Here is a 144,179-nt window from a genome sequence, read left to right as displayed (position 1 = left end):
AAAATGTGGGACAGGCTAACCAAAGATTGCATTATATTGGCAAGACACTTAGAAAATGTAACAGATCTACTAAGGACACTGCCTACACTACACTTGTTTGTCCTCTTTTAAAACAATGCTGCATGTTGTGGAAACCTTATCAGATAGGACTGACAGTACATTGAAAAACTTCAAAGAAAGGCAGCAAATTTTGTATTATCGCAAAATATGGGAGAGAGTGTCACTGAAATGATACAGGATTTGGCCTGGACATCATTAAAAGAAAGGCATTTCTCATTCTGATGGAATATTCTCACGAAATTCCAATCACCCATGTTCTCCTCCGAATACAAAAATATTTTGCTGACACTGACCTACATAGGGAGAAACAATCACCATGATAAAATAAGGGACATCAGAGCTCGTACAGATAGATATAGATGTTCATTCGTTCCACAAACTATACGAGATTGGAATAATAGAGAACTGTGAAGGCGGTTCGATGAACCCACTGCCAGGCACTTAAATGTGATTTGCAGAGCATCCATGTAGATGTAAATAGATGCAGAATATATGACATCAGATCAGAGCATGCACATTTGAAAACAGACTGCTGTATTGCTTTGTGGGGCGACGGGTGGAATAATTGTTAAATGTTCCTATTATTTATTTATTGCTGTTGTTTGCCGTTCTCAACACTGACTCTCTAACTACAATATTGGCAACCAGAAAGTGATTAGCAAAACTTGAAGCCTGTAATTAGAATTCCTAGTGCCCACTTCGTCTGAGAAATACATTTATAGCTACAGCTTATAGCTCTGAGGAATTAGGAGATTGCCTGGGATTCATAACCAAAAACCATTTTCTCTAAAATGTTCACTATATTCTGAAAGTCACAGACCAAAAAGAATCCATACAGTCCAACTACCAGAGCAGTTCAGAGTCTAATGTGCTGATGGAACTATAACTGTTCAAATTAAATGTTTAAGTGAATGCTCGCCATAATTTGATGATAATGTTTAAGTGAATGCTCACCATAATTTGATGATAATGTTCATCAAATGCCACGCTAATAATGGTAGAATGTCTGTCCTGTGGCGGCCTTGTGAAAATACGACATACGCAAACTAAAGATAGATCGTTAATGTCATCCCAAAATTAACACTTCACTCGAAAACAATTTCATGGTTACGCGTATCCCGAGTAACTTATTACTGCATCCGAGGCTGTTTATATCAACAATACCAACGCGACGTGACTCCCGGCACAGGTGGTGCGCTAATCAGCGTCTGGAGAGAACTGGGGCCTTCCTCCCTTTTTCACGCAGCTTTCTTACATATAAAGCCGCGGTGCGGACGGCTAAGGGAACACCTGATCAAATCTGCTCTCCCGACTAGCCGCTGGGCTAGTAATGCACCACTTTAAGTTATCGAATAAATCATTGCTTCCTTTGCTGATGGCCAATGAAGCTCTCAATTTAAATGTGCAATCAGCACACAGTTAAGTAATCCAATAAAAGTCTGACGTGGCTAAGTCAAATATTTTGGGCGAGATAATTAATTTAATTACACTACACGCAGTAGACGAGCTCTGAACTTGCCCTTTGGAGATACACTATCACTATAGTTTTATAGTTATTCAGTTGAAACTTCTCACATCTTTATGATTATAGCGGATCTCCCTTCTACTTAAATTTAAACATCGTAGCTTTATTTATGCGCCTTAATTTTTAAGATAAAAAGCAGATAATCATGAATTTCAACTAAAATTTTAATTTGTGAGATCCAGAATACTGTTTCTACTAAATTATTATGCAAAAGGAATCTAAATATAAATTTTTAAGTTTCTAGCTCTTTTCTGTTGCGCCAATGATTTTTACAGAAAAACGTCCAAATTTCGAAAATGGTTAAAGTTATTGAACTGATATTCAACACATATTGATTTAGTATTACTCCTGACATGCTAGAAATGTTTCAGGTTATTTACTTGATTTTTAAAGTATTGCGCAACATTTATGACGTCAGAGCTAGTTACAGCGGACTGGCTGGCACACAATGGAAAGACTGATGTGAATTTTATACGGCGTGAGTAGGCTGCTTTGCTACATCACCTTCCACTTAATTTTTTTGAATGTAAATGAAAAAAATTAATTACAAAAATGGAAGCAAGAGTACAGCTTAACTCCCTATTAAAAATTAAAATTGAAATGTAAACATATAGAAATATTAAAAGAAAACTTATTACCTACTTCAATTATTTAAATTGCTGGGATGTTCACTGCCTCTTAAGCAACATTATCACTCAACATTTAAGCAAAAATCAATGAAACACTGGCATACATATTGCCTTAGACACATAAAAATATGTAAAATTATGAAAATCTTAAATTCATTAAATTGTCTGTAAATTTTTTTTTACATACATAAATTCAAAGAAAATAACACGGTTATTCAAGATATATAAACAGATAATTATATCTTAGCTGTCTTTTCTAAACCTAAAAGGAAATTTCACAAATCATGACAATTTCATTTTTCCACACGTGGTTGTAGCCGCTTTGGCTGGTGTTCTACACTTCTATTCACAAGGGTAGAGAGAGGGTGAGGGGGGGGGGGGGGGGGGAGTTGCTATGGTGTGCGTCCTTCATGTCCACTCTAACTTACATGGGGAAAGGGGAGGGGTCACTATGAGTGGTGTCCAAGTCACTCCACGCTTTCACGCAACTACCAGGATGCCATTATCTGGTTTGTCCTGTAGAACAAACAAAAAGAGTGCCTCAGACTCTGTTCATTAAAATCTAAGGGTGGGTCACAATGAAATGGGGATATATATACATTTTATCTTTCAATATGTTGCTGGAATATAGTCAACAGAACTTTTTCAATTTTACTCTCGCGGTTACTTAACTATCATAAAATCGGTAAACAAATGGCTCAAAACACCATTAGTCATGTACTAGAGAAAATTTATGCTCGAGGCATACAATCATGAATCCTATTTAATCTCAATTTATTATTTATGGGCCAGAACACTGAACCAATGCTCGGTTCATTCCTGACAAATCTGTATTTCATTTACTTAACTGAATCATCTTCGATTACCTTATTCTTAGAGATAGTATGAGTACATTTGATTAGCAGTTGTCTTCTCAGCCTCTTTGTACATGTGAGTAACTTGTGGTAATAGTACAGTTCTGAGTGTTCAAAACACACTACGTTTAGTTGACTACTAAATCCACTTATTGGTCCTCTGCTGTTGTGTCAGTTCCACATCTGCAATTATGCACTTACTTCATCTAAGTGTAGTTATACTGAGCTATAAATAATGTTTCGCATCTGCCATTATGTTACTCAATTATGTTGCTAGTGTATGTACTTATTTAACACTCACTCTATTAACATTTAACGCATAGGATAGCACATTTATTTCATATCTATAGTGTATTGCAGTTGATCAGTTTGCTCACGTTGCAATCCATTTCCACTTGATTGGATGCTGAAACCACAGGTAGGCTCTCTTGACCTACCACTAAAGTGCATTAAGTAATAATGGCCGAGCGTAATGCTAAATTCCTTAAACCTATAGGACACCATGAGCCGCTCTGTCTCATCTAACATAAGGGTACCTATGGTCGCATTCACGCCTCCAACTCCAAACCTCAATACATGTAGGTGTGTCACCGCACACCCAACACCAAATAACGGCCAGCTCCAACCTTATAAATATTTCAAGGACGTGTCCTTCACGTCTCAACCACAAACACTGTTCAATTCTATTACACTGCCATTCCTTGCTATACACGGTGAGTTCATTCTTACAATTTATCTGCATATTTTTCATAATACTAAGCAATCTCTTTTACTATTAATTAGTTAGCTCTACAGCATACAATAGGTTTCACTGCCACTTCAGATCCTGCTTGTACACGAATTTGTATATCTTTTTAAATCAGTGTTCGTGGACCATTTCCAATAAAACAACAACCTTGTACTTATAATATTACCAGGGTTCTATACATACTTGTTACTCAAATACCTTTGTATCTTAGTTACATCATACTTCTCTGTTGTTTATGTCACTGTTAGGTTTGTCACATTAGGTATTTTCTTCACTAATCGGTGGATAGAATGGTTACAGAACTTATGGCTTGATAGCCATGATGGAAAATTTTTGTATTGCAAAGAAGGAGTCGAAACTTTGGTGGACAGGAAAGATGAAGATAGAGTGAGACCTGAAATGAGAAAGAAGATCTCACCCAGCTGGGACTGCGCAGCTGCCACACTGTGCAGAGGTTACAGAACAACCTCCTCCCTAAAGAATTCATTAGCTTAATGCTGGCTTGATAATCATACCGGAAGATTTTAGTATTTGAGAGTAAGAGCCGAAATTTTGGTGGATAGGAATGATGAAGAATGAGTGAGACCTGAAAAGGAAAGAAGATCTCACACAGCTGGGACTGCACAGCTGCCACACTGTGTAGAGGTTACAGAACAACCTCCTCCCAAGAGAATTCATTGGTTTCAGAAAATTTTTGTATTGGAAAGAAGGGGTCAAAATTTTTGTAGATAGGAAAGATGAAGAATGAGTGTGACCTGAAATGGAAAGAATATCTCACACAGCTGGGACTGCACAGCTGCCACACTGTGTAGAGGTTACAGAACAACCTCCTCCCTACAGAAAGCATTCACTACCTATGAACTTCTTTAGGTCAATCCCGTTCCTGAGACCTAATAGCTTTTTACTCTTAGGGTACTCTAGCCTATATGCATTGGCATGTGGTTTTCCTATGATCCTGAAAGGTCCTTGGTATATGAACATGAATTTTTTTGTTTCTTCATTTATTTTCTTTGATTTTTCCTTGGTTTTGACAAGGACTAACTGACCTATTTCAAAACTGGTGGGTACAGCTTTTGCGTCATGACACTTCATTCTTTCTAATGTTCTTTTCCTTATATTTGACCTAGCCTTTAACTTCTTCTCGTCTGTGGATATTAGCGTTAGAATAGGGAATTCTACCATATCTGCAATCACATTGTGCGGTTCTTGGCCAAACATCAATTCGCAAGGTGCAAAACCAGTTGCATCATGCCTTAAGTTGTTAATTACATTCTCAAAATACTTCATGTGCTCTGCCCAACTTGAGTGTTTCCGAGCACAATAAGTCCTGCAAAGCCTATTCAATTCTATCATAATACGTTCACTCATATTTCCTTGGGGGAAATACGCAGATATTTTCAGATGTTTCACTCCGGCTTTATCCAGACATTCTTTAAATCTATCAGAAGTAAATTGCGGCCCATTTTCTGACAGAAAATTCTTCGAAATGCCAACATTAATGAAGAAATCTTTTTCCAACTTTTCTACCAACGTTTTTGCATTTGCTCTTAATTGGGTATAGCTTAACATATTTACTAAATCCATCCACAACAACAAAAACTTGGGTGCACCCACCTCTTGAAGCAGGAAGAGGGCCAAACAAATCACAAGCCAGTAATTCTAGGGTTTCAGTTGGCTCTACTGAATGCATATCCCCTTGTATTCTGGTGTTACCAGCACGGACTTTCTGGCACACTACACAAGATGCTAGACGCTTGGCAACACGGCGGTACATGTTGTCAAACACAACTTTCTCTTTTAATTTTGCAATGCACTTCTTTGCACCATAGTGCTCATACCTCAGGTGTACATAGTCAATTAGTAAGTCTACATGTTGTGAGGGAAAGCACAGCTTCCACTCAGAAACACCTACCTTTTTCCTCCTAAACAGAATACCTTTATGCAGACAGTAGTATTGCGAAACCTTATGATAGTTTGCATCTCCCAAATAGCTCTTTACCTAATTTCAGCTGGTCATCTGCATTCTGCTCACGTCTCAAGTTCTTAATCACCCTCTTTAATGCACTTTATTCCTTTACTTCGTGCAACGCAAACATTCATACTTCACTTAGGTCTGTTGCAGTAATTCCCACGTCATCACAGAGCTCCGCTCTTCTAGATAACCCATCAGCTAGCAAATTATCTTTCCCTTGAATATATCTAACCTCAAGGTCTAACTGCTGGAGATACAATGACCATCTTACCAAATGAGTATTCCTCAACTTACAGGTCTTTAAAAAGGTCAACGCCTTATGGTCACTAAACAATTATCTTGTGACCTAATAGATACTGCTCAAATTTCTGTACCCCAAATACAATTGCCAATGCTTCCAGTTCTGAGATGCCATAATTTCTCTCTGCTGCCTGTAAAGGTCGACTTGCGAAAGCTATAGTCTTGTGCACTTCTTGTTCATTCTCTATTTCTACTTGGAATATCTCCACAGCTATAACATAGCCACTAGCATCAACAGACATAGAGAATTGTTTTTCAAAATCAGGATGAAGTAAAATAGGACTATTAATTAAAGATTGTTTAAGCACCTCGAACGCCTGTTGGCATTCTGCTGTCCAAACCCAAGGGGTATTCTTTTTCAGCAGGAGGTGAAGACAGGGCGCATTAAAAGCCTAATCACTAACAAAACGCCTATAGAAGCTGAAAAGACCGAACATCGATCTCAACTGCTTCTTGTTTCTGGGAGCCTCAAATTTTTCAATGACTGCTAGCTTGCCTGGGTCAGGCAGAATACCTTTTCCACTTATCATATATCCCAAGAAACCTATTTCCTCTTTAACGCACTCTGTCTTTTCAATCTTTAGTTTCATACCACCTCTCTCAATAGCCTCTAACACTTCCTCTAATAAAACTATGTGTTCTTCCCAGGTAGGAGTTGCTGTTAACAGATCATCTATGTAGACTGTGATTTTATTAATTAAGGCTGGTCCTAAAACATGGCACATCACACATACGAAGGCACAAACAGAGATATTAAGTCCGAAAGGTACCACACGCTATTGGTAACAAACTCCTTCGTACAAGAAAGCTGTGTACTTCCTTGAACTTTCCGCCAGTGGCAAATTCCAATATCCACACGTGAAGTCCATAGAAGTTAAGAATTTTACTCCCTGGAACTTTTGCAATAACTCGTCCATGTTCTGCAGTCTATCACTTTCCCTAACCACTATTTCATACAACCAATGAGCGTCAAAGACCAATCTGACACTGCTGTCTCTTTTTGGTACAACAACAAGAGGATTATTGTACTCACTGACCGCTTTATCAATCACACCCCACTCTAGCACTCTCTGTATCTCCTTTTGAACCGCCTCCTTCCCAGCTACATGTATTTGGTATGGCTTCCTGAAAAACACTTGGCCAAGTTTCACCTTTAATTGACATTCATAACCTTTGACCACGCCCGGTCGATTTGAAAATACCTTATGATGCCTTTTTAAAACCTGTCTCAGTTCTTCCTTCTGATTAGCTGAAATTTTATTGATTTCCTGCAATTTAGCTTCTATCTTGTCCAAAATAATTGCTTCTTCTTCTGTGTTTAGCTTACTTTTACTAAGATTAACACCTTCGTCCCAATATCTCCTATTTTTCAGAACTCATATAGGCAGCTCCCAAGTTTCATCATTAGTTACTACAAGTTTATCAATAAAAGGTACCGTAATCACTCCGGTTATTGGCAAGACCATTTTTAACTGGCTTCTTTCAAAGTCAACAACACTCTGATATTTCGACAAGAAATCTATGCCAATTAAAACCTCAATACTGAGATTGTTTACAATTAAGCATGGATGATAAATTAAATTACCATTAATGTTAAAGGGCAGCAAAGCTTCTTGTTTTAACGTTTTTGACACCTTGCCAGTAGCACCAATTATTCTTAGTCCTGATACCCTCATTACGGTAAGCTTGTCCTTACTATGTAATGCATCAAAGAATGACTGAGATATCGCACTCACCTCACTTCCACTGTCTAAGAGACAACGTACATTGATACCCAACATATTCACTATTATTATAGGGTGGCTTATTCTAGGTTGTACAGGTGGTTCCCCAAACTCATCCAATAGTTCCTTTTGGATTTGTCTCCAACTAAAGTGATCGACATCTGTCTTCATTACATTTAGGTCAAAGTGTGTAGGGGTTTCCTGAATTACATTTTCAGCTGCCTTTTCCAGTCGGTCTGTTAATTTTAAATTGAAACACCGCACAACTTCATTACATTTAGTTTGCTGAACATGACCCAAATTACTGTAGTCTGAGCGATTCTGCGCCTCCAGACTGGGCATAACACTAGTTACAGCTAAACCATTTTCACTATTATCGTTGGGTTCCTTCTCAAGTGACAACTGGTCACAGCTACTGGGTTCATCGACCCACAACAGGCTATCCTCTACATTCTCACTTACCTCCTGTCCTAAATCTATTAGTACAGTATCAACATCCTGCACAAGCACTTTAGATAAGAGCACATCATCCTCATCGTAAATATAAGCATGAATTTCTTCTGCTTCTTCACCTAACAATTCTGTATTTTGTAGCTCTTCCCTACCATTACACTGCTGCGCCTTCTCTTTCTCTTCCCACTTAGAAAGCGTCTCTAACATGGTATCTATTAAATACTGTGAGTGATCTAATATTTCCGCTGTATCTTTAGATGCTACTGACCCCCCATCCACATGTTCAGTCTGACTATTCTGATCTGTCTTACCTATTACTGTAATTACTGGTTTAGGAAAAGTAACCGCCTGGTGAGCGCCAGTGTCCTCATAGACGGGAACTAGTCTTCCTGCCTCGGCCTACTACTGTTTCCTTTATTTACATTATAGTTAACTGGCACAGCATTGCTTTCCGCACTGTTGTTTACCTGCATAATTTTGTTCAGAACAAAATTACTATCATTTGGATGCCATTGTTGGTCCTGATAATTATTTCTCCAATTCCTACCTCTCTTAGGATGGTGAACACCTACTGTTCTGATGTTTACATTGCCATTCTGCTCGTTCTTAAAATTACTACTAGTGTTATTACCATTTCTGTTATTACGTGCTTGCTCCTCATTGGCAGCAACACTCTCGACATGTTCCAAATACTCAATGAAACGATCAATATCGTCTCTAGGGGCAGATATAATTCTAGTTTTCCAATACCATGGCAGTTTGGCTTCAAGACCTAGTATTATCATTTCAGGTTTCAGCTTTTCCGCCAAATGTGACAAACGTGAAATCCATGACCTAGCAAACTCTTTAATAGGTTCCTTGCCTGCATTGAAGCGTTTTCCACTCCAAAATTCTCTCAACACTTCATTTTGCTTATTGGTAGACCAATACTCATTAATGAAAGCTGTTTTAAATTCCGCTAATGTTTTACACTTCAACATAACATCAGCTGACCAACCCATGGCGTCACCCACTAAATGGCTTCTAATAAATGAGATTTTCTCTCGTGCAGACCAAGTTGGTGGAATCACATCTTCAAAATTGTTCCAGAAATCTAGCGGGTGGATATTTTTATCTGGATTGAACGGCAAGAACTGCCGACATCCGATAAACACAGCGTTTGCAGCTACAACTTGTTGTATAGTACCATTACCAGAAGTTACTGAAGCTACTTTACTCTCAATGTTAGCAATGTTAGTACTAATATTTTCTACTCTCATTTCAACATTATCTACTCTTTGCACAATATGAGTAGTATCAGTTTTGATTGCATCTACTTCTGCTTGACATATGTTTACTTTTATATTAACATCTTTAAACCTATCTGAGCACAGTTCAGATTCCGCCTCGATATTTTCTGTTAACTTGTGCTCCAGCTTCGCATCTACCATTTGGAAGTCTTTGCAAACCTCAGCAACTTCGGATTTTACTGTTTTATACATTTCAGAAAATTGTTGAGCAACCTTTTTCTTAATATCCTCATGATTGTAATCAATTTTATAATTCAAACTGTCTAGATCCTCTTTCAACTTATTGTAACCAGCCTTGAAGGTATTGTCCATTACCTCCAATCGTTTATTAAAATTAGTTTGGCTGATCACAATCTCATACTTTAATTCAGCATTACTGCTTTTGACCTCAGTTATTTCAGACTTTAATTCAGCTGTCATTTTAGCATTACTGGTAGCTATTGCTTGTAATATAACATTTAAATCGATAGCCCAGTATCTTTGGGTTGCTGACTAGCTGGTTTTTTATCACACTCAGGTGACGAAAAACTAGCTCCAATACCAGAATCATCAAAACGAAATGAAACATCTGATTGATCAGTCATATCTAACTTATCCTTTTTAAACTCTACCACCTCTGATGACTGTTTCGTTTTTAACTCATCAGATAAACTATCATCCAATAAATTAACAATTTCTGATTTCTGCTTTACTACAGGGGTCTCTATTATTGAATCATTGCCCCTTTTCACACTACTGTCAGGAGACAATACTTCATATTTCACTTTAACATTACTATTTTAATGCATATTTACACTTGAACCGTTGTCGGGATTTACAGTTCCCTCAACAGACATAGGTTCTGATTTAAGTTTAACCTCAGTTTCTTCTGGCAGGTCCATTGCCGACAGTCTTTTGGTGCAGGTTAGTAAAAATTTTAACAGCTTTTCACTTAACTTAGTTCCTTCTGCACAATGTATGGTGTTGCCGGCGCGGCGTACCAGGATTACTGGTGCGACACGGCGCGTTGAACTGCAGATGGCACTTCAACGGCTGCTGTGTGTTTGCGTGGCCTGCAACTGCAGGCGCGGCTCCGGTTGCTCCGGCGGACGACTGCGGTGAGATGAAACTGGCTTCTCGCGATGCCAGCAGCGCCGCTAGACTCAGTGCCAGCTCCATTAATCCAGATGCGTTGTTAATCCAATTGCGTCATCCACATGCACACGTAACACTACCACTGTTCTATTACTCAGTTGCGTGTCGCATTTCACTCCTGAATCTGAATATTTAAAAATCACTTTCATGTGGGGTGGCGGGTGGAATAATTGTTAAATGTTCCTATTATTTATTTAATGCTGTTGTTTGCTGTTCTCAACACGGCTCCCTAACTACAATATTGGCAACCAGAAAGTGATTAGCAAAACGTGAAGCCTGTAATTAGAATTCCTAGTGCCCACTTCATCTGAGAAATACATTTATAGCTACAGCTTATAGCTCTGAGGAAATAGGAGATTGTCTAGGATTCATAATCAAAAACCATTCTCTCTAAAATGTTCACTATATTCTGAAAGTCACAGACCAAAAAGAATCCATACAGTCCAACTACCAGAGCAGTTCAGAGTCTAATGTGCTGATGCAACTATAACTGTTCAAATTCAATGTTTTAGTGAATGCTCGCCATAATTTGATGATAATGTTCATCAAACGCCATGCTAATAATGTCTGTCCTGGGGCGGCACGTGAAAATACAACATATGCAAACTAAAGATAGATCATTAACGTCATCCCAAAATTAACACTTCACTCGAAAAAGATTTCATGGTTACGCGTATCCCAAGTAACTTATTACTGTTTTTTTTTTTTCTTTATTGTTATTTTGATCCCCTTATACAAAGGTGGGCTGGCAGCAGCATATTATGCTGCTCTTCAGCCGCAAGTGGTACAATAAGTATTACATATAGGTGGCACAGATAATACAATAAAAACGACGGGCAAAAACTGTAGACACGAAAAACAATAAACATGGAGCCGTTCACACTGGACGAGAAAAAACACTAACACTAGTTGACACGGCGCACATAACACGGATGACTGCGATGGCACACGTGAACAGTGGTGGCGTGACGGTGAAAGAACACTAAACACATAACGAAGGCACACACACGAGACACTGATGGCGAAGATCTCTGGCGCGTGAATGTTCACTGAGCGTGTGCGAGTCCGGGGACCTGCCAAGAGAGGAGAAGGGGGGGGGGGGGAGGAGAGGGGAGAGCAGAGATGCCACGGGCAGGGGAGAGAGGGGGAAGGGAGGAAGGGGGAGGGGAAGCCCAGGGGAAGAGGGTTAGAGGAAGGGGGGATGGGGGAAAAGGAGAGAGAATGGAGGGAGGGTGCCCAAAGGAAAAGAGACAGGAATTGGGAGGGGAGGATCAAAGTTGGTAGGAGGGGTAGATGGAGGGGAGGAGGACATCATCAGGGAGGGGGAGCTGGCAGAAGCCACCTTGGGTGAGGGTAAGGAGGGTGGAGAGATGGAGATCGGATGGGACGTGGGAATACAGCGGGCGGGGGTGGGAGAGGATGGGTGAGACAAGCGGGTGAGGAGGATCGAGTTTACAGGAGGTGTACAGGATCTGTATCCTTTCAAGGAAAAGGAGGAGGTGGGGGAACGGAATGAGGTTGTACAGGATACACGTGGGGGAGGGGAGACGGGTGCGATAGGCGAGGCGGAGCGCATGGCGTTCAAGGATCTGAAGGGATTTGTAAAAGGTAGGGGGGGCAGAGATCCAGGCCAGATGGGCATAACAAAGGATAGGGCGGATGAGGGATTTATAGGTGTGAAGTATGGTGGAGGGGTCCAGACCCCATGTACGGCCGGATAGGAGCTTGAGGAGACGGAGTCGGGAGCGTGCCTTGGCTTGGATTGTCTGGAGATGGGAGGTCCAGGAGAGGCGACGGTCGAGGGTGACACCAAAGTACTTAAGGGTGGGGGTGAGGCCGATAGGACAGCCATAGATGGTTAGATAGAAATCGAGGAGGCGGAAGGAAGGCGTGGTTTTGCCTACAATGATTGCCTGGGTTTTGGAGGGATTGACCTTGAGCAACCACTGGTTGCACCAAGCGGTGAACCGGTCAAGATGGGATTGGAGAAGGTGTTGGGAGTGCTGCAGAGTGGGGGCAAGGGCAAGGAAGGCGGTGTCATCGGCAAACTGGAGAAGGTGGATGGGGGGGTGACGGCAGTGGCATGTCCGCCATATACAAAAGGTACAGAAGGGGTGAGAGGACGGAGCCTTGGGGCACACCGGCAGAGGGAAAAAAGGTGTAGGAATCCGTGGTATGGATGGTGACGTAGGAAGGATGGTGGGAGAGAAAGGAGCCAATCAGAGGAAGTAGTTAATGGGAAGAGCGAAGGTTTGGAGCTTAAAGAGGAGACCGGAATTCGATACGCGGTCATAAGCACGTTCGAGGTCCAGGGAGAGGAAGATTGCGGAGCGACGGGAATTAAACTGTTAGGAAAGGAGATGAGTGAAGTGAAGGAGAAGGTCATTGGAAGAGAAGGATGGCCGAAAGCCACACTGGGTACCGGGAAGGAGGCGGTGCTGGCAGAGATGCTGGTGGATGCGTCGGGTGAGGACAGATTTCAGGACCTTGCTGAAGACCGAGGTAAGGCTGATGGGATGGTAGGAGGAGACGGTGGACGGAGGTTTACCAGGTTTAAGGAACATCAGGATATGGGAGGTTTTCCACAGGTCGGGGTAGTAACCAGTGGACAGGACTACATTGTAGAGCCTGGCCAGCCAGGGTGGAGAGGAAAGAGACAGGAGCTTCACAAAGGTGACGGTAGGTGACACGATCGTGACCAGGAGCGGTGTTGCGTTTTGTGCGGAGTGTGGCAATGAGATCCTGTGTAGTGATAGGGGCATTGAGTTCCGTATGTGCAATGTTGTCCAAGTACTGGAAACCAGGTGCGAGGGGAGGGACAGAGGTGTCAGTTCGATTGCGGACGTCCGGGAAGAGGGAGTAATCGAACTGGGGATCATCGGGGATGGAAAAGACATCGGAGAGGTAGGAGACAAACTGATTGGCCTTACTAAGGGTGTCAGGGAAGGGGTGATCATCATGGAGAAGAGGATAGTAGGGGGAGGGTTTAGTTCCGGTAAGGCGACGGAAGGCTGACCAGAACTTGGACGAGTTTATAGGTAGGGTAGCATTTAAATGGGTGCATGTCTGTCGCCAGTCCTGGCATTTCTTAGCTGCGAGCAAATTTTGAATGTGTCGCTGGAGTTTCTGGTGGCAACGTAGTGTGTCCGGGTCACGCGTGTGGAGGAAGGCACGGTAGAGATGACGGGATTCACGGAGGAGGAGGACGGCCTGTAGGGGTAAGGTAGGACGCTGGGGATGGATGGCGACAGTAGGGACATGGGCCTCCACGGCCTCAGACAAGGCCTGCTGGAGAAAGGAGGCGGCATGGGTAACATCGTCAGGGTGGTGGTAGGTGAAGGGGTGGCTATCGACCTGGGTGGAGAGGGTATCCCAGCAGGCATTCCAGTTGGCACGGGAATTGCCATGAACGTACTATGGGGGAGGGCCATTACGAGGGTCAGGGCGGGGGCGACGACCGTCTTATTACTGCATCCGAGACTGTTTATATCAACAATACCAACGTGACGCGACTCCCGGCACAGGTGGTGTGCTAATCAGCATCTGGAGAGAACTGGGGCCTTCCTCCCTTTTTCACACAGCTTTCTTACATATAAAGTCGCGGTGCAGACGGCTAAGGGAATGCCTGATCAAATCTGCTCTCCCGACTAGCCGCTGGGCTAGTAATGCACCACTTTAAGTTATCGAATAAATCATTGCTTCCTTCGCTGATGGCCGAGGAAGCTCTCAATTTAAATGTGCAATCAGCACACAGGTAAGTAATCATAATAAAAGTCTGACGTGGCTAAGACAAATATCTTGGGCGAGATAATTAATTTAATTACACTACACGCAGTAGACGAGGTCTGAACTTCCCCTTTGGAGATACGCTATCACTATAGTTTTATAGTTATACAGTTGAAACTTCTCACATCTTTATGATTATAGCAGATCTCCCTTCTACTTATATTTAAACATCGTAGCTTTATTTATTTGCCTACTTAATATATCTTGCTTCCTTAATTTTTAAGATAGAAACCAGATAATCATGAATTTCAACTAAAATTTTAATTTGTGAGATCCAGAATACTGTTTCTACTAAATTATTATGCAAAAGGAATCTAAATATAAATTTTTAAGTTTCTAGCTCTTTTCTGTTGCGCCAATGATTTTTACAGAAAAACGTCCAAATTTCGAAAATGGTTAAAGTTATTGAACTGATATTCAACACATATTGATTTAGTATTACTCCTGACATGCTAGAAATGTTTCAGGTTATTTACTTGATTTTTAAAGTATTGCGCAACATTTATGACGTCAGAGCTAGTTACAGCGGACTGGCTGGCACACAATGGAAAGACTGATGTGAACTTTATACGGCGTGAGTAGGCTGCTTCCCTACAGCTTGACTGAGTCAGTTATAGCACAGCTGACCATAATTGCAGTACTTGACGTTGGTTTCTAGTTATAGCAGAAATAATGATACAAAACATGTTTCTGTCCATTTTATTTGCATACCAGCATGCATTCAAAGAGAAATGACATAATTTTAGTGTGATGTTTACAGTGTGCTATAGCTCATTAGCACATGAAAACCAGCAATCACTATGTGGTTAACTGTACGCAGCATGTTGTGTGTACTCGCTATATTTCCTCCAGGTTGTTGGCAGGATGTGTATGACCACTGTTTTTGGATTTGGCTTTCAGATTATAAATGAGAATCAGACTATTTGTGACATGACTTCAGCACAATTCAACAACCTGAAGATGTTCTCTGACAAAATAATTTAATTGAATAGATAAAAAATCTACTCACCAAGTGACATAAAAGAAGGTTGTAATTAGGCAAGCTTTTGGGGCCAATGGTTCCTTCTTCAGGCAGAAGGGTAGAAGAGGAAGGAATAGGGGTGAAGGAAAAGGCCTGGTGCGGTCTAGGAAAAAGGGGAGATTTGGTGACAGTCACCAAGAACCACAGGTCAGGGAAGACTTACCACATGGGATGAGAATAAAAGACTGATTCTTGGGGACTGCATCAGACAAGATTTGAAAACTTGGGAGCTTATAGGTGGAAGACAGGGTAATATGCAAAATAGAGATTCCTACTTAAACATCATGCATGAGTTATTAAGAGTGAAGAGCTAAGTGCATTGTATGCAGCAGAGGTGGGAGGGGGCAGTGAAAGAGAAATGGGTAAGAGAATAAAAGACGTAGAAAACTAAAACAGAGTGAAAAAAAAGAGTTGTTACTGTGAAGAAATGCTGAGTCAGGAGAAATTAACGTAAATTAAGGCCAGGTGGGTGGCAAGAATCAAAGACATGTTGTAGTGCTAGTTTCCACCTGTTGAGTTTTGAGAAACCTGGGTCTGGGGGAAGAATCCAGATGGCACATGTGGTGAAACAGGTGCCAAGGTCATGATTGTGATGTTGTAGAACCTTCTTTTATGTGTGTGTTTTGCTGCCATTTGATGAGTAGATTTTTTTTATGTGTCCAATTACATCATTTTCTCAAAAATTGAAGACTTCTATGACTCAAACAATTCATACCTCAATAAATGTGTAATAATACAGTTGCAGCAGTTTTCATTAACGAATATGGATTATAGAAGTAGATGTACACATGTTCCAAGTATGTATCTCCCCATAAATCATTCCAACCAAACTTGATACACATATCACCTACTATGGGGAAAGAACCACTATGAGGGAAAGAACAACCTACCTCTCAAAGGGGTGAAGATAGAAGCGAAAAAGAAGTGTAGCTCATGATGTGCAAGAAGCCAGGTATATGAGAATTAGAGCAGTTACTGACTTACAACAAATTTTAAACATAATTTCACATCTTTACAAGACTTTTTCTTACTGACGTCTCTCCACAAAATGATGAAAGGAAAAAAGTTAATCACTTACTACATTTCTGCCATTCATGAAGTAAAACTGCTGCATAAGGTGTGACCTTTTAATTTATTACTTCTTTACTACTGAATCTATTTGCAATACATTTTTCAGATGATTTTCACATATACTGTCATAAACATACATGAAAATTTATATCATTACACAACATTATTAACCACCTGGATGTGTGAAAAACTGCTGCATCATGCATGACATTTTCATTTATTACTTCTTTACTATGAACTCTATTTGCAACACATTTTGCAGACAGAATTCACACATACCATTGGTATACCTGTAAAACTATATCATTGTTCAACACATGGTTCAGGAGTCACGAATACTGAGCTGCATGAAAATGAAACTGCAAGGTAAAGGTCATTAGAGATAAAGGAGAAATATGTGCACAAATGTATGTGAAATATGCTAAATATATGTGATATGTGCACATATGGGCAAAGCCGTGGGTAAAAAGCTGCTCCTAAACCCTTGCATCAATTTAAACTGAACTTGGTCCACATATTACATACTATGTGTGGGGGTAGGAAACAGCAACCTCATATTAGGATGGAGGGGTGATAACATGGAGAGAGAAGAGGGAGGAGGACATGGACAGACAGAGAGGGAGCAGGAGGAGATGGACAAAGATGAGAGAGAGGAGGAGATGGACAAAATGGAGGGGGGGAGGGGAGGAATGGAAAGCAAGGGAAGAGGAGTAGATGGATAGAGAGAGATGAGAGGATGGGATGGACAGATAAGGGGAAGAGGAGGAGGGGGACAGGTAGAGTGGGTAGGAGGAGATGGACTTAGAGAGGATGAGGAGAAGATGGACAAAGGAGAAAGGAACAGATTGAAAGGGGGGAGGGGGGGGGGAGAGCAGATGGCCAGACAAAGGAAAGAGGAGGAGATGGGTAGAAGAGGAAGAGATGGACAGAGAGAGGAGGGAGAAGGAGAGGGACAGAAAGAGAGGAGTAGGAGGAGATGGACAGAGAGCAAAGAGGTGGAGGATACAGAGGGGAAGGAGGTGATGGACAGAGAGAGAGGTGGAAGTAGGAAGTGTATGGGGGAGGGAAGTAGCAGATGGACAGAGTGGGGAGGAGCAGATGCACTGAAAGAAGGGGGAAAGAGTAGGTGGAAAGATAGGAGAAGGAGGAGATGAAGAGAGAGAGGGGTAAAGAGGAGATGGACTAATAGAAGAGTGGAATAAATACATTTCCTGGTGACACCAAGTACTCTGCTACTTGTAAAGTAATAATATGCTTATCTAATGTAACTGTAGAATTTTTCCAAGGGGTGGAAGAGGCCCAGTCAAGCCCTATGACTTTATGCTAATAAAATAAATATGTGATCCATCTCTCTCTCTCTCTCTATCTCTCTCTCTCTCTCTCTCTCTCTCCCCCCCCTCTTTCTCCCCCTCTATGTGTGTGTTTTACAGGCATACCTAGGGTTCATCTAGTCCCTTGTGTGAGCTCCCAGGACTTGGACAAGAATACAGGAACACCAAAAACACAACTCATTAAGATGCCGAAATTGGTGTAGGAAACACCTTGGCATTCAAAACAGCTCCTAGACATGGGATAGCAATATGCACATATACAGATGGTGGCAGTATTATGTACACAAGGTATAAAAGGGGAGCACATTGGCAAAGCTGTCATTTGTACTCAGGTGATTCATGTGAAAAGGTTTCTGACGTGATTATTGCCACGCAAGGGGAATTAACAGACTTTGAATCCAGAATGGCAGTTGGAGCTAGATGCATGGCACAATCAAATATAGAAATAATTATGGAATTCAATATTCTGAGGTCCACAGTATCAAGAGTGTACTTAGAATACCAAATTTCAGGGAATTACCTCTCACCACAGACAACACAGTGGCTGATGGCCTTCACTTAATGACCAGGAACAGTGGTACTTGTGTAGAGTTGTCAGTCTAACAGACAAGCAACACTGCATGAAATAACTACAGAAATCAATATGGGATGTACAAGAAAACTATCCGTTAGGACAGTGTTGTGAAATGTGCCATTAATTGGCTATGGCAGCAGATGGCTGACATAACTGCCTTTGCTAACACTGTGACATTGACTGCAAGACATCTACTATGTTTATAACATGTCACTTGGACCGTAGATGACTGGAAAACCATGGACTGGTCAGATATGCCTCGATTTTGGTTGGTAAGAGCTGATGGTAGGGTCTCAGTGTGGTGCAGACCCCACAAAGCCATGGACAAAACTTGTCAACAAGGCAATATGCAAGCTGGCTTCGGCTAAATAATGGCATGGGCTCTGTTTATGTAGAATGGACTGGATCCTCTGGGCCAACTGAGCTGATTATTGACTAGAAATGGTTATGTCCAGCTACTTGGAGACCGTGTGCAGCCATTCATGTTCTCAAAAAATGATGGAATTTTTATGGGTGACAATTCACCATGTCAGAACATTCTGGACAATTCGGGTGAATGATTTGGCCGCCCAGATCACCCCACATGAATCCAATCAAACATTTATGGGGCATTACCGAGAGGTTAGTTCATGCACAAAATCCTGCACCATCAGCACTTTCACAATTATGGGCGACTATACAGGGAGCATGGGTCAATATTTCTGCTGGGGAGTTCCAGCAACTTGCTGAGGCCATGCCACATCAAGCTGCTGCACTACACCAGATGAAAGGTAATCCAATATAATATTAAGAGGTATGTCACAACTTTTGTCGCCTCAGTGCATAGGTCTTGTATGGTTTTCAAGGGAATCTTACACAGGTTCTTCCTGCAAAATAGTGGCAAATTCAGATAATGATCATGTAGGTAGATAACAATCATAGCCGGCCGAAGTGGCCGTGTGGTTAAAGGCGCTGCAGTCTGGAACCGCAAGACCGCTACGGTCGCAGGTTCGAATCCTGCCTCGGGCATGGATGTTTGTGATGTCCTTAGGTTAGTTAGGTTTAACTAGTTCTAAGTTCTAGGGGACTAATGACCTCAGCAGTTGAGTCCCATAGTGCTCAGAGCCATTTGAACCATAACAATCATACATCCTTGTCTCCAAAGTATATCACAAAGGCTGAATAATATTGAGATTTGGTGACTGTGGTGTCCAGGGGAGATGTGATAGTTCACGCTTGTGCTCCCAAGACCAGTCCTGGATGATGCAAGCTGTGTGAATGGGTGCCCTGTCATAGTGGAATGCAGCATCACCACTGGGTAACAAACATTATACTACAGGATGGACCTGATCAGCCAAAATGGTCACATAATACTTCAAAGTAATGCAATCTTACAGAGTAACTGTGGGACCATGAAATTGCACAATATGGCTGCCCAAATCACCACCTAACATCCACCTTGTTTCACTCTGACACAAACTCGGTAAGGAGTTGGAAACAGTGTAAACAAAACTCATTCCATTGCTACACAGTCCAGGTTTTATGGCTTTGCCACCATATTTTCCAGTTCTGGGCAATTGTATCACTGATGAGTGGTTTTGGATTTCCAGTGTGCTTGACAGTTTCCTGCTTCAGGAGCTCCCTTGGTGTTGTTTTTGTGCTGACAGGGTTCACAAGTGCAACATTCAGTTTTGCAGTGACTTTTGCAGATGTCATCCTCTTATTTTTTTCCATGACCCTCTTCAATAACTGTCTGTCATGATCACTCAACTCACATTTTCATCCATGTTTTGAATTAACAGATGATGTTTATTCACTTCCCCTGCAAGCAGTATAAATCTTCATCTTGGTGCTTCTTGAAATACCAAACACTTTGGTTTCATTTACAGTCATTTCAGAAACACCCACCAAAAGAGCACCAAAAATTTTCCCACATTTGAATTCACTTAACTCTGACATAATGGACTCACAGCTATACAGAACACTCCTCTGACCATGATTGGTACTGTAGCGTCACAAGTTGTTCAGAACAAACGTTTGTTTTAGGATAGCTTGCTGTATGTATCTTCGGGAGCTGACATCTAGCGGCCTACCCAGGAGGCACACGTGCATCTGTCACTGCCTGCTGTGGGAAAGCTATTCAATGTGTCTTACTGAATGCACACATTCACCACCTATAAGAATCTAAATAAAGGATAGTAGTTTTTGTGTAATCACTTTCAAAATTTGTATACTGCACTTTGTTATTAATTGAAAGGTGGTGTGAAAAGCTCAGCTTTCTAGCGGTCATATATTCGGAGATAGAAAAATTTACTTTAAAGTTAGAGAAACTTCACTTAAGAAAGGAAATTCATCTGAGAACATTTATGACTTGTTTTTGGTTGTCAATTGAAATACTCACCTGAAGTATTAGGGTATAGAATTATTTAATTGAAATTTAATTAAAAAATTTCAAATACCTTACAATTTTCATAGTAATAACTTCAGAAAGAACTATTAAAATCAATATTTATTTTATTATGTGTTATGTGAGCCTGTAAGTAAATGAGAGTGTGTATGTGGGACATTCATCAAATTTCAATATTGCATTATATACCGTCTTAAGTAATGTGCAAGAGTTACACAAGCCTGTCGTGGGAAAATGAACCTAGGGGATTTACCCACTTTGCTGATGATGTATGTCTAGGTGTGATTGCTATTGTAACAAAGCAGCCAGAAAGTCAGCTGGAGTAAAATGTGTATCTAAAGAATATTTCCAGAATTATTGTCCTTTCGTTTTTGTTTATTAAACATTACTATAATATTTGTATGTCAGATTGACACAAATGCGTCTGTGTATAAGGATTGGTGCAGACCAGTTGTGGCATGATTATAATCACAAGCTAGTATTCTTATTGCCAGTCAGTATGGTCAGACAATCAGAATTGAGATGGTTCCCATTCGTTACCTGATAGTTATCCTGGGAGTGAGGCTGGAAGAAGGAAGTCACTAGCTAGCTTTGAATGTAGACGGTCATGTTTGTAGTGCTAGTAAAAATAATGTGTAACATGAAGAATTACTTAGTGTTTGAGTTATTGATTTCCAAAGTCGATAGTAGTTGTTGTTTAGGACTGCTTGGTGAAATTTCAGAGGTTTTGACTAAATCTGTTGGACAGATATTCCGTGAAATATTGGCCTTCATAGAATCCGCATGGCATGTTTCAGTATTCAACTACTGAGAATTTTTGGTGAGTAGTTTCTTTTTTATAAATCCACAAGAAGGACAGAATGTAATAACTCATATTAGTGGTGAAATTAATGACTGTGAAACCTTTGTTTAATACGGTTCGGGTTTGGACAGATTTCTGGCTGCTATGTGTGTGAAACGTGTGTATGTATCATGAACTGGAAGGAAATAGCCAATAGCTTAAGTGTGGAATGAATAATACCTTTTCTTTGGTTATCAAGAATGAAATAAACATTATTATGTGGAAATTTTGGACATTATTTTCCAGAAGCCAATCCATTTTCTTACTGCCGCATAAAATTGGATGACAGTATTTCTACAGAATTTTCTTTCATAACTAGAGTTGCACAACCACAGTAATTGTAGATATTAGGTGGTGTTTTTTTATCAATGCTGCTTTTACATTATTTTATAAGTATCTACATTGCCGAGTGAAGGGATATTGGGCAGACACCATTCTGAGGTAGGTGAATTTTAATTTGCAGCTTGTTCAGTGACAATGACGTATAGACATGAGAAATTAAATCCCGACCAGGTGCAATTGATGCTTTATCAGCCTGGAAAACAATAGTAAAGTTTGGGTGTGTAGGAACTTTATAAAAAGCAGCAGTGTGTAAATGGTTTCGTAAAGGGTTCACAAAAAAAAAAAAAAAATAAAAAAATAAAACTATTGTAGGACAATAGACACATGTACTAATGAATTGCAGTTGGAGCACAGTAGCAAAGAACTTTAGTGCAAAGTTACTAGTGAAGTGTACCGAACAGCGTGAACAACAGACGGTGCGCTGTAGCAGATGACGTGTGGACAACTGACGATCAACAGGCGCTGCCTTACTGCAGTAAACAAACCAGATGAGTGGGAGCAGCCATGGCAGAAGCGGTGACCCATATTCTGCACTGATGTGGGCAGAGCCTAGAGTACAGACACATCGTACCATTTTGCTGTGTCAACCATACGAAGAAAAAGATAAGTAGTGTTCTATTTAGAGTTTTATGTGTGTGTGTGTGTGTGTATGTGTGTGTGTGTGTGTGTGTGTGTGTGTGTGTGTGTGTGTGCCAAGAAACTTTGCAAAATGGCTGAAAATAATGAGGTGATAGTAAAGGAGAGACTGGGGGTAGATTTGGGGAATGTAAAAGATGAAAATGATTTCATGATTGGTAATTTCAGTTTTAATGTGTCACAAGCAAATGTTAGTAATAGTTGCCAGACTCACAGTATGTTAATTGTGGGACTGATAGTGAACAAAACATGATGGGAGACAAAGTTGAAAATAAAGTAGGAACCAATGTCAGTGGCTTGTGAACCAAAAGATAGTGTTTCAGATAAGTTTGCAAATATTCTCAAACATATGAAGGAGATGGGTTCAGATATACAATCGTCATTAAGTTCTGATATTGACAACAAAATGAATAAAATGGGATCTAATATTAACATTAAAATGAGTAAAATGGGTAGTGACATAAAAGCTTCCTTAAGTTCTGAGTTACATACTGAAGCTGATCAGGGGTTCACTAACTTGTCAATAGAAATGGAAGCTGGGATGGAAGATAAAATTTCGACTTTGAGGGATACCTGGAAAAATGATATTACCTTTCTCAGTAATAATGTTAAATGTGAATTTAATCAGATAAAACGAGAATGTAACCAGGCTGTTTTAGCAGTAAAAGATGAATTGACAGTTCAGATTAAGCAAGTTGCTGAAGATAGCAAACAGTTGGAAGAGAAGGTAAATTCAGAACTAAATAAAGTTCATGTCCAGGTTCAGAATGTAGAAAAGCACTGTAAGGAGAGCCATGTTGCATTAGAAAGTCAAGTTAAACATGGAAATGATGTGCGTGCTAAGTTGGGTATGCAAGTGGCTAGTAAAATTACTAACATAGAAACTAATATCCAGCAATTCAGTACCAGTGTGAATGAGCAATTGTGTGAGCAAGAGGGTAGACTAACCTGAGTAGAGCAAAATGTTAACAGACACACTGGCTGTGTAGTAACCAATGGTGTAGTAGAATCATATGAAATTGCCTATGTAACACATCACCAATTTTTGAGGTTTGATCCTAGTAAAAATGTTCATCCAAAGGAATTTTGGAGTGATTTTAATGATGTTTTGCCTAAATCTTTGAATGATAAACAAAAGATAGGATTCATTACTTCAAATTTTATGGGAGAGGCAAGAATTTGGGGAAACTTGACCTCAGATGAATATGACCAAGTAGTGGAGTTCAAACAGGCTTTTTTCAATGAGTATTGGGGAAAAAGGAAACAAATGGAGGTTTTAAATAAATTTTGGTCAGGGTAAAAGTATGATCCAAAGAGAGAGGGCATTGAAAGATTTGTACAGAAATGGGTAACTTCTTTGTCATATTTAAATGCAAAAATAGAAACTGAGCAAATAATTATGGGGATAGAAAATAAGCTGCCATTGTACTGGAGAAACAAAATAATTTCAGCTCCTAGAGATAATCTTGATAGATTTATTCACTATCTGGAAAGGGTAGAAACTATTTTAAAGGAAGAAGAAAATGCCAGGAGAGAATACAGGCCTCCTGTTAGACAGGGATGATAATAGAGCTGATGTTAATGTAAACAGAATCAGCATCCAAAGAGGTAATGGATACAGAGGTAGATTTAGAGGACAAGGAGGTACTAGTGGGAATAGTTTCAATGAACAGGTTCAGTATTATGACTGCCATCAGCTGTCGGCTGATGACGTAACAGAGAGGCGGTGCCTACCTAAAGACAGGCATCTTAGACATAGTAACAACACCCAGCAGGAAAACTGTTAGCAGTCTACAATGAAGCTAGCACTCACAGATGAAAACATTACTGGTTAAACCCTCTAGCGACACCCTTTGTATGGAAGGTGCCTACAAAACAACATATTGGTAATAATAATTTAGCCACTAAGATAGCAGAGGAGAGTGACACAGAAAAACTAAAGGTATATCCAGTAAATCATGTAGCATTATATGATAGAGACAGTGCAAATAAAGATCAGAAGCACCATAATGTTAAGGAAAAGTAAATCTAAGTGAAGATTCAGATCAGGAAATGGGGGTGAAACAGCACTGTGAAACAGATGAGAGGCTACCAATGAATTGTGGAATTCGAGGAAGTTTTGAGTAAATTCATTGAAGTAATTTATGAAAGTGAGAATGGAGAATCAGAAAAAGGGGAAGAAGAAAGTGGTGTATAAATTTCTGACAATACCTTGGAAGGGGCTGCAGAATCAGAGGAAAATTATGGTGAGAAGTTGGAGGAGTATTTTAAGTTGTCAATAGTGGATAGACTTCTGGAAGCTGCAACTATTAATAATAAGCAAAAGGAGGACCCAGTAAATGTAAGTATGATCTCCACAAGGGAGGTAGGATTTGACAGATGAGAAGTGGTGCAGTAGGGAGCCTGAGACTGTAATCAAAAGAGAGTATGTAGGACAACTGATTATTGAAGTAATGATGTTTGAAGAAAAAGTTCCTTGTCTAATTGATACTGGTTCAGTAGTGTGTGCTGTATCACAGAATTTTGTAAATGCCCTCCCAAAAAATAATCAAATAGTTGTAATGCCAGTGAGTGGTCTAAATATTATGGTAGCTACTGGAAAAACTAAGAAAGTGGATAAACAAGAAGTCCTATTACCCATAACTGTAAGTGAGGTAGCCATAAAACAGAATTTTCTAGTTACAAATGGACTCAGTGTGGAAATGTTGGTAGGTGCCGACTTCTTGCATAAATATGAAGGATGGGTAAATTTTGGGTCCAATGAAGTAATTATAAGAATAAGTGGAAAACCTGTAGTTATTCCATTCACTGTGAAAAAGACAGAGTATAAACAAACAACAAAGTGACATTCCAATACGATACTGCAGGGTGGCTACATTGATCGAAGGCTATAATGAATATGGTGAAAGGGAGGAAGTGTATCCTTCTGAACTAGAAAATGTCAGAACCAGGATAGATAAAAAACTAGAGGAACTTACTGAATTAAGTGATATATAAAAGGATGATTTAAGACAAATTTTGAATAAATATTGTGAGGTATTTTCAGATCAGCCTGGATTAGTTCGAAATTATGAATACTATTTAACCGTGAAAGAAGATGCACATTTTTTCAAAAAACCATTTGCCATTCCAGATGTGCATAAGGAAGCTGTTCGAGACTTAATGCAGAAAATACTCGATTGGGATATAATTGAAAAGGCTGTTGCCGCATGCAATAACCCACTGATTGTAGTGTCTAAGAAGGATGGCTCAATTAGGCTGGTTTTAGATGCTAGGGCATTGAATAAGATTGTTTTTACCAGAGAGTGACAGGCCAGAAAACATTGAAGAACTATTACAGAAGTTTAAAGGGACTACATTTTTTACTTCTATGGATGTTATGTGTGGATACTGGAATCTACCTCTGGCTAAGGAATCCAGAAAGTATACAGCGTTCCTGTTTGAAGGACAATGTTACCAGGATAAGGAGCATGTGAAGTCACACAAACTATTTGGATTAAGAAGCATTAGTGATTTAAAGAGATGTATTCAGAAAGAAGTCTAAAACTGTAGTAAGTACACTGGATTACTACCCCATTCTCTGTCCTGTCTTATTCCTCCAGGATGGTGTGTCTTGCACGTTGCAGTTAGCACCCGCAGAGTGCCCAGCTGATCGGTTTATTCCTTCAATTTTCGTTTTTGTAAACCAGTTGCCTGCCTGTCTCTCTCTAATCTACGCATCCTTGCTTCCCCCCTCCCTCCCCCCCTTTGGTAGCTTTGAAGGAACACTTTTCTATCTACCCATTGCAATTCCTTGAATTGCCACTCAGCACTATCAACAGGTTACAGACCTGTCGAGTGATGTGAACACTGTGGCAACAATGCTTCCCTCTTCTTTTTTTTCCTGGCATGAGGAAGAAGCAGGACCACTTTCCAGCACTTTTTCTTGGTTAAACCATTGACAGCATCCTTAGATGGTCTTATCATTCTTGTGCAAGCTCTTGTATGGACTCATAATAATACCATCTTGTTAAAGACTTGTTGAGTGATGAGACGACTCAGGGAACAATGCTCCTCACTCCTATCCTTGGTGTAGGTGATCAGCAGACCAGTTTTTCAACCAAACAGCACAAACTTACATTGACACATTTTGTTCTAATAGTGAACTAAGATACTGACCAAACATAACATAAATATAAATGAGATGACTTGAAAGCCACAGAGAAGTGGACTTAAGTGTATTTAATATTGTCAGTAATGTATGTTTTCTTGAATTTAGTGTACCATATGGGTCTGAGAGCCACACAAGTTGGCATGAGTCATGCTTAATGTTTATCTATAATGACATTTTTTCTATGTACTGTACATATACCACAGTAACTGACTGGTGTTTTGAGAGCCACAGAAGTTGGCTGGGGATAGTTTCAGAAATGAGTAATGAAGAGCAACTTCCTTAATGATGAAAACAGATTTTGGAAAAAGAATTCAGTGGTGGTGCCAATTTTCGATACTTTTTTTTTTTTTTTTGAGGGTAACAGTTGAAATTTAACTACTGTATATAAGATGATGGATTTTACAGAAATATGAATTTGTCTGAGAAAAAAGCTTTTAGTAAATGAGAGAAGTAAATTTAAAAACAACAATAAAGTTTTGGGAAAATTTTTCATGGAGTTCTTTGCTTTTGAATTGAGAGCAGCAATTGATGACTAAAGTATATATGTTGTTAGGTTAGGATGTTGATATTAAGCATGGACTCTTAGACATATTGTATTTTGCAGGTACAAAAAAACTGTACATAACCCGATACAAGACTGAGAGAGAACCCCAGTCTGTGACTGAGAGCTGGCTTATGTACCCCAGTGATGAGAACATAATGCTACCCGTATGTAAGTGTTGAACTGAAGTTACCTGAACCCCAAAGTTTTGTGAAAAAAGTGTTAGAGTTTATAAACGCCATTCATAGTGAGTACTATATATTTGAACACCCTCCACAGTGTTGAACCCATAGTGTAGTGAAATTTCATAGACACTCCCCACCGTGCATAAATTGTAATTTCCCAAAAAAAAAAAAAAAAAAAAAAAAAAAAAAAAAAAAAAAAAAAAAAAAAAAAAAATTATAACTAATTTGTTAAATCATTAAATATTGTATTTCAGTTTTGAAAGAAAAAGTTCAATGTAAATATTTTGCTAATTCAGTTTTGACAAATATATTCAAGAGTATAATTTTGTGAGAAAAAGATGATTTTGGAAAAAGATGGAAATTTTTTGTAAATTAATCTTGTATAACAATTCTGTATGCTATTCAGCCCCAGCTTTTGATATTCAATGCATTTTTATGTAATACTGTCATGTAGTTTAGATATCCCCCCATGAACCATAGACCTGTCCGTTGGTGGGGACACTTGCATGCCTCAGCCATACACATAGCTGTACCGTAGGTGCAACCACAACGGAGGGGTATCTGTTGAGATGCCAGACAAACGTGTGGTTCCTGAAGAGAAGCAGCAGCCTTTTCAGTAGTTTCAGGGGCAACAGTCTGGATGACTGACTGATCTGGCCTTGTAACACTAACCAAAACAGCCTTTCTGTGCTGGTACTGCGAACGGCTGAAAGCAAGGGGAAACTACAGGGAAAGAAGGTTGTATGAATGGAAGAAGCCTGGAGATACTGACAGGTTTCAGATAGATTATATAATGGTAAGACAGAGATTTAGGAACCAGGTTTTAAATTGTAAGACATTTTTTGGGGTAGATGTGGACTCTGACCACAATCTATTGGTTATGAACTGTAGATTCAAACTGAAGAAACTGCAAAAAGGTGGGAATTTAAGAAGATGGGATCTGGATAAACTGGCAGAACCAGAGGTTGTAGAGAGTTTCTGGGAGAGCATTAGAGAACGATTGAGAGGAATGGGGGAAGGAAATACAGTAGAAGAAGAATGGGTGGCTTTGAGGGATGAAATAGTGAAGGCAGCAAAGGAAGAAGTAGGTAAAAAGATGAGGGCTAGTAGAAATCCTTGGGTAACAGAATATACTGTACACTAATGGCCATTAAAATTGCTACACCAAGAAGAAATACAGATGATAAATGGGTATTCATTGGACAAATAAATTATACCAGAACTGACATGTGATTACATTTTCATGCAGATTGGGTACATAGATCCTGGGAAATCAGTACTCAGAACAACGACCTCTGGCCGTAATAATGACCTTGATATGCCTGGGCATTGAGTCAAGCAGAGCTTGGATGGCATGTACAGGTATAGCTGCCCATGCAGCTTCAACACGATACCACAGTTCATCAAGAGTAGTGACTGGCGTATTGTGACGAGCCAGTTGCTCGGCCGCCATTGACCAGACGTTTTCAATTGGTGAGAGATCTGGAGCATGTGCTGGCCAGGGCAGCAGTCGAACATTTTCTGTATCCAGAAAGACCCGTACAGGACCTGCAACATGCGGTCATGCATTATCCTGCTGAAATGTAGGGTTTCACAGGGATTATTATTATTATTATTATTATTATTATTACCGAATGAAGGGTAGAGCCATGGGTCATAACACATCAGAAATGTAATGTCCACTGTTCAAAGTTCCGTCAATGCAAACAAGGTGACCGAGACATGTAACCAATGGCACCCTATACCATCACACCTGGTGATATGCCAGTATGGCGATGACGAATACATGCTTCCAATGTGCGTTCACCCCAATGTCGCCAAACATGGATGCAACCATCATGATGCTGTAAACAGAACCTGGATTCATCCGAAAAAATAATGTTTTGCCATTCGTGCACCCAGGTTTGTCGTTGAGTACACCATCGCAGGCGCTCCTGTTTGTGAGGTAGCATCAACGGTAACCGCAGCCATGGTCTCCGAGATGATAGTCCATGCTGCTGCAAACGTCATTTAACTGTTCGTGCAGATGGTTGTTGTCTTGCAAACGTCCCCATCTATTGACTCAGGGATCAAGATGTGGCTGCACGATGCGTTACAGCCATGTGGATAAGATGCCTGTCATCTCGACTGATAGTGATACGAGGCCGTTGGGATCCAGCACGGCGTTCCACATTACCCTCCTGAACCCATCGATTCCATATTCTGCTAACAGTCATTGAATCTCGACCAATGTCACGATACAATAATTCACAATTGTGATAGGCTACAATCCGATCCTTATCAAAGTGGTAAACATAATGGTATGCATTTCTCCTCCTTACACGAGGCATCACAACAACGTTTCACCAGGAAACGCCTGTCAACTGCTGTTTGTGTATGAGAAATCTGTTGGAAACTTTCCTCCTGTGAGCACGTTGTATGTGTCGCCACCGGGGCCAACCTTGTGTGAATGCTCTGAAAAGCTAGTCGTTTGCATATCACAGCATCTTCTTCCTGTTGGTTAAATTTCGCGTCTGTAGCACGTCATCTTCGTGGTGTAGCAATTTTAATGGCCAGTAGTGTATACCGAATTTAACTGATGAAAGGAGAAAATATAAAAATGCAGTAAATGAAGCAGGCAAAAAGGAATACAAATGTCTCAAAAATGAGATCAACAGGAAGTGCAAAATTGGTAAGCATGGATGGCTAGAGGACAAATGTAAGGATGTAGAGGCACATATCACTAAGGGTAAGATAGATACTGTCTACAGGAAAATTAAAGGGACTGTTGGAGAAAAGAGAACCACTTGTATGAATATCAAGAGCTCATATGGAAACTCAAATCTAAGCAAAGAAGAGAAAGCAGAAAGGTGGAAGGAGTATATAGAGGGTCTGTAAAAGGGTGACGTACTTGAGGACAATATTATGGAAATTGAAGAGGATGTAGATGAAGTTGAAATGGGAGGTATGATACTGCGTGAAAAGTTTGACAGACCACTGAAAGACCTAAGCCGAAACAAGGCCCCAGGAATAGACAACATTCCATTAGAACTACTGATAGCCTTGGGAGAGTCAGCCCTGACAAAACTCTACCATCTGGTGAGCAAGATGTATGATACAGGGGAAAGACCCTCAGACTTCAAGAAGAATATAATAATTCCAGTACCAAAGATGCAGGTGTTGACAGATGTGAAAATTACCGAACTATCAGTTTAATAAGCCATGGCTGCAAAATAGTAACATGAGTTCTTTACAGAGGAATGGAAAAACTGGTAGAAGCCGACCTCGGGGAAGATCAGTGTGGGTTCCGTAGAAATGTTGGAACATGCGAGGCAATACTGATCCTGTGACTTATCTTAGAAAATAGATTAAGGAAAGGCAAACCTACGTTTCTGGAATTTGTCGACTTAGAGAAAGCTTTTGACAATGTTAGCTGGAATACTCTCTTTCAAATTCTGAAGGTGGCAGGGGTAAAATACAGGGAGCGAAAGGCTATTTACACTTTGTACAGAAACCAGATGGCAGTTATAAGAGTTGAGGGGCATGAAAGGGAAGCAGTGAGTGAAAAGGGAGTAAGACATGGTTGTAGCCTATCCCTAATGTTATTCAATCTGTATATTGAGTAAGCAGTAAAGGAAACAAAAGCAAAATTCGGAGTAGGAATTAAAATCCATGGAGAAGAAATAAAAACTTTGAGGTTCGCTGATGACATTGTAATTCTGACAGAGCCAGCAAAGGACCTGGTAGAGCAGTTGAACGGAATGGACAGTGTCTTGAAAGGAGGATATAAGATGAACATCAGCAAAAGCAAAACGAGGATAATGGAATGTAGTGGAATTAAATCGGGTGATGCTGAGGGTATTAGATTCGGAGATGAGACACTTAAAGTAGTAAATGTGTTTTGCTATTTGCGGAGCAAAATAACTGATGGTGGTCGAAGTAGAGAGGATATAAAACGTAGACTGGCAATGGCAAGGAAAGCGTTTCTGAAGAAGAGAAATTTGTTAAGATCGAGTATAGATTTAAGTGTCAGGAAGTCGTTTCTGAAAGTATTTGCATGGAGTGTGGCAATGTGTGGAATTGAAACGTGGACGATAAAGAGTTTCGTCAAGAAGAGAATAGAAGCTTTCGAAATGTGGTGCTACAGAAGAATGCTGAAGATTAGATGGGTAGATCACATAACTAATGAGGAGGTATTGAATAGAATTAGGAAGAAGAGATATTTGTGGCACAACTTGACTAGAAGAAGAGATCGGTTACTAGGACATGTTCTGAGGCATCAAGAGATCACCAATTTAGTATTGGAGGGCAGCGTGGAGGGTAAAAATCATAGAGGGAGACCAAGAGATGAATACACTAAGCAGATTCAGAAAGATGTAGGTTGCAGTATGTTTTGGGAGACGAAGAAGCTTGTACAGGATAGAGTAGCATGGAGAGGTGCATCATTAAAGATTCAATTCTTGGACGCAGTAAGAACCATCAAATGTAATTAAAAGAAATTTTAGGTTTCTAGGGGGAGTGTAACGTCGCAAGTTGTCCCGATTGAAAGCTTGTTTTAGGATAGCTTGCTGTATGGAACTTCGGGGGCTGACATCTAGCGGCCTACCCGGGAGACACACGTGCATCTGTCACTGCCTGCCATGGGAAAGCTACTCTATGTGTCTGACGCATACATTCACCACCTATAAGAATATAAATAAAGGATAGTAGTTTTTGTGTAATCGCTTTCAATATTTGTATACTGCACTTTGTTATTAATTGAAAGGAGGTGTGGAAAGCTCAGCTTACTAGCGGTCATATTTTCGGAGATAGAAAAATTTACTTTAAAGTTAGAAAAACTTCACTTAAGAAAGGAAATTCACCTGGGAACATTTACGACATGTTTTTGGTTGTCAATAGAAATACTCACCCGAAGTATTAGGGTATAGAATTATTTAATTGAAATTTAATTAAAAAATTTCAAATACCTTACAATTTTCATAGTAATAACTTCAGAAAGAACTATTAAAATCAATATTTATTTTATTATGTGTTATGTGAGCCTGTAAGTAAATAAGAGTGTGTATGTGGGATATTCATCGAATTTCAAAATTGCATTATATACCGTCTTAAGAAACGTGCAAGAGTTACACAAGCCTGTCGTGGGAAAATGATCCTAGGGGATTTACCCACTTTGCTGATGACGTATGTCTAGGTGTGATTGCTATTGCAACAGAGCAGCCAGAAAGTCAGCTGGGGTAAAATGTGTGTCTAAAGAATATTTCCAGAATTATTGTCTTTTCGTTTTTGTTTATTAAACATTACTATAATATTTGTATGTCAGATTGACACAAATACGTCTGTGTATAAGGATTGGTACAGACCAGTTGTGGCATGAGTACGATCACAAGCTAGTATTATTATTGCCAGTCAGTATGGTCAGACAATCAGAATTGAGATGCTTCCCGTTCGTTACGTGATAGTTATACTGGGAGTGAGGCTGGAAGAAGGAAGTAACTAGCTAGCTTTGAACGTGGACGGTCATGTTTGTAGTGCCAGTAAAAATAATGTGTAAGATGAAGAATTACTAATTGTTTGAGTTATTGGTGAGCAAAGTCGATAGTAGTTGTTGTTTAGGACTGCTTGGCGAAATTTCAGAGGTTCTGACTAAATCTGTTGGACAGACATTCGCGTGTGAAATATTGGCCTTCACAGATCCGCATGGCATGTTTCAGTATTCAACTACTGAGCATTTTTGGAGAGCAGTTTCTTTTTTATAAATCCACAAGAAGGACGGAATCTAATAACTCATATTAGTGAAATTAATGATTGTGAGAACGTTGTTTAATTTGGTTCGGGTTTGGACAGATTTCTGGCTGCTGTGCGTGTGAAATGTGTCTATGAATCATGAACTGGAAGGAAATAGCGCCAATAGTTTAAGTGTCGAACGAATTGTACCTTTTCTTTGGTTGTCAAGGGTGAAATACACGTTATTGTGTGGGAATTTTGGACATTATTTTCCAGAAGCCATTGCATTTTCTTACTGCCTGATGAAATTGGATGACAGTATTGCTACAGCCTTTTCTTTCATAACTAGTGTTGTGCGGCCTCAGTAACTGTAGATATTAGGTGGTGTTTTTTATCAACGCTGCTTTTACATCATCTTGCAAGTATCTACGTTGCCAAGTGAAGGGACATTGGGCAGACGCTGTTCTGACGTAGGTGAATTTTAATTTGCAGCTTGCTCAGTGACAATGACGAACAGACGCAAGAAATTAAACCCCAACCCGCTGCAGTACTTGCAACGTGTTGAGGACACTGCACAGCTGCCACTCATAGTAAATACAACAGCAAAACCTGCATGCATGGTTAGCATCTGCATTTATGTTCAAGCATGTATTTCTTGGAGTGTTTCTATGTTTTTTTTTTTCCAATTCCTGTAAGAGTGTTGCATAATTATGGATCCATATATTGCGTATGAAATGTTATCGTTTTTCTAGGAGACTTGTATAATATTATCGGGGTGTATCATAGGCTAGATGCTGCGGTTACTAAGATTTCCCTACCTTTGATACAAAATCTCTGAGATTTACCCATCATAGTCCATGATTCCTTTTTATAGTATGAATTTACTGGGATGAACTCCTATTATTGACAAATGGGTATGCATGTAGTAACTGATATTCCTTCTTTTTCATATGAGATCTTTTTTTGTTTCTTTCTAGGTGCTGTTGATGATATGGCTATGGGGAACTGGGGTTGTTGTTACAGCTACTGAGATCCAATGGAGAGACTCAGTCTTCATCTCCTCCCAAGGCATGATGCATTTCCCCCGTGAGAGTTCGTGGCGTGGGGTATGACACCAGCTGTTGAGGGGTAAATACACTCCTGGAAATTGAAATAAGAACACCGTGAATTCATTGTCCCAGGAAGGGGAAACTTTATTGACACATTCCTGGAGTCAGATACATCACATGATCACACTGACAGAACCACACGCACATAGACACAGGCAACAGAGCATGCACAATGTCGGCACTAGTACAGTGTATATCCACCTTTCGCAGCAATGCAGGCTGCTATTCTCCCATGGAGACGATCGTAGAGATGCTGGATGTAGTCCTGTGGAACGGCTTGCCATGCCATTTCCACCTGGCGCCTCAGTTGGACCAGCGTTCGTGCTGGACGTGCAGACCACGTGAGACGACGCTTCATCCAGTCCCAAACATGCTCAATGGGGGACAGATCCGGAGATCTTGCTGGCCAGGGTAGTTGACTTACACCTTCTAGAGCATGTTGGGTGGCACGGGATACATGCGGACGTGCATTGTCCTGTTGGAACAGCAAGTTCCCTTGCCGGTCTAGGAATGGTAGAACGATGGGTTCGATGACGGTTTGGATGTACCGTGCACTATTCAGTGTCCCCTTGACGATCACCAGTGGTGTACGGCCAGTGTAGGAGATCGCTCCCCACACCATGATGCCGGGTGTTGGCCCTGTGTGCCTCGGTCGTATGCAGTCCTGATTGTGGCGCTCACCTGCACGGCGCCAAACACGCATACAACCATCATTGGCACCAAGGCAGAAGCGACTCTCATCGCTGAAGACGACACGTCTCCATTCGTCCCTCCATTCACGCCTGTCGCGACACCACTGGAGGCGGGCTGCACGATGTTGGGGCGTGAGCGGAAGACGGCCTAACGGTGTGCGGGACCGTAGCCCAGCTTCATGGAGACGGTTGCGAATGGTCCTCGCCGATACCCCAGGAGCAACAGTGTCCCTAATTTGCTGGGAAGTGGCGGTGCGGTCCCCTACGGCACTGCGTAGGATCCTACGGTCTTGGCGTGCATCCGTGCATCGCTGCGGTCCGGTCCCAGGTCGACGGGCACGTGCACCTTCCGCCGACCACTGGCGACAACATCGATGTACTGTGGAGACCTCACGCCCCATGTGTTGAGCAATTCGGCGGTACGTCCACCCGGCCTCCCGCATGCCCACTATACGCCCTCACTCAAAGTCCGTCAACTGCACATACGGTTCACGTCCACGCTGTCGCGGCATGCTACCAGTGTTAAAGACTGCAATGGATCTCCGTATGCCACGGCAAACTGGCTGACAGTGACGGCGGCGGTGCACAAATGCTGTGCAGCTAGCGCTCTCCTGCACGGCGCCAAACACGCATACGACCATCATTGGCACCAAGGCAGAAGCGACTCTCATCGCTGAAGACGACACGTCTCCATTTGTCCCTCCATTCACGCCTGTCGCGACACCACTGGAGGCGGGCTGCATGATGTTGGGGCGTGAGCGGAAGACGGCATAACGGTGTGCGGGACTGTAGCCCAGCTTCATGGAGACGGTTGCGAAAGGTCCTCGCCGATACCCCAGGAGCAACAGTGTCCCTAATTTGCTGGGAAGTGGTGGTGCGGTCCCCTACGGCACTGCGTAGGATCCTACGGTCTTGGCGTGCATCCGTGCGTCACTGCGGTCCGGTCCCAGGTCGGCGGGCACGTGCACCTTCCGCCGACCACTGGCGACAACATCGATGTACTGTGGAGACCTCACGCCCCATGTGTTGAGCAATTCGGCGGTACGTCCAACCGGCCTCCCGCATGCCCACTATACGCCCTCGCTCAAAGTCCGTCAACTGCACATATGGTTCACGTCCACGCTGTCGCGGCATGCTACCAGTGTTAAAGACTGCAATGGATCTCCGTATGCCACGGCAAACTGGCTGACACTGACGGCGGCGGTGCACAAATGCTGCGCAGCTAGCGCTCACCTGCACAGCGCCAAACACGCATATGACCATCATTGGCACCAAGGCAGAAGCGACTCTCATCGCTAAAGACGACACGTCTCCATTCGTCCCTCCATTCACGCCTGTCGCGACACCACTGGAGGCGGGCTGCACGATGTTGGGGCGTGAGCGGAAGACGGCCTAACGGTGTGCGGGACTGTAGCCCAGCTTCATGGAGACGGTTGCGAATGGTCCTCGCCGATACCCCAGGAGCAACAGTGTCCCTAATTTGCTGGGAAGTGGTGGTGCGGTCCCCTACGGCACTGCGTAGGATCCTACGGTCTTGGCGTGCATCCGTGCGTCGCTGCGGTCCGGTCCCAGGTCGGCGGGCACGTGCACCTTCCGCCGACCACTGGCGACAACATCGATGTACTGTGGAGACCTCACGCCCCACGTGTTGAGCAATTCGGCGGTACGTCCACCCGGCCTCCCACATGCCCACTATACGCCCTCACTCAAAGTCCGTCAACTGCACATACGGTTCATGTCCACGCTGTCGCGGCATGCTACCAGTGTTAAAGACTGCGATGGAGCTCCGTATGCCACGGCAAACTGGCTGACACTGACGGCGGCGGTGCACAAATGCTGCGCAGCTAGCGCCATTCGACGGCCAACACCGCGGTTCCTGGTGTGTCCGCTGTGCCGTGCGTGTGATCATTGCTTGTACAGCCCTCTCGCAGTGTCCGGAGCAAGTATGGTGGGTCTGACACACCGGTGTCAATGTGTTCTTTTTTCCATTTCCAGGAGTGTATTTAACAGGTGGTACTAATTCACTTTTTCTCATCTACAATAATAATAGTTTTACACTTGCGTGCATTGCTTATGGTATTTTTTTTATATATATTTACATGATAATGATATTGCGATGGGCAGTAGACCAATAGATGAGATACCAGTGATTTTCTATGATAAGTACTAGATATAATTATGGGCACCCGCAGATGTCTGGTGTGCTTTTTTTGGAATCATTACACATGAAACTTATCAATGTCATTTCATTTTTTTCCTGTGCAGGACAACTGGAATCACCTGGAGGTGGACTTTCAACAATACCACGACTAAGACCCAATGATGCATTTGCCACATTTCCCTCAGCTGGGCCCATTGATGATGAGTTCACTGCTATCACACGAGTCCAATCTGTCTTTTGATGATTCTTTCACCACACCCTGGACCTTCTCAGTGTCGGACATTACCTCATCTTGGACCCTCTTGTTTGCTTCAATATTGGCTGTCGCCTCATCCTATACCCGGCTGCAGCCACACCCACGACCTTTCCACTTTCCTTAACATGTGTTTATCCATTCTGGAATGGGATTTTCCCAGAACTTTTAACAACCTGCAATATCCCACCATCAAATGCAGTGCAGTTCTATGTTGTGAGCTCACACACACCCCAAAAGAAGGTTCTGATGATGAAGAAGAAAAGACTATATCTATGTTTGGGAGGAAAATGGAGTGATGCATGGGAGAACCAACCGCAGATTAGTTCATAATTTTTGCCATGTGTGTCATACTGGACCATTTTTCTAAAATGTAGGAAAGAGGGTCTGATGCAGCACTTGGCTGTGTATTCCCCCTTGAAGTATATTCACATGTTATTGATCTAGTAACTGGTGGAGGTTACAGATTTTTCCTACTTCAAAGGATATTGCTGCTAAACAGGTATGTCCAGAATCTTGAAGAAGGTGATAAATTCTACTTTACATTGTCGCTTCTGTTTTGTGATGAAAATTACCCAAAACACGGAGGGATAATGACTACATACCAAATAGAGATGGGCAAACTGAAACACTTAACTGTTTCGAAACAAATGAAACAGTACACTGTAATGTTTCGATACGCTGTTTCGAAACAGTGAAACACTTTGTGTTTTGTAATCTAATAAACCTACACATTACATCATCTTGAATGTCTACTGTATAAGTATGTCCATATAAACACAAATGAGGTGCGAGAGCACTAATCATTTCGCAGAAAGTATGAAACTATCACTTGGGCGTCTTGGCAGTTTCGTATTTCCTGCAGCAAATGCGCTGCTTTCGTGTTGTGTGTCTTACACACTTTTCAATTGGCTGAGGACAGCCATAGCTGAAGACAGAAGAACCACCGCGAACGGAACTGAAGGTAGGAGCAAACTGCAGAAACAACGGATATGCTACTGGGATTCCCACATTCCGTTAGTATGGGTAATATACCCATCCTGCTAATTTCCATGGACACAAAGGGAATCATTGTGGATAATAGGCACAATGACTATAGACTCACAAATAACGCCAAATAATTTGAATAAATAACTAAATATAACAGAAAAAAATTTTGTCTTTCAAGGTGTTTCGAACCGTTACTATAAAGTCACCACGTTTCCCAGCCCTTCCCGTTCACCACTACACTATCAGTGATATGTCAAACAGATTGCTTGCAATTATACCTAGATCAAATTTATGTATATGTCTAATAACTGTCACTCTACGCCTTCTTTTATTCAAAATGTTGTAGGCTTACTTGCGTTTCTTAATACGATTACTGTACATGAAAAGGGAAGCGTATGTTTTGAAAAAGAAAGTGTAATTTAATCTAATGATTTTCACATTTATTATTTTGAATGTGAATAGTATGCGTTGTTTTATTGTTTGGTTAGTGTTTATAAAGCAGATGTTACGCCATTTCGTAATAGGACAGTCAGCTAGAAACGAAGCTTTATTTTCGGATATCTTAAGCTTCATTCTATTGCTTGTCAAAAATATTTCGCCACTCTTGAAAGTGTTTCATTAAGTGTTATGTTGTGTTTCAGTATCTGTGCCGAGCCCGAATCTCGTACGACACAGAGCGGAATGAAACATTACTGTCTCGATACAGTTAGTTCGTCCCAAGCGCAAGTGGACTGAAACAGCCTTATTTTGAAACAACGATACAGTTTCTGTGTCTGGCTCGAGATCGAATCTGGTGCGGTTATCCGAGACAGGAGCGGAATGAAACACCACTGTTTCGAAACAGTGAACCACAGCCGTTTCGAAACTCTGAAACAGTTCTATGTATCGATACACTGTATCGAAACATAGAAACAGTGGCCAAGTCTAATACCAAATATCTAATGTTTGTGAGCATCATAACTTCAGTAAGATATAATTTCCCATTAAACTCCATGACCTGCCAAAATTTGAAAGGCAGAATTGGGATTATTCAGTTCATGTTTATGAACTGAAGGCAGGTGAAAGTAAGCCAGAAGAAGACTAAAAAGATGTAAAGCATGAAGTCGTAGGACCCTTCTACTTTTCAAAAGTAGCTGGTCAGCACACAGAGTACATAGATTTGATGCTATTTTCCAAGGATGATGAACAGTACTGTGTCTGGATCAAACATGTCCCACTTACTATTCCGCCAACTGAGTAAACAGAAGCAAAAATAACATTTTTGTCACAGATGCCTCAGCTTGTTTACTCTGAGTGATAACCTAGAAAAGCACCTGACTAATTGTTGTAGCCAGGATCCAGTACACGTGGAAGTGCTTCCTGAGGCAAACAGATTCTCAATGTGACTTCTGAAATTTTCCCTGCATATTTCTTCTTCCAGTAATTTTGGAGTTTGCAGCCAGATCCCATCAACATTCTGCCACGATATTTCGACCCAGAACGTCCAGCCATCCTCGAGTGAGTAGACGAAGTACTGAAGAGACCTGATGCAGTCATGGTATTTATAGCGAAATCCACGCATGCAAATCGTACTGGCGGTTTACGCCACATGTATTAGGTAATAATTTGATTCCAATTTTTATCCAGCTGAAAGCCGTTATCACGATTCTGAATCAGTGTCTGCGGCAACCTTTAAAATCAGCAGTAGAAGAACATTGCATTACCATGGGACATTCAATGGAATGCAATAATACCAAAATCTTAGCACCAGTTTCTAGCTACTGGGACTCTGTAATTAAAGAATTTGTAGAAACACGTCTTGCTGATAATTTAATGAATCGATGGGAATTAACAGACTCTGAATGCAGAACAGCAGTTGAAGCTAGATGCATGGCACCATCGAATATAGAAATCATTAGGGAATTTAATGTTCTGAGGTCCACAATGCCAAGAGTGTGCCGAGAATACCAAATTTCAGGCATCACCTCTCACCATGGACAACACAGTGGCTGACGGCCTTCACTTAACGACCAGGAACAGTGCCATTTGTGTAGAGTTGTCAGTGGTCACAGACAAGCGACACTGCATGAAATAACTGCAGAAATCAAAGTGGGACATACAACAAAACTATCTGTTAGGACAGTGTTATGAAATGTGCCGTTAATTAGCTTTGGCAGCAGACGGCCAACACAAGAGCTCTTGCCAACACCGTGACATTGCCTGCAGCGCATCTCCTGGACTTGTGATATGTCAGTTGGACCCTAGACGACTGGAAAACTGTGGCATGGTTAGATGATTCCTGATTTTAGTTGGTAATAGCTGATGGCAGGGTTCGAGTATGGTACAGACACCATGATGCCATGTCAAGAAGGCACTGTGGAAGCTGGTGGTGTCTCCACAATGTTGTGGGCTATATTTACCTGGAATGGACTGGGTACTCTGCTCCATGTGAACTGATCATTTGCAGGAAATGGTTATGTTCAGCTACTTGGGTGACCATTTGCAGCTATTCATGAACTTCATGTTTCCGAACAACAGTCATGTTATTGGAACACAGTTGTTCACTTCTTGTTTGAAGAACATTCTGAATAGTTTCAGCGAACACTTTTGCCACTCAGACCACATGACATAAATCCCATTAACCATTTAAGGGACTTAATTGAGAGGTTAGTTCATGCACAATATCCTGCACCAGCAACACTTTCAAAAGTATGGACAGCTATAGAGGCTGCATGCCACATCAAGCTGCTGCACTATATTGGGCAAAAGAAGGTCCAACACAGTGTCAGGAGGTATCCCATGACATTTGCCACCTCATTGTATATGGACATGCAGCTGATAATCCTTATTGTATAATGCCTCAAAACAGGAAGTTTGTTGGCCTGATGAGAATAGGCTAATTGGTTACAGATTGTGGAGTTTTTGGGTCTCAGATCTAAAATGTACACATGCCATACAGACACAGGTGCCACCCAAAGATGGGCTAAGGGCACAGCATGCATCAAAGTTTTTAGCAAAGACGTGCCTTTGTAAGTGCATGCCAAACACGTCCAAAGAACTCTATGATGTACTTAGGGGCACTATTCAATACACTTTTACACCAAACTCTCGATGGCTGAACTAACACACAGCAAGTTTCTGAATGTAGATTCCTGAAAATGAATGCACTGTGTGATATTACCATTGTTGTATGTTTCCACTGTTCTTGAATATTCCGCAACCCACATTGTACGACAATTTAGTAACGCTTCAGATGTTTGAGCTTTGCGCTGAATTCTGACATATATGATACCATTCATAGTCTGAATGCACTAATTTCATGCCATACCATTCATAGTCTGCATGCACTACTTTCATGCCACTAAATCGTGGATTTTCGAAGTTTAATAAGCCTGATGGGTGGTGCAGATGTTGGTGATAGCGAAAACTCAAAGTCTGGAAACAGTTTCGCATGCTGAACTGATTTCTGCTCTGATGTATCAGGTGCGCCATGCAATGATGGTGGATTGATGATCGGTTTGTTGGATATATTGCGAACTCAAAGTCTGTAAACAATTCTGTGCCCTACTCTGATGTATCAAGCACTGCATCAGGTATGTCAGGGAGCTGTTGTGCTGAAGGTGGGATAAAATAAAACTGTGAAAAAACACACATAATAAACAGTTTAGTACTTAAAATCGACTGTATGAATTGCTTTTTTCTGGCCAGAAGTCGTATATTCCTACTGAAAATCGTGATCAGCATTTCATTATGATCTACAGAGCACAAGTGGCAGGATCGCTTGATGGTTAGTAAGCCTACATGCTAAGGATGAGTGGTGCAAGTAAACCACTGTAGTACCACCAAAAATGAAAGAAGTATTTTGGGCTGATAACATTGCAGATATCATCCATATGCCCACGTCTGTCATCTTGGATCGCCATCTTGGATTCTGATTTCATTGATAACATCATAGATCACCATCTTGGATTACCATCTTGAATCTAAACTTAGAACCATGAAGACAGTGTCAGTTCCATCTGTATCACTACCTTGGATTTCTGACCATGCAGACTGAATTAATGTTAGCCATTTTATTTACAGTTTTGGAGGGCGTTTTCTTAGAATTTTTGCTGAAATATATAGACATATGGGGTGAAACGTTCTGTAGTGTCCACTGTGAAACATACAAATTGTCAGGTTTCCCACCATAGTCTCACTTTATACAGAAGACTTAACGTCCAAACGTTGTCCAAAGTATTTCAGAGTAGCCTTCATAAAATCAAATTCCTCATGGCCTTAAACAATTCTAAGTGCGACAATTATGCAAACTGTTTCACTACAGTCAAACATATTTCAATGTTCTATATCCTAGTAGGTTTGTAGAATTCCTCCAAGACCATACTTATGGTCATTTCACAACACACCTCATGACACTCACTCACAGCAGGCAGACCTTTGCACAAGCACCCTTGATGGAGGAATCACACAGGCATTCACCGGGAAATGACTTAGATATCCTAAGGGAGCACATATGCTTGCTAATAGAAGTCACACTACCCCACAAGTCAGTTATGAGCATGTTTCACACTTTGTTCGCATCTTCAGATCTCTCCCAGGTGTCGCCATTTAGAAATCCCTGAGAAAAGTTAGATGTTTTATGTATAACGTAAATCACTCACATATTATGAGAGGTATCACTTAAAAATGCAGTGCAAGGATTGACAATAGATCTGATTCTGTTTATAGGAATCATGGTTGGACTTAAACATTTTGTCTGCATCAATATAAAATTTCCATCACACCAAGGCGCACCTACAGCGAAAACGAGTATTAGTTAATGATGTTATCATCAAAAAAGTGTGTGGATGCTGTGGTACTGCTGCGTGAGACTTCATAGTACTGAATCTACAACTACAGCTAGTTGGGGACCCGTTGCAGTCTATAGCATCAACCTTCTGCTACCACCTTACTGAATTCACCATGGGACCTACTGTTTCAGTCTATTGACTCTACTACAACTGTTACAACCACTGGTACTCTACGAACTGAGACACACGAACCCACATGTCTCTATGAACTACTGTATTATACTACATTTTTCCGTACAAGCACCCTCGCAATTCATTAGGAATGATTTTGAAATCCCTTGGAAACGTCTGTTTATGTGTCAGTTGTTTATGTACAATTTTTCCAAGATAAGTTGGCGATTGGCGCGGTGGCTGTCTGAAACGGCCGTGCCCACGTATCAGGCTCCTGCGCGGTGAGGAGAGGTGAGGGAAAGGCAGCGTCAGCTGCTTGCAGCAGTGCTGCCACCATTACCCGCGTTTTGTGCTTAACATGAAATCTGAGGCGGTACTCGCGGAAATATTGCCCGCTTAAGTGACACTTCTGTCGGATCGGAAAACACCTAATTCGTTGACATAGTCATGCTCGAGAGTTTTATCTTCAATTTATGTATTATTTATTCATCGCACATAATAAAAAATGAAAGTAGAGAAATGTACAACTCACGACACTGCGAACAGGAAGTCAAAAACTGATTTTTGGAAGCTGCTTGCACACTGCATTTATTGAACACAGCACAACAGTAATGTTTACAAAGTGTAATTAACTATGCCTTAATAATTGTCAAAGTGATGTTCAATAAAGATCACTGTAATCTGTGTTCGATTCAAGATCATCATCATCATCATCATAGCTTAAGGGCGTGATACTGATGATAACTTAATCGATGATCGTTTCCATTACTCCATCTTGTGTCCAATACTCTTGGAAATTTGTGGTAAGGTTTATGGGACCAAACTGTTGAGGTCATCGGTCCCTATGCTTACACACTATTTAATCTAACTTAAATTAACTTACGCTAAGGACAACACACACACCCCTGCCCGAGGGAGGACTCGAACCTCCGACGAGAGAAGCCGCGTGAGCCTTGCCTAGAAGCCTGAGACCGTGCGGCTACCCTGCGCAGTTCCAGTACTCTTGCTCCATTTGCTGCACTTACCTGCAGTAACCTTGTCAATCCTATGCAGTAACTGAAAGTAAAGTAGCATTAACGAGATTCTGCAATCTTTCCTTCGCCATGTCACCAGTGACATTGCTCTTCCTGAAATTGTGTTTTATTTTGGCCCATTCCAGCTCTATCGGATTTAAACCGCAGTTGTAAGACGGTAAACAGACTATTATGTGTCCTCTGCTCTCAACGATTTTACCCATAACGTAAACTTTCACGGATGGTTTGTTTTCCTTGTTAGCCAACAGTTCAGTCTTCCTCATTGAGTCGTTGCAGTTTATTTGCGTGTCTCGCAACCACTCTACCATCGTAATCCTGAAATCACATTTATTAGGCATTCTGTCGAACTTCCTGTTGCGGTATGGCGCATTACCCATACAATCACAGAACTAGGTGTAATATAGGAACCATCATATTTGCAAACCCCACGCCACTGTTACGTCCGGTAGTTTCATCATCTTCGAGAAACTCACAAGTTAGTGAAAACAGTTTCTTGCATGGAACTTAATGACAAATTAAAACTGTTTCCCAGACCGAGTTCCCAGTTTCGAGTCCTCGTCTGGCACATAGTTTTGTCAGGAAGCTTCAGATCAGCGCACAGTCCGCTGTAACTTTAAATTCGTTCAAGTTTCTTGCATCTTGCTGCAAGTGGTTGCCGAATATGTCATTCTGTGGGAGTTTTTCTGAAACTTACAGAAGCTGTGTGTGTGTGTGTGTGTGTGTGTGTTTGTTCAGCACCGATGCGAAAATGTCAATGTCGAAAATGAGAGTGACACAATGACAGATGGGCCGAAACAAATGTGTCATTGGAACCATCAAACACGCATACCTGGCTCTAACAGTCAGGGAAGTGAGAAATGAGTTTACCAATCAATTTGTTTCATCAGAAGGGAAAGCAGAACGGCAGTATAGACGTCTTTAAATTTTCTTTTATTTTTAATGTTACAGTAAACATAAGTTCCTTGCGTTTATGATAAAAGTTGTAAATACTGCTTGCAAAAATCGAAGAATAATTAAAAGGTAGTCTCTCGGTGAGATTCCGCGCCGCATTTTTTCCTGTTGTCGAAATATCTGATTATACAACAGACAAGATATACTCTACATTTGTATATGACATCCTCAAAGTTTTTTATCTAAGTGTAATGCTCTCGATTTTAGTTAATTGAATAGTGTTTCTTGGTAACATCAATATGTACTCGCCTGACATATTTTTTATATTTTTTTTTTGGGGGGGGGGGTGGTTTCGTTACGATATTTTATTCATTAATAATAATGCAACAACAGTGAAGACTGCTTTAGCGCCGGACGCTGTGGCTGAGCGGTTCTAGGCGCTTCAGTCTGGAACCGTGCTGCTGCTACGGTCGCAGGTTCGAATCCTACCTCGGGCATGAATGTGTGTGATGTCCTTAGGTTAGTTAGGTTTAAGTAGTTCTAAGTCTAGGGGGCTGATGACCTCAGATGTTAAGTCCCATAGTGTTTAGAGCCATTTGAACTAGTTTAGTTTTTAAGTAACGGCATATGCAAGAGCCATCTTGTCAGCAGTATTGCTGTTCATAACAAACTGCTATACAATAACCACAAAATGTTTGTGTTGCAAGTTCACCAGATGTCACTGTTTTGAACAGTAGTGCTGCTGACAAGATGACTCTTGCATATGCTGTTTTTTTATATATATTTGACGATGCTGGTGCTGATTTTGTGTTTAACATTTGCGGGACCACTATGGCTCCAGTATATTAGGAAATGTTTTTATAAAACAGGTATGCCTCTTCATACTTAAGCACACAAATGCACATGTATGTCGGTAGTGCTTTTCATTATGGTCTAGTTTATTGTTTCAAGCTGTAGACAATCTGCTAGTGTATTCCGTTTTTTTACCATATTATGCTGCAGATCTGAAGGAGTTCATTATAGACCAAAACCGGTAGTCTGATGACAAAAATTTGTGACCATAGATGTGAAGTAAAGGAAATTTAATTATCTTATCATTCCAAGCTTAAGATTTCCACAAAGATTCTGCTGAGCTACAAACCTTGGAGAAGCGACTTCTGTATACTCTGCAAGCCTTCCTACAATACATTGGGGAGTATATCTTATATCACCACTTGTCGGTCCTGTTCCTAATCCACTCGCAAATGGAGCAGTGGGAGAAGGATTATGTGCCTTCGTGCATTCGGTGTTATCTGCCTATAACTTATATGGAATATGATGTCAGATTTATGACTAGACTGAAGCATTTGTAGCAAATAACATGTTGTTCTTATTAGTGGGTACTAATTTCATTGATTTCGGTTTCCATATTCGCCGTTTCCAACTGAAAATTCAGTGTTGGTAGAACATTCATTTTAAAAGCACAAGACTTCATCTGTAGAGGAAATTTCACTTCTTTAGGTGGAAATTTCATCCATTTCTCTAAATTATTCTTTGATTTCACCAGAAAATTGATGTGAAGATACAATGATTTGCTCTTTGTGTGTCAGTTATCTCCATTTACCTGTAATGCAATAGAATGGGGGATGTAGACTAGAACTAGCATCTTTGTCTAAGTTGTTTATTGTGATGGGTGAACAATGTGGTAGGAATTCATGTCCCTGACTTCTGGCCAGTGTTCAATACAGACATGGCATGGCAAATGGCTCTGAGCACTATGGGACTTAACATCTATGGTCATCAGTCCCCTAGAACTTAGAACTACTTAAACCTAACTAACCTAAGGACAGCACACAACACCCAGCCATCACAAGGCAGAGAAAATCCCTGACCCCGCCGGGAATCGAACCCGGGAACCCGGGCGTGGGAAGCGAGAACGCTACCGCACGACCACGAGATGCGGGCACAGACATGGCATCACATGTACAAAATGTAGAATATCACATGGGAGATGTGACTGACCTGGAGAGTTCTTAGCAAATAGCATGTTGTCCTTAATGGTGGGGAAAACTCACTCTGTTCGTTCATGACCTTTCATGGCATTATACATATGTGTCTATGTTGATACTGTCTTCGATACAGTTCCACACTGTCGTCATGTGAACAGAATAAGGAATATAAATCCAGATTTGTTATTGAGTTGGTGAGTTATTAGCAATAGTGTTTTGTTATTCACATAGAGGGAAGTTTGTGCTTAAAAGTAGCTATATGCTTTTCTGTTGGGGCATTTCTAGCAGATCTGTGTAGAACTGCCTGACTGATTTTACTTTAAAATATGGATCTAAGGACTGCAGTATTGTATTAAATCATCATCACAACTATATGTTCTATAAACTCAAACATTAATGTTTCACATAGCTAACGTCTGTATTCCACTGTCAAATAGAGTTAGGGGTGTATGGTATTGCATGTCCAAAAATTCAAAAGAAATACCTCATAATGGTACCGTGACAGGTGACTGCAGTAGGACACTGGACATGATGAATGGACTATGGTTGCACCAGTAGCAGAAGTGGTCCAACACATAGCACAATACAATGCCTTACATTTGTTAAGTGCAAAGTAATGTAGTCAGTTATGGGAGGGGTATACTACTTGCAGACTACAATCTGTGACAAACAATTATCCACATTCCTAACTGATGATGTAGCACTGACTGGTTCAGACATGAAAGTAGCAGCAGCCTTTCTGTAGTGATGCAGTGTGTGTGTGGCAGTGGGTGCTAAGGACAGTTTGATGGTAGCTTTGGAGTGCAACACAGCACAGTGCAGTCTCGCCCTGTCCAGATGGGGCAGTCAGTGGGGCAGTAGTAGTGAGACTTTGTGGCAGTGTGAAAATTCCCTTGAAATCTGGGAATGACTGAAGCTCAGCCCAGGGCTATCCAGCATGGAAAAGAGCCTCCCACTGGCGTGATATTCGTGTAAATAAAGACACAAGTGCATTCTTTTCTTATTCCTGTTACATCACATACAATAGTGATGAGTCCAGAATGAGAGGAGGTAGGAGACGAGGTACTGGCAGAAGTAAAGCTGTGAGTACCAGGCGTGAGTCGTGCTTCGGTAGCTCAGATGGTAGAGCACTTGCCCGCGAAAGGCAAAGGTCCCGAGTTCGAGTCTCGGTCGGGCACACAGTTTTAATCTGCCAGGAAGTTTTAATAGTGATGAGTGTTTGGCAATCATATAGACTGTACCACTGAGCTACACAGTTTTAAAAATAGAGTAAGTGGTCTTCTTGTGATAACGAGAGGGTTTACCATCATTTTAAACTTAGGGTAATTGAATTTCTCACTATTTTAAATTTTGTAATGTCCCAGCAATGGTGGCAGTTGCTTAAACATAGTGCAAGTGCACTTAAACTTAGGATGAGTCAGAGCGAAAGTCTGGAAGACAATTGTTTAAACTGCGATTTCAGAGGGTGTGAAGAGGGGAATTCTATAATCATAATACAAGTGGACTTGGGGGAAAAGTGGCCACTCAGTTTTACTTAGGGGAACTGGAGTTAGGAGAAGCAGTAAGCATGTGTGTCATGTCAGCGGCGATCTTGAACTCTACAACTGACTTGACTGTTATTAAAAGAGCCCTGCAGATCTGAGTGAATATTAGCTCTGGAAAACATTTTAAGTGGTTTATCATGTTACTGAAAGGGTTACTACCTGTAAGGCGAAAAATATCTCCAGGCTGAGATTGGCATTCTTTGTGTAATGGCCAGGTCTGGACCTGCAGATGAAACAAACAGCTTTTGTCCTAGCACTGGTACAGGGGAGAGGTAGCTGACCTTGTCCTTTGTTCCAAAACCATAGCCTTGAGCCTGTAAGGGAACCAAACATCAATTTTCTCAGGGGGAAAAACCAGGAAATTTGGCAGCAATGCAGACTGTGCTCGTATTACAGTTCAGGCATCTCGGATTCTGACATCATAGTAAGGTTGTACCAGTATCCCATGTCAATCATCTCTGATTCTGACAGCATAGAGCTGCACCATTATGCCCTACTTGCCATGCTGGATCGCCATCTGATGTCATAATCTGGCTGTGCCAATATTCCAGGTCAGCAATTTTTTTTGGATTCTATACTTAGCACAAGTCACCTACTTCCACCAGCATGACAGTACGCCATCTTGGATTGGATTTTTGAATTCCCCGCCAGTTTATACTCGGGACAACAGCTGAAGAAAACCTTGTAGCACAACAGGGCTTTTTTTGTATTTCCTACCAGTTTTTGAATATCCTGCCAAAATTTAAATTTCCAGATGTTTTGTACATAGGCACTGTCCTTTGTCAGGAATCTGGCAATACCGCATGATGTTATAGGGGGAGGGAGAAAATCTGGCAACCGTGCACTTTGCACCAGAACCTGCACTGTGTACCTGCTTATGTGTTGCACATTGCAGAAGTTACCTGAAAGCGTTTTATGAGCGTTACCTCATACTTTGTACAGCCTGGTCTTGAGCCCAACAGACGTGTACGAGGTGCATTCAAGTTCTAAAGCCTCCGATTTTTTGTCTAATTAACTACTCACCCGAAATCGATGAAACTGGCGTTACTTCTCGACGTAATCGCCCTGCAGACATACACATTTTTCACAACGCTGACGCCATGATTCCATGGCAGCGGCGAAGGCTTCTTTAGGAGTCTGTTTTGACCATTGGAAAATCGCTGGGGCAATAGCAGCACGGCTGGTGAAACTGCGGCCACGGAGAGTGTCTTTCATTGTTGGAAAAAGCCAAAAGTCACTAGGAGCCAGGTCAGGTGAGTAGGGAGCATGAGGAATCACTTCAAAGCTGTTCTCACGAAGAAACTGTTGCGTAACGTTAGCTCGATGTGCGGGTGCATTGTCTTGGTGAAACAGCACACGCGCAGCCCTTCCCGGACTTTTTTTGTTGCAGTGCAGGAAGGAATTTGTTCTTCAAAACATTTTCGTAGGAAGCACCTGTTACTGTAGTGCCCTTTGGAACGCAATGGGTAAGGATTACCCCCTCGCTGTCCCAGAACATGAACACCATCATTTTTTCAGCACTGGCGGTTACCTGAAATTTTTTTGGTGGCGGTGAATCTGTGTGCTTCCATTGAGCTGGCTAGCGCTTTGTTTCTGGATTGAAAAATGGCATCCACATCTCTTCCATTGTCACAACCGACGCAAAGAAAGTCCCATTCATGCTGTCGTTGTGAGTCAACATTGCTTGGCAACATGCCACACGGGCAGCCATGTGGTCGTCCGTCAGCATTCGTGGCACCCACCTGGATGACACTTTTCGCATTTTCAGGTCGTCATGCAGGATTGTGTGCACAGAACCCACAGAAATGCCAACTCTGGAGGCGATCTGTTCAACAGTCATTCGGCGATCCCCCTAAACAATCCTCTCCACTTTCTCGATCATGTCGTGAGACCAGATTGTGTGAGCCCGAGGTTGTTTCGGTTTGTTGTCACACGATGTTCTGCCTTCATTAAACTGTCGCACCCATGAACGCACTATCGACACATCCATAACTCCATCACCACATGTGTCCTTCAACTGTCGATGAATTTCAATTGGTTTCACACTACGCAAATTCAGAAAACGAATGATTGCACGTTGTTCAAGTAAGGAAAACGTCGCCATTTTAAGTATTTAAAACAGTTCTCATTCTCGCTGCTGGCAGTAAAATTCCATCTGCCGTATGGTGCTGCCATCTCTGGGATGTATTGACAATGAACACGGCCTCATTTTAAAACAATGCGCATGTTTCTGTCTCTTTTCAGTCCGGAGAAAAATAATCGGAGGACTTAGAACTTGAATGCACCTCGTACTTAGTGCCAAAGTTGAAACGATGTATTCATCAGTGCCGCTATTCCTGCTCCAGAAGAGTTTTCTATCCTCATTAGACGAGCAGCTCAACAAATGAACACAGCTGGTGCTTTGGATGGAATGGAAGGACTGTAAAGAGATCCTAAAAGATACATACGTCGGGCGTAAACGGTAACTGTTCACAGTGCATGGGGCGACGGGTGGATTTATAAGTATTTTTCGTCGCCATTTTCACAAGAGTCTGAAAACTATTTTTGCGGTCAGCCAGAAAGCGATGTAGAACATACTGACCATAAAGGCCAGTCTGCAAGTCCACATTCTTCTTGTGCTCACTGAAAGGAAATGTTCCCACTAGCTATACACTCAACAGGATCAGGAACTATGTCTATAAATAAAAGTTTTGAGTTCTAAGTGATTAATATATTCGGTAAGTGTTCACATTCACAGTCATAATAATAGTCCTGATAATAATAATAATAATAACAATAACAATAATAATAATGTCCCTATCAGAAACAGCACTATTAGCAGTTCAGATATGAACTCTACAGTAAGATCCAAGTAAAATGGCCTGTCGCCCTGACTTCTTTCTAATCATCAAAGTCAATTTCTCGCAACAAAAGTGGAAAATAAAATGACTACTTGCCACACGGTTCTGCAAACGTTATGGCCGGCACAGAATCAGTTACTTCCGTGAAACCTAAGCGATCCAGGACGTTGTGCAGTCCTCGTGAGTTCACTTCCTACTGTTAATCAAAAACGCGTTTGATACCTGCCTGCCTGTGACATCATCCGTGACAGCCTATGCTGGCGTTTGATGCGGACAGATTGATACCTCTGTGAGAAGTGTCTCTTTGAATTCTAAACAATACAACACAGTGTACAGTCCTCGAAAGTTCACTTCCTACATTTACTGAAAACTTGTCTGTCTGTGACGTCATCCAGACACAGTGTATGCCAGCGTTTGACTGACGCGGACAGATAGATTACTCGATGTGAAGTTTTTTTTTTTTTCATCTTTCATCCCATCTTATGAGGTTGGGCTGTATCTAGACCTTAGCTCTTTCTAGCCATAGGTGCTTTAATACTGTTGGGACTCCATTTATTTATATTATTTGGGATAAATTGATATTTCTTGTTTTACTTAAAACTTTGATTATCCAATTCAATAACAGTAATTCGTCAATAATACCTTATATGTCTTCTATTCCTATCCGTTATTACTTTCTTCCTTTTTCCAATTTAATCTGCTTCTTCCTCTTTTCTTTTTGTTCCTGAAGGGAAACGATGTTATATCCCAGCATTCGCCTTATGGGTAGGGAAAACCCCTCGAAAACCGCACCTGGGATAATGTAACTTACATAATGTTTTAATTTATATCGTATTTTTCTCTAGTATCTCACTTTATTTATTTAATTTTTATTATAAAACTGACATTTACAGTTCAGTTGTCATTAACTAAATGGCTAATATTATTAGAAGGTCCAAGTGGAATTGTTCTATCAAATTCTTCATTAGTCTCCCTAATACATTGTGCTATAGTGTGTGATGGAAATTTATACTGGTAGCATGGAAAATTAAAAGGCATAAATTCTTCTTTAATGTTTTAGTTGTTAACGTATCAGGGTGGAGTCTATTCATTCCTATATTGCTGACAAGCTCAAAAAGTCGGCACTGTAGCGGTAATACATTTGCTGAATTATATATGTCTTGATTTGTAGTATAAAGACTTGATCTAGTAGCAATTTGTAGGATTCTTCTTTCGGTACTTAAAACTCTTTGTGTTTGCTGTTTACTTGCAATCCATATTGGAGCGCCATATTCCAAGATTGGTCTTATAAACGTTTTATAAGTATAAATTAATGTACTATTGGGTGCTCTTCTTATATGTCCTCTAATTAACTTAAGAAGTCCGATTCTTCTCCTTGCCTTTACTAGGATATTATCTAGGTGAGGCTTCCATGACAGTGTTGTGTCCATATAAGACCTAAATAATTTGCTTTTGGTTTTGGTAAGATTTCTTCTCCCCAGTGTTTTAACTTTACTTTATCTAGTGTTTGTAATTTATTAGTAGTTAAATTTCTGTGTCTAAATATCACCAATTGACTCTTCTGCGCATTAGGTTTAATATTTGAGCCATTTTTCTAATTTTGTGAGGTATTGTGTGTTTGTATTATTCAATTCTTTGGGTGTTCTCTCATGACATCAATAAACCGTATCATCTGCATAAAGTGCCAAGCTTTCATTCCAATGAGTAGGCTGCGGAATATAAACTGTATAAAAGCTGTACAGCAAAGGTGAAAGAGTAGCACCCTCTAGCACCCTGGCTTCTGGAATGAACAGACTAGAGATTCTGTTATTGACTGATACATATGTAGGTCTATTGTCAATAATAGAACTAAGGAGTAAGATAAATTGAATTGGTATACCAAAATTTATAAGCTTGTAATATAATCCTGGTCGCCATACTCTATCAAAAGCTCTTTCTATATCCAAATATAAGGCTAATGCACAATCTGTGATATTTACGGACTTGGTAATACTAGTACCTATTCTAATAATCGGATCTATAGTTGAATGATGTTGTCTAAAACCTGCCTGTATGTCAGGTATAAGCCTTTGGTCTTCTGCAAATTTATGTACTCGTCTATTTAATATGGACTCAAAAGATTGTGCAATAATTTATAATAGTGTTATAGGTCGACAAGATGTTGGATTATTTAATGGTTTTCCAGGTTTTGGCATCATAATTACTTTCACTGTTTTCCATTGTTTCGGTATTTGTTTTAATTTTAAAACATTGTTGCACAAGCAGTATAATGTTCTAATTATTTTCTCCTATGGTGTTAAGCTAAGATGTAGTCTGCTAATTCCATCCATTCTAGGTGAAGTGTTTTTGCCATTATTTATTACTTTATCTATTTCCTCTCCCATAATTTCTTGAATCAGTGCTAATTGTTCTTCATTTAAAACCTCTGGGGATGTTAAAATCATTGACGTTTCTTCTTCAACTTTTTGTTTGTGTGTATTATTAAAAAGTGGATCCTTAGATATTTATGAGTTTCTATTAAAACTTCTCTAAAATTGTGCTTTTTCTTGACTATTTGTTATTATATTCCCATTATATTGTAATAGAGGATCAATGTTTATTTATCTCCTAAAATACGTTTAAAAGTCTTCAAGAACTTGTTTGATTGTTTGTGATCTAACAATATACATGTTATTGCCCATCTTTGTGAGTGAAAATCTGCTAATTGTCTTTTAACAAGCATATTCAACCTGTTCCATTCTATTCTCAGTTCTTCAGATTGAAATCTTTTTAACTGTCGATACATCCTACGTTTTTGTTTTATAGTTGCCAAAATATTTTCAGGTATCCTTTCTAGGTTCTCTCTTATTCTTTTTACTGGGTGTTTTCATATTCTGTTTGTTTTATAGCTGCTACAACGGCATCATTATATTGGTTTAATTCTTCAATTGTTGGTATATTTTCATCAAGCAATGTTTGATATTTTTCTTGATCCATGTTTTTTAAATCATATATTACTTTTGTACTTTATTGGCTTTTGATAGAAAGGTACGTTGTAGTTCTTACTAATAGTGGTAGATGATCACTAGCAATACTTTTGCCTATCCAGCTAGTATTAAAATACTGATGTGTATTGTTACTGTATAAAATACGATCGGGTATCGATGTACCTCTGTGATTTATAAAAGTAAGTTTTTCATTGTCGACTCATCGAATATTAAAATTTGTAAGGATAGACTCTAGTATTCTGCCATTTGTATACGTTTTGGAATCTCCAAAAGTATTAGATCTTGCATTTAGATCACCCATGATAATGAAAGGGCCCAGACTTGACATATATTCAAAAAAATTCTGTAGGTAATCTGTCCCTTGGAGGGATATATATTGTTGCTAAAAAGATGAATTTCTTAGTTGTTGTTTGTGTCTTTAATATCACAGCTTGTACATTTTGCAAATTTTTTGGCAAATCAGTCCTAATTGCTGGAAAGTTTTTCACTGTAATATTGCTACTCCGCCACTAACATTCCTTGCACTGCTATTAGTATCATATCTATGGCATATAAAATCCTTGATCTTTCTTGGATACTCAGATGCCTTTGTCTCTGCAATACCAATCACACTGACTCTATTAGATGTTCTATTAAATTAATTTTCGATCGTATATCATTTGCATTGACAAAGGCAATTACATTATTTACTCGAGGATCCATTTTTTATATGCTGTCTTCAAAATTAGAGCTGGTTTCTATACTTTAAGATATTTGTTTCAAGTACTGTCAACTTTTGGAGAATGTGTTTCTTCTACTTGTATATTTCTCTGTGAACTATTCTTTTTTAAAGGTGGCCATTGCTTTGGTGCCAACTGTAATGGTTCTTGTATTGTATGTAATCAGTCCTGAAGATTGTTTATGTGAATATGCTTGGAGTTTAAGCTCGGTGTAATAGAAATTTTCCTGTTGAAGAATTTCTTCACTACATCTCCAATGGCTGTTTCTATTTTATTCTTCATATCAGATTGTATATTAATCAGAGCTGTAGTAAGCAGATCATTTACTAGAACATATTTCCTTTGAAACTGGCGTATTGATACAGTGTACTTTGGCAATTGTATCAATCGATGCTGCCTCTTTTGGTCTCTTGGGACATCTAACATCGGTTGCTAGGTGACATGACTGACATTTTGGTTTTACGTTTTTAGCTGTGCAGCTACTTGTAAAATGTTGACCTGCACATTTACCGCATTTTGGTGGCTTTGTGCAGTTGTTAGTAGAATGTTCGAAGCTATAACATTTTACACATTGTACTGGTTGTGAAGGAGGAAGTTTTTAAGTTTCTACTGTATGTACCTTGCAAAACATCTTCAAATGATTTTTTGGAAGTTAATCTACTGCATGCTGACCACGCATAATCACGCACATTTTTGCAATTTCCTTTCCTGTTTCTTTGGATTTCATTCTAACTACCCTGACAAAATTAAGGTCTAGTTCCCTGAGAACTTCTTCCACATCATTAATTGTAACATCAAAGTCAACCTTTATTACGACTACACTCAGACTTGGAACAAAATTCCCAAAATTTCTTTGTTGTTGCTGCCTAGAATTGTAATAGGGTCTCATTGCTTCAACTTTCATTTCTGGTCGGCAATTTGCCTTTAGTTTTTTGACAATTAGTTCCTCAATATTTGGATTTTTACTGATGAGAATTACAATACCATTTCGACTGAATTTTATGTCCTTTATTTCTTGTGCTAGATTTACTTGTTTCAATTTAGTGTACAATGTCTTTGTTGTTTCGCCTTTTTCTAGATTTGAAACGTGAACTGCGTGCTCACGATCAATGTAATTTTTTGTAATTGTCTCTTTGTTGTCAGACTCAGTGCCTGTTAGATGGCTTTTTTCCTTAAGTTTCATTTGGGTAGTGTAGCCTTGTTCTTCATTACCTTGAATTACGATATTATATGTGTGTTGATTGTCCTCTTGAATAGTGTCTGTAACATTTGGGTGCTTCTCTTCATTTTGGTCAGTATCTATAACTGTTAGATCTTGCTGTATATTTTCAGTTGGTTGTTGAGTTAGTATTTCTTCATTAGTTGTCTCATTTTCAACTAACTTGTGTTTGCGATTTGGTTTTTGCGTGTCTGTTTTCTTTGTCATACTAGCATGAGCTGAAGTGCTATGTCTTGTTTAGTTCTACTCGCGGATTATTCTTTCCCCGTTCTGCGCCTTGGCCTCTGCAAACGCGGGCTGATCCGACATGAACGGGGCCCTGGCTTGCCAATACCCTAGCTAACTTCCCTATTTCCGGCTGTCCGGAAAACTCTCCTACTAAACAACGGATGTAAATACACAACACGACGATTTTGCTTAGCAAATAAATTTGCTGTTTTACTTCAACTGACTTTGCGAGACTGCCTTGCAGCCGTGTGTCTGCTTCACTGCCTCTCTGGCATACTATGGGCGCAACGGACCACCGGACGGAACACCTGCTACCAACAGCAGCAGGCACAGGCAGCAACATCTAAATGGCTACTTTGTCGAACACGTATTAATTGTGTAAAAATTTACAATATTCCTAATGCTTGTATAATCAAACATAAGTTTGCGTTAGTTACTGAAAAGTCTTAGTTTGACTGCATATATATTTTCCAGCTAGAATTTTTAGAACGGAAGCTACAGTAGAACGTGACCTGTGAACTACCTCTTTAAGGGTCCTTGTACTGATTGTTATTTACACTAAAGTCTTGAAACTTGGTACAGGTTTATTAATTAATGAATTAAATGAAGTGCTGTAATTAGTAAATTCTATCATAAATACAAATGATACTTAATCTATTATGAATAACGATGTTTCTGCTCTAATTTTGGTTTTTAGTTAATTACTTGAAAACTAATAGAGGTAGCTTAATGGCGTCACATAGTTAATGTTTTTATATAAAACTGTGGCTACATATGAATTTTCATCTTTCTAAGCCTAATATTTAGCGCCTTCAAATCTTCGTAATACTGCAGAAAGGTAAAAAGACTTTTGCAAATGTTATGCAAAAACTAATTACGGTTACTACTCGATATAAATCCTTAAGATCACAATAGCTTCGTAATGAGAAGGCCAGAGAAATAAAACGATTTGGTTGTTAAACTTATGCTGTTAAAATTAATAATATTTTGAGGTAAATGTACACGAACGTCAATATTACGTTTTGTAAGTGCAAGAACAAGAGATTTTTAATATTCAATTACTATTTTAGCCAAAGCCCGACGTTGTACGCATGTGCCTTTGCTTATGAAGCTTTTGTAGTCGAGTGAGTCTGTTCCCGACTTGATAGATCACAGGTATCCTGTATCAGTTTGTTCGTCGACTTCACGTACACCACTGTGGTACGTTGTAAACAGTTATCATTTGTAGGTACACAAAAGGAAATTATGGCAACAAAAAATTATTAGTTGACCCTTGCATTTTTAATGTTAGCCCGATACCAGTTTTGATTAGTATATAATACACAACTTTCCCAATATAAATGTTGTATGATATGGTGAAAGACGCTCACGACGATTTTTGTGGTGTCGACCAGGTCTGGCTCTATTGTATGGGCAAACTAGGCAACCGATACTGGATGTAGCATATGGAAATAAATCCAATACTGTTCTACTACTACTACTACTACTACATAATTGTGGGAAATAGTAATTACCGTACAAATACAGAGGAATAACCTACCTAAAGTGGAAACGGCTCATATGGAAGAAGTAGATGCCTAGCCAATATAAACGTAATTCATCCACGAATGATGAGGTTTCCAAGCACTACTACAGATAAAATCACATTACATGATTGGTTGAGGCTACTAGGATTTATTGGGTATATGTAATACAGTTTCCCTCATGATTTATAACTCTGTGGTGATGGCACTATGCATTTTTCATACTAACAAACAGTATTTTGTGCTGTGTTCTCTAATGCACCCAGAATACCACTCTATACATCTAGAGGCTAAAATGCAATTTGATATGGTGCCAAAGCTAAAGAAAAAGTAGATAGAACTAACTGGCAGTTTAAAATTGCGTGCTGGGCTTGGGACATTTGCATTCCGCAAGCAAGTGTTCTACCAACTGAGGTAACCAAGCACGACTCACAACCCGTCCTCACAGCTTTACTACCGCCAGTACCTCATCTCACACGTTCCAAATTCACAGAAGCACTCCTGCAAAACTTGCAGGAGTAGATCTCCTGGAAGAAAGGACATCACAGAAACATGGCTTAGCCAAAGACTGATGGATGTATCCAGAATGAAATCTTAAGGCTATGTGCAGGACCAATACTCGAACATGGGACCATGGCCATCTGCAGGCAAGTGCTATCTGAATGAGCTACCCAAGCACAGCTTACGACACTTCCTCGTAGTTTTAAAACTGCCAGTACCTCATCTCGTACTTTCCAAACTTCACAGAAACTCTCCTGATAAACTTGATGGCACTAGAAATCCAGGAGAAAAGCATGGTATACCCAACGCCTGAGTGATCTTTCCAGAATGAAATTTTCACTCTGCAGCGGAGTGTGCACTGATATGAAACAACCCAGCAGATTGAAACTTTGTGCAGGACCGAAAGTCAAACTCAGGACCTCTGCCTGTTCGAGGGCAAGTGTTTTACGGACTGAGCTCACCAAGCACAACTCAAGGCCCATACTCACAGCTTTACTTCTTCCAGTAACTCATCCCCTGCTCTCCAAATTTCCAAATTTCACAGAAACTCTCCTGCAAGACGTGCAGCACTAGAACTTCTGGAAAAAGGATATTGCGGGGACATGGCTTAGCCACAGCTTTGGAGATATTTCCAAGATGACATTTTCACGCTTTAGCCGAGTGTGCGCTGATATTAAACTTCTTGGAAGATAAAAACTGTGTGTAGGACACAGACTACGAACTCTGGTCATTGTCTTTTGCGGTCAAGTGCTCTAACGACTCGTTTGTTTTTCTTTTTCCCCTTTTTTTGGCAGTTTAAGGGTACTTAGCAAATAGAAACAGAAAACAGGACCAACCTTACAGGTCACCACTACTTGTGACCCTACCAAACAAAAATAGAGTGATCCCTCTTCAGGTGTTGCCATCCTAACTACACCCAATCCTCCCTCACATATAAGGAAACTAAGATAACTAATAGTGCTGATCATTCGAGCGGCGATACTTAAGAGCGATAGGAATGAGGGATAGGGAATCTCAATAACCCTGAAACAACATTTTAAAAAAATCATATTTGTTGGTTGACCTGTACGTGTCAGTCCACCATACCATGGAAGATGATCAGAGATACATAATGAAATGAGGGCTTGGGGCACACCCCAACAGTGGGGTGGGGGCGGTGCCCAAGAAAGAAATGGTGGAGGTATCCTGCGAAGGTTCATTGCCAATGGGACAACTGGCTACCAGAAGCTGCAGACCATATGTGGACTGTTGTGAAAGAGGTACTATAAAGCCAGTCGTTGAAACCAGATCCAAACATCTTACTTCAGGGATCACATAATATGATGTTCATCATGGTCACTGAGTTGGCAGTCACAGCAAAGTAACGAATAGCTAGTCCAGTATGATAAACTCAACGATTGGAATTTACCATTGACAATGATATACCACAGTGCAGACATGTACGGTGGTAAAAATGGTGCATGGACGCACACCCAAACCAGCTGCCAGTTAATGGCAAATGGTTCAAAATGGTTCAAATGGCTCTGAGCACTATGGGACTTAACATCTATGGTCATCAGTCCCCTAGAACTTAGAACTACTTAAACCTAACTAACCTAAGGACATCACACAACACCCAGCCATCACGAAGCAGAGAAAATCCCTGACCCCGCCGGGAATCGAACCCGGGAACCCGGGCGTGGGAAACGAGAACGCTACCGCACGACCTCGAGATGCGGGCGCCAGTTAATGTCTGGGTGTTGTACCTCTATGGGGTTGTGAGAGATGGACAATGTAAACAAAGGATAAAAGTCCTTCATCACGTGAGGGCGAATTACTTGGAGATCATTCCATACCCAGCTAAGTTCGACAATGTAAGTTATGATGTGGCACAATAATGGGGAGATGTGTGCTATATTGGTTGGTGGTTGGAGAGTAGCTGGCCAGAGGATATCCAAGAGTCTGTGTGTTAAAGATGGGGAGGACCCACTCCAGTGCCACAGCATGTTATGCACATAGAATGTGGAGGATCATGCTCACATGTTGACGAGTCTGAGGGAGCTTTTCAGAGCTGGCTGTGTTAGAGTGTTGCAACAGATCTGGAAAAGGGTTCCTGCTGATATGAATTATCCAAAGGCTGATTGAAGTTGGCGACCAAGGATTACAGCACTGGGAGTATCTGGCCAACATGTACCGGTTTAAGAGCCACATACACATTGACCTAGGACACACATTGTACTTGATTCAAGCTAGGGTGGACATGGTGGCAAACATGGTGTCATATGGAGTGGTAAGCCAAAGCTGCAGTGCAGTGTGTGGGGCCAGTAAAGTGTATCCCTAAGTTACACAGGGTTGTACCAACAGGGAGCATGTCTGGCCCCACAACCTAGAGTCCACGCCCAATATGCATCATCATCAACTTATGGACGTTGAGGATGCTACCCAAAATATATTCATACTATTGGATCCAGTGGATGGCTTCATTGAGTTTCGGTGTAGAGTGGGCGAGAAGTAGGAAATCATCTGTGTATGTCCTGCAGTTGTAGATATAATCACAAAAGATGGAACCCTGCTGGTGAGGGGTTTCACTGCAATGGCTTGCAGTAGTGTGGACAAGGGGCATCCTTGATGCATGGAGTGGCACATAGGAATTGGTCAAACAAGTCTCAGGAAGATAGCAGGAAGCAGTAACCAATGACTGGTGTCTAGACAGATTGGTGGGAACCCCATACGTGGTGCAACCATGAGTTCGAATAGACAGCTAATGAGATGGATGGCACTTGTGAAACAAATGGAGACCAGCGCCGTACAGAGTCAACACACCATGGGTCTGAGGTCATGGCATTCTCCCAAAGCAGTTTGAAGGGTAGTCCAATAACCACATCCAGTAAGTTCCAGTGAAAGGACACAGTCAAGACTGTGCATATGTGCGCTGCTAAGAAGCACATGCAGATTTTATAATCCATGTACATTAAGGTAAAAGGATAGTATGCAGAGACATTTCTCCCTCCTGATGGCTTAGGCACCATTAAAAGAACAACAGTGACAAATTTGGGTGGTATCAGAAAGGATGGTGTAACAAGTTCCCAAAGCATATCTGTACAGAAATGGAGCATTAAGGTGGTGAATGCCAGGTAAAACTCCTCCAGGAGACCATCTGGTCCTAGTGATTTGTTCTTAGCCCCATTGTTGATCACTTTCATCACCTCATCTGCGGTCATTGTGGATATCACAGGTGTCAACTCTACAGTGGTGAGAGTCTGTCCAGAAGGGTGGTGGAAGTCATCAGGAATTAGCACCAGCATCGGATCATCCTCATAAAAGTTCAAAAGGTTCAAATGGCTCTGAGCACTAGGGGACTTAACATCTGAGGTCATCAGTCCCCTAGAACTTAGAACTACTTAAACCTAACTAACCTAAGGACATCACACACATCCATGCCCGAGGCAAGATTCGAACCTGTGACTATAGCGGTCACATGGTTCCAAACTGAAGCGCCTAGAACTGTTCGGTCACACTGGCCGGCATGATAAAAGTCACAGTAGTGGTTGGCAAAGGCAGACACCACCACTACCTGCATTGTGTGGCGAGTACCACCAAAGGTGGTGAGGGTAGAGACGAACAGTCGACACTGATGATGACGGTCAGATGCAGCATGGACCGTGGATGATTCCTGATGTAAAAGGTCCTGTCGTCATGAATGCACCATGATGCTTTACAGTTTATCACATGCGAGTGTGACGAGATGGGCTTAAGTATGCTGGCATTCCGTATAGTCATCAGGTGATGGGGGCAGTGCGTCAAGCTCATGAATGTTCATGTAGTAAGAGTTGGTTGTGTCGCAATTCCATGCTGCTGCTTCCTTGACACACTGCATGAAGACCCTTGTGATTGCAGGTTTGCACACTTCAGCCACCGGTGCAGTGTATCATGGAGACACCTTTTGGAGGACACCCATGAGTGGCAATACATTGTCAGCAGAGTGGGTCACCAAGTAGGGCAGTGGTAAGCTTCCAGACCCTTTTGCTGGGCCAGACCATCTGAGGTGGCAGTGTAAGTGTGCAGATGATGGCGCAATGGTCTGAAAATACAAGGGGCCATTTTTCTGCTTGGGAGACTTTGTTGCCAAGGTGGACAGAGACATAAAACTAGTTGACTCTGCTTGCAGTATGTGCTGTATAATGAGTATAACTGAGGGTGTCGCCATGAATCTTCTTCCAAACATCAATGAAATGGAAGTCCTCAAGCAGGGTATGTAGCATCAGGCTTGGAAAATAACCAGGCATCTGGTCCTTCGGATAGGAGATGCAGTTGAAAAAACTGCCCACAATGAAGCAGTTGCAGCATCTGCAAAACAGGGTGGCTGCAGCATCTGCAGTGAACATGACCACTGCCAATGCTTTGTGGAGCCAAATGAGATGTAGATAATGACAATGTGCATGTTATAGCCACGCTCCAGCCAGATGGGAGGAATGTCATGCATATGACCATGATCCATTCACATATGCAAATGGCCACACCACAACCTGAGTGACCATATACAGATGTGTACGAGACATAGCTGTGAACTGGTGGTAGTGTGGCAACATGAACTTCCTGAAGGAGGGCAACATTGACATCAGAGGCCTGAAGCATATCACAGAGGAGCTGTTAGTTAGTTAGTTAGTTACGTGTTCCATTGATCAATAGCACGGAAAATCGTTATGATATGGAACATGTCAAATGCACAAGAAATGCGCACAGAAAACAAGTTTTTTGTTTACATTATCAGTTTGTTTTTGAAACTATTACTGCTGTCTGTCAGACATTTTATTTAATCTGGTAACTTATCGAAAAGTTTTATAGCAGCATATTTTACCCCTTTCTGTGCCAAACATAGGTTAAGTAAAGGATAGTGAAGGTCTTTCTTTTTTCTGGTATTATCGGGAATGTCGCTGTCGATTTTAAACTGGTCCATGTTGTCGAGAAAAAATTTCATTACTGAGTAAATGTACTGTGAAGCAGTTGTAAGAATTCCTAACCTTTTAAACAAATGCCTACAAGAAGTGCGACTATGAACCCCACACGTTATTCTAACTACTTTCTTTTGAGCAGTGAATACCTTTTGCCTAATTGTTGAGTTGCCCCAGAATATTATTCCGTATGGCATCAAAGAGTGGAAATATGTGAAGTATGCTAGCTTAGTAATTTCTACATCCTCAAAATTGGCAATTATTCTGATTGCAAAAGTTGCTGAACCCAGTCGCTTTAGGAGATTCAAAATATGAATTTTACAATTAAGATTCTCATCTACATGTACACCCAAAAACTTAATATGCTCTACCCTGACTACTGACTTCTTTTGATGTGTCATGTTTATTGAAGGAATTATACTTTTTGCAGCAAAAAATTGGAGGTACTGTGTTTTTTCAAAGTTCAGAGCAAGCCCATTCGCAGAAAACCAATTAATAACTTTTCCAAAGTCCTTATTTGTACCATTTTCTATCGGACTTTCTTTTACTGAATTAATAATTATGCTTGTATCATCAGCAAACAGTGTCAGTTCAGCATCTTGTTTCTCATAAGAAGGGTGGTCATTCACATATATCAGGGACAGGAGGGGACCCATGATTTAACCTTGTGGAACACCTAATGTAATTTCATCCCAGTTAGATGAAGTGGCAAACTCCTTTGAATCACTTGAATCATATACAGACACTTCTTGCTTCCTGTTCTGTTCCATATGCTGTTCCATTTATACCATAGAATTGTAATTTCTCCAACATAATGTCATGGTTCACACAATCAAATGCTTTGGATAAGTCACAGAATATTCCTACTGGTGACATTTTACTGTTTAAAAACTCTATTATGTGTACAGTGAAATTGTATATTGCTGTCTCAGTGGAACAGCATTTCTGAAATCCGAACTGTGATTTACTTACTGTTGAGATGGCTAACCACTCTTGAGTACATTACTTTCTCAAAGATTTTTGAAAATGATGTAAGCAAGGATACTGGCCAGTAATTACCGACATCTGTGGCTCCCCCTTTTTGTAGAGAGATCTTACAATGGCATATTTTAACCTGTCTGGAAAAATACCCTGAGTCAGTGATACATTACATATGTGACTCAAAACATCAGCTGTAATTTCTCCACATTGTTTTAATAACTTGTTAGAGATGTCATATACTCCAACAGAATATTTATTTTTCAAAGATTTCATAAGTTTCCTTATTTCAGAAGAGGTTGTTAGATGAAACTTAATCTGACTAAAATTTTTCAAAACGGAATCTTCCATGTACTGCCTGGCTTTTTCTTTTGATCTATTCTCACCAATTTTTTCTCCTACACTTAAGAAGTGTTGTTAAATATATTGGCTACCTGTGTACTGTTGGTTAAGATGGGCTCATTCTCTTTAACAGTAATACTATGTACCCCAGTGGTTACTTTCCCTGTCTACCTTCTAACAACATTCCATATTGATTTGATTTTATTGCTGGAGTTGTTAATTTCTTCTCTAACATACATATTTCTTGATTTCCTTACAACTTTTCTCAGTATGTTACTATAATTTTTATAATGTAAAACTACTTCTGGATCTTTACTAGTTCTTGCTGTCTCCTACAGTTTTCTTTTTCTTTCTGAAACACTTTAATATCAGTAGTAATCCAAGGTTTCTCTGAAAAGTTTGTGATGTTAGATTTAGTAATTTTCTTTGGAAAACAATGTTCAAAAAGGGATATAAATTTATCAAGAAACATGCTGCATTTATCATTAGCATTTTGCTCATTATATACATCTTCCCAGTTTACATTTTCTAAACTTTCTCTGAAGTGATCTATAGATACCGGGTTGAGCACCATCACACTTTTACTTAATGGTTTCTGAAGTGTACACCCTGTTAGGTTTCGCAAGTCAATCGGTTGTGCATCATGGTCAGATAATCCATTTACCACAGGGAAAGCATGTGTTTCTTCTACACCCTCTTGCTGTACAAATACATTATCTGTTAGTGTACTGCTGTCCTGAGTTATACGTGTAGGGAAATTGATCACTGATTCTAAGTTATATGTTGTTAACAACACTTCTAGTTCACTTTTCCTATCAGAATTGCTTAGAATGTCAACATTGAAATCACCAACTGCAGCTTTGGTGGAGTGCCAATCATGTTGTTGTTCAATGTGGCAAACCAGTACATCTGTGCTAGCAGTAGCCAATGCATGTCTGCCATTGCCGGGGATGATGCAGAGCAGAGACTGCAAAGAGGGTCCATTTTGGCAGCCAGAGAGCGTTGATTCTGGTATTAACAAGAAATATCATTGGGAGGGGGCAGGGGGCAGATAGTCCCATGGAGGAGGCGTCTTGTCCTCTGCATCATCACACCACACCCCTATGCCAAGGGTTTGTCCAGTGTCCATGTGGATATTGTCATGGTGAGAGAGATCATAAGGTATGGGCAGGGAGATGGACGTCTCGACATGCGCACTGGTCAGTACGATGATTGTGGTGGCCTCCACTGGTTGCTCATCCAACAAAAAGAATTGGTCGTCGCTATTTCCATCTGCCATCGTCTGCATGGGACTATAGGTTGGTCGGGCAGTGTCTCCATCATTTGGGGTAAGGGTGTTCTAAGGACCCATGAGCAATCACTAATAACATTGATGCTGACACAGCAAATGTTGTTTGCACACATGTTCTTCAGTGTCAGATGATGGCAATGGGGACCATCGACCTGTCTCAGTAAAATGAACATGTCAAGCATGTGCTATGGAGAGCTACCTGTCTCCTTGACATCCATCACAGGACTCTGGGTAGCAGCCTTGTGCAGCTGCCCTGTCCAAAGGGTGGTAGGTTGGTGGGACATGCTGATTGGAGACACCATGCAATGACTGATGAAGCAGTAGTCGTGGCAAGGGCCACCACATAAGTTACTGGTAGGGTGGTCAGCGTGGGTGGCATGGACACTTCCGACAGTGGGCGTTGCATAACACATCGTTGAACACACTCAGACCACAAATGGCCCTCCTTGCTGCAACTGAAACAGGGGCAGGGCTGACCATCATGCATTATGATGGTGCACCAATACTGATATGAAGGTAAGAGGGCAGGTGACTTTGCAGATTGATACGAACTTTCCAGACATCATTTAAGGTGGGATGGGTTTGGAATTGTACCCATCACTCAGTGACATGTTCCAGGATGTTGCTGTGGGATTGGAGCCCCACAGTGGCAGCAGGTCTTCTACCAACTGAGCTATCCAAGCACAACTCATGACCTGCTCTGGAAGCTTTTCGTTGTGTGACACCCGTCTGATATACTGTTTCAACTCTTAAGGATGTTTCTACTGTGATTGTTATTTGAAGACTGCTGCAGATGGCCATTTACTAGTTTGGAAGAAAAACGAAGCAAGGAAGATTGGGCATTAGAAACGGAGCACATCCTTGGATTGTGTCAAGGTTGGAGAAGGAAATCTGCCGTGCCGTTTTCAAAGGAACCACCCCAGCATTTGCCTGGAGTGATTTAGGGAAATCACAGGAAACCTAAATCTGGATGGCCAGACGCAGGTTTGAATCATCGTACGCCCAAAGGGAGTCCAGTGTGCTAACCACTGCGCCAACTCGCTCAGCAGTGATTTGGTCCCCTAACGTAGAGAGCCCACCGTGTTAAGCACTGATGGTCGGCTAGGTGACCTCATTGTGCGAATTTGTTGGTTTCCTAGCTACTCCTGCTTGGTCTGGTTACTGGTAGTCTGTTCTGCCGTACTGGCTTAGACTTAGGCGAAAGTGTATTGTAAGGTTGCACTAGGCACACGAGTGAGGCACTCAAATTTTGGTAATGTCCTTTAGAGAAACAGATTTTACTGTTCCTTAGCACTGGCTATTTGACTGCCTTGTGTGGATTTAAGAGCAGTTCTTTCTGGTTTTTGTTTTAAGTATCTGCCTTGCAAGGTTAAATTTTATCTCGGTAATGGCTCATTAATATGTTTTACAGTGTTGTCTTGAAGTATAAATTAGGTCTAGACTCTGCTGGCCTCATTCTTGCCATAAGTTATGAATTGTGCCTGTGGTGGGCCAGACACATGTGTTAGCTTGCTCATAGCTCTACTTATATTTGTTTCTTTTTTGGGTGGGGGGTGGGGGGGTGTTAATGCCGATTCCTGTGGATCAGTCTGTTTGGCATAGTTTGGCACTTGCGCCGTGCCATGAGCAGATCTGTTATTAATATGGCTTTAGTTGTTCGTATGCTTGTTTGTGGTATGACCGCACTCACTGACGTTTGTGTCCTGCCCGCTAAGGACCTTCCTTGTTTCCGACCAGTACCTCGAAAAGAAAAAAAAATCGAAGGGAAGTACTTGCTGCAGTACATTATGATGTACATTTATGTTTGAATTGTATCTGTTCCATTATCTGTCGCCCATGCCCAATCTTACTGCGTTATAGATATGGTTCCATTTGGGATTTCTGGCAAGTAGCCTGTCTAGCAGTGCTGTGACTTGTATCTCATCTGGAGGCGAGGACCTTGGTGTGAATTTTTGCGGGGCCGTGTGTTGTATTTAAATTCAGCTATTGTAACACACTGCGTTGAGCTGGTTTACTGTTTCAATTTTTAACTATTTAAATGCATAACATTTTGTCATTATTGTTACAACTATGAGGGGTAAAATCATTAATTATTTAAGTCGTGTTGTTTAAGTGAAGTTTGGTATTATTATTGTTCTGAAATAAATTTTTTAAACTACTTAAATTCGAATATTGGGAATAAGTTTTGTTTTTATTGTTGTGGGATGGAACACGCCAGGTTAGCCGAGAGCGCTGCTTCCTGGATCGAAACCGCCTGGCGGATTAACGACGAGGGCTGGTGTGCGGCCAGTGTGGATGTGGTTTTTAGGCGGTTTTCCACATCCCCCTGGGTAAATAATGGGCTGGTCCCCACGTCCCCCTCATTTACATGCCTCGCAGACATTTGCAACACATTCGCACTATTTCATGGTTTACAGTAGATGCAGACAGCTGGGGTACACTAATTCTGTCCTGGGGGGGGGGGGGAGAGAGGGGGGGGGTATGGGGTGGCAGCAGGAAGGGCATCCGGCCACCCCTTAAAATTAACCATGCCAAATCTGACTTAACCATGCCTACCCTGCGCAACGTGCATGACAAAGGCATTCACAAAAGAAGAATTTATTGTTGTGGGATGGAATCATTAACTATTTAATGTGAAGATAACCTTTAGTTATTTAAAATGGCTGACTGTCTTAGTACCTTATTATAAATTATTTTGATGTTCGATACCTACAGTCGAAATTTCATTGTCGTGGAGATATAAAATAAAAAAAAATACTGTTTAAAGCTCTAGCTAATGATTTGGAAAGGTTGTTTGCTAGTTGTAATGTGATTTAAAATAAAGTCAGTGAATGTAACTATGAATGCTGCTGCTCTTGCATGTTTCCCTGGTGCAGGCTTCCACTCCACAGCTACTTGCGCTGCAATTTGCATAGTTTTAGCCCAGAGGGACGCATCATTCCTGTAGCACAGTGTGGCTATGTTCTGGGTCCCATTGTTAGTTGTAGCCGTAACGTTCACTGTTATTTCACTAATTTGAGCGAAGAGACTTTGTGTTCAGTTATGTTACAGGAGGACAGAACCAGCCACTTGCAACCCAGGGGTGCCTTGGTTTGCAGCAGCGTAGAAGAGAGCAGCTAATCTATCAACTGAATGTTAGAGGGTCGCGAACCAATGTTACCATGACGGAGCTTAGCGCGCGCTTGCGAGGAGTCTCGGAACAGCCGGTGTGGTTCAAATGGCTCTGAGCACTATGGGACTCAACTGCTGTGGTCATAAGTCCCCTAGAACTTAGAACTACTTAAACCTAACTAACCTAAGGACAGCACACAACACCCAGCCATCACGAGGCAGAGAAAATCCCTGACCCCACCGGGAATCGAACCCGGGAACCCGGGCGTGGGAAGCGAGAACGCTACCGCACGACCACGAGATGCGGGCAGCCGGTGTGTCCACTGCCAAACGCATAGGTGAGGTAGGTGCTGCATTGGCTTTGTGCACTGCATGTCTTTCTGGTGTGTGAAATAACCTTGAATTCATGCGCAATAGTCATCCCTCTCATACCCAAATGAGTAGAATTCAAGCCCACCTTAGCCTTTGGGTTTGTAGATCGCATGAAGGCGATAGAGGTCACTCCGTAGCAGAATACGACTATCAAGCAGTTGCTTCAGCAAGAGATAAATTTGCAAATAGGTCTCAAGGCAGTAAGGTGCCAGGAGGAGGGGGTATAGTACATGGAGGTATTTCAGCAATAGAACAATGCAATGACTCAGCACTGTTAGAAGGGAGGTCAATAGTAAGTCACCTCATTGCGGATCCTTTTGCTAAGCTACGTAACTCAATATATGGTTGGTGTAGGGATTGAATACTCTGACGTTATGACTGCCATGCGTTACTGAGGTCCTTTGGTTGCCGGTGCACTTAGAGATTCACGCCAATGGACCTGACATTACCAACAGAAGAACTCCCCAGTTGATCTACCCACTGACGAAAGTGTTGCCAAGTTCCATTGTTACTCAGGTATTAGGGCTCAAAGGCAGTTTGTATGATTTGCAGAAGATAATTATTAAGGGTAGAATTACCCCACAGATTACGAGTGATTCAGTTAGTAAATATTTCTTGCGGTTTTAGAGCCCTCTCCAGCAATATTTTGAGGAGACCTGTGTTGCAATCCTAGCCCTTGACTTAGATATAACAGAGGAGGAGGCCATAGAAAATACATTGGAGGGTATTAGGCCTGAGGACCGGTTGCGGATTATATTCGCCCATAAACCGGCTACTTTTTGCTGATCTTGATAAATTAGTCTTCAGGATCGAGGGGTTGCGTTTTGCTGACAGTAAGCGCGAAGAAGTGGGAACTTTTGGTCCGAGACCCTTCCATGCGCAGTTCAATCTACAGCTGGGGAGAGAAGTACGGTAGGACATAAGAAGTCTTTTCACTGCAGGAGTGCCAACCATTTCGTTCGTGATTGCTCCACACTGCAGAACCCTTTGCCGAACAGCTGATGCCTAAAGAGAGGAAGCAGAGTTAGCAGAAACTGACAATTAAGCGATATAATCACATAAGGTCGGTACTTAATAAAAAAAAAAAAAAGGTTCAGATGGCTCTGAGCTCTATGGGACATAACATCTGCGGTCATCAGTTTCCTAGAACTTAGAACTACATAAACCTAACTAACCTAAGGACATCACACACATCCATGCCCGAGGCAGAATTCGAACCTGCGACCGTAGCGGTCGCGCGTTCCAGACTGAAGCGCCTAGAACCGCTCGGCCACACCGGCGGTACTTAATCAATCCCTGCCATTTTTCATAGCTGTCTTGAATCATGAACCGTCAGCACTTTGGTTGTCTATGGGAGTAATGATTCCTTCTTGGATTACCAGTGGTACCTTAACAACTGTTCGATTTGTAGCATTTCTCTTCTGTAAGCTATGTCACAGGGATGTCATGATGTTAAAGAACAGATGTTGTCCCTAATGGGTTACTGTAGAGGAAGGCTGTCTATATAAGACTTTTCATGGACAATTCTGATACTAGTTGTTAAAGATCTTTCTATTAGTTTATTATTTGGCTGTGATTGGATCCAGCGGGTGAGGTTGGTTTTAGATTACACTGGTAAGGACTTTTTCTTTAGGATTTGTCCTAGCAGCAAATTTAGATTGTGTTCATGTCGAATTGCAGCCCGAGTTAATTATCTATATGTGGTGAGTTCTAAGTGTGGCATGAGACATTTAGTCAGTCAGCAGGCGGAGGCCCTCTTGAATGTTGTTAATCAGTTTTCATATGTTATGAATAGTAAGTTAGGTGTCGCCGATAGAATCAGTTACAAAATATTGTTGACCGATGATGTTCCAGTTTGGCAACTTCCCTATCCGCTTTCACCAACCAAGTGGAGGCATTATGATGGATAGTGGACAAAATGCTGAAGGAGGGAATTATCGGTAGCGTTCTCGCTTCCCACGCCCGGGTTCCCGGGTTCGATTCCCGGCGGGGTCAGGGTTTCCTCTGCCTCGTGATGACTGGGTGTTGTGTGATGTGCTTAGGATAGTTAGGTTTCAGTAGTTCTGAGTTCTAGGGGACTGATGACCATAGATGTTAAGTCCCATAGTGCTCAGAGCCATTTTGAGGGAATCATTAGGCCTTCTAGACTCCCTATGCCTCTCCCATGTGTTTAGTCCCTAAATGGGAGTCAGGATATCGTCTGGTCATCAGTTATAGACAGAAGGTCATTTTGGAACCTGTTCCAGAGCCAGACTTAGGGGAGAGCGGAGCTTTGCCATTCAGCGTGGTATTACCGTGCACCACTTTTTCCCGTTTCCCAGAGGGAGTAAAGAGTGCTGATCAGTGCTGCCGCATAGCAGAAGGAATTACAGTCAGATCCAGAGAGGTCGTGAGCTTTCAACGACAGAGTCGTTTTCGACAATTGGTTTCATTTGATTTCGACTGTTTTTGTATAAAATCAGCAGATTACGAGTGTAGAAGTAAGTGAAGTATGATAATATTAACAATTTTTTAAAGTAGCGCGATTTAATTGCGCATTTATTGAACTTGTTTTAAACATCAAATATTACCAGTTGAACATCGCGATTGTTAAGTTACAATTAAAAATGCTGGGCCATGTTGTCACGGGGCAATAGCGCGCAGGATGCACAGTATTGCCCCCTGGTGAATGTTATTGTCCCATATGGCAATCTGTTTTAGTATTTTCGTGAATTATATTTTTGGAAGAGTGTGCCATCTCATAAGCTATTTTTTATCACAGATGGTGGGAAAAAGAGTCAAAACGACTGAAAGGGGGAAAGGGTGGACGGAACATGAAATGAATTGTGCACACCATGATGTTATAGAAAATAGAAAGCCACAGAGAGAAGCTGCAAGATTGTATGTAATCCCTTTTTCTACTTTAAAAGACAATTTAAGAAATGGAGGCTGTTCTAAAGTAAGCTCGGAAAGAAAGCCCACAACAAGAACAACAAGATGACATAGCTAAGCATGTGTTTTGACACCAAAGACATTTTATGGAATATCTTCACTGGAGACAAATAATATTCAGCATAATTTTAATAAATAATTCAAAATAGCTGAAAAGAGTTGGCTCGCTAGGTTTCTTACAAGAAATTCATAACTCATTGTTCAGAAACCTGAGGCTATCAGTCTTAATCGGATCTCAGCTTTCAATGCAAGTGAAGTTAAAATTCTTTCTGTCGAACCTCACCAAAATAAGTCTTGCATGCAAGGAAATTTGCTTCTTGGGGCGTTTAGCGTCAGCCAGTTGGGTAAGGATTGGTCAAGAAATGACTAGGGATTTATATATGTTTCTGTAGGAGTTTATTGTCTTGGCCAATTTTTTAAGGAAATTCGTAGCCCATTTCACTCAGTTGGTGGCACCATTGAACTAATTACATAAGAAGAACGAGGAGTTCAGGTAGGGAGAATCTCAACAGTCACCCTTTGATGCCACTAAGACTGCCTAGGCCAACCCACCGGCTCTGGTTGTCTCTAATGTTCAAAACCCTTTTATTCTGCAGACGGATGCTTCTAAATTCAGGCGTGACTGTCGTGCTGCTTCACGTAGATGAAGGCGAGGTGCGCCCTATAGCTTGCACATCCAGAACGCTCTCTCCTGCTAAAATAAAATATTCTGCGTATGACTGGGAGGCCTTGGCTCTGGAGAGATTCCCCTTTTATATTGAGCATCGGTATTTTGACCTTCGCACCGACAACCGAGCTTTAAGTTGTGTCCTGGTCCAACGGAGGAAGACCGGATGTATTACACTGTAGACGTTCCGCATATCAGCCTTTCGTTTCACCGTTAGAGACGTGAGGGGCACCGATAACTCAGTAGCCGATGCTTTAAGTGGGATGTTCGATCAGGGTAAGTTGTAAGTAGGCTGTTTAGGTTTTCTTATTGGTAACGCCACGTAGCGCTCTGTATGAAAATCACTGGCTGTGCTGTGTGCAGTCTGTGGCTAGTTTGCATTGTTGTCTGCCATTGTAGTGTTGGGCAGCTGGATGTGAACAGCGCGTAGCGTTGCGCAGTTGGAGGTGAGCCGCCAGCAGTGGTGGATGTGAGGAGAGAGATGGCGGAGGTCTGAAATTTGCAATGCTGGATATCATGAACTGCTATATACATTATGACTTTTGAACACTATTGAGGTAAATACATTGTTTGTTCTCTATTAAAATCTTTCATTTGCTAACTATCCCTATCAGTAGTTAGTGCCTTCCGTAGTTTGAATCTTTTATTTAGCTGGCAGTAGTGGCGCTCGCTGTATTGCAGTAGTTCGAGTAACGAAGATTTTTGGTGAGGTAAGTGATTTGTGAAACGTATAGGTTAATGTTAGTCCGGGCCATTCTTTTGTAGGGATTTTTGAAAGTCAGATTGCGTTGCGCTAAAAATATTGTGTGTCACTTTAGTGATTGTTTGAGTTCGTTCAGTTTTGCTCAGCTGTTTGAAAAGCAAATAGTGTAAGAGGTTTATCAGCACAGTAATTCAGAAATTGTTCTAAGGGGACGTTTCAAAGCAAAATGATCAGGATGGTTGCCACAGGGAGAGCTCCAGCTGGGTAATGGGGATCCTCTCGGAGGCCTCTGAGCTGTTTAGTAATTTTAGGGAAAAGCAGAGCCAGGACACCTCGTTGAAGGAGATTAAACAGCAGCTTCTGAACAGTAAGCAGGTGACATGATATACTCTGAAGAAAGGCATCGTTTGCTACCAAACGAGGAGCGATATGCGCTTCAAGATTTGCTTACTCGGTGAGCTAATTCAGGCTGTTTTACATTACTATCAGAATTCGGTAATAGGCGGTCATTTTAACGTCGCTAAAACCATTTCGAAGCGTTTGGAGCACCTCACCTGTCTCATCTGTTTGGAGGTTAGTGTGTGAATGCCACAGTTCTAAGATAGTCTAGCCTAACCCTAAATCTCGGGAAGGGTTGTTATAAACCACGAGGGAGAATGGTCTGATGGACTAGTTGTTTATCAGTTACATTGGTCCGTTACCTAGGACGCGGTATGACAACCGTTAAATCTTGGTTGTCGTGGATGTCTTCTCATGTTTCGTGTGGCTTGTTGCAAGTAACTGGGTCGGGACTGGCTTAACTATTCCCCCTCCTGGGTTATTTCTTCGGGAACAAGGTCATTAATCGACCACCAGGTGGCTATTGGGAGTTAAGGGGATAACTCAACATCAAGGAAGCTGGTGTAGCCTTACTGGCCTCATGGTGAGCGGAATTGAAAGCCAAATTTAACCAGAAGAGTGAAGTGTCCTATTTCCTCTGAGAATACTGATGAAATATAATTTTATTACCATCACTACGTCGTTCGCCAGTCAAGACTGGATAGACTGCGTCAGCGTTGCAAGGCTAAGGTTACACAAAAATTAAAATACAAAATTAGTATATATATGCATAAGTATAACATAACACTTAATTACATATAGAGTCAAAACTTTTTAACATGTTCACTTCACTTCGTATGTCAGTGCATTGTTTAGGGAGTCCAATTTGCTGTTTTACTGTCAAAGAACTCATTTAAACTGTACAGTGGTTTTTTATGTATATTTTGCGACATCTTTCTTCGAAATTTGACCAAGTCCAAGGACTGGATTTTAGTATTTCATTGGCTGAACATTTTAATAGCTACAATTGAAAAACCATCCCGTGTCATGGACAGTTGACAGCTTGGGATGTTTATGTCTTCTTTGCTGCATGTGTTATGGAAAACTGTCCCGTATCATGAAGAGTCGACAACTTAGGATGTCTACATCTTCCTCACTTCTTTCTTCTTTCTTTCTTTTGCTTGCGCCTTTTTTCTCGCAGATACGCAGGGTCGGCATGGTTAATCGAATGTGGCAATGTTAGTTGAAGGGGTGGCTGGATTCCCTTCCTGCCGCCATCCCGTACTTCCCGGGAAGGAATTAGTGTACCCCAACTGTCTGCGACTAGTGTAATCCATTTAGTAGTGTGAAACTGTTCAGATGTCTGCGAGCCGTGCAACTGAGGCGGGACGTGGGGACCAGCCCGGTATTTAGCTAAGGGGATGTGGAAAACCGCCTTAAAACCACATCCCGGCTGGCTGGCACACCAGCCCTCGTCGTTAATTCACCCGGCGGATTCGATCCAGGGCTGGCGCGCCTACCCGAGTCCAGGAAGCAGCACGTTAGCGCTCTCGGCTAACCTGGCGGGTCCATCTATATCTTCCTCACTGCCTATGTTATAATTGTGGATGTCAGTCCTGTTGGTGAATGTCTCGTGGCTTTCTTTCACATACATGAGACAAGTGAAGACATATTGACTGAAAATTGTCACCGACCCTAGACGTGTGAAGAAGGGCTTGTAGTGATCCAGTTTCCTGCTTGATGTTATGATCCTTATTGCGTTTTTTGTAGTAGCAGAATTTTCTTGCAGCCTGTAGAGTGACTGCATAGTAGCAGGCTACAGCTGATACAGCAGTGGAACAGTGAATAATGTACCATCAGCAGATACTGATCTGAATAATGTACCATCAGCAGATACCGATCAGTTGTCACATGCTTCAGTTTCCTTAGAAGGTACATGACTCGTGACTGTTCGTTACCGAACATGTGCAGTGTGGTCTTGCCAAGTGAGTTTACTGTTCACCATGAACCCCAGAAGCTTCACCGTTCCTGCATTTTTAGGTATCCTTTGTCATTGAGGCTACATGCTAATTTTTGCGTTTTTTCTTCATTTATTTTCATTTTGTTTATAACAAACCATTACTACGTAGCATCAAACAAAGAATCTACTTCTTCTTGAGCCTTGCTTGCATCAACGTCTTTCGAGTGCAGAGTTGTGTCATCTGTGAATTGCAAGTACTGTCCATGAGAGCTTCAATCTTTTACAAATACTAGGAACCGGAGGGGGTCCATTATCGATCCCTGTGGCACACCGTATTCCATATTTCGTTCACATGATACTCCACCTTTGACTGATACAATCTGCCTTCTGTTTACCGAGTAAGATTTGAGGGTTGCCAGAACAGTGTCTCCAACTCCATATTTACTGAGCTTTTTTAGGCGTACCTTATGAGGAATGCAGTCAAAGTTACTAAGGTCGCAGAGTGTCAGTGCTACAGATTCTTTGTACTCGAAACTCTGCTCCATCCTAGTAACCAGATCTAGTGCTGCTGCTATCGTAGTTTTTCCTTTCCGGAAATCATGATTGGTTGATCGAGGGGAGGAGACCAAACAGGGAGGTCATCGGTTCCATCAGATTAGGGAAGGAGGGCGAAGGAAGTCGGCTGTGCCCTTTCAAAGAAACCATCCCGGCATTTGTCTGAAGCGATTTAGGGAAATCACGGAAAACCTAAATCGGGGTGGCCGGACGCGGGCTTGAACTGTCGTCCTCCCGAATTCAAGTCCAGTGTGCTAACCACTGCACCATCTCGCTCGGCCCGGAAATCATGCTGTGTATTTGTGAACAGTTCATTAATTTCAAACTATTTTGATATTAGGTCTTTCATTGCAGTCTCAGTGACTTTGGTGAAGACTAGAGTGATTGAGATTGGTCTGAAGCTTGCTACCATGGCTCACCCTTTTTATAAACTGGCACTGTTTGTGCAGGTTTCAGAAAGTCTGGGAGAACACCAACAGTGAAACACTTATTAATTACCATGGTTAATGTTTCACCAGTTTCATAGATAATATTCTTGAGGACATTAGTATACATCCCATATATATCCTGACTATCAGAAGGTTTATAAGATTTTAGAAGCTCTGTTTATTTTATTTATTTATTTATTTATTTTTGTAATTCCCTCCAGTTCATCAATGGCACATCTTTTATCATTTATAACAGTAGCCGCAGAGTCTGTATTGAGCTCTGGAATTGTACTGCAATGTCAATAAAATAACTATTAAAGTCATCTGTACTACATAAGCTTAAGGGAGAGGTGGTTTTCTTCCTGTGTTCATTGAGCAGATCCCACGCTGCTTTGCTATGGTTGTGAGCGCCCTCAATGAACCTATCATTGCTTTTCTTTTTGGCTTTTTCTACATCCTTTCTGTAATTTATTTTTGCTTGTAAATATCTTCTGTAGAATACTTCTTTTGGACTGGGATTTGTTGCCGTTTTGTAGTGATTATGTAATAGCAGTACTATGCATTTTAATTTTGTTCAGTTCATCAGTGTACCATGGTTTTTTTTCTTTGTTTCACACTGTCGCCGTGTTGTGGTGTTGTGACATGCTCTCAGGACAGTTTCTGGTCTTCTGTGGATAGATATAGTCAAATTTGGCTTTCATGATCTGGAAAAACTCTTTTAATGCATCAGTCGCTGCCATTTCCGGCAATCCAGGCTGCCACTTTACTGCAAATCCTGCCATCTGAAAAGCATTTAATGTTTCTTTAGTTAGCTGGCCGGTGTGGCCGTGCGGTTCTAGGCGCTTCAGTCTGGAACCGCGTGACCGCTACGGTCGCAGGTTCGAATCCTGCCTCGGGCATGGATTAGTGTGATGTCCTTAGGTTAGTTAGGTTTAAGTAGTTCTAAGTTCTAGGGGACTGATGACCACAGATGTTAAGTCCCATAGTGCTCAGAGCCATTTTTGTTTCTTTAGTTATGACCATTTTTGTGAATAAATAACTAGAATGCCAGGTAACAGCTGGTTGATTTATCACTTTTTGTATATAGTTCTATAACTAATGCACTGTGGTCAGAGATCATTGGGTCAGTTATAGTCATCTTATAGCCCCAAGTATTTAGGTTTGTGATCAGAGTATCAAGGCAGACATCACCTCTGGTTGGTAGATGGTTTGCTACAAATAGCCCATAACTGGCTACTAGGTTCACAAATTCTCTCTCCTTAATGCTCTCTTCAACAAAGTGTGCACTGAAACCACAAAACAATGCAATTTTTTTTTATTTCAAGCGCATTCAGTAGCACAGGCAAGATTCCATTTGGTTGAGAAACTTTTCAAAGTTTCCATGTGGAGAGTGGTATACTGAGACAATTGTATTAAGATCTAATAATCCCAAATGAGCCATCTGTAAATCTATGGCCACGAAATAGCTTTCAAAATCAGTTTCTTTAATAATGAATTTTTCTGTTGGCATATATACGCTGGCGTCCAAAATTAAATCAACAAACGGAAAGCTTGCAAGGTTGCGTTTATTTTTCCACAAAACAGTATAAACAGGTGATAGTAAAGTAGAAACAATGTAAAAAAATCCAGAACGTAATCAACTGCAACATGCATAACGGTAGACAAAAATGTTCTTAGTTTTTTCCAACTTAACGGATTTGCACACACATTCTGACAACTGGATAAGGTGCTCAGTATGGGGTGTGACCCCTCCGGGAGCAGTACAGGCGTGACAATGACGGCACAGGCTGTGAATGATGTCATCAATCTCATGTTGAAGCAATAACGTCCAAAGGTCTCCCCACGGTACTTGACAGCAGTTAAATCTTGCTGATTCACCAGTACAATTTCGTGAAGAGGTGTTCAAGTGGTCAACATAATCCCTGTCCACACCATTAGGGATCCTCCTCGATATCGGTCTCTTCCAACAATGTTTGGGTTTCGAAATCGTGTTTCACGTGTCCTCCAGATGTGAATCCGTTGAGAATCACTCTCGAGACCAAATTTGGACTCATCCGTGAAAGAACATTGGCCCATTGCTCGACCGTCCAGGTGGCATGTTGACAGCTCCACTCTAGACGTTTCCTTCTGTGAAGAGGTCAACAGACAGTGGGTCTCCAACAATAAAGACCACTCCGTTGAAGACTTCTGCACGCCATTTGTCTCGAAACAATACGTCCAAGGGATGCTCCGAGGTCAGATGCCAGTTACAGAGCACTACTAAGGAGGTACCGTCATACTCTAGCAGCCAAATAACGGTCCACTCTTTCTGATGTCACACGTGGTCGGCTCTGTCCTGGTCTGCGGGATACAGATTCGGTCTCCATAAAATGTCGCCTCAACTGAGAAACAGAACGATTCACATTAAGCCATCGGGCCACATCAGTTTGCAACTCTTCTGCTTCCATTCTTCCTACGGCCCTCCACAGCACAGAGTCTGTAGACGCCTTCTCTGTGCCATATTGCACCGTCTGTGACTGTGTACACAGCGATTGTGGATGTGGGAATACCATGAAAACACTACCCCGCTTGATAGGTGCCCTAACGTCATAGATGGCGTGGATGTCCGTTGATCGGAATGCCATCTTCCGTGCAGAACACGATCGCAACGACACCTGTTGACAGTTTGTCAACAGGAAAGGGAAGGTTAAACTGGCAGGGCTGTTAGCGAAATCCATAAGGGGGGACACTAGTACTCATAGATGTACCTCTTTTTTAGAGTAATATCAGTGTCCAGTGAGAAATTCAGGCAGATGCTAAAGAGGTCCAAAACTCACAAGATTCTCACAACAGTAAAGTAAATAATAATGTTATCATATCTAACCAAAATATTGGTGGATTAAAGAAAAAAGTAGATTCTCACAAATGTAAAGTAAAAAATAATGTTACCGTTTTTCACCAAAATATTTCGGGATTGAAGAATAAAGTAGATGAGCTCCTGGTTTGTTTAGATGACATAGAATCTGATAATGTAATAGATATACAATGCCTGTCTGAGCATCACATTGTGTCTGATATGCAAAAGGTAAATATCAGTGGTTATAAACTAGCTGCACATATGAGTAGAGGGAATAAGGTGAGAGGAGGAGTTGCCATATATGTCAAAAGTTATCACTGTGTAAAAAGCTTAGATACAAAAAAGTTTTGTCTAGAGCAACATATAGAAGCATGTGCCTGTCAACTTAAACTGAAGGAGGGCTCTTTTATAATTGTAACAGTATGTAGATCCCCTTCAGGAAACTTTCATTTATTCCTGGAAAACTTGGATGCCTTGTTGTGCTATCTGTCAGATAGGGGAAAGCAAATTATTATTTGTGGAGACTTCAGTGTTGATTCACTGAAAGGATGTAATGGGAAGAATGACCTAGAAGTCTTGCTCGATTCTTTCAATTTGACATCTGTCATTAATTTTCCTACCCAGATAGTAAAGGACAGCAGCGCATTGATAGATAACACTTTTATAGAACAAGATAAGTTTAAAAACATAAATTCTTGTCCTGTTGAGAATGGCCTTTCTGATCATAGTGCTCAGCTAATTACAGTATATGACATAGCTCCATTCAGTTATTCAAAACTACCCTCCAAAGTTGTGCCTTCAATTAGTGACTCAACAATTAGAAATTTTATGGAAAATCTTCAGCAGTTGGACTGGGATGACATGTACAAGGAACACGATGCTAATTTAAAATATAACTTATTTCATGATACACTTGTAAGAGAATTTGAAAAATGTTTCCCCAAGGAAGTAGTTAAATGTAATTATAAGAAACCATACAAAAACCCTTGGCTTATTAAAGGAATAAAAATAACTTGTAACCACAAAAGGGAACTGTATCTAACAACAAGAAAGAGTAATGACCCAGGAATAGCCAAATTTTATAAAAATACTTTGCTACATTAAGAAAGGTTATTAAAAAGTCCAGAAGCATGTGCATCATGTCTGAGATTAATACCTCTGATAACAAAATCAAAACAATTTGATATATTATTACAAGTGAGACAGGGCAACCTAGAGTACAGGATGATGGCATTACCATCAAAGCGAATGGAAACTTGACAAACAACAAGCTGGAAGTCGAAAACATTTTGAATAATCATTTTTTAAATTTTGTAGAGAAAATAGGATCTAAATGTTCATTAGAAGAAGCAAGGCAGTTGACAGAAGAGGCCTTACCCACACAATTTGATAAATTGAAATTCCACCCACCTCTCCTTCTGAAATTAGGAAGATAATAAACTTTCTCAAGAACAAAAGCTCACATGGAATTGATGGCATTTCCAGCAGGATAGTAAAAGCTTGTTCACAAGAGATACGTGGGATTCTTAGCCACATATGTAATAGCTCTCTGAAGCAGGGTATTTTCCCAGATAGACTGAAGTATGCCATTGTTAAACCACTGCATAAAAAAGGGGATACGTCTGATGTCAACAACTACCGCCCAATCTCTCTTCTGACTGCCTTATCCAAAATTCTTGCAAAAGTAATGTATTGTAGAGTAGCTTCACACCTTTGTAAAAATAAAGTTTTAACAAAATGTCAGTTTGGTTTCCAGAAGGGTTTTTCAACGGAAAATGCTATATATACTTTCACTAATGATATATTAAATGCTCTGAGTAACCGGAAGTCACACGTTGGGATCTTTTGTGATCTCTCAAAGGCTTTTGATTGTGTACATCATGGAATGCTTCTAGATAAGCTCCGGACAGCGCTCAAATGGTTTAAATCATACCTAACTGGAAGAGTGCAGGAAGTTGAAATAAGCAGTTCACACAATATGCAAAAAACTGGTGATTTCTCAGACTGGGGAACAATCAAGAATGGGGTGCTGCAAGGTTCGGTCTTGGATCCTCTGCTGTTCTTAATATATATTAATGACTTGCCATTCTATATTCACGAAGATGCAAAGCTGGTACTTTTTGCCGATGATACAAGTATAGCTATCACACCCAACAGACAAGAATTAACAGGTGAAATTGTAAACGATGTTTTTCAGAAAATCATTAACTGGTTCTCTGCAAATGGGCTCTCATTAAACTGTGACAAAACACAGTATATACAGTTCCACACAGTAAATGGAATGACACCATTAATAGATATAGACTTCGATCAGAAATCTGTAGCTAAGGTAGAATATTCAAAATTTCTAGGTATATGCATTGGGTTGAACTGGAAAAAACGCACTGAAGATCTGTTGAAACGTTTGAGTTCAGCTACTTATGCTATTAGGGTCAATGCAAATTTTGGCGATATACATCTCAGTAAATTAGCTTACCACGCCTATTTTCATTCTTGCTTTCGTATGGCATCATATTCTGGGGTAACTCATCATTGAGTAAAAGAGTGTTCATTGCACAAAAGCGTGAAATCAGAATAATTGCTGGAGCTCATCCAAGATCATCCTGCAGACACTTATTTAAAGAGGTAAAGATCTTCACTGTAGCCTCACAATATATATATTCACTTATGAAATTTGTTATTAACAATCCGAACGAATTCAAAAGTAATAGCAGTGTACATGGCTACAACACTAGGAGAAGGATGATCTACACTATTCAAGGTTAAATCTAACTTTGGCTCAGAAGGGGGTAAATTATGCTGCCACGAAAGTCTTTGGTCACTTACCTAACAGCATCAAAAGTCTGACAGAGAGCCATATAGCATTTAAAAGGAAAGTAAATGAATTTCTTAATTGGCAACTCCTTCCACTCATTAGACGAATTTATGGATATAGTAAGTGGGTAATTTCCCCAACCCCCACAAAAAAATAAAAAATATTAAGTGTCATGTAATATTTTGTGTAATGTAATATCTTGTATAGACACCTTTTCTTATCCTGACACCTTCCACATCATTACGAAGTGTCGTATTCATGATCTATGGAACAAGTACTATGTAATTGTATCGTGAATTACACAGGACGGGGAAATAGCTGTTTGTTGCTTTAATTTTGGACACTAGTGTAGAGGAAGCGACTGTTCTCTACCATGCATTTCCTAAGTTTAGATACTCAATGCAGTTGTAGTACTCAGCTTCCTGTGCTGATGACTAATGTTCACATAGACACAGCACATATGGCTTCACTTCTATAAGGAATGATAGTGCATCAAGTTTAGTCCTAAGACAGTGGCCATTGGCACTGCTTATAACTATGGAAGTGACATTCTGGGTAGTATGTGATCCGTTTTCACGTAGTTGCCCTGTTGGTCGTTCATCGGAATAAAAAACGCTGTATCATAATATTTTTGGGCCATATCTTGCAATCCATTGCTTTACCTCTTAGCTCAAAGTCAGTACTAACTTTGAAACTTATTTTCAAGCTTCTTAGCTGTAAAGCTGTTACGCTTTGGTAACGTCTTTTGCAAGAAACCAAAGACATCTTCTGGAGTTGTCCCGCTTTTGACTCTACTCAGATGAAACCTAGTCCTTTTTTCACTGCACAGCGTTCCTTGTTCTCTTGTACCAACTATTGTTTCAGCCATGCTTTTAGTTTTGGCATTTCTAAATGTAACCGAGCTGTGTGATGATGAGCGTGCATTGGGTCCGGCTCTCCGTGGTGCACTTTTGTACGAATGCGTATGTTCTTCAGCCACTAATTCAATACTGACAAGCTGTACATTTCTTCTCCTTTGCCTGCGCACTTCTTGAAAGGGTGCCTCTGCATTTTCGGCAAGTTTTCGTCTGTGAGATTTACAAGGTCGTTAGGAATATTGAGATCGTAACATTTGTTTGTTTCCGACTCATTTGATGGTTTGTTTCTTACATTTGGAGTGTATATCACTGCAGCGGCGTGTTTTTGTTCACTTGAGAAATTATTCGTATGTATAAAGTCACTATATACCTTTGATTTAATTTTGTTTACTATTTACGTTTGAACTGCAACCTTCTGCAGTTTTTGTTGTTGACTATCAATAAAGTTTTTGGGGAGATTACTTGCAATACACAACGAGTTGTTATCTTGAGTTTGTTGTTGTCTTGAGAAAGCCAATGCACTGCACTTTCTTTGTTTACTGTTTACACTTTGGGTGCGTGTGTTCGTGTCGTTGTTTTGTTCAACAATTTCTGTCTTTCATTTCGCAGAATAATTTCCACGAAGTCCACGCTATTGTCATTGGTTTCTTAACTAAGCTTTTCTGTGCTCTTTGATGACTACAATAAGTATTTTTCTAATCTTGCGTTTGAACTGAGAACTATGTTTAATGTTATATTTATTTCTGAATTGTCGTTTAATAGTTTATGTGTTAACTTGACTCTTTTTTGTGCTAACTCTAATTAGCTGACGCAGTTGTTTACACAAGTCTTGTGTTCCTTTCTCTTCGAAAAGTTCGATGCCTAAACTCTTCTCCGCAGGCTTCACAATGAAACATTCGCTCTTTTGTACACGATACAGCACGAACTTCACTGTTACTTAGGCTTACACAATCACTGTGGAACAATTTTCTACAGCACAATCCACACATACTACTATTTCCGTACTTGTAACTGCTTTTTTGCACTTTGCACATTATTTACTGTCGGCACTCGCCACGCTGAGAGGGTACTCGAGGTTGCGATTAATCCTTTATGCAAACTAAGATTTAGGATAATAGGACATGGTGATAGAAAGATGAATGGCATTCTCAAAACAAAATCTCCTAAATTGCCACTACACGAATGCTGGGGCGTTATTGCTAAGCTGTGATCTCGGAATGAAATAATAATGAAATCCAGACCATTAGCTTCTTTCAGGCGTTGATAAATATCAGCGGGGAGAGTTGAAAATGTGTGCCCCGCCCGGGACTCGAACCCGGGATCTCCTGCTTATATAGCAGACGCTCTATCCGACTAAGCCATCGAAGACAAAGGATAGTGCGACTGCAGGGACTTATCTCTGGCACGCTCCCCGTGAGACCCACATTTCCTACTTACTGTCCACACGCTACGTTTGCAGTGCCCCTGCCCACTACACTAAGTAGTCGCAGCAGTCAATCTACCGATTCCCGTAAGAGTTTGAGAAATGTGAGTGTAACGGCACTGAAGATCAGTGCCTTATCTAAGTGAAGATGGTATCTGTTCTTTCGGAACATTCAGTGCGGATGCACCCACTTTGCTCAAACTCTTACGGGAATCGGTAGTCTGACTGCCGCGAGTACAGAGTATAGTGGGCAGGGGCACTACAAATGCAGTGTGTGGACAGTAAGTTGGAAATGTGGGTCTCACGGGGAGCGTGACAGAGATTAAGTCCCTGAAGTCGCACCATCCTCTGTGTCCTCGATGTCTCAGTCGGATAGAACGTCTGCCATGTAAGCAGGAGATCTGTGGTTTGAGCCCCGGGTGGGGTACACATTTTCAACTGCCCCCGTTGATATTTACCAACGCCTGTAAACAACTAATGGTCTTGGTTTCATTGTAATTATTTCTTCGAGAGCTGCAAGATCACCCTTGGTATATGTTCTTTCGGACATGTCCGAAGGAGATGTGATCTCGGAGGTGAACCCACCGTGTAAAAGTGTATTGTCAGGTTACAATGGGCAACACGAGCGAAGCTCTCAAATTTTGTTAATGACCTTTAGAGAAGCTGGTTTTACACTTCTTTAACATTGGGGATTTGGTTGTCTTGTGTGGATTTAAGAGCACCTCTTTCTAGTTGGTGTCTTAAGCATCTGCCTTACAAGGTTAACTTTTATCTGGTAAGTGCGTCATTAAAATGTTTTACGGTGTTGTCCTGAAGTCTAGATTAGGTCTAGGGTGTGCTGGCCTCATTCTTGCCATAAGTTATGAATTTTGCCTGGGGTGGGCCAGATAAATGTTAGCTTGCTGCTGACAGCTCTCTCTCTCTCTCTCTCTCTCTCTCTCTCTCAGAAAAAAAAGGGTAAGGGAAAGTACTTAATGCAGATTCCTGTATATGTACATTTATGTTTGAATGGTATCTGTTCCATTATCGGTATCTCATGCCCAATCTTAGTGTGTTATAGATGTGGCTTCATTTGGGATTTCCGGCCAGCAGCCTTTTTAGCGGCACTGTGACGTGTTATCTTGTCTGGAGGCGAGGACCTTGGTGTGCCTTTCGGTGTGGTCGTGGGTTGTATTAAAATTCACCTATTGTAATATACATCGCAGATCTGGTTTTCTGTTTCAATTTTTAACTATTTAAAAACTGATTTGCATAAGCTTTTGTCATTATTATTGCGTGGCGTAAGATCATTTTATTATTATTGTTCTGGGGTAAATTTTGTAACTAATTAAAAACTAATATTGAGAATAAGGTTTGTCATTTACTGTCGTGGGATGGAATCATTAACTGTTTACTGTGGAAATAACCTTTGATTATTTGAAAGGGCTGACTGAGTACCCCGTTATTAATTATGTTGAAGCTCGACACTTACAGTCAAAATTTCATTGTCCTGGAGGTAGAAAATAAAAAAAACGCTTTTTAAAGCTGCTTGATAACCAACTGGAAAGGTTGTTTGTTGTTGTAATCTGATTTAACATAAAGTCAGGATGTGTAACTCTGAATGCTGCTGCCCTTCCGTGTGTTCCTGGTGCACGCTTCCACTCCACAGCCACTTGTGTTGCACCTTTCGTCGTTTCAACCCAAAGAGACCTAGCCATGACTGAGCCACAGCTTGGAGGTGTTTCTAGAATGAAATTTTCACCCCGTAACGGAGTGTGCGCTGATATGAAACTTCCTGGCAGGTGAAAACTATGTGCAGCACCGAGCCTCGAACTCAAGACGTTTGTCTTTCGCGGGCAAGTGCTCCACCGACTGAGCTGCCGAATGACGACTCACGGGCCGTCCTCACAGCTTTGTTTCCGTCAGTACCTCATCTTCTGCTTTCCAAACTTCACAGAACCCTTCCTGCGAATCTTACAGGTCTATCACTCCTGGGAGAAAGGACACGGCACATACGGACTCGGTGGTGTTCTCAGAACGAAATTTTCACTCTGCAGCGAAGTGTGCGCTGTTTTGAAGCTTCCTGGCAGATTGAAACAGTGTTCAGGACCGAAACTCCAACTCAGGACGTTTGTCTCTTGTGGGCAGGCTGTCTACCGAATGAGCTACCCCAGCACGGCTCAAGATCCTTCCTCACAGCTACTTTTCAAACTTCACAGATTCTTTTGACTCGATGTGCGTAGGAGCACTCCACGGCGTTATGTTTGCTTAAATAAAAACGTTGCAATTACTACTACACTATCCTACCAGCAGTGGCGGTTGTTTGAACATTAAATACATGAATCACCAATGCTGACAATGCTGTCTGATCTGGAGTTCCTAACGTTTTTAAAAATTTTCCTTCTTCATAGCTAAAAAGTTCGTATTTGAATGATTTTGGTAGGACCGTGATGAAAAAGACCACTTCACCTGTATGATAAATCTGTATTCCTGATCCAATTAGTTTCTTGGCGGTAGTTACATCTTCAGGGATACAGATTTATAATTTATTCCAAACGACAAGTGGTATATGACTCAACATGCTTTATTCTGTTATAATGAAACTGTTTAACCATCAAGAGATCGGCAGTCCAATTTAAGTTAAAGCAGAATGCAGGGAACATTATCGCAATACAGGGAAACTAAGGCTTAACATCGACCGCGGACCTCATGTTGTCTCGATGATGTTAACCCCTAGTTTTCTGCTGACCTCTTGACGGTTAAACAGTTTTATCATAATGGGACAAAGAACACTGGGTAATCCAGTGCTTATTGTATGGAATAAATTATAAATCTGTATCCCTGAAGATGTGGCTCTAACGCCATGAAACTAGTTTGATCAGAAATAAATACTTCGTTCAAATGGCTCTGAGTACTATGGGACATAACATCTGAGGTCACCAGTCCCTTAGAACTTAGAACTACTTAAACCTAACTAACCTAATGACATCACACACATCCATGCCTGAGGCAGGTTTCGAACCTGCGACCGTAGCGGTCGCGCGGTTCCAAACTGAAGCGCCTAGAACCGCTCGGCCACAACGGCTGGCAAATAAATACTTATCATACAGCTGAAGCGGCCTTATTCATCATGGTTCAGTTCTACAGCTGTGGATTCCCTCAATACAAATCTTTGAACGTAGTCACAACTAGATATTTCGAGGCACAGCAACCCTCATTTCATACCTATATGACGTCATTGTTTTTAACACACTAATCACCAGGTTAGCACACATCCAATCGCTGTTACGTATTAATTCACAAGACCATAGTAGACTTTCAGTTGCGTAAACGAGTAAATTGTTTAAAATAATGCAGTGTGCGGTTTGTCAAGGTTTATTTACTAATTCAAAAGAAGTGCGTATTTTTTGGAGAATCATAAAAGTTGTAACAAGTAGCTCCAGAACTGTACGTAACGATGGAGAAAGATAGTTATACTTGGAGTGCTGGCAGAAATGTCATTTGTCACAATACTCCACTGCAAATTGCTCAAACGAAGCTGCCATAAAGGTTGAGGCGTATGTCAGGTGCTTAGACAGGTAGAACACGAATATGAAATCTGACTGATGCTGTCACAGTGACATACAGAACAAAAGCAATGAATCAGGGTGACGGTTATACTGGTGGGGGAAAATCATAATTTTTGGATAATAAATCATTATAATTAGGTATTAAATAACAATGATAGGTTGTTAATAACTATGATACAAGTTATATGTCAATATTTAAACTGATTGGACAAGATACTATGACAGATCATTAATAAAAGTGATAAGACCATGTGGCTGCCTAGTAGAGCACAATGACGTTAAAGGAAGAGGACTTTGACCAAAGAGGACTTTGATCCGTGGCCTTGAAGGAGTATTAGGACAACTGGCTCCAGTCCAGTCCTTGACCTTAGATCCTGACCCCTTGACTGTACCTGAAGTCTTTTTGTTCTTCTACTACTATAAAATATACACAACCTTACTCATGAGTCAGTTTATCTATTTGTGAAAAAAATGGTTGAAATGGCTCTGGGCGCTATGGGACTTAACATCTGAGGTCATCGGTCCCCTAGAACTTAGAACTACTTAAACCTAACTAACCTAAGGACATCACACACATCCATGCCCGAGGTAGGATTCGAACCTGCGACCGTAGCGGTCGCGCGGTTCCAGACTGTAGCGCCTAGAACCGCTCGGCCACCCCGGCTGGCTCTATTAGTGAAAACTGCATCAAGATCCCTACAGTATTTCCTGAGGTTAGCGCTCACATGCAAACAGGAAAAAAAATCAGTCAAACGTTTTGTGACATGATTTGTGTAAAAGTAAGTCATATAATAAATTAGAAAAATATTTGACCCAGCTCACTTGTTGTACATGATTTTGAGCATCATTCAAAGGCACCTCAAACATTTTTCTAATCTATGAGTATATATTTCTTACTTTTATCGAAATCATTTCACAAAACTTTTCAAGAATTTTTCCATTCTTTTAAATTTTTGATTCTCGGTTGCTGATCGGAAAAAAATGATCTTACAGACGTCATTTGCTTTTCTAGCGTCTTCCGTTCTCGATATGTACTGAATTTAGTACTTCATTCGAAAGAATCGATTTCGACAGTTAAATATCACACCAATGTAACTTTTTATGCTCAAAATAGCTTGGCTTTGAAAGGATGAACATTTTGACACATTACTTTCAAAATTAGCGGCAGTTGTTCGTGAAATATTTCAGTTTTCCCTTAAATCTTCTTAATTACCCAAATTACTTTCAAGCAACTATTTTTTTTTAAAAACTAGACCTCACGCTGGTCAATTTCATACCACATTTGCTCATTTCACACTTTTCGTTTGTTTATGAAGATTTGTATAAAAGTTTTCCTTCAGATCACTGATAATTTTTTTCTTATTTATCCTAGTTACTTTCAAGAAAACAAACCATTTTTTTGCAATACTCGACCTCTCGTTGGTCAGTTTCGTTACCTCATTTTATCCATTTCAGCTCTTCGTTTGGCTATGAAAGCTCATAAACACATTGTGTAATTTATAGGGAGTCTTGTTTTTCGCTTTGCTCTAACATTTGACCAAGAACACGGCAGGGGACATATTTTATAATATGTATAGATATACAGGGTGTAACAGATACTTTTATATGTAGTACCTAAATATGTACACACATCATTATCTTAGTTGTTTTCTCTCCGTGTGAAACAGTCTGTCCACAGATAACGTCACATAATTTACTACTTGATATTCCCTGCACGGTTGTAAATGCAGCGCTGGACTATGGCTGTCAGTATAGATGGACCGTTTTGCGTCCACGCGTCCACACTTCAACACATGACCTGCTGCTCAGGGGAAAATAATCGTTAATGGCTCGCCCTAGGAGGTACTAACCAACCTAAAAACATACTACTCCTAACAGCAATAATTATTAATCTGCAAATGAAGTAAATGCTAATCTAATGTTGCTCAGTTCACTGTCCTCAGTCGCCAATAAAAATATCTGCACTTATACGCGTTGTGCCCTATACGTAGATTCTAGTTAAGCTTCGCTGCTCTCTAGAGGTTGTTTACTGCTTTTCCCACCAGATACCGCCACCTGTCTAGCGTACCAGCAGCATCGTTGTACGAGACATCACTCCAAATGCCAAATAAATACTTAACAAATATCAATACATATATTAAACACTTATAATTACCGTAACGATAAATTATACACACGAAGCTTCCTCATAAATAAGTCTATCTGTTAGTGGAATCTGTACCAGAATCCCTACAGCAGCTCCTGAGATTTGCATCCACACAGAGACAGACAAAGGCGGCAGGGGATTTTAACTGCGTAATATCCATAGATTTGCATGTTTCCTGGGTCTTTCGTTATTATTCGAAACGAATAAGTTTACAATTATAATCCACCATCTGAGTGAAAAATATGGCAACCTGTGGACCGTTTATGTGACTATCTTATACTTTTGTTTTTTATGTTTCTGCATTATTTTGCGTTACATATCTCGAGGAAATGTGTATGAAACTCCCGTAGGGCTTAAAAGTGCGAAAAAGATCCGCTGCACGTAGCGACGGACCGTATTTTGTGAGCAGCTGCGGCGATCATTCAAAGCTACACCTACGCAGTGACGTAGCTAGGATAACCGGTGCCCGGGGCAAGCTCCACTTTGCAACCCCGCCTGCCCGTCCTCTACGCTGCCGGCGTAGCTCCATTTCTTGCTCAACCTCATCGCTGTTTAAAATGTTTACTCCTTTGTTTCGGTCCATACGACGTTACAGTTAAGTAAAAAAAAAATAGACATTTCAATAGTTATTTATTGCGGGATACAGTTAGAAACCTGGAGCAGCATTGCTTTCCGTAATAAAGCGACTCCTTTTCCTTTGTCTCATTGGCGATCAATGCAAAGGCGTAACAGACATAAATAACAAACGCAAAATATACCCATTAAATTTTCGTTGCGTTTGCTCACTTTGCATAACGAGACTGGCTCGATATAACAACCGAAAACGAACAAGCGTCCTTGTATCTGAGGAAGGGAGGTTTTATGGAACTATCTGGTCTCCTCGTGATTTCTTTTCACCCATCTCCGCCCTCTTCCCATTGCAATGTACTCCAATAAATTTCCTTCTTCTTCCCACGCCTAATTTAGGCCTCCCTCTTTCCCGTTCATTATGCTGTTTCTCGAATTTTCCGCCTCTCGCAAAACTACGTCCTCAGGAAAACAGCGCGCAGGCTGCCTTGCAATATTCTAGTTACGCCACAGCACCCGAGTTTTTGTAATTTGCGTATTATCCATCTGCACAGTACAGTACTGCAATTTAGTAGTTGTGTTTTGAGGAATAGCTCGGCTAAGCGACAGAGGAAAAAAGGGGATGCCACTGCATTAATGGTTGCAAGATGCAAAATTTGTGGGTGACAAAGTGGCCGTGACCTCTGGACGGCGGGCCGGTGAGTATGGGAATTGCGGAATCAATCGGGCTGAATACATGATGGCGGCGGCGGTGAGGGACGGAAGAGTCCGGCCAGGTAGCGGGGCCAGAGGGCAGCGCGCGTGCCCGCCCGGGCTGCGCTTATTGATTGCGGCGATCGGCGCGCCGCCTCGCGAGCCCAGACAGCTCCTGCCCCGAATTAGACGCGCTTCCCGGAAACACCCTGCCCTGTCTCGCTGTATGCTGCCCTGCCCTGCACCTCGGAAACTGTCGATCTGCGCCTTCTAGATTACGAGTTTCCCACAGGTTCCCCTCCCCCCGCCCCCTCCTTGACCAGACGTATCTCCCAGTTACGGGTGAGCGAGCCATAATTTTGTCCAGGTGGCAAGCGGGCATAGTGCAGGTCTGCTGAAATGTGTGACTCCGGGCACGCTTGGGCTCAGCTTCCACAACTGTGTTTCGCAGCCTGTGGGTAACTGCCCCCTTGGGTGCTAAACTGAACTTGTCTGTCACGTAGAGCCAAAATGGTTCCATTATGGTTGAGTCACGACCCTGAATCGTTTGTACCGTAATTTCGTTAGACTAAAATTCATTAGGAACCTACCCACCTTCCATAAGGTCCTTATCTCGGTCTTCTCTACATCTACATATAGAGCGTGTTTCACAGTTCTTATTAAAGGCTTCCAGGGTTTGTAGAGGGGACTTCGTAGATATATTTTTGATAAGGAATCCGTGGCTTGGAATGTACCGTTTGGGTCTAACTTAAGTTTGAAGCTCGGGTGATTCGCAGGTCTCCCTCTTCGCGGCAAGCGCACAGCCGAGCTCTCGAGTTCTGCAGGAGCTGCTCCACATCGAGATCTTGCAGTTACTTTCACAAGGTGTATCTGCGGTGCATTCTTTCACACTGACTGTCCACAAAGCCTGGTGTGCATCGGTGGAGCACCCCAACAAATCCTCCTAATTGCGAACGTCCTAGTTTCTCGCGGCCGTTGTTGTAGTCGGAAAAAACGGTATTTGATGGAGAGAAGCCATTCAGAAAACGTTCTCGATACATGCTTTGTGCATCTCCATCATTACGTTCCGCACCGTAAAGCGGGAGATTTTAAATTGATAAGATCTTCAGGCTTCAGTTACACGATAAATCAGTCAAATCGAAAGGCCGTAGCCGGACGGTGTGGCCGAGCGGTTCTAGGCGCTTCAGTCTGGAACCGCGCGACCGCTACGGTCCTAGGTCCGAATCCTGCCTCGGGCATGGATGTGTGTGATGTTCTTAGGATAGTTAGGTTTAAGTAGTTCTAAGTCTAGGGGACTGATGACCTCAGATGTTAAGTCCCATAGTGCTCAGAGCCGTTTGAACCATTTTTTTAAAGGCCGCAAATTCAACTAAATACCTAGGAATTACAGTTACGAACAACTTAAATTGGGAGGAACACATAGGAAACGTTATGGGGAAGGCTAACTAAAGACTGCGTTTTATTGGGAGGACACTTAGAAAATATAACAGATCTACTAAGGAGACTGCCTGCTCTACGCTTGTCCGTCCTCTTATAGAATACTGCTGCGCGGTGTGGGATCCTTACCAAATAGGATTGACGGAGTACATCGAGGAAGTTCAAAGAAAGACAGCACGTTTTGAACTATCGCGAAATAGGGGAGACATTGTCACTGAAATGATACAGGATTTGGGATGGACATCATTAAAACGCGTTTTTCGTTGTGGGGGAATCTTCTCGCGAAATTCCAATCGCCAGATGTCTCCTCCGATTGCGAAAATATTTTGTTGACGCCGACCTACATAGGGACACTCGATCACCATGAGAAAATAAGGGAAATGAGAGCTCGTACGGAAAGATTTAGGTGTTTCTTCTTTCCGCGTGCTATACGAGGTTGTAATAATAGAGAATTGTGAAGGTGCTTCGATGAACCTTCTGCCAGGCACTTAAATGTGATTTGCAGAGTATCCATGTAGAGGTAGATGTAGAAACTTACTTTATATCTGAACAGTACATTCCTTATGAGAACTGTATTTACTCAGTCTCTCTACAACACCTAGAAGCCTGTAACAGAAATTGTGCAACTCACTGCAGAGGAAATAGCGGAAGGTACATCATACTGACATTACCAATTTTCTGTCCCTTTTCATTCGTGTTCCTGGAAACTGAAAAATAACTGTATATGCAGTGTGCATACCCAAAAAACGCTATCTCTTTTATTTCACGAACCGCTCAAATACTGAAGCGTTGTTTTCGGCATGTGATAATACGCTGAGGGCACGTCATTTTGTTGCACGTTTAATCCACTGAACTGCCGTATCAACCGAGATACTGCAGCAATTATGTGCTTTCCTAAATAGAACAACGTATTTTAACGGCATTCAAAAGTTCTTGAATAGACAAGTACAGTGAAATAGCTCTTCGTAACGTTGGTGATGCAACTTTACTCAAAAATATCCGGGAAATGGGCTAAATCTGCCAGGCAAGGCGGCCGGAACTATCGCGGTGCAAACACTGCCGAGCGGGAATCTCGTGCTTCTGTACGCGCCCAGTTCTCATAATATTCTCATTTCTCCTACGCATCATATTCAGTGATGGCAGCATAACGATCGCACAGTCTTCTTCCGATACAGATTCTCTAATTTTAGCCAGCAGACTTTCTCGAAAAATTCGTCATCCTTCCAAGGATTTCCATTTAAGTAACCCGACCACTTCTGTTATATTTTTGATTGGCCTATGCTGACCAGTTACGATCCTATCTCTCAATTAGTTTGACGTCTATTGTCATGCCTACCTGATAAAGGTTCGTAACAGTGGAACAACGTTCTGGAATTTGTCTCACAGGCGTCTTGTTTATAGGGTGTAATAGACAACGTTTTAAACATGTGGGAGATTGTAGAGGATGAACTTTTGAACGTTTTGATATAAGGAACCTGCAGCCAGAAATGTGAAATAAAGTTTCTGCAGCCACCACCGGGCTGTTGAAAATCCCTGCGCTACCTGTAAGAGAAGTTACTGAGTAAGATTCTCAGTGAACATTTGGATTGGAATTCTTGGAAATCATTTTATTAGAACACGCAGCTTGACAGAGCATTTGAAATGTGCACATTATGTGAACTTTCTGGCCAGCGCCTTGCCTGAAAATCTGGAGGGCGTTTCCCTGCAACGACGCACTAGTTTTAGGTTTCGGATCATGGCGCTCCGCCGGCCGCACGGCCGAGCGTTTCTAGGCGCTGCAGTCCGGAACCACGCTGCTGCTACGGTCGCAGGTTCGAATCCTACCTCGGGCATGGATGTGTGTGACTTCCTTAGGTTAGTTAGGTTTAAGTAGTTCTAAGTTCTAGGTGACTGATGACCTCAGATGTTAAGTCCCATAGTGCTCAGAGCCATTTGAACCATTTGATGGTGCTCCAGCGCCCTTTGATTGTCAAGCTGGGGCATATCTCACAGCCAACTTCAGGCAGAGAGTAACTGGAAGGGGATCCCTCTTAACTTTCTCCTATGGGGTTATGTAAAGTCCCATGTACACTCAATGCCAATAGGAACAGCACCTCAGCTTATTGAGCGCATCTCTACAGCGTTTGCTGCTATCAGATAAGAGCACGGAATCTTACAGAAAAATCAGACAAAACATAATTGTCTTCGCTCACTACGTAACAAAGCAGATGGTCGTCACATTGAACATTTACTCTGTAGCAGTGGAGTCACAGATTCAGTTTAAAGTATAAAGCTGGCGACTGAAGCGATGTCAGGCTTCCAGATTACTCTTGTTAGCCCCATATTGGAGTGCATCGACTTTGTAAGATTTCACTAGCACTACGCAGTACGATTGCGTCCTGTGTTCTAGTTTTGGGGTTGCTGCACTTTATAAGATTACGGTGAGGTAATGATAACTGCTTATCTCATGGCAACCTTCGCCGTGATGTTTGTTAAATGCACGTATTTTTTAATTTTCAGACGTGTGAACCTTTGTTTGTAAAATGATCGTTGCATCACTGTAGAATGTAATGCAAGACTATATATCTTTTATAGCGATGCAGTTTTCATCTACACTGCATTAAGGTGTGAAATGACTGATCAATCAAAAATTGTCATGACGTCTTGTGATCCGTTTCTGCTGCCTTTGCTTCAGTTTACTGTTTTTAATGTATTTTTCGTAATATTTGAAAGAAGTATGGTTGCAATTATTAATGCAGCTTTCCAGGTTTGTGATTACATTTGAGAATGACCACTCAGTGCGTCGAAAGTAGTCATGTAACCTTTTAAAAATTTCATTTGTGGTGTTAAACGAACATTTTAAATTTAGTCAGTCAGACTCCTTGATGACACTTATGTCGAAATACAAAATCGGTTTAAAGTATCTGATTGTAGACTACTGTCAATAAAAGTTTTGCAGGTCACAATATTTTAATGTTTCATTTAGTTTACCGAATGCGTAGAAAGTGCAAAGTGCTGTAGAAAATTTATTTCACATTTTCCGCTATAGCTTTTTTGCATCAAATATAGTCAAGTTTCAGACTGACTGGGAGCTTCTTTTCGAAACCTTATTAACTTACTAACGCTACTCCAAGTTAGTTTTACTCGTCTCTTTATTTTGTTTGATGCTGATGCAGTCGTGGAGGTCATTACTTGCCATTAGTCGTAATATCTCGTTGCCATTAATTTCCTAATTTGATAAATCGATAAATAAATGCCTGTATTGTAACACCATTTTGAATGACTGAAGGAGTTTTTGCAGATAATTAAATTCTAACAAAAGTAAATTTTCTGGACTCCGCAAAGACAACACACTCAATATGGATTCTGATAAAACGGAACTGATGTTCTTTTGACGAATGGTCGATGACTAGTATTCATCTCTATCAGAAAATACCGTAAGACTATCAGTTTCATCCTCCAAAACATGCAGGTATGAACATAGACTTTAGACTGTTGCAGCAATGAAAAGAAAAGCGAGGAACTAAATTAACTACGACCATGACTTACGATGTGCATTATCCGACAGCAAACAAATATAAAGAGGATTGTTAGAAATAAGCAGTACTAGTAGTGTCATCGACTCATTCTTTATTCGTTTTAAAAGATTACAAACATAAATGAGTTTCATATGTTTCACGGTTTACTAGGTATTATTCATCATTCGTTACTTTAAAATGGAATTTTTCTCAGGGTATTGGCTGATTCCGACGTCGTTCAGGAGAACGGTCTAAGGAAGATTACTAGCCGCGGATCTAGACGAATGTTGAACTTTCCTCTTAAAGTAACATCTCACACCGTAGCCATAGAAACGCCACCACAAAAACAGACCGATAAAGGTAACGTTCCGACCCGAGGCAGGCAGGAGCATTACTGTTTAACGCGCAGTCGAGCTCGGACTGGATATGGACACGGAAGAGAAATGACCACGTCCTGCTCAAAGAAACCGTTCCGGCTTTTTCTTAAGCGATTTAGGGAAAATTTAAATATCCAGACTAGGATTTGATACCTGGTCTTTCCGAATGCGATCCCAGTGAATCCTAATCACTGCACAACATTGTTCACATTCATGACGAATAAGGACGGACATTTTGCGAACGCTGGTTTGAGCATATTTTTAACATTGAATTACTTTCGTAATTTAAAAAAATTGTTCAAATGACTCTAAGCACTATGGGACTTAACATCTGTGGTCATCAGTCCCCTAGACTTAGAACTACTTAAACCTAACTAACCTAAGGACATCCCGTTTTCAAGAAGGGACGTCGAACAGATGTGCAGAACTATAGACCTATATCTCTAACGTCGATCAGTTGTAGAATTTTGGAACACGTATTATGTGCGAGTATAATGACTTTTCTAGAGACTACTCTGTAGGAATCAGCATGGATTTCGAAAAAGACGATCGTGTGAAACCCAGCTCGCGCTATTCGTCCACGAGACTCAGAGGGCTATAGACACGGGTTCCCAGGTAGATGCCGTGTTTCTTGACTTCCGCAAGGCGCTCGATACAGTTCCCCACAGTCGTTTAATGAACGAAGTAAGAGCATATGGACTATCAGACCAATTGTATGATTGGATTGAAGAGTTCCTAGATAACAGAACGCAGCATGTCATTCTCAATGGAGAGAAGTCCTCCGAAGTAAGAGTGATTTCAGGTGTGCCGCAGGGGAGTTTCGTAGGACCGTTGCTATTCACAATATATATAAATAACCTTGTGGATGACACCGGAAGTTCACTGAGGCTTTTTGCGGATGATGCTGTGGTATATCGAGAGGTTGTAACAATGGAAAATTGTACTGAAATGCAGGAGGCTCTGTAGCAAATTGACGCATGGTGCAGGGAATGGCAATTGAATCTCAAAGTGGACAAGTGTGATGTGCTGCGAATACACAGAAAGAAAGATCCCTTATCATTTAGCTACAATGTAGCAGGTCAGCAACTGGAAGCAGTTAATTCCATAAATTATCTGGGAGTACGCATTAGGAATGATTTAAAATGGAATGATCACATAAAGTTGATCGTCGGTAAAGCGGATGCCAGGCTGAGGTTCGTTGGGGGAATCCTAAGGAAATGCAATCCGAAAACAAAGGAAGTAGGTTACAGTACGCTTGTTCGCCCACTGCTTGAATACTGCTCAGCAGTGTGGAATCCGTACTGGGTGGGGTTGATAGAGGAGATAGAGAAGATCCAAAGGAGAGCAACGCGCTTCGTTACAGGATAATTTAGTAATCGCGAAAGCGTTACGGATATGATAGATGAACTCCAGTGGAGGACTCTGCAGGAGAGACGCTCAGTAGCTCGGTACGGGCTTTTGTTGAAGTTTCGAGAACATACCTTCACCGAGGAGTCAAGCAGTATATTGCTCCCTCCTATGTATATATCGCGAAGAGACCATGAGAATAAAATCAGAGAGATTAGAGCCCACACAGAGGCATACCGACAATCCTTCTTTCCACGAACAATACGGGACTGGAATAGGAGGGAGAACCGATAGAGGTACTCAAGATACCTCCGCCACACACCGTCAGGTGGCTTGCGGAGTATGGATGTAGAGGTAAATGCAGATGTGAGAGGATATGTACAGTCTTAGATATAAAACCTGGCTGCCGCAGAGACTAAGTCCAAGTCGTTCCCCTTATGTAGCCAATAAAAGCCGCAGCCCCTCAGAATTCTAAGTCCGGCCACACGCCGACGAAGCACCACTGTAGGATTCGGAAGTATCTGGAGGAAGTGTTGTTTCCTTCTAGATGTGTTACATTGCTGTTTGAGCTAGTGGTCTAGTAGTAAATGTTGCGTAATGTACACGTAACGTGCGAGTTCGAGTCCGCTGTTTCCTCTATTTTTAAATCGCATTTAAGCTGTCTGTTAAAGTTATCCGCCTGATGGAACCTCAAAGATAATTCGCTTCGCTTCACTTTCTAACATACCAGCAACAGCAAAGTCTTCCAGAAGCAATTCCGCAAAGGAGCTCGCGCCTGCGTCAGAATCAGAACAGTTCACCCTCTGGCGTTTCCTCTTCATACACCGGCCACCGGCTACTGGCCTGCACGACACCCTCCACTTGACGTTTGGCTCCTTCTTACCAAGTATCCGCAAGGCAGTGCTATTAGTTTATCTATAGATTTTTGAGATATCTATCACTTCAGGTATCACCTGCCGACCGTCGACAGGTGATGTTTGAAGTGAACGCCGTCTCAAAAATCTATAGATACTAGTCTCCGAATGCTGGCTCCTATATTAACCAGAACCGAGGTTGGAATCTTCCTACACGTCGCTCAGTGGGCCTGAAGATGGTGTAATATATCACCGAAACCGGTAGCCCAATATAATAACAATTTGGAAATTTAGACATCTGAAAGGTGTTTGATTCGACATTCTGTACTAAACAGCCGAGGTTCCGCAACCATTTGTGAAAAGATGGACACACAGAGACTGCAACGTACTGTTCGATTTGAGTTTAATAGAGGGATGAAGACAGTGGAGGGATCTGAAAACCTTTATACTGTCTGTCGGTCGAGTGCTTGTCCGCGAAAGACAAGAGAGAGCGTTTTCTTGTTTGAAGAAAAATCATTCTGGAATGAATGATTTTTCGCGTTCAGGAAGTCCAGATAACTGACAAATGTGATGGACTGTGACCTTTCAACCGAATTGCGACATCTGCATATAATTTTCAAGGTTCAATGGCGTTTGTAGAAGTACTCCATACTCAAATTCAAAGCAAAAAAAATCGAAGGGGTGACTATTACTGCATTTTTGCTTGAACGTCAGCAGTTCACTCATTTAGCGTTCCAACGCATATTGTTACTGTTGACGATCTATGATGCCTTTATGTTAACTTCTTCTTAAGAAGTTAACGGATGAACCCTAACAACAGACATATACTTGAGCAAAGGTCAATGTGAGCATAATACTTTGCATTTGGTGGCTCAAACTGGGTGTTGTCCGCTTCGAAATTGTCCCTAGAGGAGTGCCCATCGCAGCTGTTATTTGTTGCCAACAACTGAGACGCCTTTCGGTCGCAGTGGAAGAAAAACGACCGCCAAAACTGCGTCGGCTGTTGCTGCTACTCGATAACGCACCCTGCTGATTTCACAAAAAAAGAAAAAAAACTATCCAGTAGGTTGTGTGGGAAGTCATCCCTCACGCACTTATCGATCTGATCTTACGCCCTCAAATGTTTACCCTTCCCGCTCCTTACCAAACAGCCATCAAGAAAATTGTTTTGCAGATGCAAATGCACTTCAAATCTGGTTTGACGACGTCTTTAACTCAGAACCAGTAGGTTTCTACAGGGATAAAATCCGTTAACTACTCGAACATTGTCAGACTATTTTAGATCGTGTGAGACATATAATGTTTATGATTGATTTCTCTCACATTTTTACTGTTGTTTTCAATAAACAAACGGAAAAACTATATTAAAATATGAACTCTACTAATACAATTGAAATAAAACTTTAACACAATAACCTTAAGATGAAAAACGATTTCAATATGACTTAAAGTATCTGTAACATGAGCGTGACAATATCGGCACGAATTACTGAGATATTACTCACTTAGTACTTCGAAATGATCTGTGTTTAATCTCTGTCCTGTGTCATACCCAAGGCAGGGAAATGTAGCATTTCATACATAAAATTGTTTACTCACAGAAACCAAACGTTATGTCAGCAGACGTGGATAAAAGCATTACTAGTTGTGCAATATGAAAAGTCTCCTAAAATTGAGAACAGGAAGCACTGTCACCTAACACTTTTATTAACACACAATTTTAAAGGACTTTGAATAAAAGTGATCTGATGCTTGAATCAAAAAAAGGGAAACAAAATTCTTCTAAAAGTTCAGCAGAAGGTTAAGCGTTCAGGTCCAAGGAACAAAGTTTGTCAATTCCTAGCAGGAACTCGAACAAAAGAAACAGACAAAGTAATGTCAATAGCCGCCACTGGAAACTTCTCCAGGTCCGAAAGTGTCGTGCTGAACAGTACCCTTCCCCAGGGGCGCGACGTCGAAGGCCGGCTGCGACGATGGCTAGCGGCTGACGGGATGGCAGCAGCGGCGGTAACTTGGGAGAAGAACTTTAGTCTTCAGCGGATGGATGAACTGCCGGTTTATGGCCAGAGCGCAGTCTTAAATCCTGACCGCGCGGATGACTGCTGCTTCTTATTGGCTGGTTCCTTTGTGGATGCATGACGTAATCCGATCAGCGCTCGCCGCTGGCTGGTGAGCGTGTCGGTTGCTGGCTTGGTGTGACCGTTATTATCGCCCGCTGATGGCCCGCTTGTTGGACTCCGAAGGTCGGTCGGCTGCCAGTAGTGTGGAGTCACGGGAGTTTAAATGCTGCAACTGCGGAAGGTCGGCTGTCGGTGCTTCACGGAGGGTGCACCAGAGCATTGCTCCTCGCCCCCGAACGGAGGTGTTATCGCCCTCGACGATGTCCATATGCTCTGAGGCCAGAGAGGAAGAGCCCGGCTGTGAATCGACGCTCATAGTATGGCCGGATAGTGCTCCTGGACCCGATGGCGTGCCTCCCCGCAGGATGGCGCTGGATCGCCGGCCACAGGCGGCGAAGGAGGCTCTGGAATACACTCCTGGAAATGGAAAAAAGAACACATTGACACCGGTGTGTCAGACCCACCATACTTGCTCCGGACACTGCGAGAGGGCTGTACAAGCAATGATCACACGCACGGCACAGCGGACACACCAGGAACCGCGGTGTTGGCCGTCGAATGGCGCTAGCTGCGCAGCATTTGTGCACCGCCGCCGTCAGTGTCAGCCAGTTTGCCGTGGCATACGGAGCTCCATCGCAGTCTTTAACACTGGTAGCATGCCGCGACAGCGTGGACGTGAACCGTATGTGCAGTTGACGGACTTTGAGCGAGGGCGTATAGTGGGCATGCGGGAGGCCGGGTGGACGTACCGACGAATAGCTCAACACGTGGGGCGTGAGGTCACCACAGTACATCGATGTTGTCGCCAGTGGTCAGCGGAAGGTGCACGTGCCCGTCGACCTGGGACCGGACCGCAGCGACGCACGGATGCACGCCAAGACCGTAGGATCCTACGCAGTGCCGTAGGGGACCGCACCGCCACTTCCCAGCAAATTAGGGACACTGTTGCTCCTGGGGTATCGGCGAGGACCATTCGCAACCGTCTCCATGAAGCTGGTCTACGGTCCCGCACACCGTTAGGCCGTCTTCCGCTCACGCCCCAACATCGTGCAGCCCGCCTCCAGTGGTGTCGCGACAGGCGTGAATGGAGGGACGAATGGAGACGTGTCGTCTTCAGCGATGAGAGTCGCTTCTGCCTTGGTGCAAATGATGGTCGTATGCGTATTTGGCGCCGTGCAGGTGAGCGCCACAATCAGGACTGCATACGACCGAGGCACACAGGGCCAACACCCGGCATCATGGTGTGGGGAGCGATCTCCTACACTGGCCGTACACCACTGGTGATCGTCGAGGGGACACTGAATAGTGCACGGTACATCCAAACCGTCATCGAACCCTTCGTTCTACCATTCCTAGACCGGCAAGGGAACTTGCTGTTCCAACAGGACAATGCACGTCCGCATGTATCCCGTGCCACCCAACTTGCTCGAGAAAGTGTAAGTCAACTACCCTGGCCAGCAAGATCTCCGGATCTGTCCCCCATTGAGCATGTTTGGGACTGGATGAAGCATCGTCTCACGCGGTCTGCACGTCCAGCACGAACGCTGGTCCAACTGAGGCGCCAGGTGGAAATGGCATGGCAAGCCGTTGCACAGGACTACATCCAGCATCTCTACGATCGTCTCCATGGGAGAATAGCAGCCTACATTGCGGGGAAAGGTGGATATACACTGTACTAGTGCCGACATTGCGCATGCTCTGTTGCCTGTGTCTATGTGCCTGTGGTTCTGTCAGTGTGATCATGTGATGTATCTGACCCCAGGAATGTGTCAATAAAGTTTCCCCTTCCTGGGACAATGAATTCACGGTGTTCTTATTTCAATTTCCAGGAGTGTACATGCTGGACGTAGATCATTACTTGGTGGTGCCACATCTCTTCTCTGGCAAAGCTGGATAATGTGCCGCCAGTGCCTGGACCCATCAGCACACTTAGTCCCAACCAAAGCGTAGTCCCGGAGGTGCTGAACGGTGGCCAGAATCTACGTCGGCATACGATGTAGGTGTTGGTCCAGACAGGATCCCGGGTAGCATAACGGTGCCGCCAACGATGGGAGCGAGGAGTGTTCAGAAGCGTGTAATGTATGATTGACAAATGGAACCGTTCAAATGGTTCAAATGGCTCTAAGCACTATGGGACTTAAAATCTGAGGTCATCAGTCCCCTAGAACTTAGAACTACTTAAACCTAACTAACCTAAGGACATCACACTCGTCCATGCCCGAGGCAAGATTCGAACCTGCGACTGTAGCAGCAGCGCCGTTCCGGACTGAAGCGCCTAGAACCACTCGGCCATAGCGGCCGGCAACTGGAACGGGCCACTGTGTAGGTGTCCATAGGAGACAACTCCTTACAGGGTTGGCCCCAGTGGGAAGATAACAATAAGGACAAGGCGTCTCTAAGATGCTGGATGAAAAGGAGCCATGTGCATTATGAAGATTCTGCTAGCTGTGCAAAACTCTTTGAATTCTGCAGTTGTAAATTGTGGGCTGTTGTTATTTGGGAGTCCTTCCAACGAAAAAATTCGTGCCAATGCTTGGATATTGGTGTTCCCAGTGGTAGATGACATGCAAGAAACAAAAAAGGAAAGATTGAGCTGCCATCGACCACTGTCAACCAGGAGGACCCCATGAAGGGCCCAGCAGAATGGAGCTGTGTCCTCGACTACAGGGTGGAGAGGATAGGCCAAGGAAAACATCAGCATGCTATGGTGGCCTGCTAGCTTTGAAGCTCATGTACACTGAGACCATGGTAGAGATGGCTGCATCCATCCCTCTCCAACACGTATGATGTTGGGCCATGTGCTTGGTGAGGATGACTCCCAAATAGCCCTGGTGTAGGAGGTCAAGGCCTTTCTGCTGGAGAGACCCAGAGATGAACAGCTGTATATAGTCATTGTCCCTTTGGAGCATCCAGACTCCTTGGAGAGCGGAGCACACATAGTGTCTGCTCCAAAGGCTTCGAGGTTGGGAGTCTGTGGTTGCTTCTGATTCACTGGCCACATATAACAACACACATCAAGACCTCGCTGAAAACTAGATCCTGAGCTGTGTGCTGCTTCATGACAGTGGAAAGTAAGTGATGACCTTTTCTGTCACTGAATCCAGGTGGAAGGAGGTCAGTGCTGAAGGCAGGATCCGCACCCATGGGCAGATGAGAAAGAAATCTGCGTTAGCGTATTGAGCTGATGATTTGAATCAGATGTTGTAGGAAGAGCTGAACAACAAAAGGGCCCATCGCTTTAGGTGCCAAGCCTATGCTGCTGATGCTGCTGTTGAAACCTGAAGAAGATGGAGAAGTGGTTTATGAAAGGTAAGTAGAGTAAAGTAGTGGCCATACATGTAGTTGTGAAACCTCTTGTTGCCAAACATTATCGCCAGAGCTTCTTTCTCAGTCTGTCTATAGTTCTCCTGGGAGTGGCTTATCATCTTCGATAAGAACATAATTTTTTGCTGTTGATGATTTGAGGCAGCATTGCCCCCACCCTGTAATTGGATGCAGCCGTTGCCTGACTAACATGTTGTCAAAATAATTAGTCAGGCCAGGGATCGGGAGAATCAGTTGTTCCAGATACCACTGAAAAATACCCAGTGCACTTGCAGTGCCGAATGGTTAGTGGTTGTAACAAAAAATGCCAAAGAGGTTATTAATTACCGACAGTTCCTTAGATGCACCATTGAGGTGCAGTCGGATATACGCATCTGTAAGGTCAAATGGTTCAAATGGCTCGGAGCACTATGGGACTTAAATTCTGAGGTCATCAGTCCCCTAGAACTTTGAACTACTTAAACCTAACTAACCTAAGGACATCACTCACATCCATGCCCGAGGAAGGATTCGAACCTGCGATCGCAGCGGTCGCGCAGTTCCAGACTGTAGCGCCTAAAACCTCTCGGCCACCACGGCCGGCATCTTTAAGGTCAATCCTTCACAAACACCGCCTGATGTGTAGGGTATGAGTCCATAATCGCCTGAGAATTGATGATAAGACTAAAAATCGCCGCAGACACGGGGCGCACAATTTGGTTTTTCCACCAGGATAATGAGTGTTGCCCATCTACTGTTCGGACCAGGTGAAAGGACATCGCCATCTTGCAGGAACTGGAGCTCCTCATGGAGCCTATCCCTGACGGTAAAAGTTGCAGTTCAGGCTTTGCAGAACTTAGGAATCGCGTGAGGCATCGTGGTGAGTGGGCTACAAACCTGTTGACAGCATCATAACAATGGCCAGGAAGATGGTGGGGAAGGGAAGGGGATGCTGACAATGGCCAATGGGGGACAGATAAGACTTGATCTGTGTCGTGTAGCATGTGGCGGCCGACTCTCCACATGAACCACCGGTGTTGCTTCATGAGTTGCAAGTCCAGAGCATGAGAAAGGTCCAGCTCGAACAGCTTATTTGCAAGATGTGATGGAGGTAGCCCCATACCATACACATCTGCAGAAGGTTCCAGTGACGGAAATCACATCATTGCTAAAACTCTTGAGAGGCTAGAAGAAATGATGGAGAGGGGCGCCCCTACCCACTCTTATGTGCCCCAGTGGATTACTGAACTTGTGTCAATGTGCAAGGTGGTTGGAACCCTTTTGAGCTGCATGTCCAGCCACATCCAGCTGGTGGAAGATGGGAGGCTGGAGTGAATATGAGAAACATCCACCTTGCTGAGATTGGTCTGGCATGCTGATCAGCGTGTATATAGTCCACTGACATAGATGTGGGAGATCAAAACACTTCAACCTTATGTCCTTTTTTGCCTCACACTGGACACTTGGCCAGATGGAAATGACACTGGTGGCTGGGGTGGTGAACATAGTCGGTATGCAGAAGGGAAGGGGATGCTGACAATGGCCAGTGGGGGACAGATAAGACTTGATCTGTGTCGTGACGCTAAACAGAAATACCAAAAACAACTAAAGACAACAAGGCAAAACTACTGGAACAATTTTGTAAAAACCCAGCTACAGAACGACAACTGGGGACAACCATTTAAGATAGAAACAGAACGAGTTAAGACACCGACAGTTGTGTCAACACTAAAACAAGCTGATGGCACAATGACCAGAGGATGGAGAAGCACAGCAGAATATCTTCTGAACAGGCTCCTCCCAGACAACGACACCACACAAGACGAGCGACACCACGCTGACCCAAGAGAGAACATGAGGCAACCATACCTCAGTCACAGTGTAACCATGCCATTCGCACAAGAAGAAGTCGCGACGGCAATCAGTAGGCTTAAAAACCGAAAAGCACCCGGCCCAGACAAAATACATTCAGAAGCATTAAAACAAACAACAACACAAATCACACCTTTTCTTACTAATTTGTTCAGCGAGGCACTACTAACAGGCAGAATTCCAAACCTCTGGAAAACTGCTAATGTAGTAATAATCAGGAAATCACAAGACAAAGAGCCAACAGACCCCAAAACGTACCGACCGATCTGTCTCTTAAACACTCTCGGCAAGTTACAGGAAAGGCTCCTCTATGACCGTTTACAATCGCACAGACGTCTTCTCGGCCGAACACCCCATCAATTCGGCTTCAGGGAAGATAGATCAATAGAAGGCGCCGTCAACCAAACACTGACAGTTACAAATAGCATCAGCGACAAATACGTGACCGCCATACTAATCGACATAGCCGGGGCTTTTGACAACTTGTGGGGGCCCATCCCTTTTCACCAGGTTAAGGGAAATGAGGCTATCAGCATCCCTGTACAATAGCCTTCTCGACTACTGCAGAGGCAGAGTGGCAGAGTAGAGAGCTGGTGCACGGAAAGTTGTCAAGAGAATAACAAAGGGATGTCCACAGAGCTCTATCTGCGGACCAATATTCTGGGATATCGCAATCGAGCCCGAGAGCAGCACTAGTGACAGAAAATTAACAGTTGGTGCAAATAAAATGAATTAAAAATAGCTCCCAACAAAACTATGTATTTACTGTAACTCTTCAGGCTTTCCCAGTGAGATCTTGACATGTGGAATAATCGAGTCTACTGCCGGATGTTTGTGTCCGTCTGGCACAATATTTCGGCCACGTAACTCGTTGCCTTCTTCAGGTGCTACCTGAGACTGCCTTATTGGAGGATCTTGTCCAGTATTTATGCCCAGAGGGCGCTGGGTGCTCTCTCTCTCCAGGCACTCGCTCGCCGTCGCACGCGAAACAACTTGTCGTGTTCCTGCACTTGTTGGTTGCACAGTGCTTTCTTCAGGAATAAAACACTGCGCACCTAGGGACCGATAGTGAGGGATTTTGCGAGTCAGGGCCCCCTTCGCATGGGACAAGCCCGCGCTCGTAGAGGCCAAGGCTAGCTTTCCTTCTTCTATGTCTAAATCTCTTCGCTTTTACTGGCATTATGTCTGACACGCGAAAGGCGCCCCGCTCGTCCGAGGCTTCGAAGAAGAAGCAAGAACTCAACGCCAAGAGAGACACTGACTTGCATCAGACCGGCAATGCAACGTCCAACAAAGCCGAGCAGGGTTCAAATGAAAGCCTGAAGCTTCTTACCGACTTAATGCCAACCACTACCACGTGTCCTACGCCAAGAGGAAAAAGATAGACGAGACAACCCCGAACTCGTCAGCTAGCGAAAATCGACACATGAAGTCCCGCCCCATCGCTGATGAGGAGGGATTCATCCCAGCCACTCGGACGGCTTCTGCCCGCAAGATCATGATTGCTGCTCCGATATCAACAAACAAATCTTTCTCGGCTATGGACGCCGACCCAACCGACCAAAACGACAGCTTGGCCACCTCGGCCCAGACTTCTACAAAAGCACAGAAACCTCCTCCCATCATCATAGAATTCAAGGAGGCGTATAAAATCCTTCTGCAAACTATTAAGGGCCTTCTCAGTAACCCTTTCCACTTCAGAACAGCTGGTAAAGATCTCTACAAGCTTCAAACCTTAACTACCGCGGATTTTATGAAAGTCAAGGAGGAAATCTCAAAAAGGCAATGGGGATTCTATACCTATTCGCCTGACAAACCCATCAAAAAAGTCATTCGAGGGTTTCCCTTCAGTTTCTCGTGCGATGATCTGAGGGAAGAACACGAAGCCATTGGAATTGTCCCCAGGTCAATCTCCAGAGTACAATCGCCTAGAACACACAAAGACACCCTCCCTCTTTATGGTAGTGCTTACCAACACACCATACAACCGAAAATTGCTGACACTGAAGATCATAGCCAACACAGACGTCACAATTGAGGAACCTCGGGGCAAATGTGGCCCCACCATTTGTTATCGATGCCAAGGCATCGGCTATGTGGCCAGACACTGTGCAATGCCCTTCAAGTGTGTGAAGTGCGGCCAAGAACATACCTCCAAAGATTGCTCCAAGGATAAAGACACTCCCCCCACATGTGTCCGTTGCAACAAATCTCATCCTGCCAGTTACATTAGCTGTGAAGTCATCAAAGCCTATAGGACTAGACAAAAGGCAACCACTCACCTATGCTGCTATGCAGCTGCCAGAAGAAACACAAATGTAGCAGCAACCAATACCAATAATGTTTCATCCTCTAATGCCAATGCCCCCTCCGCAGGCATACAGAGAACCAACCTCCACCACCATAGGCGTACTCGGTTTATTCCCCATCGCCCAGCTCCACCCCCACCGACCATTGCTGCGCCTCAGCAGCACATAATCAGTGCCGGATCGCCAACAACTCAGGCACAACACAACACTCCCCTGCAAGAGTTCAATCTGACCTTAGTCATGCAAGTCATGACGGAAACTATCACTGATGCCCTTTAGGCTATCATGGCCACCATTCCGCAACAGATTTCTGCTGCAGTTCAAGTTGCCTCCGAGACGGCCTACACGACCAAAAACTCACCAACTGCCTCCATGTATCATAGCAGCCATCAGGGAAAAAAACCGAGCATTCAGAGAATGGCAGGCAACGCGCAATCCAGCCACAAAGCGCCTAGTAAATGGACTGCAACGAGCTAGATGGCAGCTAGATTTGGACTAACTGTGTGCACGTGGAACGCCAATGGAATTCGCAATCAAGTAGGAGAGTTCCATCAATTCCTTCAAGATGAAAGAATCGACATGTGCCTTGTCACCGAGACACACTTGAAACCCGACACCCACGTACGAGTCGCCAACTACAGCTGTTTCCGGACTAACCGGCCGACTGCTGGTGGAGGTACAGCAGTATACATAAGAAACTCCTTGATGCATCACCAACTGCCACTCCCAGCATTAGCCACAGTAGAAACCACATTAGTTGCAGTCCAAACATCAAGAGGCCGCATACAATTCATTGCAGTGTACAGGCCCCCCCGTGGCCATCTAGGAAAAGCAGACTTTGAGGCGTTACTGTCAGAACAAGAAAACCTTTTTCTTGCTGGCGACCTTAATGCCAAAAATACCAACTGGAACAGCCGCATCACTAACACCAGTGGACGCCATCTCCTATGAGTTGCAGAAAGAAATCGCACCATCATTGTGGGACCATACGACCCCACATGTTATCCGAACAGAGGCCAGAGTGATGTGCTGGATATAGCCATCATTAAGGGATTTCCCAATGATGTTACTGCCACTACCAGAAGGGCCCTTACATCACAGATCATGAACCTGTTATCTTTGACGTCGACCTCGTCGGCATCAAAAAAACCGCCAAGACACCACCCTGATATTCGAGGAATCAGCTGGGAAACATATCGCCAACTGCTTGAAAGAGACCTTCCGGACACACCAGACCCAGAGACAGCAGGAGCAGAAGCCACTCTATTATACCTAACATCTAAAGCACTAGACGCTGCAACAGAAGCCACGCCTCCGAGACGGCCTACACGACCAAAAACTCACCAACTGCCTCCATGTATCATAGCAGCCATCAGGGAAAAAAACCGAGCATTCAGAGAATGGCAGGCAACGCGCAATCCAGCCACAAAGCGCCTAGTAAATGGACTGCAACGAGAAATAAAGGCAGAAGTAGAAAAGCATAAGAATCAAGTCTGGGCAGATAAGATTGCACTGCTACAGCTAGAAGACCAATCAGCCTGGAAGGTGACGAAGTCTCTACTAAGGAACGGACAGAAGTTACCCCCACTATACGTGGGCAACAATATAATTAGCGAACCAGATGCCAAAGCTAAGGCTTTGGCAAATGTATTCGCAAAAAACTTCACGCCGATGAATGACCCCGCCGATGCAGACCACATTGGCCTAGTCAACGAGAGACTTCCAAGATTCCTCGCCAATCGAGCCGAAGATGACCACATTCAACCGATTTCTACAGCAGAAGTTACAAAACAGTTCTAAGAACTAAATGGAAAAAAGGCTGGAGGACGAGACCTCCTAACAAATGAGCTGTTGAAGCAACTACCACCTACCGCAGTACCACTAATAGCGGCCGCTTTCAACGAGATCCCGGCAACTGGCGACTTCCCCCTCACATGGAAACATGCTGAGATCGTCGCCATACCGAAGGCAGGAAAGGACCCTCGATCACATAGTAGCTACAGACCAATCAGTCTTTTACCTGCCATATCGAAACTTTTTGAACGTCTATATATAAAGAGACTTCAGCAGCACGCTGAGCACCTGGTACCAGACGTCCAGTTCGGCTTTCGACGAGGCTTCTCTACTACCCAGCAGCTACTATGCCTAGTTGAGGAAGCATTCGGCGCCATGGAAAGGAAGGAATTCTTCAGGGCTGTATTTCTGGATGTCTCTCGTGCCTTTGATTGTGTGTGGCACGAGGGACTCCTATATAAACTCCTAAATATAGGGTCCCCGTGTCACACGCAACACTCCTGAAGAGCTATCTCGAAAACCGGACATTTCATGTCCGCACTCAAGATGGTACATCGTCCACCAGACCCATCAAAGCAGGAGCACCTCAGGGCAGTGTACTGGGACCACTGTTATACATCTTGTATACATCCGACCTACCATCGACAGCCAGAACACACCTATCTTTATATGCCAATGATACAGCCATCTACTCCCGAAGTATGAATGCTGCACACCTCCAGGCAAGACTGCAACAAGCATGTAATAAGCTGAGTGAATGGGCGACGAAATGGCGATTGTCTTTCAACGCCACGAAGACGCGGGCAATAGCTATTTATAGAAGACAACTCCCACCTAACATCCAGCCCATTGAGATAAGGGGCACCCCAGTTCCATGGTCAAAAACAAAAAATACTTGGGTGTGACCCTTGATAGGCCATTGACATGGCAACCTCATATAGAAAATATTCGAGAGAAAGCCAGGAGAAGAATGCTACAGCTTTATCCACTATTAAACCTTATATTGGTGCGACCAATCTTGGACTACGCTGCTGTTGTGTGGGGCAAAGCTGCTACAACCCACATACAACGGCTACAAAGAATTCAGAATCATGCTCTGAAAAGGGTACTCCACCTGCTATACTGGTTCCCAATGAACGAACTTCACCAACTCGCAGGGGTACCCTATTTGAGGGACCGATTCAGAACCCCTGCCAAAACCTTTTACGAAAACACACAACAGTCAGATAACGAACTTGTATGAGAACTTGGACACAGGGTGCACTACCTGGCCTCCACCAGATGGCCCGACGATCTACACGAATAACAAGACTACACATCTTGTGTATATATTTTTATACAATTTTAATTTTAATTTTATTTTAAATTTTATTTTGTTGTATTTATTATTTATTTATTTTATTATTTTATTTTAGAAAAAGGTGAATGAATGAGTGTGAGATTGTGTTAACTGTAATATGTATGAGTGTGTACAATGTATATATCGTGTGAATGTGTGAGCGAATGGGAGAAAAAAAAATAAAAAATGAAAAATAAATAAAAAAATTATTATCATCCAGCCAATGTCTTTTTAAATCATTTAAAAGCAGAAAAATACAAGATAACCAAAAAGCTATTGTTTTAATGTAAATTTTTATTACTGAAGGCGTAAGTGGCATGGCTTGAACTTCTATTTTCAGACTGGGCAATCCTAGATGCCCCAATATATTCTGCAGCGTCGGGTGCTCTCTCTGCCGTCCGTGCCCGCCTGGCGCTGCCTGTAATGTGTTGCCTCTTCCCCGGTGCTCCCTCAGATGTCCGCGCCCGACATGGTCGCAATCTGTGGCAGCTGTCTGAGGCCCGTCCTGTGTCAGGCGTTCTGTTCATGGTCCGCAGCCCTTTATCACCAGTGGTAGCCAACCTTTTCATGGAAAGGTATGAAGAGGAGGCACTTGCATCAGCCACTTACCAACCCAAGTGCTTTCTTAGGTATGTTGATGACACTTTTGTCATTTGGCCCCATGGCAGGGAGAAGCTATATGACTTTTTGGAACCTCTAAATTCATGCCACCCACATATAAAATTTACTATGGGGCTAGAGAAGGATGGGCAGCTCCCATTCTTGGATGTCCTGGTCAAGAGAAAGGCAAATGGCACTCTGGGGCACAGTATGTATCGTAAGCCCACCCACACTGACTTATACCTTCAAGCCAGTAGCTGCCACCACCCGGCATAGAAGAATGGAGTCTTGAAAACAGTTCACAGGTCTCAGGCTCTGTCGTATACGGAAAGTCTGGCCACAGAAATAGAACATCTACAGCTGGTGTTCATCAGAAATGAATACTCCTCCATGGACTTTCAAAGGGCACTTCGTGCTACCAGCCAACGACAGGGTACAGAAGAGGAGCCAGAGGAGGCGAAGAAGGGGGCATACCTGCCATATGCTGGACCTATTTCTGCAAAGATCAGCAGAATTCTTTCAAAATATTTTATAAATAGTATTTTCTGTCCACCCTCCAAAATTGGGACAATGCTAGGGAGTGTGAAGGACGATCTGGGGTTATGTAAACCAGGCATTTGCAACATCCCGTGCCAGTGTGGAAAATCATACATTGGCCAGACAACCAGGACAGTGGACATCAGGTGCAAAGAACACCAGAGGCACACCAGACCCAGACAGGCAACCAAATCTGCCATATCTGAACGCTCTCTGGAGCTCGGTCACTCAATGGACTACAACAACACCAAAATCGTGACACAGACTCTCAGATTTTGGGACAGTGTCATAAAGGAGGCCATCGAGATCAAGGTCATAGACAACCTAATAAATCGAGACAGCAGTTACCAGCTCAGCTCAGCGTGGGGTCCGGCTCTGGAGCTTATCAGGGCCCAACGAAAGGAACCAAGAAACCCCTCAAGAAGTAGTAACACTGCAGGAGAAACGCCAGGCGGGCACGGACCGAGAACGCAACTCCCGACGGAGGACGGACCTCTGACAGCCTTCACGACTGCAGATGATGGACGAGCCGAGCACGGACGACCGTCAGAACACCAGGGAAGTGCCAACACCTCAGGAGCAGCGCCAGGCAGGCGCGGACCGCGAACGGAACGCCCGACAAACGACGGGCCTCAGAGAGCTGCCACAGATGGAGACCAAGCTGGGCGCGGACGTCCAAGGGAGCACCAGGGAAGAGACAACACCTTACAAGCAGCGCCAGGCGGGCGTATCGACACCATCCATGGCGACGTCGCTGCCCTCCTTCGCTCCGCCGATGTCGACGGTGACGACCAACTCCCCCGCATCACACCGGAGGAAGTCCTGGAAGGCGTCCGGCAACTTCCAGCGTCCAAAGCTCCTGGCCAGGATGACGTCACGGGCCGGGTCCTGAAACACCTCCCCTGGTCGGCGGTCGTCTACCTGGCGGCCTTCTTCAACTGGGTGCTTACATCTGCCGTCTACCCCCGGGCCTGGAAGCACTCCATTGTGGTCGCGGTGCCTAAACCGGGGAAAAACAGGACGTCGCCCTCCAGTTATCGCCCTATCAGTCTGCTGCCGCATGTCAGCAAATTGTTCGAGCGCCTCCTTCTCCGACGACTCCGGCACATCCTTCACCGTCACGCCATCTTGCCGCCAGAGCAATTTGGCTTTCGGCCTGGGCACTCTACCGCTCAGCAGGTCCTTCGTGTCGTCGACTACATTACCACGGCCTTCAACCGGCGGGAGTTCTGTGGGGCTGTCTTTCTTGATGTCCAGAAGGCCTTCGACAGCGTTTGGCACGAGGGTCTGCTCTGGAAACTTCACCACTACGGCTTCCCGGTCCACCTGGTGAAGCTTCTCGCCTCCTATCTCCGGGGTCGCACCTTTTGTGTCAAGGTGGGTGACGCGCTCTCCACGGTACGCCCCATTGCTGCGGGGGTTCCCCAGGGCTCTGTCCTTGGGCCCGTGCTGTACACCGTCTTCACGTCAGACCTTCCCACGGTGCCTCGTGTGGAGAAGGCCGTTTATGCGGACGACACGGTCATCTACTCTCGCAGCCGGTGGACCGAGGTCTTAGTCCCCCGGCTGCAGAGTGCCTGCACTGCGTTGGAAGACTGGGCTGCCCAATGGCGTATCGGATTTAACCCCGCCAAGACGCACGCCATCGTTTTCACCTGGAAGAGGTCGATGCCCCGCCGCCAGCTGCGACTTTACGACACTGACCTCCCTTGGCGAACGACGGTGAAATACCTTGGCGTCCTCCTGGACAAGAAGTTGACTTGGAGGCTCCATCTCGAAGACGTCCGCGCAAAAATCAACTGCCGCCTGGGTGCTCTTTACCCAATGTTGAACGAGCATTCAGCTTTATCTGTCGCGAATGGTCTACTCCTTTTCCGGCTTTACCTTCGACCGATCTTCGATTACGCCTGTGAAGTCTGGGGCGGTGCGGCCCCCTCCTATCTTCATCGGCTGCAGACGCTACAGAACAAGATCCTGCGTAGAGTCTATCATGTTCCGGCGCGTTTTCCGCATCGTTACCTCCATGACGCCGCCGACGAGCTGGAGGTCGTGCAGCGCCATCGCGTCGTCGCCCGTCGATTCTCTGCTAAACTGGAGTCTTCCATCAACCCCCTCATCAGGCGACTGGGGGAACCACACCAACAACGCGGGCCGCATAGGCGTCCCCTCGCACTGCTTGACGTTTAGGTCACCGGGGCCTCGCCCCCATCTGTTCAACTTTGGCACATAGAAGTTACCATCTACTGTCCCACAAACACATCTGATCAATACCAAAATACAGAAGTCCAGAACCTACCGTCCTAGTTGACCCCATGAAGAAGGAAATGCTCAGTAGTAAACCCTTCATTCCATAGCTGCCTCGAGAAGCCAGCAGAATGTGGGCTGGAGCGCCAGGCGGGCGCGGACCGCGAACGGAGCGCCCGACGCGAGACAGGCCTCAGACAGCTGCCACAACAGCAGATGGTGGGCGAGGTGGGCTCGGACGTCCGTGGGAGCACCAGGGAATGTCAACACCTCAGGAGCAGCGCCAAGCTGGCGCGGACCACGAACGGAACGCCAAACGCGGGTCCGGCCCCAGACAGCTGCCACGACCACAGATGGTGGACGAGCAGGGCGCGGACGTCCGTGGGAGCAACAGGGAAGGGCCAAAACAAAAGTAGCACCAGGCGGGCGCGGACCGCGAACGGAACGCCCGACACAGGACGGGCCTCAGACAGCTGCCACAGATGGCGACCAAGTCGGGCGCGGACGTCCGAGGGAACACCGGGGAAGAGACAACACATTACAGGCAGCGCCAGGCGGGCGCGGACGGCAGAGAGAGCACCCAGCGCCCTCTGGGCATAAATACTGGACAAGATCCTCCAATACGAAGAAGGAGGCAGCAGCAGAGCGGCCTGAGCTGGCGAGGCGAGCGCATCGCTGTCGTTGCGCGCTTCGCTTACTCGGCCGTTGAGAGCTCGTGAAGAGGTTTTCTGTGCTGTGGGCGCCGCGGAGAGCAGATTGTCGTGCGTTGTTCTTACAACGCGTGCAAATTGTCGTGTTCCGCGCCTCGCAGCATGGGAAAGAAGGGTGCGCAGAGGAAACCTGCCGCTACGAAGGGTCCTTCGGTTGTGCAACTCACCGAGTCTGCCGACCATGCGAGGAACTCCCGTGAAGACGAGTCGCGGCCTGCTCCCCCTTTGTACGTCGAGTGCAAAGGCGCGTGGACAGTGCTGTTCGACACCATCACGAATTGCGCTCGGAACGAGGTGGTCTACGAGTCTGTCGATACAGACTCGCTGATCTGCGTTCGAGCTGCAAACGTGGCCGACCACAGGGCGATCAAGGTCGCAGTGGCCGACCACGTCGTCGACGCACCGCCGGCGCGTGATAAGGCACCTTCCGTCGGAAGGATGAAGACGACCAAGGCACTCCTCAGGGGGTTACCTTGGTGCTCTGACGAGGCAGCGGTCCGGGAAGGGCTGCTGCGAGCCGGGTTTGGTTGTGCAACCGCAAGGCTGCACAACCGGACCAACAGGAAGAGGGCGCCGCTCTATGCCGTGACCGTGCAAACGGTCGACGGCGGGAGCGACATCTTCGACTTGCGGAAGTTGCTGGGCTTCCCGGTGACGACAGAGGCTCTCCCGACCGCCATGGACTCTCTGCCCCAGTGCTTCAGGTGCCAGGGCGAGGGCCATGTTGCGAAGTATTGCCGCAACGCGGCGCGGTGCGTCAAGTGCTCTGGCGGGCACGACAGCCGCACCTGCGACCGCGGCAGCAACGCTTTGCCGACTTGTGTCCGATGTGGCGGCCCGCACGTCGCCAGCTGGCGCGGTTGTGCGGCTTTCTCAAGCCGCACCCAAACCGGGGGCGGCGAAGCGGCCGCGGCCGCACCGACGCAGCAGCAGAAGAGAAGACGACGTCGGAAACGGCGTAGGGTGCAGAGCAGCCCGGCGCAGCTGAGGGACGGCGCAGTAGCAGATCCACCTGCCAGGGGCAGGGACGACCGCTCGGAAACGGGCAGCCAGGACGCAGCTCGCCCTCCCGTGAAGAAGTGAGACGTCGAACTCGGCGCCGCCGTGAAGGAGGCCACAGCAGCCCTCAAAGCCGTCATGGCGGCGGAGAGGGCTGCCTTCGCAGCCGCCGTGGCTGCAGAGAAGGAGGAGGCCCTGAGGCAACTGCGAGCAGTCTTCGCCCAAGGCCTCAGCGCAGTCGTACCTGCGAACACTCCTGCGACCTCGCAGAAGGACGTTCGCGCGCCTATCCCGGCGGTTGTCCCAGCAGCACCGCAGGTGAGAGGCGCAAAGAAGACAACCGCCGCCCCAGCGGAACCGGTGGCGACGCCGACCGCTACGGGAGCGTCCATCCTCGCGACAGCGAGAGCGAACGGCGTGCATTTCTCCGACGCTGAAGCGGCGCAGCTCACTAAGACAGCGGCGCGTCTTGAAGCTGCAGTGCAGAAGGGCTGCGCCGTGCAGTAGAGGAGAACGCTGAACGGTAGCCGATCGCCGCCGTTCTGCACCAGCCTGATGAAGCTGCACCGAGTCACTGACGACAAGGCGCAGCAGAGGACCTAACAGCAGCGCATGCGTTGCCGCGCCGAACTTTTATGTTACAGGGAGGAAGCCACTGCGGCCGGCCCAGGAGACTACAAGCGAGCCCAGCCGCAGCAACCGGACTGACCCAGCTAACGACCACGCAGTACATAGGTAACGTTGCACGATACCTCACGCTAACCTTCCCTCACCTTGCATGCTCTGTCGCAGCTAGCAAGCCGCTACTGCCCTTACTACCCGTCCTACTGTCGCAGAGGTTTTTTTCCCTTGGCGCTGGCCTTGGCACTTTTTTTCCTCTGTCCTTACAACCGCTACCCTTCAATCGTTTTCGACCACTTCTATCTCCTGATGGACCATGTTAATGAGTAGTCTTACCCAGACGCATGGATAACATCACAGCCCGCATCCTGTGACGCCTGATTCAAAAACTAACATGTTTACGGAGGTGACAGTAGAACTTTTGGTTTGGTCACCACGTTGGTGTGGGCGTGGAGGGGCCCCATCCTTTATAAATTTCCAATACGAAATCCCAACGGCAAAAAACTGTACGAACATTCACTTGGCAGAAACTACATTATACTAGCGCCGACTGAAACGACGCACATTCCCTATCAGAGGGGACACAGGCCAGACGTGATAGACATGGCCCTCGTCAAGGGCATTACATCGACACTCAACGTTGCTGTTGAAAACGATCTGCCCTCAAACCACCAACCTGTAATACTATACATTGAGGAAACACTGCAGCACATGGAACAACGTAAGATGTTGGACTACGGGCGTGCGGATTGGACAAGGTTCAAGCAAACGCTCGATAGCCACATCCCACCAATACACGAAATTAATGAAACAGCACAAATTGACGAGGCAGTAGAAACCCTCACTAACGCCGTCCAGAACGCAATGGCAGGCACCATACCTGATCGCACCTCACAACAACGCAGTGCGGCCCTGCCCCAGGAAATCCTGGGCCTAATCTCAATGAGGAATCGCCTCAGGAGACAATGGCAGCGCACCAGGCGTCCGTACTTCAAACGGCACATTAACAGACTACAGGGCATCATACACGATAAAATACAAACACACAGAACACAACAGTGGAACCACAAACTCGAAGGGCTGGACACCACACGACCTGGCGTGTGGCAACTAGCCCGACACTTCACCAGGGAGAAAATATACACCCCAACGCTTCAAGGGCCCGACGGACCTGCATACTCAGCGGAAGAGAAAGCAGGACTAATGGCCCGAACACTCGCAGCGTCATTCACACCGAACCTGGTACCATCAGATCCAGCGTTCACACTTGCTACTGACCAAGAGGTTACACGCATTCTAGCCCAACCATCGCGCGACGACATTCGACATGCTAGCACAGCCGAAGTCTCCTGGGCTATAATGCATTCCGCTGCTAGGAAAGCCCCTGGTCATGATGGCATTCAAAACCGTGTCCTCCAGGAGTTCACGGATAAAGCAACTGAGTACCTAACACACATAACGAATGCCATACTAAAACACCAACACTTCCCCGCCTTTTGGAAGACGGCCAAGGTCCTGATGTTCAGGAAACCGGGTAAAGACCACAGCCTCCCACAAAATTACCGACCCATCAGCCTTCTGAGCTCGCTCAGTAAGATTGTTGAGAAGGTGATTCTCAAACGCATCACTAGGCACTGCATAACAAATGACATCCTGAGACCGGAGCAATTCGGCTTCAGAAATCACCACACCACAACACAACAACTCCTACGGGTCGTTGAACACATAACACATGGCTTCAACATAAACAAAGCTACAGGGGCAGTGTTCCTGGACATCGAAAAGGCTTTCGACCGTCTATGGCACAACGGCCTCATCCGCAAACTCAGCGACGCGGGATTCCCCGACGGGCTGCTGCGTCTAATACACTCATACCTCACAGACAGGAGTTTCAACACTGACGTGCAGGGAAAACAGTCAACACGACACGGTATACACGCGGGAGTACCCCAGGGAAGCATCCTAGGGCCCCTACTGTTTAACCTCTACATAAACGATCTCCCAACCACACACAACACAGTGATGGCAATCTACGCGGATGACACAGCCATCCTTGCGCAAGATTGGAAACCATCAAACATTACGTCACGCCTACAGACTGCACTCAGAGTGGCCGAGCCTTGGTTGGAGAAATGGCGTGTTAGAGTAAACGTCGACAAGTGCGAAGCCGTTCTGTTCACGAGAAGACCGAAGCAACTGCGCAAACACCGCTACTGCAGACCAATAACTCTACATGCACGTCCAATACGTTTCCGCGAGAAAGTCAAATACCTCGGTGTCTGGCTGGACCGGAAATTACTCTGGGGGGACCACATACAACACATGACCAACCGAGCTAGCGCGAGGCTCAAACAGCTCTATCCTATGCTCAACAGGCGTAGCACACTGAACAGAAGGGTGTCGAGGTCCATGTACATGACACTTATCCGACCCCTGATGACGTACGCAGCTCCCGTCTGGGGATACGCTGCGCCTACACGCCTGCGCCGTCTGCAGCTCATACAAAACAAGGTACTCAAAATCATAAGCAATGCTCCACGATACACACGCATCGCGGACCTACACCGGGAATACCGACTTGAGACTCTCACGGAGGTAATCCACAAACTCACCACAAGACTATACAGAAACTCCAGACATTCGCAGAACCCGTTTATTCTAAATCTGGGGAACTACGACCACAACCATAGATGGAAACATAAAAGACCAAAAGACATACTTGCAAGGACATAACATCTATGGCCAAGCTTACGCAAACACAACGGCACAGGCGAGCCCCTGTTAATCAGACGCATTTACTGGATATCCAGCTGAAATACACTGCCGAATAACTGGCACCACACAGGGAAGCCGTACCGTACACTGCATGCAAACAAGCTCCACACATCCCCCACACAGTGAGATGATCTATGGCCGATCTCCCACTACTGTATAACGATCTTGATTGTTCCAGGAAAGTAGCAGCCGCAGCAACTGGGACACATCGCCATCGCCTGTCACGGTAATGATGCATAATACCTATACTAACAAATCCAACCTTGCATGAGCTATCGCAGCTAGTAAGCCACTACTGCTCTTACTACCCATCCCACTGTCGCAGAGGTTTTTTTCCCACGGCACGAGCCATGGCACTTTTTTCCCTCTGCTCTTCAAATCGCTACCCTCACTCGCGTTTCGTCCACTATCTATCACCTGATGGACCGTGTTAATGCGTAGCCTTACCCAGACGCACGGACAACATCACAGCCCAGCATCCTGTGATCCACCTACTAGATAACTAACATGTTTACGGAGGTGACAGTAGAACTTTTGGTTTGGTCACCACGTTGGTGCGGGCGTGGAGGGGCCCCATCTCTTTTTTTTCCAATACGGCAGTCTCAGGTAGCACCTGAAGAAGGCAACGAGTTACGTGGCCGAAATATTGTGCTAGAGGGACACAAACATCCGGCAGTAGACCCGATTATTCCACATGTGTATATTTACTGTTAAGAGACACGTTATCTCGGACTGCATCTTGACGAAAAACAGACTTTCAACCATCATATAAAATTGGCAACTGACAAAGCCTCCAAAATTATGCACGAACTAGCAAGACTAAACTCAGTACAGATTACCTATTAAGATGATAAGGACGTAACACATTGCGATATTTGAATTCATCGCATGCTTCGGCTCGGCTTGGGCTCACAGACTGAACATACAGACTTACAAGACAATTGCAAGACGAGGTGAACTTAGTGTACTCCTGAGAACGAGCGAAGCCTGCAACACAACGTCCCTAGAGGCACTTTGCGTCGTGATAGGGACCTGCCCTATAGATATAACAATACGTTATAGAGCTGCACTTTACTGGCTTAAGAGGGACAAGGTTGATAACGTCACCGAAATTACGGGAGCCAACATTATGAACAAAACACAAATGCATCCGACAAGGGTCACCGAGTACACTGTTTCTTTCCTGATGTACTCGAAAGACTACAACTGAAACATGTGACCCAAGTCGGGGGATGATCCATTTCCTGACAGTCCATGGGCCGTATCAGGTACATTTAAACAGTATGGGACCAATTAACGAAGAAGTATGCTTATGCAGACAAACTGGGACACCAGAACATGTCACACTGCGGCGCAACACGCTAACACAAGTGAGACCTATACAGAACGACAATGACATCGCCAGAATAATACGTAATCCCGATGACTGGAACACAATAAATAGCCTAGCTGATATTGTATCGAACTCTCTGCATGAAGTTCCAAAATCCATATGGTAGGAGGTGTAGAAAGCACAAACAACACAACAAACCACATGGGAGGACACAAACACGACCACAGATTCCGAAACCGAGGAAAGAACACTGAGTGAACATGACTCAGAAGGAATCAACATGTAAGGGACCAAAACCAACAATGCATGACACTGCATGCCACAACACTGTCACCAGCAACACAACAATCATAAAAAAAAATAAACACCAGCACCACATACTAATACTGTAGTAATAAGGCAATGTCACTTGGGAGGAGAAGGCTCTAAGAACTTAGATTCCGAGGCTCCTCCTCTCCAATGACATAGGGCATAGTGTTTAAAGTATACTGCACACAAGCAGTAATGTATTGCTCGTCTTATTGTGTGCAGACAATCTCTATTCAAAGCTAAAGTCAATGAATGTTATATATCAGTAATGTATTAAGTTATTTAAGGAATAATACATTCGAGTAGCAATGAACTATATTCTATTTCTTCTAACAAATTACAAACATAAGTGTATTTCTCATGTAAAGCTAAAATTCATGTATTCCATGCATGAAGTGCTCAATCACTATTTAATCTACATAATCTATGTAAACATACATTAGCACAAACCATTTCAGATGAGAACAGCTCGAGGTTGTACCGAGACTTTCTCAACTGATATAGGTAGAAATAGGCTATTATCAACCAACATGCTACTTAGACTATATTACACATCCAAATACAGCATATCACTTCCCTCTTCATACTGCAAATTATTTTCACCACACTCATTGTATTACATTTCCTTTTTTTCATCTTCTTTGACATTTGCATTATATAAATTATATTCCCATCAACTAGGTAGTAACAAATAACATGGGATCATTTTAACAGTTGTTAAGCATTCAATTCGCTGTAACCTCAGAGTAATCTTTATATATTATGTTCTTTATATTATTTTTAAAAAAGCATTAACAACTGTATACCAATAAGACTGTAACAATGAGAAGTCTTTGCTGTTAGATTCAGAAGCATCCGACTCACCTTACATTTCAAGGTGGTGGGTTTCTCTGTACTATTAATGAAATCAATAAAATAAATAAATAAATAAAACTCCTTATCCCATCTGTGACACTGAGAGCGGGATGGGTAGCTGGATGGTGCAGACCGTGGTGTCTTGTATAGCCACTGCAAAGCGGAGAGATTGTTTGTATGCCCTGATTATGGGGAGGCATGCGTCCAGCAAAGGATCCTTGAGTTTGAGGAGGCCGTGGTGGAGGGCCTCATTAGTCATGTGGACCATCACGATGTCCCTTACCAGAGAGCAGGCATATGACTGACGGGAATGACTGGTGGGATAAGAAAACATGTATATCTGATAGAGGCCTTGAAGAAGAGCCATCCTTTTGAGGTAGGTTTATGAGGGTAGCTTTTGGCAACTAAAAAGCTTATGATGAGCTGGAGTGACATGGATATGGGAGTCAAAGTATTTGACAACGCTAGCCTTCGAGGTCGCATATGAGAGGGCCTGGGGCTCACCTTCAGGATGAAGTTGCTTGATGAGCTGAAACACCGCTGGGCCAGCATTAACTAATAGAACGGCGCAGCACTGCATCTCACATGTCACCTTGTAGATGCAGAAATGTTGTTCGAGCTAAGCGATGTAGCAGTCACAGGTCTCCATCTTCTGGTTGAGGGGCGGGAAGGGTGGGGGCGGCTGGTGGATGTTGTGCATCAATGAGTCGATCTCTGTGAGCTGGCCCAGGATGAGAAGAGTGGACTAGGTGATGGCCTCCAGCCATGCCACCAGCCTCTCATTGGTGTGCTGCATCTGCTGGAGCAGAACGAGAACTGGATGTAGGAGGTCCCTAGTTTCTGCTGCATTTTTCATTGAAAACAAGGCACTAAACAAACTATTCCTGGAACAAGACATGTGTATCATGGTCTTTTATCTCATCGCCAATGAAAAATCTCCCAAATCTTGAGAAGAGGAAGCACTGCCACTTAACATGTTTATTAACGCATAATTTGAAAGGTCTTTAAATAAAACTGATCTGATGCTTGAATCGAAAAACGAAATAAAATTCTTCTGAATATTCAACATTAGGTTAACTCCTTATTGAAGTGTTCAGGTCCAAAGAAGAAAGTTTGTCAGTTCCTAACAGGAAACTCAACACTTGAAAAAAAAGTCAAAGTCTCTACCCTGACACATAAAATGTCCTGCCTCGGCTCTGAGCTAAAGTCCGTGTCTAGCACAGGATATGAAAATTTGTCTAAGTTCAGTAGTCACAACTGACATTATCTTCAAGGCCAAAACTGTCATGCTGAGTAGGACTCATTCCCAGGAGTGCGACATTAAAGGCAGACAGGGCTGCAGCAGCGGCGGCGACTTCGAAGATAAACATCAGTCTTCAGTGGTTGGATAAAGTACCGGTTGCAGCAAGAGCACTGTGTTAAATCCTGGCCGCGTGGATGACTACAGTTTTCTTATTGGTTGGTTCTCTTGTTGGTGGATGCATAATGTAATCCGATCAGCTTGCGCTGCTGGCTGGTGTAAGTATCGACTGCTCACTTAGCTTGACTGCTAATATTGCCCTCTGACGGCCGACTTCTTGTTGTGGTCTGAAGGTTGGCTCCACGAGCCAAAGCAGCCTTCACATTCTTTTGTCTTCTTACTTTTGATCTGTTTCTTCATGGTTATGTTGTCCATGGTTCTGTGCGGAGTCGCATGACATCTTTTCATTTCTCTCAGTGAGAACTTCACTGAGTTTTTATTGCAGAGTGTGGCCAATCCCCTGACTAAAGAGGGTGAGATTCTGTATCAGCTCACTCTAGAGCCAACCGCGTTACCTCAGAGCGTTACCAAAGCGGTGCAGCGTTCGTCTCTCATTTATCGTCCCAATTGTTTATACACTCCTGGAAATGGAAAAAAGAACACATTGACACCGGTGTGTCAGACCCACCATACTTGCTCCGGACACTGCGAGAGGGCTGTACAAGCAATGATCACACGCACGGCACAGCGGACACACCAGGAACCGCGGTGTTGGCCGTCGAATGGCGCTAGCTGCGCAGCATTTGTGCACCGCCGCCGTCAGTGTCAGCCAGTTTGCCGTGGCATACGGAGCTCCATCGCAGTCTTTAACACTGGTAGCATGCCGCGACAGCGTGGACGTGAACCGTATGTGCAGTTGACGGACTTTGAGCGAGGGCGTATAGTGGGCATGCGGGAGGCCGGGTGGACGTACCGCCGAATTGCTCAACACGTGGGGCGTGAGGTCTCCACAGTACATCGATGTTGTCGCCAGTGGTCGGCGGAAGGTGCACGTGCCCGTCGACCTGGGACCGGACCGCAGCGACGCACGGATGCACGCCAAGACCGTAGGATCCTACGCAGTGCCGTAGGGGACCGCACCGCCACTTCCCAGCAAATTAGGGACACTGTTGCTCCTGGGGTATCGGCGAGGACCATTCGCAACCGTCTCCATGAAGCTGGGCTACGGTCCCGCACACCGTTAGGCCGTCTTCCGCTCACGCCCCAACATCGTGCAGCCCACCTCCAGTGGTGTCGCGACAGGCGTGAATGGAGGGACGAATGGAGACGTGTCGTCTTCAGCGATGAGAGTCGCTTCTGCCTTGGTGCCAATGATGGTCGTATGCGTGTTTGGCGCCGTGCAGGTGAGCGCCACAATCAGGACTGCATACGACCGAGGCACACAGGGCCAACACCCGGCATCATGGTGTGGGGAGCGATCTCCTACACTGGCCGTACACCACTGGTGATCGTCGAGGGGACACTGAATAGTGCACGGTACATCCAAACCGTCATTGAACCCATCGTTCTACCATTCCTAGACCGGCAAGGGAACTTGCTGTTCCAACAGGACAATGCACGTCCGCATGTATCCCGTGCCACCCAACGTGCTCTAGAAGGTGTAAATCAACTACCCTGGCCAGCAAGATCTCCGGATCTGTCCCCCATTGAGCATGTTTGGGACTGGATTAAGCGTCGTCTCACGCGGTCTGCACGTCCAGCACGAACGCTGGTCCAACTGAGGCGCCAGGTGGAAATGGCATGGCAAGCCGTTCCACAGGACTACATCCAGCATCTCTACGATCGTCTCCATGGGAGAATAGCAGCCTGCATTGCTGCGAAAGGTGGATATACACTGTACTAGTGCCGACATTGTGCATGCTCTGTTGCCTGTGTCTATGTGCCTGTGGTTCTGTCAGTGTGATCATGTGATGTATCTGACCCCAGGAATGTGTCAATAAAGTTTCCCCTTCCTGGGACAATGAATTCACGGTGTTCTTATTTCAATTTCCAGGAGTGTAGTTACAATTTCTGCGTGGAACGAATTTTCATGGACCATAAACCATCAATTACTGATGATCACATCTCAGACCTTAAGCGAAAACTGCAAACGTTATTATTCTATTTCAGTGCTTGTGTTTTTCAGAAGTATGATGCAATATTCCTTCGGATAAGCATGTATCTACAAAGGAATATTGCATTATATTTCTGAACAACACAGACACTGCAGTTTGGTACTTACCCGCCGATACCGAGCTAGCGATTTTCAATTAAAACGTCTTCCCTGTATGGGAACATACACTGAAGAACCAAAGAACCTGGTACGTCTACCAAATATCGCGTAGGGCCCCCGCGAGCACGCAGCAGTGCCGCAACACGACGTGGAATGTACTCTACTGATATCTGAAGTAGTGCTGGAGGAAACTGACGCCATGAATCCTGCAGGGATTCATGGCAGGGGTGGAGATCTCTTCTGAGTAGCACGTTGCTAGGCATCCAAGATTCTGTATACTCACTGTTCATGTCTGGGAAGTTTGGTGGCCAGCGGAAGCGTTTAAACTCAGAAGAGTGTTCTTGGAGACACACTGTAGCAATTCTGGACGTGTGGGGTGTCGCACTGTCCTGCTGGAATTGCCCAAGTCAGTCGGAATGCACAATGGACATGAATGAGTGCAGACAGGATGCTTACGTACGTGTCACCTGTCAAAATCGTATCTAGACGTATCATGGGTCCCATATCACTGAACTACACACTCCCCACACCACTACGGAGCCTCCACTAGCTTGAACAGCCCCCTGCTGACATGTGGGGTCCTTGGATTCATGAGGTTGTCTCCATACCCGTACACGTCCATCCGCTTGATGCAATTTGAAACGAGACTCGTCCGATCAGGCGACATATTTCCAGCGATCAACAGCCAAATGTCGGTGTTGACGGGCCCAGGTGAGGCGTAAAGTCATCAAGGGTACACAAGTGGGCCTTCCGCTCCGAAAGCCCATATCGATGATATTTCGTTGAATGGTTCACACGCTGACACTTGTTGATGGTCCAGCATTGAAATCTGCAGCGTCGCGGTTAGAGGCACCATGTCACGGATTGCGTGGCCACTCCCGCCGGAGGTTCGAGTCCTCCCTCGGGCATGGGTGTGTGTGTTGTTCATAGCATAAGTTAGTTTAAGTAGTTTGTAAGTCTAGGGACCGATGACCTCATCAGTTTGGTCCCTTAGGAGTTCACACACATTTGAACATTTGAACAAATCTGCAGCAGTTTGCGGAAGGGTTGACCTTCTGTAACGTTAAACGATTCTCTTCAGCCGTCGTTGGTCCCGTCCTTGCAGGATCTTTTCCCGGCCACAGCGATGTCGGAGATTTGATGTTTCACCAGATTCCTGATATTCACGGTACACCCGTAAAATGATCGTACGGGAAAATCTCCACTTCATCGCTACCTCGGAGATGCTGTGTCCCATCGCTCGTGTGCCGACTGTAACACCACGTTCTAACTCACGTAAATCTTGATAAACCGCCATTGTAGCAGCAGTAACTGATTTAAAAACTGCGCCAGATACTTGTCTTACATAGGCGTCGCCGACCGCAGCGTCGTATTTTGCCTTTTTATACAGCTCTGTATTTGAATACGTATGCCTATACCAGTTTCTTTGACGCTTCAGTGTACCTCCAACGTAAGAGTGCAGACTGTAGACACATGGTTGACGACATATGGACGTTTCCGTCTGGCCATGAGTCATGCTCGGATACTCTAATAGTAAGGCGACCACTCACAATAAGCGGGACATCCGAGTTTGAGTCTCAACCCAGTATAAATTTCCATTTTCTTTCCATTTTACAGGTGAAGGTTGTCCATATTCGCAACTGCAAATACATTTCATGTACAGAGATTATTCAATGAAAATGACGCATAGAATCAAGTGGGTTTAGCATAATAATTCGGTACCATCCAGGAAGTAACTCATTGCTCACAGAGTTGCCAAATTTGTTCTGTGTTGTTGGCAAGATTCAGTTACACTACCAGCAGCAGGAGTAACAGCCGATATGCTCCTCGGAATTTGCTCGGATGTGAATTCAGCTTGTCTCTCAAAGACGCAGTTGCCGAGGGTCGGAATACCAAAACTATATGTCACAGAGTTTTATTCCATGTTTTGTAACTAGGTTTAGGGACTGGAGGATAGTGACTGATAATACTCAGATGCACCGACTGCAAACGAAAGGCCGGTGTGGCCGTGCGGTTCTAGGCGCTTCAGTCTGGAACTGCGTGACCGCTACGGTCGCAGGTTCGAATCCTGCTTCGGGCATGGATGTGTGTGATGTCCTTAGGTTAGTTATGTTTAAGTAGTTCTAAGTTCTAGGGGACTGATGACCACAGATGTTAAGTCCCATAGTGCTCAGAGCCATTTGAACCGTTTTTGCAAACGAAATATAATATATCAAAGACCATAACAGTTTCTTTCTGTTTTAAGCGTCCTAAAAGAAAGCTCTTTCGCCAGACGAGATTCACATTCTTGGAGTGTTCCAGTGGTCATACTGTAAACATTATGAGCAGGAAACATGTATTTTGATCATTATGAACTTTGAAAATATTTTTCTTAAGAACTCTGTCATTGGCACTAACCCAAAACAGAGATACACAGAAGTATACAACAGAGCATTGATCGCAAAACGTGCACATCCAAGGAGAGACTTCCTAAGCTATACATAACCTAAAATTCCAAACCAAGAAAATCTACTGTGCACGGAAACCATACGCCATGGCCGAATTAGCGAGCTCAAAAAGGAGTGGAGGAAATAAAACCAGCTAATATGAAATGAGAAGCAGCTGGCACCAGAACGTGGATCAAGGAACACAGTACGCAGGCAGTAGGGTTTAGAACAAGTCGTCCTTAATCAGAACTGTCATTCAGTCTATAAATACTGAACGAACGACAAAAATTATTTACTCATAATGATTACAGTGTTACAACTTGTTTGTCGATAAAGGCGAAAAGCGTCTATGATGAACAGCTTTTCAACTTGCAACATGCTTGAGACAGAGAGAACCGGGCTGGGTGAAGTGATAATTTACTTTACACTGCTTCACAGATGGCTTAGAGTGTTATTAACCTGGTCCCTGATGGGTTTATATAAACGCCTCTAAGCTACCGCGATATTCATATGGGAATTATTGTGAGGTAATGCAACGCCTGTGGTAGTAGGTGGTTCCCTCTCACGATCCCATTAGCAGCACGATCATCACCGGGAGTGGTGAGCCTGCCCTATATGAGCGCCTATTCTTCCCCACCTCCACAGCTGGAGGGGAACGTTCCCTAAAACCCTTTTCCATCCACATCGCTATGATAAATCTATATACAACACTCCATTTCAACCAACATTGGACTTGCAGGAGAAGATAATGGGTCAAACCTTCCCTGAACGGCCGGCCGGAGTGGCCGAGCGGTTCTAGGCGCTACAGTCTGGAACTTTAAAATAATCATACCCCAGACAACTAGAGCTGGAAGCTTCGAATTTCGTTCTGAAATTTAGTCTACCCAAAGGATTCTGGGGAAGAGGAGAGGGGAAAAATATCTACTAACCAAATTAAACAGCAAAATAAACACAGGAAATAGGAACAACTTGATCAAAACTGCAGCATATAATATTCGCACCATGAGACTCAAAAAGCAACGCAACTATTACCTTCTAATCTGGTCAATCTTATTTCAGAATAACTTTGACCCAAACTCGAATGTTGGTGGCGTAGCTCTGCTAATTCACATCAGGAGCGAACATCTTACCAGTAAGGCCTTGTCTATTTCTGACAGTGTCGTGATCGTTGAGGTGAATGCTAAGACTAGCCTCCACATCATTTGCGCCTACACATCTACTTCCACATCAACCGATGAAGAACTAGTACAACTCTATGAAGATCTGACAACAGCAAAAAATTCAGAAACGATGACTTTTTCTCAATACTGGGCGATTCTAATATCAAGATAGGAGTGAAATCCACAGAAGACCATCCCTTCATTAGAAGTTTTGGACTTTCAACGCCAAACCAGAAGACAAGTGATGATGAATTTTCTTAGCAAAGAGCATTATAACATATTAAAAGAAAAATCCAAAAAGGAAGTGAACATGGAGAAACATTGACGACTCGGTTAATGGTTCAAATGGCTCTGAGCACTATGGGAATCAACTGCTGAGGTCATAAGTTCCGTAGAACTTAGAACTCCTTAAACCTAACTAACCTAAGGACATCACACACATCCATGCCCGAGGCAGGATTCGAACCTGCGACCGTAGCGGTCGCGCGGTTCCAGACTGTAGCACCTAGAACCGCTCGGCCACTCCGGCCGGCGACTCGGTTAATAATGAAATAGATTACATCCTCACTTCGAACAATCGAATGTGCTCAGTTGGCCGGCCGGATTGGCCGTGCGGTTCTAGGCGCTACATTTCGGAGCCGAGCGGCCACTCCGGTCGCAGGTTCGAATCCTGCCTCGGGCATGGATGTGTGTGATGTCCTTAGGTTTAATTAGTTCTGAGTTCTAAGCAAATGATAACTTCGGAAGTTAAGTCGCATAGTGCTCAGAGCCATTTGAACCTTTTTTTTTTTGTGCTCAGTTGTATCAGTCATAATTTCAACACAGAGCGACCATAGGTTAGGCATAGCCAAGACTCATATTAACACCCAACTAGAAGAAGAAAAATTGAAATGAAGGCACATTGCACCGTTCTTCTCAACAAGACTGACACTGCAATATCGTATTTATTCGTCTATACTGGGCAGCGACTTTCAGTTAAAATACGATATTGCAGTGCCTGTGTTATTTTGAATTACAATGAAAGGTTCCTTCGGACATGCATGGATGTCCAAAGGAACTTTGGATCGTAATTCAGAATAACACAGGCACTGCAATATCGTATTTATCTGCCGACACTGGACAAACGACTTTCAAGTACCTGTACGGGAATATACATAATGGATGTACAAGTACAGGTTTTAGACGCATGACTGATGACATATGGAAGTTTGGATCTGGCCGTGAGTCGCGCACGGATAGGCAAATGGTAAGCGACCACTCGCGATAAGGGAGAAATCCGAGTTCGTGTCTCCGTCCATCACAAATTTTCATTGTCGTCATTCCATTCTACAGTTGATGATTGTCCATATTTGCAATTGCGAAAACCTTTAACGCATTCAGTTAAAATGTCCTCCCCTATACGGGAATTACATAATGTGTATACGAGTGCAGACTGTGACGCAGGAACGACATATGGAAGTTTTGGTGTGGCTATTAGTCGTGCATAGATAGCCAAGTGGTTAAAGTGACCACTCGCGTAAAGCGGGAAATCCGGGTTCAAGTCTCGGTCCAGCACAGATTTTCACTGTTGTCACTCCCTTATACAGCTGACGGTTGTTCGTGTTCGCAACTGCGAATACATTTCATCTATCTCATGACAGCTGTAGTCGCCACAGCGCCTGTTCCTTCAGACATGCATGTTCGAAGGAACAATGCATCATCGTTCTTCTAAACAACACAGGCACTAAAATATCGTACAGTTCCTTTCCTGTTCCACTCGCAAAAAGAACGAGGGAAAAACGACTGTCTACATGCCTCAATACGAGCCCTAATTTCTGTTATCAAATCTTCGTGGTTCTTATGCAAATGGATCTTGGCAGCAGTAGAACCGTTCTGCAGCCAGCTTCTAATGCCGGCTCTCTAAATTTTCTCAAGTGTTCCGCGAACGTCGTCTTTCCTCCGGGGATTCCCACTTGAGTTCAGGAAGCATCATGGTAATACGTCTTGTTGATCGAACCAGTCGGTAATAAATCTAGCAGACCGCCTCTGAATTGCTTCGCTGTCGTTCTTCAATCCGACTTTGTGGGTATCCCAAACACTTGACCAGGGCTTTGAGACTGAGTCACAGTAATTATCTATACACTGTCTCTTTTACAGATAAACCACACTTTCCTAAAATTCTCCCAATAAACCGAAATCGACCATTCGCCTATCCCACTACAGTCCTTACGTGCTCATTCCATTTCATATCGCTTTGCTACATTATACCTTGATATTGAATCGACGTGACTGTGTCAAGCAGTACACTATTAATGTTGTATTTTAACATTACAGGTTTGTTTTTCCTACTCATCTGCGTTAACTCTCATTTTTCTACATTTAGAGGAAGCTGCCATTCATCACACAAACTGGAAATTTTATCTAAGTAGTCATGTACCTTCCTCCTACAGTCACTCAACGACGTCAGTTTCCTATAAATTACAGCATCATCAGCTAACAGCAGATTGCTGGCCACCCTGTCCGTCGGATCATTGATGTATATATAAAATAAGAGCAGTCCTGTCACACTTTCCTGAGGCACCCCTGATGATATACTTGTCTCTAATGAACACTCTCCGTCGAGGCTGGATTCTGTTGTTTAAGAAGTTGCAAACTCCCCTCCCGTATTTGGACCTACATACAAGTTTCTCAGTTCAAACGCGACTCCGTAGAAGATGGTATAGGTGACGTATAAGTATACTGGTCAAATCTTACCACTGGAGACTTCGCTTATTAAGATGATCCTTTCTTGAATTACCTTAATGATTCGGCGCTTAGGATTTCCTCCTGCCAGCACTCTGTGAAGCCCTCGTAGATGATGTCCCCAAAATCAGATCCGGTAGTGCATTGGATTCTTAAGAAGGTGCAAGCAACCGACCTGTGATTCTATTTACTGGTGTGGGTAGCTACTTTCTACGAAAGAAGCCCTGAGATGCCTCTACAATGCGTTTATTTGCCAACACCTTAAAACAGTATCAGTTTAGTATCATTAAACGATTCTTTTCACAAAGTCTGATTTCCGAGAGCATGGTATAGCCGAATAATATAAATGAACACTACTTGCATACATTCTATCACCGACTCTCACATATGAACAGGCTCATAGTACGTACTACTGCCGACTGGCGAGCTTGATGCACAGCCTTAAAGCTTTGTAACCATTCTTACATCTTCAATAAGTTAACAATATCGTTTTATTTACTGAAGTTACGAGTTTACGTGATAGCTTTATTATTGTGAAAGCCTGATGACCTGTAGGCTTCCCAGTTATGCCAAAAACTGACTTTAGTCATTAATATTTAATGAAATTGGTACTTCACGCCAGAACACAAGTGGTCCCCCTACATCTCTGCTGTTCTCAAGGCTCGCGTTCTCCTCTCGTATCCTCTCTTCGTCATAGTACCATATGTCCGGGTGTTACCTCTGCCTCCATGGGAACCAGCTTCCTGCTCCCTAACGGCTCATTCTACAGCACTGCTTAATGCAGCGAACTGCCTTCGGTTATCTGCAGAGTTTCAGTAAACGTAAAATCTGAAAAAACAAATACCTCTCAAAACAAGGGACACCTCACAAAGTCTTGGAACCACTCACATATCTGGGAACCTATTCCGTATGTTCGTACTTCCGTTGACAAAATAAAAAAAAAGGTTCAAATGGCTCTGAGCACTATGGGACTTAACTTCTGAGGTCATCAATCTCCTAGAACTACTTTAACCTAACTAACCTAAGGACATCACACACATCCATGCCTGTGGCAGGATTCGAACCTGCGACCGTAGCGGTCGCGCGGTTCCAGACTGTAGCGCCTAGAACCGCTCGGCCACTCAGGCCGGCTTCCGTTAACACCCTGTATTGGCGCCCTGAGTCAAACGCTTTCTAGAGATCTACGAATATGAAATCTACCGGTTGCCGTTCATCCATGGTTTGCAGGATATGTGAGAAAAGAGCAAGCTGAGTTTCACAAGAGAGATTCTTTCTGAATCTGTGCGGATATGTGGATAGAAGCTCTTTCGTCTCAGGAAAATTTATTATATTCGAACTGAGAATATTTTCAAGAATTCTACAACAAACCGTTGCTAAGGATATTGGTCTGTAATATTTCTGGCCCGTTCTTCTGACATACAGAAGTCTGCTCTTTTTTCTACTGGTAGGCATTAGTGGAAGTATCGTACATGCAGTTCCCGTCATTTCGTTAAAATTTTCAAAAAATTTCAATGGCAATAATTCACTATTTATTTATATTGTGATTCGTTTGGTACCGAATCTTAGGTGCTACAAGATACATAGAATCACTGTGCAAAAGCTCCAAGACCACGTATACTGGCATCGTGTTAGACAAAGGCCACTATGTTAAACACAAAGAATGATCATTTAAAAACGGGACTAACATCACGGAAAATTCTCCACGTGAGGGTGAAATTGTTAAACAAACAGATCTAACACGAAATCTGTCTCATGATGATGGATAATGGCTCTGGGCACGCGGTAAGATGGTTCAAGTTCGAACAAAGCTTGCACTAATATTTTGAGGAATCAGCCTCAGTTCCACCAGTTGTGCAACTGAGGCTGATTCCTCAAAATATTAGTCTATCACAGTTGCTGACGAGGCTGCAATATGCTAAAAATTCTTAGAAAGCTTGCGAGGTGCCGGGGCTAGCAGTGTATTTAACACTCAATTCTTCGAGAATCTACATATGTACATGATGCTCTAAGCCCCCCCTATTCTAACTCCAACTTTTGCTGTTGCACAAGGATAAAAAAAAAAAAAAAAATACGCGAACTGACTCTAATCAACCCTGCCAGTGGAGTAGAAGAGAGTTTGGCACCTGCAATAATTTAATTTGATAAATAAGTTAAATAAACGAAGGTTTCATTAACATAGTGAGGAATGATGGGGTTGCTCTACCAATTAACAGATTGAAAGTTCTGTCCAAAATAACAATATGATTTATTAAGACTAAACACAAAATAATAAACAAAAACACATGAAACATTTATAATACATCAAATTGGAGACTCAAACAAACGCTGTGAATGTGAAGTTGTCCCTAAACTAGATTGTGAGGATTATGACGAAGTGGTATGTGCAGCCAATTCCTTGCAACTCAAATCTTAGAGAAAAGACATAGCCAACCCAACATTAATTCCTGCTACCCAAGACAGAACAAAGTTAGAAAAAGACGAACAGGCGCGCTCTGCTGAGCTCTGATTATCACCTAGGAAAATCCCTGTCTGCCGGTGCTGCGGACATACCTTACCATAGCTGCCTGGATACACAAGTCATTCCCACGCCTCGCTGGTAGCCTGCCAGAAAGTGTTTTTCGCTAGCCCAGCCGCTACTTCAGGCACTGCGGGCGTGCCTCTTGACAATGTCGGCGTCTGGAAAGCATTCACTCGCCTCCCTCACACCTGTCGGTAACCCTTTCAAAGTCAACAGAGCCCGCCAATCACTGGACCACCCAGGTGACGAGAGACGCTGTGTGGGAAGTCCGCGTTTGAAGGAATAGCAACTTTCCACCGCATGCAATTAGAGAGGAGAATCGTAAGATAGAAATATGAGAGGGGGCTCATGTCACCTCTCATAGCCCCTACGGCATTTTAGATTGTAATTGGTGAGCGGTTGGCTCCCTTAGGAGCAAGGTAGTGAGTCAATCGCCCAAGAACAATCTCGCAAACTGGCTGCACATGCCGCACTCTATAAAGAAAATCACTGCAACTGAAAAATGCAGCTCATAGAGGGAGGATTATTTATGATGTAGCCAACTTCACCTTCTTAATATGGAACACTAACACTCACATCACACATCCATACCCAGGGAGCCCCTTCCAAACACCGATTCACACAGACATTCACTCTCTAAATATGGCCCGGACATGTGAGCCAAATATGGAGCAATTTATTCTTTACAATCAGAGTTGGAGTGCTCCGCAATTAAATGCCCAAGATGTTACAACAATTTTAATCATTAAACTAACCTGATCTCACTCACACATGATACTATTTAAGTTAACAATCTCTTTGTGAGCTTTCAGAATCTAATTACAACCTCCGATTCATTCTGTCTCCCTGCAGCAAGAATAACCTTTACAAAATGTTCCCTGAACTGATGGTCCATTCACAATGACAGTGGTGGTATCTGCTTCAGTTTATGGGGACTTCAGGCACACTGTTTACATACACACAACAATAAATACAAGATTAAAAAAAAAAACATGGTGTGGAGAACAATGCAGTAATTTGTAATAAGAATTACAGTGTAAAACAAACACATACAAGGTATCACATACATTACAAAAACAACACTAGAGAAAGAAATTTAAGAAAAAAAACAAGGTTCATGGGACATTAAGTTGTGCGTGCACATTGCACACTGTTCACGACTGTGCTGAGAATGAGGCACTAAATCACATTGTTAGAAATGTTCGAAGCACATCACAAATTCATTAGTTTCTCTGAGGGGGTTGGTATGTTGAGTCATATGCATTGATGCACGTGGTTCCATGTCTTGAGCATTGGAGGGGTGCTTTTGGGATGGGGCCACAGTACTGACATCACATAGGGCTAAACGTCGGGTGTTGTTGCTACGTTGTTGCAACAGCAATAGGGAGTGCTGGAGCGTCTGCAGTACGCTGTTGAGATTGTAGTCAGACCCACGCATATGATCACGGCAGTACGGTAGGAAGACACAGTGATAGGCCCTCCTCACGTCGATTAATTGTCTCTGAGGTCTACTTGTTGGGATACATCACTAGTCTAGGTCTCTTCTCTCGCTGGACAGTACTTTACGTTTCCCAATATTGCAGTTCGATGAGGGATGATGGCACGTGGAGTGACTCCACAAGTGTGTGAGGTCATCCATACAGGATCGAACTAGGAGCGACGATTGCTAAAACTGCTCTCTAATAGAGAGGAGAAGTTAGAAATGAGACCATACATTTGTTAGTGTGGCACGATACTGCTTTGTGTATGCAGATCGGCCAATGCTAGTGAGTTGTAAAAACCCAAACAGGTGAGTATATAGCGTCCCTTTCTGTCCTGAGGCACATGAGACGCTGGTTATGACACCATATGTGATCTTCTTCGTGTACTCACGACAACGTGGTCTGCCGCAGGGAATCCCTCCAAACGGCTGCCGCGTCCGGAGAGCTAGCTGGCTGTCGCATGTGGGTCGCGTGTCAGTGTCAACAGCCAGCCTCACTTTCGCTTGTGGCCCGGCGAGGGCTGTCTGCCGCCTAATCCCTCAGGTATACGGCCCGGTGACTCTCAGCTTGTAGAACCGGATGCTCTCGCGCCCTTCGCGTCAGGTGGCCGAAGACCTCTTGTTTTTGCGCTGGCTGGCCTCTGCATTGCCACGATACCCGTCATCTGCACAGTTCTGACAAAAATCTTATGCCTAACTTTTTTTTTTCATGACCTTCTATGTTATAATAAATTTACATAATGACACATTGATGGTCTGTCATTTCAGACACTCTTATTTTACTTTTATAGCTATTAATCTATGGCTATCATTATAACAAAATAGAGACCGGTCTCACTACTGTACATGGTGTGTGACGCTACACTGGATGAACAGCTAAATGTGTGGGCCCGCACTAATATTACTATTAATTATATAGATCGACAGTAGACATGCTCAAGAATTAACTACCATTTGCCAATGATCTACATTCTATGTCTTTTAATTAAATTATGTTGTTATGCAGGTCTAAGTTTTACTGTGCTATAAAGAACATGCAACTATGCTACTTACGCTCGCCAGTCTTCCCTCCATCTCGGGTCTGTGGTTTGGTGACCTGAAAAATAGCATCTCAACAGGCGCGCTCTGCTGAACACTAGTGGTAGAAAACCGCCACACTATTAAGGATCTAGTTATTGTAAAATCCTAAAGTTTAATTTATCCTAGTATATGGTACTCTCTCTATTATTATTTTTTTTTTTACCTTATACAACACTCTTACATAATTCCTGTTCCGCTGAGATGTCTCGCTGCACGCCGCTATTGACGACAGTGATGTGCGCGCCGTACGACATGGCCTCCGAGTTCTCACTACGCCTCACTGAGACTCCAGAGACTGGGTTAGCCATGGCTATATAAGACAATAAATTTATAGTTGCAACTTCCTTTTTTTATGTTATGCAGTATTCGCGATCAAAGCACACCTTTCCAGAGGCAATGTAATATGACCAAGCCAGGACTGGTTCCTGTTGAGGATTCCGTCGCCCACCACCCATCAGCTACACATTATGTCACGAATTTCCAAGTATAATTCCTTGGTTATTCATCTGTGACAGTCACAAGCAGCACGCTAAGTCCCCAACCAGCACATTGGCATGGTAGGCTTTATGCCCGCATTTCTATCGTCTAGGGCACCATTGGAGTCAAACGCTCACAGGTTCACCCCGACTTGCAAGACAACGATGCTGGCGCAGCTCTGCAGAAACTATACTGCCCATATTCATCCTCGAAATCACGCAATATACCACAATCTTGCAGTGCACTGACGCGTGCCTGCAAGCATTGGTATGAACGTCTCACGAACTGGTTGTGGCCACTATGGAGCGTATCACGACTTCTCAGAACGCTTCTAAGAGCACGTTCTTGTATGCGCCCGTTTGTGCGACATCTCGTCACTCATCTTTATCCCTTAACATGGACACCAGATAGGAAAGGACAAAAACATTCCTCATGGAAAGGTAGTGCCTCTTATCGCAACGACAGAGGAGATCCTGAACATAGACAAAAAGTTAACAGCAGTAAATTCTTATGCGAGAAAACGCAGCGTGTTAATATTTTAACAATCTTAATCTATTAATGCAACGATTATTGTTCCCAGAAGAAAGGTTCATATATTTGCCTATTCTACTATGTACACCACTTAAACTACTATTATTCCAGGAACTTCTTTGTGTGAGAGATGTGGTGGAATCCTATGGACTAGCGCCAATCCCTTGTTAGACTCCCCCTCCTCTGACGTGCATTAGGATTTGCAGGTCTAATTTCAATCTCCTGGTTCTCCTGTTGTCCTTGATTTCGCTCTCTCCAATTACGGTCGCTTTGCCGTTCGTCATTCCTCCTGTCCCAGATTGCTTGTCTAGATTGACCCTGTTCCCTGACGTTCTGGTTTCCGTGTCTCTGGTTTCCATAACCTTGAATAGCGTAACCTTGATTTCCGTAACCCTGGTTTCCTAACTGACCAGTGCGATTATGCGATCTGTTGTCGTCTTCCCTTGCTGGCCCGTGGTATTTGTTATTTTGCGCCTTCTTCCTGTCCTTTGCGTCTTGTTTATCGAAGACTACTTCGAGTTCGCGCATTAGACTCTTGGATGCATCTATGTCAGATCCACACTTCCCGACAAGTGTCTGTTGATACCTAACTGGCAATTTGGAAAAGCAAAATTTAATGATTTCTCCGTTGCTATATGGACTATCTAAAAACTGATTCTTCTTGAGTAAATCATCAAAAAATTTGGTTGCGCTCCTATGCCCGGACACTTCCAGTTCAGGACAAAATATTATTTCCTCTTTAATCCTATCTTGCGTTTCCTTTGACCAGTAGGTCCGCAGGAATGCACCAACAAATTCCTGATAAGTCCGACACGTCGCTGCCACGCCCCGCATCTTTTCCGCGGCTTGGCCTTCGATGTGTCCACACGTGAATTCTAATTTTGCCTGAGTTGGCCATGACGACGGTAATGAATTTGTAAACTGCATTACCCAGCTTTTCGGATGCATCGACCCTCCATTATCTTTGAACTTCTGGAATTTTAGTATCGACAGGAAGTGATTGTGATCAAAATCCTGTCCGATCCTCGCACTTCTGTTGTCACTCGTTTCCGATACTTGCACGTCTGCTGAGTGTCCTGATCTATCTTGCTGATAACTGTGATTTGCTACCTCTGTATCACAGTGGACGTGGCATTCAGCATTCACTCTTCTAAGTGGGCTGCAATTATTGGAGCTATTACTCTCTGTTTCTGCGTGTGCATTGTTAGTTCCGCACTCTGTCACTGGGCTAGAGCACGGCGGGCTTTTCCTCGGAGACACAATTCCGTGAACTCCATCATTGGTATCCGAACGCGCAGTGCTCGTGTGCCCGTTGCGCTCTAGTTTTGCTATCCGACTCTCTACTTCTTTCATTCGTTTCGTGATGTTCGTAACCACAATATTACCTTGAGTCTTTAAGACCGCTAGGGATTTTGAGTGTGCTTGTGTCGCACGTCGCAAGCGCCCTGCGAGTTGAGAAGTTACTTTTGCGATTTTCATTGCCCCTGTTGCTGCCATTTTGGCTAGGCCTGCTACTTTTTGTGCTACTATTGACATTTGTTTTGCTTCTCCACATTCTTTCTTTATTGTTTGTAATTCCCCACGAATTTCCCCCATATGCGAAATTATTGCTTGAGTGTCCTTCTTGCGCTGTTCGTCAGCTTCTTCTTTCATTGATCGTAGGAAGCTCAGTATTGGGTTAATGTCATCATTTTGATCCTCGTCACACATGGGTGATGTAACTCTGGACACCTGGGCGCTAGAGCTCTGACGTGGCCGAGCTGGCCCCTGTCTGCTCTCGTTCGTTTGATTATAAACTTCTGCTACCGTCTCGACCTGTGTGCCTGTCTCTGTTTCATCCTCTACCTCACTATCATAATCACAGCCGCAACGCTACTCTAAGATCGCGTCCAAATCACCTTCCTCATCAATGACCCTGGCGTCCTGTCCTGCTAAAAATGTGCCCATCTCATCTCCGAACCTATTCCCGTCGGTAAACTGCCTCTTATCCATTATGCTATCCTCTTTTGTTTTAGCGTCGCTCGATAATAGTCGTGCCTTACTTCTCGTTATCATTCATGAAAAACAAATTTATCTAAAATGCACAATAAAATTAATCTACTCCATATATTTTTACACATAGACATAAAATTTCAACAACGCCTCTCCAACGCTGCAATTATACGCACGATTTGTTGTGGTACAGAAACCGCACACAAACCCGACAAAGTGTGATGTGATGCGGACACACCATCAAAGGAACACAAAAACAATGAACAAAAGAATATATACACTGAAAACAAAAACTGGAATCATGCGCCGCTACTTAAAACTAAACACGGAACTACCAGAAAAAAACTTGGGTATTAATCAATAAAAAAATTAGAGAAAAAAAATTTGAATGTTCGTACTAAGAATACTGTTTGTTAACCAGTGATTCTCAGGAAAGATCCGAGGCTAAGGGTCGCCATTTTATGCGAGGTGCCAGGGCTAGCAGTGTATTTAACACTCAATTCTTCGAGAATCTACATATGTACATGATGCTCTAAGCCCCCCCTATTCTAACTCCAACTTTTGCTGTTGCACAAGGATAAAAAAAAAAAAAAATACGCGAACTGACTCTAATCAACCCTGCCAGTGGAGTAGAAGAGAGTTTGGCACCTGCAATAATTTAATTTGATAAATAAGTTAAATAAACGAAGGTTTCATTAACATAGTGAGGAATGATGGGGTTGCTCTACCGATTAACAGATTGAAAGTTCTGTCCAAAATAACAATATGATTTATTAAGACTAAACACAAAATAATAAACAAAAACACATGAAACATTTATAATACATCAAATTGGCTCAAATTGGAGACTCAAACAAACGCTGTGAATGTGAAGTTGTTCCTAAACTAGATTGTGAGGATTATGACGAAGTGGTATGTGCAGCCAATTCCTTGCAACTCAAATCTTAGAGAAAAGACATAGCCAACCCAACATTAATTCCTGCTACCCAAGACAGAACAAAGTTAGAAAAAGACGAACAGGCGCGCTCTGCTGAGCTCTGATTATCACCTAGGAAAATCCCTGTCTGCCGGTGCTGCGGACATACCTTACCAAACTGTCTTCTTAACTGCCAGAACACGATCTGGCGTACCGGAGCCGATGGCTGGTTTCTTCGACGTCCTCAACCGAAAGGAGAGGCAGACTACCAACAAGAGCACCCGTACAAAACCGAACACAGAACATTCCCGCCCCCACGACAGTGGCCGTGGTTATACGTTCCAATCAGCAACTCGAAAATCGGCGGAAAATTCCACTCCATTGCCGGAACACTACCATTCCACCAATGGAGATTCTTGGCGCCAATTTCTGCGCCGATCTTGCTACGTCACGGAGCTATGCCCTGAGCAAGCCAATCACAGTTACTATTTTGCAGAAAGCGCGGGAATTTTTCCGCCACATCTGCCTGGGTACACAAGTCATTCCCACGCCTCGCTGGTAGCCCGCCAGAAAGTGTTTTTCGCTAAGTTTCTGCGAAGTAACGGAACCTCTAGCCCAGCCGCTACTTCAGGCCCTGCGGTCGTGCCTCTTGACAATGTCGGCGTCTGGAAAGCATTCACTCGACTCCCTCACACCTGTCGGCTTACCCTTTCAAAGTCAACAGAGCCCGCCTGTCACTGGACCACCCGGGTGACAAGAGACGCTGCATGGGAAGTCTGCGTGTGAAGGAATAGCAACTTTCCACCGCATGCAATTAGAGAGGAGAATCGTAAGATAGAAATATGAGAGGGGGCTCATGCCACCTCTCAAGCTGGCACCACCTAGGCGTTCTTCCACACAAAATTGAAATACCCATAATATGGAATGTCAAAACGTCTTCCTAAGATAACAAACATTCAAACAGAGCAGACAACACAGTTCTACAAATTAAACCAACGTATTCAAACATTTGCATCCACTCTGGAAGCAGCCAGACCACAACAGCATGACCGCTCCAGCGACAGAGTGCCTAGCGCCGCGCCTATCCGAAACATTTCCACTTTCAAACCTTTCTGGTGGGGAGAGAGGTTCATTACCTCTCACTAAGTACAGAACGACAAAATTTGAGCCGGCTGCTGTGGCCGAGTGGTTTTAGACTCTTCAGTCCGGAACCACACTGCTGCTGCGGTCGCAGGTTCGAATCCTGCCTCTGGCTTGGATGTGTGTTATGACCTTAGGTTAGTTAGGTTTAAAGTAGTTCTAAGTCTAGGGGACTGATGACCTCAGATATTGAGTCCCATAGTGCTTAGAGCCATTTGAACTATGTTTTTGAACAAAATCTGAACCTAGTGTTTATCCTTGACTCTGCTTTACTTTATTAGGCATTATCCTATTCGAGGTGTTAAGCTTTGTTGAAACACCCCACCAGCTTAAATTGACCATGACCTAAGTCTAGGGGACTGATGACCTCAGATATTGAGTCCCATAGTGCTTAGAGCCATTTGAACTATGTTTTTGAACAAAATCTGAACCTAGTGTTTATCCTTGACTCTGATTTACTTTATTAGGCATTTTCCTATTCGAGGTGTTAAGCTTTGTTGAAACACCCCACCAGCTTAAATTGACCATGACATCACACCACCCATGCTCAATGTGGTTGCCGACAGAAATGTCTGAGTGGCAGACACACATTTTCACTCTCTCATGATCAAATGTAAGCTGGACAGGGACAGGAAAGAATGA

This window comes from Schistocerca cancellata, chromosome 4 (genome assembly GCF_023864275.1).
Source record: "Schistocerca cancellata isolate TAMUIC-IGC-003103 chromosome 4, iqSchCanc2.1, whole genome shotgun sequence".
Taxonomy (NCBI): domain Eukaryota; kingdom Metazoa; phylum Arthropoda; class Insecta; order Orthoptera; family Acrididae; genus Schistocerca; species Schistocerca cancellata.
The sequence above is the reverse complement of the archived record's forward strand: the minus strand, read 5'-3'. Positions refer to the sequence as shown.